The 144,179-nt window shown below is 45.3% G+C and overlaps 2 protein-coding genes and 1 long non-coding RNA gene across 3 annotated transcripts; all 3 read right to left on the bottom strand.

Annotated features, from left to right (window-relative positions):
• Positions 1 to 29,864: 29,864 nt before the first annotated feature.
• Positions 29,865 to 31,291, bottom strand: LOC143817837 (olfactory receptor 6N1-like). The gene is made up of 2 exons (XM_077299302.1): positions 31,169 to 31,291; positions 29,865 to 30,827 (listed from the first exon to the last, which is right to left on the bottom strand). The coding sequence occupies exons 1-2, from the start codon at positions 31,289 to 31,291 to the stop codon at positions 29,865 to 29,867; spliced, it is 1,086 nt and encodes a 361-aa protein (XP_077155417.1).
• Positions 31,292 to 54,045: 22,754 nt separating this feature from the next.
• On the bottom strand, positions 54,046 to 123,431 carry LOC143818630 (olfactory receptor 6N1-like). The gene is made up of 2 exons (XM_077299884.1): positions 123,274 to 123,431; positions 54,046 to 55,065 (listed from the first exon to the last, which is right to left on the bottom strand). The coding sequence occupies exons 1-2, from the start codon at positions 123,274 to 123,276 to the stop codon at positions 54,103 to 54,105; spliced, it is 966 nt and encodes a 321-aa protein (XP_077155999.1). The 5' UTR covers positions 123,277 to 123,431; the 3' UTR covers positions 54,046 to 54,102.
• A 16,942-nt stretch (positions 123,432 to 140,373) lies between these two features.
• On the bottom strand, positions 140,374 to 140,799 carry LOC143818629 (uncharacterized). Its single transcript, XR_013224646.1, has 3 exons — positions 140,686 to 140,799; positions 140,536 to 140,610; positions 140,374 to 140,439 (listed from the first exon to the last, which is right to left on the bottom strand). It is a non-coding gene; the product is annotated as an uncharacterized LOC143818629 (long non-coding RNA).
• Between the last annotated feature and the right edge of the window lie 3,380 nt (positions 140,800 to 144,179).

Below are 144,179 nucleotides of genomic sequence, written 5' to 3'. Positions count from 1 at the left end.
ACAGTAACGAAACAACAGCTGTGAACTGGAACAAAAATGCAAAAACAAACATGGACAAAAGTCCAACTTATCTAGTTGTTGTCTAGGAGCAGGAACAAGCACAGAGAGGCTTCTGATAACATTGTTGACCGGCAAGCAACTAACAGAGAAGCAAGGTTATATAGCGACTCCCACATCTTGATGGGAACAGGTGAACAGAGAAGATGAAGACACAAGTTCAATTCCACCAGTAGCCACCGGGGGAGCCCAGAATCCAAATTCACAACAGCTGATGCCCTTTCAAGGAGTTTTGTGCCTGATTCTCCGGGAGTTCCTGAGCCGGCTGGTATTCTCAAAGAGGGGGTAATTTTGTCTGCCATCTCCCCTGATTTGCGGCGGGTGCTGCAGGAGTTTCAGGCTGATAGACCTGACCGTTGCCCAGCGGAGAAACTGTTTGTCCCTGATAGATGGACTAGTAGAGTTATCTCTGAGGTTCATTGTTCGGTGTTGGCTGGTCATCCTGGAATCTTTGGTACCGGGGATTTGGTGGCTAGATCCTTTTGGTGGCCTTCCTTGTCACGGGATGTGCGTTCTTTTGTGCAGTCCTGTGGGACTTGTGCTCGGGCTAAGCCCTGCTGTTTTCGTGCCAGTGGGTTGCTTTTTCCCTTGCCGGTCCCGAAAAGGCCCTGGACGCATATTTCCATGGATTTTATTTCAGATCTCCCTGTCTCTCAAAGGATGTCGGTTATCTGGGTGGTTTGTGATCGCTTCTCTAAGATGGTCCATTTGGTACCTTTGCCTAAATTGCCTTCCTCCTCTGATTTGGTTCCATTGTTTTTCCAGCACGTGGTTTGTTTACATGGCATTCCGGAGAACATCGTGTCGGACAGAGGTTCCCAGTTTGTTTCGAGGTTTTGGCGGTCCTTTTGTGCAAAGATGTGAATTGATTTGTCTTTTTCTTCAGCTTTCCATCCTCAGACAATGGCCAAACTGAACGAACCAATCAGACTTTGGAGACATATCTGAGATGCTTTGTTTCTGCTGATCAGGAGGATTGGGTGTCCTTCTTGCCTTTGGCTGAGTTCGCCCTTAATAATCGGGCCAGCTCGGCCACTTTGGTTTCGCCTTTTTTCTGTAATTCTGGTTTCAACCCTCCTTTTTACTTCAGGACAGGTTGAGCCTTCGGACTGTCCTGGTGTGGATTCTGTGGTGGACAGGTTGCAGCAGATTTGGACTCACGTGGTGGACAATTTGACATTGTCCCAGGAGAAGGCTCAACGTTTCGCTAACCGCCGTCGCTGTGTTGGTCCCCGACTTCGTGTTGGGGATTTGGTTTGGTTATCATCTCGTTATGTTCTTATGAAGGTTTCGTCTCCTAAATTTAAGCATCGTTTCATTGGTCCTTATAAGATTTCTGAAATTCTTAATCCTGTGTCATTTCGTTTGGACCTTCCAGCTTCTTTCGCCATCCATAATGTGTTCCATAGGTCGTTACTGCGGAGATATGTGGCTCCTATGGTTCCCTCCGTCGACCCTCCTGCCCCGGTGTTGGTTGAGGGGGAGTTGGAGTATGTGGTGGAGAAGATTTTAGATTCTTGTATTTCAAGACGGAAACTTCAGTACCTAGTCAAGTGGAAAGGTTATGGTCAGGAGGATAATTCCTGGGTGGTTGCCTCTGATGTTCATGCTGCCAATCTTGTTCGTGCCTTTCATTTGGCTCATCCTGATCGGCCTGGGGGCTCTGGTGAGGGTTCGGTGACCCCTCCTCAAGGGGGGGTACTGTTGTGAATTCTGTTCTCGAACTCCCTCCGGTGGTTATGAATGGTACTTCGGCGAGTTCTGTCCATGGACTCCCTCTGGTGGCTGTGAGTGGAGCTGCTGGTTCTGAGGTTCTTTCCTCAGCTGACCTCGTTTAGTCCTAGGCTGGCTGCTCTATTTAACTCCACTTAGATCTTTACTTGATGCCAGCTGTCAATGTCCTAGTACTGGTTCAGTTTGCTCTTGGATCTTTCAGATGACCTGTCTACTCCAGCAAAAGCTAAGTCCCTGCTAGCTTATTTTGTTTACCACTGTTTTCTGTCCAGCTTGTTATCATGATTCTGCCTGGCTAGCTGGAAGCTCTGGGATGCAGAGTGGCACCTCCACGCCGTGAGTCAGTGTGGGGTCTCTTTAGCACACTCTGCGTGGTTTTTTGGTAGTTTTTTATGCTGACCGCAAAGATACCTTTTCTATCCTCAAGTCTGTTTAGTTAAGTCTGGCCTCCTTTGCTGAAACCTATTTCATTCCTGTGTTTGTGACTTCCATCTTAACTCACAGTCAATACGTGTGGGGGGCTGCCTATTTCTTTGGGAAATTTCTCTGAGGCAAGTTAGGCCTTATTTTCTATCTTTAGGGGTAGTTAGCTCTTAGGCTGTGAAGAGGCATCTAGGCAGAGTCAGGTACGCTCCACGGCTATTTCTAGTTGTTGTGATAGGTTTAGGGGTTGCGGTCAGCAAAGCTCCCACTTCCCAGAGCTTGTCCTGTATTACTAGTTTGCTCATCAGGTCATTCCTAGTGCTCCTAACCACCAGGTCATCATAACAGTAATGGGGTTGTCCCTCTTTTTGGACTTTTCTTCTACTTACATGCGTATGTTTGTGACTTAAAAATGTTGGATTTGGGTTTCGTTAAACATTTTGCAGTTTTAGGCTCCTTTTTCTGCACATTCAACTTTGATGTGGTTTGTGGTCATAAATCAGCTGAGCTCAGAAAAATACAGATAAAATAGTTACAAACTCCCCATCAGATCGTCACAGTGGTGCGACTGATGTATTCTCAATTGCGGTAGTTCATTCTGCATCCAGCAATAAACAATTCAACACAGAGATTATAGGAAGCAAACGTGGCACAGTTTTAATGTGTCTCAACTGTAAAAATAATATATTTGCCCCAATACATGCATGCAACTAATAAATCCCTCCCTCAATAAAGAAACCGCTACAAAGACAAACAAAGATCACATAGATTGTTCGTTCGGCCACAAGTTTTTCCTCAAATTTGGAAATTCTGTTTTTTTAGTTAATAAATGCTAATGTTTAACTAATAAATTACTCACCTACAATAGAGAAAGTGATAATGTACAGATGAAGCAAGTGCCAGGGACATCATTGCTGCATATCACAATGGGATTGTGTTCCTGCTACTCAAGCTGCATAGGAGAAACTATCTGCATTGTTCAAGCAACTAAATAACTGCAGTCTGGAAGAGTTTATCGTGTGATTAAGCAGGAATTTTCACAATGAAAAATTGGAGAATTTAAAGATTTTAATAAATTAGTCGAGTAAAGACAGAATTGAAAGGTGGAAACTTTTGGATTTACAGTGGAGCAGGAAGTATTTAGTCAGCCACCAATTGTTCAAGTTCTCCCACTTAAAAATTTGAGAGGCCTGTAATTGACATCATAGGTGGACCACAACTATGAGAGTCAAAATTAGAAAACAAATCCAGAAAATCACCTTGTCTGATTTGGCAAGATTTATTTTGCAAGTTTTGGTGGAAAATCAGTATTTGGTCGCCCAAAAACATTCAAGATTTCTGGCTCTCACAGACCTGTAACTTCTTCTTTGAGAGGCTCCTCTGTCCTCCACTCATTACCTGTAGTGATGGCTCCTGTTTGAACTTGTTATCAGTATAAAAGATACCTGACCACAACCTCAAACAGTCACACTCCAAACTCCACTATGGTGAAGACCAAAGAGCTGTCGAAGAACACCAGAAACAACATTGTAGCCCTGCACCAGGCTGGGAAGACTGAATCTGCAATAGGCAAGCAGCTTGGTGTGATGAAATCAACTGTGGGAGCAATAATAAGAAAATAGAAGACATACAAGACCACTGATAATCTCCCTAGATCTGGAGCTCCACGCAAGATCTCACCCCGTGGGGTCAAAATGATCACAAGAAAGGTGAGCAAAAATCTCAGAACCACACGGGGGTCCTTGTGAATGACCTGCATAGAGCTGGGACCACTGTAACAAAGGCTACCATCAGTAACACACTACATTGCCAGGGACTCAGATCCTGCAGTGCTAGTCGTGTCCCCCTGCTTCAGCCAATACATGTCCGGGCCCATCTGAAGTTTGCTAGAGAGCATTTGGATTATCCAGAAGAGTATTGGGAGAATCAAAGATTCGAAGTGAAGGACAGCATCCAATCCAGGTGAAGACAGAAAACACTTTATTGTGCCATAAGTGCGACGTTTCAACCTCAAAGGGTCTTTATCAAGCAAGACCCTTTGAGGTTGAAACGTCGCACTTATGGCACAATAAAGTGTTTTCTGTCTTCACCTGGATTGGATGCTGTCCTTCACTTCGAATCTTTGGTATGTACTTCTCCACTTGGGTCCTGTGGAGCTAGGATGAACACCACTTTATGCAGCAGTGCTGTCAGCCACCTTTGTATTACTTGGACTGAGTATTGGGAGAATGTCATATGGTCTGATGAAACCAAAGTAGAACTGTTTGGTAGAAACAAAACTGGTCATGTTTGGTGGAGACAGAATGCTGAGTTGCATCCAAAGAACACCATACCTACTGTGAAGCATGGGGGTGGCAACATCTTGCTTTTGGGGCTGTTTTTCTGCAAAGGGACCAGGACGACTGATCCGTGTACATGAAATAATGAATGGGGCCATGTATCGTGAGATTTTGAGTGCAAACCGACTTCCATCTGCAAGGGCTTTGAAGATGAAATGTGGATGAGTCTTTCAGCATGACAATGATCCCAAGGACACTGACAGGGCTATGAAGGAGTGGCTTCGTAAGAAGCATAAGAAGGTCCTGGAGTGGCCTATCCAGTCTCCAGATCTCAACCCCATAGAAAACCTTTGGAGGCAGTTGAAAGTCCGTGTTGCCTAGTGACAGGCCCCAAATATCACTGCTCTAGTGGAGATCTGCATGGAGGAATGGGCCAACATACCACCAACTTATTTTCCACCATAATTTGCTAAATAAATCTTCCCAGATCAGACAAGGTGATTTTCTGGATTTGTTTTCTCTTTTTGACTCTCATAGTTGTGGTCTACCTATGATGTCAATTACAGGCCTCTCTCATCTTTCTAAGTGGGAGAACTTGCACAATTGGTGGCTGACTAAATACTTTTTTCCCCACAGTATTAAAGAGAATTAGGTTGATGATCATTGTGGAGATGTTTTCCATCAAGGCACAACAGAAGTCAGACTGTTAGGCCGGAGTCACATTAGCGTAGAATATGGCCTTGTGCTATGTGAGAAAACATCGCACTCAGACCAGTGTTAATCTGTGGGGCAGCCCACATCACTGTATTTTTCCTCAGGCATATTCGACGTGTGTGTAAAATTGCAGCATGCTGCGATTGTAAGCATATATTGTTCGAGTCGCCAATGCAAGCCTATGGGTGCGAGAAAAACTCGGACACCACACGGACCATTGGTCTAGCTTGAGACAAATACGCACACATTTTCCTAATTTCATCCCATTGAGCCATTAAATTGAATGGGGAAAAGCAGTGAGAAATGTAAAGCCATACGCATGTCATGCGGATGTCAAACGGATGCATAAGTGCGAGAAAATTGCATCGTCGCATTGCAAACGCAGTACACACGGATGACCATTCGGAGAACACTTGTGCGACTCTCGGCAGGGAGACTCGTAATTATTTTCCATACATTTAGTGTGACACCGGTCTTAGTCTAAAACCAATGTATCTTTCAGGGACTCGACTGGAGCCACAATTACAAAAGTACTTCAGTCACCCAGTCTCAATATATATGCTCTTTGACCCTAAACAATCCAAATATTGTCTATCAGATGTAAAAGGAAAGCTGTGAGCAGATTTTTACTATGTAATCTGCATGGTGTAGGTGCAGAATCGCAGATTCTAGTGACGTGTCACTTTCAGAGATGTTTCAATAAAATCAGTGTTTTATCAGCAGGTGATTATTACTAGGACTCGGTGACTCATGCCTCCTGATCTAACACAGTCCACTACACTAATTAGCAGCTTTCTGTAAATATCCATTTGTCACAGAAAGTGACCAATCATTGGTGTGGACGGGGTTACACAGGGCTAAGCATTCAGAGCTCTGCTAGATCTGCATAGAGAAAATGATTATATCAGAACTGCTGCCACCAGTAAGCTAAGAGATAAAGAAATCCCTCTTGTGGTTCTTGTGTATACAGTGTTAGAAGTTTTCAGTTAATGAGATTATTGTGCTCTGGCGCGGGATTGTAGTCAGAGTCTTCCTGCTCTAATCCAGAAAAACCAAGGAGAGACTAAGGAAAAACCAAGGAGAGACCAAGGATAGACAACGGAGAAAACAAGGAAAGACCAAGGAGAGACCTGCCCACAAGCCTCCACAAAGCACAAACATGTTCCTCATCATAGAGATGGTGTTTCTGCTTCTGGGCGGCCTGTGGGCAGGTCTTTCCTTGGTCTCTCCCTGGTCTTTCCTTGGTTTCTTCTTGGTCTTTTCATGGTCTCTTCTTGGTCTCTCCTTGGTCTTTCCTTGGTTTCTCCTTGGTCTTCCCTTGATTTCTCTTGCTTAGAGCAGGAAGTTAAGACTCTGCTTACAGTCCTGCCCGGAAGCACGAGCATATCATTAACTGAAAATGTCTAACACTAATTACACAAGAACCACAAGATGGGTTTCTTTGTCTCTTAGCTTACTGGGTGCAGCACTTGATTGCACAAGAACCACAAGATGGATTTCTTCACTCCAGATATCATTTTCATCACTTCAACACTGCCAAGCTGACAATGCCTGTAGTTTACTTCGCAAAATCCTGCTGACAGGTTCTCTTTAAGAAATAGGAAGAGTAAAATGAAAAGTGACCTAAAAATAATGGGAATCATGAGTTGTGTGAAACACGGCTCAGATTTCCCTCTTCTGACTACAGAACTATTTTTATGCTATTCTCTCCTATGGATAATGGTGGATTGTTGGACTTTCTGTAAACTTTTCTAATAGAAATGCATTTATATTTGGCACCTACTAAAGCAATAAAGGGCTCCTTTACTGATTTGAGTTAGGACCCAGAATTTGCAGGTTATGCCTTTGGAAAGAACCATGGTTTGGAATAAAAAGCTGCGAGGTACTTAAAGCTTGCACACTTACACTTGTACTTACATTTTTCTGGTGAATTCCCATAGCACGAGGCGTTATATTACCGCAGAGTAATCAGGTAATAGCAATGTCCTTATAATGTAAAGGTATAATGAGCCAGCGGCAGGGCGTACCTCCACCTGAGCAGGATTTCCACATCCTCTTGGAGACTCCTTTATAAAGAAAGTCAGAAGTTTGCTTTTTTCCCATGGGGTTGATTATTGGGATACCTATTAATTAATAGCCATGTGGGACTCTTCTTAACTGTTGTGTTTGCAAAACATGAAAAATAATTACCCCACCAGAGACCAGGTCTGAAATTCCAGAGTTGATGAAATTCTGAAAACATGTGACACTTTCCTGATACAATTATACATTGAAATGGCAAAACTTTATCGCGAATTAAATTAAAACAATCTGTCAGGTGCAAGGATTCAAAGTCGATGCCAGAAGAACCATAATCGGGCGCATTCTGTGAGTCACACCAAGTTTTCCAGGGCTAAGGAACTCCATGAAATTAATGAAGACAGATTTAGACACAGAAAGTCCTTGCCCTGAGCTTGCCTCGAAATGAGCTTTGGTCAGTCTTTTTACTGTAAACCACAGACTGTTCTTGCTGTTGCCTTAATTCTTACCCTGACTGTCACTTTAAGCATTTCCTGTCTGATAGTATCATCCTCAGCACCTTCATTCTTGTCAAGGACATGTCTGACATGGCATAGAGGATTGTCTATTGACAGATTCGCAGCCTACAAGAACATCCTGTAGAGCTCTTGACCTCCTTGGACTCCATGTAGCTCCTACTTCCATTATTTGAGGCTACCACAGATGGGTCCCAATATAGTTATGCAGAGCTTTGGCTCAGGCCTGTCAGTCGGCATTGACTTAAGTCTACGAAAACAGAGGAATTGCTAGTGGAGTCTGCAGTTTGGATGGCCTACGCTTACAGGTTACACAACATTTGAGAAATGCTCTTTGAAGGTATATTCAGTTTTTAAGCATGGGTATTAAATCAGTCTCCATGATGCTCTGTGCAATGCTGTCAAGTTTGGCCATAGTTCCGCTACTGAGATGGCATTTGTGAGAAAAACAGAAGACCTCTGGTCTAGAAAGTGGGTGTTAGAGATCTTCCATGCCGTAGGGATCATGGTGGATTTTGCTAGCATTTCCAAATGCCCTTCTCATTTTTAATATTATACAAGAAGCAAACTGCTCAACGATAGCATCTGAGAAACATATTTATATCAACCATAGGATACATAAACACCACCAAAAGTATCTTTACTGCCCAACGGATGAAATCAAATTTAGTTTATCCAAAGGCTACTCATTCTGCTACGGACCAGACAAGGTGGAAGAGATGTTATCGAAACAAGCCATAACCACAAAAGATATGGTAAAGAAGCTGTGCCGCTCTTGGAATTTGATTAATTTGATTCTCTACTGTCTGTGTTAGAGAAAACTGGGAAGAATCAACTTTAATAAATATTAAAAGTTCCTCCACTAGCTATGATTTTCCTCTACCTCATTGTGGTTGGACTGACCCAAACCAAATTATTAGATGGCAAATCGATGGAGATAGGGATATCAGTAACATGAAGACTCAGATCTTTCCCTAGTAGTAGCAAGAGCTTTGATTGGACTATAACAGTTGAATCCCCACCCAGTAGTGAGGATTCAGGTTCCCCAAGGCACAAACAACACCCAATAGAAAGCTCATTGTAATACTCAGCAAGAATGCCTTTCAGGATCATGCAATCCCAAGAGCAGGAAAGTTTACTACTGAAGAGGGGTCATGCATGGTACTTTTCAATACTTAAGAGAGCATCAGGATGTTGAGGAACGCTTGGCACTCGATTGAGTATCCCGGATGCTCAAGCACATTCTCGAGTCCCCGCCACAAATGTTTTACAGCTGTTTTTCAGCCACCAAACATATGGCGATTGCCTGCCACTCACTGTAATGCCATAGCCCTGATAAGGACTGTTGGTTTAAGGTTTCTGCAGCAAGGCCTGTAATGCACACTTTCCGTTCTCAAGCTACTCTCCCGAGTCTGTTTCCGGTTTACAGGTGTGCCAAGTATCGTGTGCCTCCAAAATCCAAAACAGTCCTTATCAGGTCTATATCTTATCTTTTCTATACTGTTACCTATTAATACTGTTCTTAGATGCATCTACTGTAGTGTAGGGAGAGTTGCTGGAGAAGGGCTAGTTTTTAATTAGAGGCATGTAGGCAGGGGTTACTGGCTTACAGTCCTTCCTGCTGCAACCTAAAACCAAAACTCCTTTTCAGGCATAAATCTATTCTATTCTACCCCTTATTAATACTGCTTTTAACTGCATACCTAATTTAATATGTGCAAGGAGTATGGTAAGGGACAGGAAAGTGGACGTGCTACTGATGGTGCACGCAGAGGCTGAGGCTGTGGCCATAGACTAGGTGAAACTGTAACTGCTGCGGGAGCACAAGAAACACGCTCATCCATGATACCTAGCTTCCTGTCCCACTTTGCAAGGTGGTGCGGGACACAACTCTTTAAGCCAGAACAGTGCGCATAGGTGGTCGTTTGGATAGCTGATAATTAGTGTTGAGTAGTGTTGAGCGATACCGTCCGATACTTGAAAGTATCGGTATCGGAAAGTATCAGCCAATACCGGCAAAGTATCGGATCTAATCCGATACCGATACCCGATACCAATACAAGTCAATGGGACTCATGTATCGGACGGTATTCCTGATGGTTCCCAGGGTCTGAAGGAGAGGAAACTCTCCTTCAGGCCCTGGGAACCATATTAATGTGTAAAATAAAGAATTAAAATAAAAAATATTGCTATACTCACCTCTCCGACGCAGCCTGCACATTTTAAAATGCGCGCGTGTCCAGCCTCCCGTGACGTCACGGCTTGTGATTGGTCGCGTCGCCCATGTGACCGCGACGCGACCAATCACAAAGCCGGAACGTAATTTTAAAATCCTGAAGGACCTGAAATTACGTCACGGCTTGCTGTGATTGGTCGCGTCGCGGCCACATGGGCGGCACGCGACCAATCACAAGCCGGGACTTCACGTAAGGAAGTTAAAGCGCGAATTTTAAGCAAACAACGCTGCCGGTTCCCTCGGTGAGGTCCAGGCTGCGTCGGAGAGGTGAGTATAGCAATATTTTTTATTTTAATTCTTTATTTTACACATTAATGTTGTTTTGATACCGATACCCGATACCACAAAAGTATCGGATCTCGGTATCGGAATTCCGATACAGCAAATATCGGCCGATACCCGATACTTGCGGTATCGGAATGCTCAACACTACTGATAATGCTTCCAATATGTTTCCCAATACCACCTAGTCTTCCACATAGTCCAGTCTCACCAGCCAAGAGTATGGACCACATAATCCTCATCCTGATCCTCCTTCCTCCCACCATGGTGACTCCCAGAAGAAAAGTGATCCTACATTTGAACACTCCGGGAAGCTCTTTACATTTCTATTTTTTTCTGGCTTCTAGCCCTGCATGTTTCAAGAGGAACATGAGGAGATGTTGTGTAGTGATGCCTAAATATTTGCACAGCCATCCTCAGTACAAGACTATAGTGAGGAAAGGCAATTAATGTCTCAAGAGGTAGATGATGATGAGAAACAGTTGCCAACAAGTGATGTTATTAAGTCAACAAGTCAGAAGGATAACCAGAGTGCAGAAGACGAGGTGGTGGATGATGAAGTCACAGATCCAACCTGGAAAGGTGGCATGCAGAGCTTGGATAGCAAAGCAGAGGAGGAGGGATCCACAGCACCACAAAAGCCAGGAAGAGGCAGTGGGGTGGTCAGAGAGATAAAGTGGACAACTGTTCCCTAGACACTTGCATGCGGCAAGTTCCCAGGCAAAGGGTTAGGTGTTCCCCAATTTGGTGCTTTTTACAGAAAGTGCGGAATACAAAAAAATGGTCATTTACAACCTGTGGCTTACCAAGATCAGCAGAGGCCTTACCACTACCAGCCAGACCACCACCAGCATGCTCAGGCACATGTCATCCAAGCACCCGGCTAGGTACGCCAAATGCCTGGGTCCATAATCAGTGTCTGCTGGTGACACCACTTCCTCTTCACCTGTGCTACGTGCTTGCCAATCCCCTGTTCAGGATGCAGGCGCCAATGTCTCCTGCCCTGCACCTTTCATTGGACATTTGCAAGCAGCATCAGCAACCATGTCCACTTCCTTGTCCCATCGCAGTGTCCAGCTACAAGCTTTTGAATGCAATCAGAAGTATGCAGCCACCCACCCACAGGCTCAAGCACTAAATGGACAGAATTGAAGTCTGCTTGCCCTCTAAATGTTGCAGTTTAGGCTTGTTGACACCGAGGCTTTCCTCAAGCTCATGATGGTGGCCGTCCCTCAGTGCTAGGTTTCCGAGCCGCCACTATTTCTCCTGTTGTGCTTTCGCCTTACTCAAGAATGTGTCCCATAACATCACCCATGACCTGACCAACAGGGTAACTGGGAAGGCCCACTTAACCACTGACATGTGGATAAGTACTGTGCTTGTGGCCAGGGATGCTATATTTTCTTCAAGTCACACTGGGTGAACCTTGTGGAGGCTGGGACCAAGTGGAATCCTATGACATCACACATGCTACCGACGCCTAGAATTGTGGGATCTAGTTGCATCAGAGTTTTTTACACCTCCTACATCAGTTCCTGCAAGCAGGGCTGTCACTAGAAATTTCGGGGCCCCATACTGGCAAAATTTTCGGGGCCCCCTTGAGACTCCGCCCAGGCTCCACCCCAGCCCCGCCTCCACCCCTCGAAATGTCCACAGTCCCACCGCTTTCTCTTGGAAAAACTCCACTTCTTCTCCTATCACACATTAACAGTTCCCATCACCAGATCACACATATAGCCGGCAGCTTTTGATTTGGCCAAAAGATTTTTTAAGTCACCACCATAACACGGTAGACACTTTTGGCCAGGCCCTACTCTACTGTAACCTACAAAATATTTGTTAAAATATGCAATACAATTTAGGTATATTTTTATTTATTTTTCAATTTTTAAAATGACCAATAATATCACATACAATGAACAAATACCACCATTCCATGACCAGACCACATATTACAACCAGTGACCGAATAATATCACATACAAGGAACAAATACCACAACACCATGACCAGACCACATATTACCACCGATGACCGAATAATATCATATACAACGAACAAATACCACCACACCATGTCCAGACCACATATTACCACCAGTGATCGAATAATATCACATACAAAGAACAAATACCACTGCACCATGTCCAGACACCATATTACCACCACAGTGATCAAATAATATCAAATACAGGGAACAAATACCACAACACCATGACCAGACCACATATTACCACCACAAAGTGATCAAATAGCACATACAAGGGACAAATACTGCAACACCATGTCCAGACCACATAATACCACCACATAGTGACTGAGTACTACAATACTGATCAGTAATAAAAAAAAACAATACTATCACCATCACTGCCATTACACACAGGAGATCTGTACTTAGTATGCAGTGTCTGTGTACAGGTAATAGTGATCACTGGTGGTATTATACACAGGAGCTCTGTATATAATGTACAGGTAATACAGTGATCACTGGTGACATTATACAGAGGACCTCTGTATATAGTATACAGTGTATAGTGTCAGTGTATAGGTAACACACTGACTCACCAGTGACGTCTCTAGGTGAAGTCTTTCATCTTTGTTTTTCATCTTTCATCCAGCACAGACCGCCATCACTTCTTCCAGCCAGGGCTCATCTCTACAGGAAATAACACAGTTATCTCGAGCTCCGCTTGCAGGACACATTACTTAATTTTTCCCAACTTCTACATTACACTACATGAAGAAAAAAAGGTGACATAGTATCACTCTACACAGTAACAGGACCACCCCCCATTTAAAACAGTATCCTCAAAAAATAAAATGAATACATGACTGCAGTAATATCCCTTAATTAGCCCCTATGGTAATAATATTCCCATCCTGGGCCCTGTGTGTCTCATTCCTGGCTCCAGCCATATGTTCTCCTATCCTGCCCTCACGAGTATCCATTCTGCCCATATGATCCCCCCATCCTGCCCCATCTGTCTCCATCGTATCCATCCTGCCCCATGATCCAATCCTGCCCCCATGTCTTTCATTCTGCCCCATATCTCCATTTTTGCCCCTCCTGTCTCCAGTCCTGCCCCCAGTGCTCCAGCATTCTGCCCCAGTATGTCCAGCATTCTGCCCCCAGGGTGTCCAGCATTCTGCCCCCAGGGTGTCCAGCATTCTGCCCCCAGTGTCTCCAGCATTCTGCTCCAGTGTATCCAGCATTCTGCTCCAGTGTGTCCAGCATTCTGCCCCAGTGTGTCCAGCATTCTGCCCCTAGGGTGTCCAGCATTCTGCCCCAGTGTCTCCAGCATTCTGCTCCAGTGTGTCCAGCATTCTGCTCCAGTGTGTCCAGCATTCTGCCCCAGTGTGTCCAGCATTCTGCTCCAGTGTGTCCAGAATTCTGCCCCAGTGTCTCCAGCATTCTGCTCCAGTGTGTCCAGCATTCTGCCCCAGTGTCTCCAGCATTCTGCCCCAGTGTCTCCAGCATTCTGCCCCCAGTGTCTCCAGCATTCTGCCCCAGTGTGTCCAGCATTCTGCCCCCAGTGTGTACAGCATTCTGCCCCCAGGGTGTCCAGCATTCTGCCCCAGTGTCTCCAGCATTCTGCCCCAAGTATGACCAGTATTCTGCCCCCAGTGTGTCCAGCATTCTGCCCCCAGTGTGTCCAGCATTCTGCCCCCAGTGTGTCCAGCATTCTGCCCCAGTGTGTCCAGCATTCTGCCCCAGTGTGTCCAGCATCTCTGCCCCAGTGTCTCCAGCATTCTGCCCCAGTGTCTCCAGCATTCTGCCCCAGTGCTCCAGCATTCTACCCCTAGTGCTCCAGCATTCTGCCCCCAGTGTGTCCAGTATTCTGCCTCCAGTGTGTCCAGCATTCTGCCCCCAGTGTGTCCAGCATTCTGCCCCCAGTGTATCCAGCATTCTGCCCCCCGCCCCGTGTCTCCAGCATTCTGCCCTGGGGCCCCCCCCGGATCGCCACTCTCAATAATAATTAAAAAAAGTTCTTCTTACCTGGCCGCACTCCTGCAGCGAAGGCGAAGCTCCCTCCACTCAGCTGAAGCGCGCACTTGCCGGCAACTGACACTGATGACGTTGCCAGCGTCTGACGTCAGCTGCCAGCCTCCTATTGGCTGGCAGCTGTTAACTATTGACGTGTTGCCGCAGCACCGCTAAGGGCTCGGTTTAGCCAGCCGGTAGGGGCCCAGTGAGCAGATGAGATGGGGCCCGATGCGGGCCCCCTCTGCCCACTGGGCCTCATAAGCCAGTCAGGGTAGTAATGCCCTGATGGCGGCCCTGCCTGCAAACACTCCTCCTCATCATCCTCCATCTCCGAATTGTCATTCATATCAGTCACAAGCTGGAAGCACTGCAGCACAGCATAGGTGAAGTAGCAACAGGCTATTCTGAAACTTATTTCTTTACGTGACAAACAGCACACCGCAGCAGAGTTGTTGAAAGGTCTAGCAGACCAGAAACATGTGTGGCTCTCACTGCTGAATCTACATCCAGGCATGATTGTGTGCGACAATGGTCGTAACATGGTGGTGGCTCAGAGGCTTGGGACGCTTGCACAAGTACCATGCCTGGCCCATGAGCTCAACCTAGTGGTTCAGTGCTTTTGGAAAGCCTGTTCAGATTTGCCTGAGCTACATGAGAAGGTACGCCACTTGCGCGCCCATTTCTGCAAGTCACCTACAGCTGCCGCCGGTCTGGCAGTGCTACAGCAGCACTTGCAAATGCCACCTCACCAACTGGTTTGTCACTTGACAATGAGCTGGAATTCAAAATTACATATGTTAGTGCAGCGCCCCAGAGTCCTGGTCATTGCAGTAATGTAGTAATGTCGCTCTTCCACCAGGGGGAGTGATGTTACGTCTGATAGTACTAAAGGAGTTCACCTGACAAGGTATCAGTCACATACTACACTTCACACTCCAGTCCACCAGGGGGAGCAAAGGTACTATTTACTAGGCCACTCCTCACACACGGGTAAAACAGGTGGGTTGGATAGGAAGTCAGTCAGAAGCTACCTGGGTTTGACCCAGAGAGGACCTGTCAGGCAGAAAGGGGGAGAAGGAGGAACATCTGAGCTGCAGACAGAGGGTCCCTGTCAGGGGTGGGATCCTGACAGAGGCCAAGCACGAGATAGAACGTTACGGAGCTGCGCCTGCACTTCATTGCGGCAGCATCCTAAGAAAGGACACGAAGCAAAGTATATTGTGGACAGTGAGAAACGAAGTCACAGCACAAGGAGATAATACCGGGAGGAGTCCTGCCCCAAGATCGGCAGCCTCCTTCTGAGGTGCGTAGCCGGTGGCCGGAACACCGAGGGAGTAATAGGCTCTACGCATTACTTCAGAGACCGGCAGGACAGTCGATTCCAAGTTGGCTGCCCGACCTTAATACCTATGAAGACACGGAGGCAAATTGTGGTAGAGGGGCATCTCTAGGGTCCCTATAAAATAGCTCCAGGCCTACCCCGTCATACGGGTTGTCCTATCCATATCATCTGGGGGACAGAGAGAGAGAGAACATCAGAAACATCCAGGAAAGTTGTGAGGACTATCCCGTGGTGCTCAGCAGGGAGGTACTACAACACACAGGCGCTAGTAGGAAGGCTACTGATTTCCACCTGGATAAGGGAACTCTGGATGTGCCTTCGGACCGGCCAGACTCTGCCTGCCCTGTGAACGGTACTCTGGACTGTGGACTCTGAAGTCTTCAGTAAAAGGTAAAGAGACTGCAACCTTTGTGTTCTCGTTATTCATTACAACGTCCACCATCACCACCAACACATTTGGGAAGCCCTGGGGACATACTTCACCTGTGGGAAGGTATACTATCTAGCTGCCATTCCATCACCCCAGCAGACCCCTAGCAGCGTCGGTCACCCTGACCGAATACCACAGGTGGCGTCACGAACACCGTACAAACAACTACACCTTTAATTGGACGCCCCTCAGAAGGGCCACGGGCCGGATCGGGCCACCGTGACATTTCCAGAACCGAGAGAGATAGACCCGGTACCGAGTACCCCATTGCCCTACACGTGGGGGCGCTCCATTAGCAAGGATTTTTGAGCAGCAGAGGGCAGTAATTAGATACCAGCTACAACATTCCCGTCATTGTTCTGGCCAATCACTGCACATAAGAATCGGTGAGTGGGCGTGTATGTTTGACATCTGTGATGTTATAAAAAACTTTGAAGAACTAACCAAGATGGTGAGGAAAATGAACCATCCCACTTCTGTGTCTACTCAAACGCTCATTGCTCACAATTAAAGAGGAAGCTTTGTATGCGGACCAGGTGGAGATGAAGGAAAAAAGACCAGTTGATACTGCCCAGCCTCATCTCATCCTCTGTGCAGATTGGGTTATAATGAGGAGGAAGAGGCTGAGGAGGAGGAGGAACAGGAGATGGTTGCCTGTGCTACAGGGGTTACTAGCCACACCAGCTTCATCCCATTTCTTCAGTGTGAATGGGCTGAACAGGTGGAGGAAGACTAGGATGAGGAAGAACAAGAGATAGAGAGTCTTCCTCCTGGTGGGACAGGGAAGTCTTGCTTGTTCGGAGTTTGGCACATAAGGCTGACTTTACGTCATCCTCACTGGTTGTTCACCCTACTCAACTCTCGCCACAAGGAGAATTTTCCATCTCTCCTTCCTGAGGTGGAGAGACCTAGTACAATGGTGTTATACCAGAAGGCCCTAGTTCAACAATTAGTACAAAAATTCTCATCTGACATAACTGGCAGCAGAGGTCATAGTTTCTTGAACAACCGAAAGGCCTTTTCAATCCTATATATTTTATTGTACAAAATCATACCATAAAGTTTTCAGGCATTTATTATCTAACTAATTTCAAAGGCACAAGATGTGTAGTAAGGTAAGGGGAATAGCAGGTCCTGATGATGGTGGTGTAAACAGAGACCAGGGCTGTGGGCAAGGGCACACTGTGCCTGCTGTAGGAGCAGGTCTAAGAGTCCTATCTCTTTAAAATTGGTAAGAAATTTATTCTGAGTCCCTCCTCTACATGTCATCCATGTTGTTCTATGCTGTGATGTACCTTTAGGAAGATTGGTAATGACCATGGTAGCATTGTACGTCTTATGATATTATGCACGTAAGATATTATAATAATACAAATTTTATTTATATAGCGCCAACAAATTATAGAGGGGATTTGTACAGACAATAGACATTACAGCATAACAAAAACACAGTTCAAAATAGATACCAAGAGGAGTGAGGGCCCTGCTCGCAAGCTTACAAACTATAGGAAAAAGGGGAGACACGAGAGGTGGATGGTAACAATTGCTTTCGTTGTTCGGACCAGCCATAGTGTAAGGCTCGGGTGTTCATGTAAAACTGCATGCACCGGTTATCAGCCAGAATATGTAACAGTACAGACACAGAGGGCTATTAACTGCATAAAGTGTATGAGAACATGATGGAGGAACGTGATTATGTTTTTTTTTTTTGAATGGGCCAGAGAGTGATATTTAGGTTAATGCGTTGAGGCGGTAGGCCAGTCTGAACAAATGCGTTTTTAGGGCACGCTTAAAACTGTGGGGATTGGGGATTAATCGTATTAACCTAGGTAGTGCATTCCAAAGAATCGGCGCAGCACGTGAAAAGTCTTGGAGACGGGAGTGGGAGGTTCTGATTATTGAGGATGCTAACCTGAGGTCATTAGCGGAGTGGAGGGCACGGGTAGGGTGGTAGACTGAGACGAGGGAGGAGATGTAGGGTGCCGCTGAGCCATGGAGAGCTTTGTGGGTGAGGGTAATAGTTTTGTACTGGATTCTGAAGTGGATGGGTAACCAGTGTAATGACTGGCACAGAATGGAGCCATCGGTGTAACGGCTGGTGAGGAATATAATCCTGGCAGCAGCATTCAGGACAGATTGGAGCGGGGAGATTTTAGTAAGAGGGAGGCCGATTAGTAGAGGGTTACAATAGTCCAGATGAGAATGAATAAGTGAAACAGTAAGAGTTTTTGCAGAGTCGAAAGTAAGAAAAGGGCGAATTCTAGAAATGTTTTTGAGATGCAGTTAAGAAGAGCGAGCCAGTGATCGGATGTGGGGGGTGAAGGAAAACTCGGAATCAAGGATGACCCCAAGGCAGCAGGCATGTTGCTTGGGAGTAATGGTGGAACCGCACACGGAGATGGCAATGTCAGGCAAAGGTAGGTTAGTAGAGGGAGAGAACACGAGGAGTTCAGTTTTTTGAGAGGTTCAGTTTCAGATAGAGGGAGGACATGATGTTAGAGACAGCGGTAAGACAATCACAATCATATTATGGGCAATCATAAAATAAAGGAAATAAAGATCATTAAAATAAATGTGAGATAAAGAAAGAGAGAAAAACACTTCCTACATATACCCCTATCTGTTTAGATAATATATTATGTATAATATAGGCAACTTACAACAATTATCAACTACATCTGGGGAACATTTACCTATAGACTGGCAGTTAAGTACATGCAGCTTCATATCTGATATAGATATTTCATCTTATGACTAGAGAAGAGTGAACTTGTTGGAAAACGTTCGCCAATCTCAAATTCGGCACAAATGTTGCTCTTTCGGATTCGTATTCCGTTTCACGAGCATTTTTACTCAAAGTCGGCAAAATTTGCTGATAGTTCGGTAAATCATTGCGTTTCCACTAATGCTTTTATTATTACTTTTGCTAGGATAGTGGTGCTGTATGATGTTCAGGCAGCACAGTGGCTCACTGGTTATCATTGCAGCGCTGGAGTCCTGGGTTCAAATCCCACCAAGGACATCATCTGCAAGGAGATTGTATGTTCTCCCCGTGTTTGCGTGGGTTTCCTCCGGGTTCTCCGGTTTCCTCCCACATTTCAAAGACATACTGATAGGGAATCTAGATTTTGAGCCCCATCGGGGACAGTGATGATAATGTGTGCAAACTGTAAAGCGCTGCGGAATATGTTAGCGCTATATAAAAATAAAGATTATTTATTAATGAGCGGGGGAGATGGGGGTAGGTGTTTGATGACGGGAGGGTGTGTGTCTAGGTCAGAGGAGCTGGAGAGTTTATTTTTTTTAATAACTTATTGTGTGTACATTTCGGCAGCCAATCAGGACTCAGAAACCATCGACAACGTCATAACACAAGGTCTTCTGTGATTAGCTGCCGAAGTCACATGTCCCTGGCCATATAAAAAGTGGACATCTTGTTTTGCTCATTGTCACAGTGCAGAGATGTCGCTCCTGATAGTACTGCAGGTGAAGTTAGCTAGATAAGATCCTGTCCTGTGTGAAATCGATCTTCCAGCATCTAACAAGATTGTGCAAAAACTGTGTTGCAGTCTCAGGAGGCCCCATTTGCTAATCCAAATCGTTTGTGATAAAACTGTGTTTCAGTGAGAAATCCCGACAAGCCTACAGCTTGCAGTGATCCTCGACCTACTGAACCGCCGCACAACCTGCTCTACCCTCTCCTAGTGTATCCTCACCCATCCCCTGTAGACTGTGAGCCCTCGCGGGCATGGTACTCCCACCTATGTACCTGTGTGCCTTGTTTTTTGCTCATGTTTAATGTATTTGTCTTTATTTGCCCCCTTTTTCACATGTAAAGCGCCATGGAATAAATGGCGCTATAAAAATGTATAATAATAATAATAAAAATCAGAAGGCCAGATTTCTACTTAAAAATCATTAGGCATAATAGTGTTGTTCAGGCACACTAAGAAAATAAATAATGATTGTTCATTTATTGACTGATGACTAGTGTTGAGCATTCCGATACCGCAAGTATCGGGTATCGGCCGATACTTGCGGGTATCGGAATTCCGATACCGAGATCCGATACTTTTGTGATATCGGGAATCGGTATCAAGATTAATATCAATGTGTAAAATAAAGAATTAAAATAAAAAATATTGCTATACTCACCTCTCCGACGCAGCCTGCACCTTACCGAGGGAACCGGCAGCGTTCTTTGCTTAAAATGCGCGCGTTTACTGCCTTCCGTGACGTCACAGCTTCTGATTGGTCGCGTGCCGCCCATGTGACCGCGACGCGACCAATCACAACAAGCCATGACGTAATTTCAGGTCCTGAATGCCTAATTCTAGGCATTCAGGATTTGAAAATTACGTCACGGCTTGTGATTGGTCGCGTGCCGCCCATGTGACCGCGACGCGACCAATCACAACAAGCCGTGACGTAATTTTCAGGTCCTGAATGCCTAATTCTAGGCATTCAGGATTTGAAAATTACGTCACGGCTTGTGATTGGTCGTGTGCCGCCCATGTGACCGCGATGCGACCAATCACAAGCCGTGACGTAATTTTCAGGTCCTGAATGTCTAATTCTAGGCATTCAGGACCTGAAATTATGTCACGGCTTGTTGTGATTGGTCGCGTCGCGGTCACATGGGCGGCACGCGACCAATCAGAAGCCGTGACGTCACGGAAGGCAGTAAACGCGCGCATTTTAAGCAAAGAACGCTGCCGGTTCCCTCGGTAAGGTGCAGGCTGCGTCAGAGAGGTGAGTATAGCAATATTTTTTATTTTAATTCTTTATTTTACACATTAATATGGATCCCAGGGCCTGAAGGAGAGTTTCCTCTCCTTCAGATCCTGGGAGCCATCAGGGATACCGTCCGATACTTGAGTCCCATTGACTTGTATTGGTATCGGGTATCGGTATCGGATTAGATCCGATACTTTGCCGGTATCGGCCGATACTTTCCGATACCGATACTTTCGAGTATCGGACGGTATCGCTCAACACTACTGGTAACTGACAGCTGTGGGCCTAAGGTTGTGAAACAGCAGGTTACAAGACGGGAACGCTACACACAACATGAGTAGGATAAAGCAAGGTTGTGATAGAAGGGGGAATAGTCTTGGTGTCCAACGTATACATGGGTTAGGTGTTAATGTTAATGAAAGCTCAACTGAACAAACACCATCTTGTCCTATTCACTGACAACATCTGTTACTGGACAGGCCACTCCACTCCCTTTGTTTGGGAGCCGCAGTGTACACCTTGTAGATGAGGGCCAGAAAGAGCATGTGCTCCAGTGGATGGCAAGCGATGCATCAAGTGGCCTCTCCTCTTCTTCCTCCAATTAGTACAATCCTCAGAGATGGCACCCCAATCACCCTTGTTTAGCTCCGCGCCACAAATTTCCAAACGCCAAATGGACTGAGAGAATCCACAGATGGGCCATTCTGCAGAACTGTTCGCACATTCTATTCCATGGGCATCAGAGGTCTGCTCCAAAAATTTTCATAATCCAGAGGAGGAAAGCATCTGCACCAATGCCCAAAATTTTTTCATGTTGGATCCTTGGCTTGATGAAGTAGGGTCTGAGCAGAATCCAGGCCATCGTCACCAGACGTTAACTACCGGAGGCTTGCGGGACAAACCTCTTTATCTAACAGTTCACTGCTTCTGGCTCCTCCACCTGCTCTATGGCCTCCACCTATGCCCTCAATCTCTCCCTTAATGCAGCTAGCTTCCCCCCTGCCCCTGTACTGCGCAGCCAGGGTTCACTGCAATCAGGCAATATTCAAATTAATATGCCTTTGAAATCGCAGTCACACAGCTCAAGAATTGCGGACAGCTATCCAGGCCGAATTAGAGCAATGGCCGTCTCCACTGAACCTTGAGCCAGGGAAGGCTATGTGCGATAACAATGCAAAACTGGTGATGGCCCTATGCTTTGGCAACTTCACAGACATGCCTTGCATGACTCACGTCCTCAACCTGTTGGTGCAGCAATTTCTCTGCCACTATCTTGGCCTGGATGCCCTGCTGCAGAAAGCATGGTTGCTCTTTGCTCCCTTCCAACGATCGCACCCCTCAGGTCATCAACTTGCGTCGCTACAGAGGTGTTTCGGCCTACCAGTTAACAGTTTGATTTGCTATGTTCCAACATGTTGTAGTTTTACTCTGCACATGTTGCAGTGACTGTGGCAGCAGCAAAGAGCCCTGGTGCTGTATGTCCTTTTGCATAGCCTGGATCAATGCAGTATGGATGTGGTGCAAATCACGCTTTCGGAGTGGGCACAGATGAAGGACCTCTGCACCCTTCTGCACAGTTTTGAAATGGCTAATAAGTTGGTTAGTGCTGGCAATGCCGTCATCAGCATCATTAATCCGGTCATCTACATGCTGTACACTTGTAATAGTCTGCGTGAGGAGGTGGTGGTCCCAGAGGAAGAGGTGTAAGCAGAGGATGATGCGGAAGGAATTACAATATCTCAAATTTCCGGACAGTTGTCACATAGGCGGGTGCCATGGGAGGGTGGCTGGACCCAGACACACTGTGAGTTAAGGGGCAGAAAGTGAGGAACAAATGGAGGAGGATGAAGTGATGGACTTGCAACAGTCAGGAGTTGAAGAGTAAAATCATATCATCTCTATTGTCCATGGTTGGCGGGAGGGGACAGAGGGTGCAACCTTGAGTGTTACCACGCCACCAGCACACAAAGGACTTTGAACTCATGGAAGTGCCCAACACATGAGAGCCTTCTTACTGCACTATCTTCAACATGATGCCTGTATTCTTAGGGTTAGAAATAGTGCTGACTGCTGGGTTGCCACTCTGTTAGGTACACGGTACAAGAGTAAAGTTATCCAGATGTTTCCCCCTGGAAAGGGACGTGCGCATGCTGGAGTTTCGAAACACGCTTGTAGACAATCTTAAGAGTGGTTTTCCCCAAGACAGCAGTGAGGCACACAGTGTGCAATGCAATTCTAGACTTTCAACTTCGGGAATATCAAGGCGTCATTGCAAAAACATTAGCGGCAGCAGCAGTATAAGTGGCATAAGCAATTTCTATAACAACTCATGCACCAGCAGAACAGAGTACAAGTCTGACACATGAAGAAAGACTGGAGAGGATGGAAGAGCAGTATCTGGAGCTCAATATCCATGCCATCGGGGGGGGGGGGGGGGTTGGACTCTTTCATATTTTGGTCTTCAAAAATGGAAGAGTGGCCTGAGCTCACTTGTCATGCCATGGAGGTTTTATCATGCCCGGCAGCCAACGTCCTATCAGAGCATGTCTCCAGTGCTGCTGGTGGTGTCCTGACGGACAAGCGCAGCCGGCTGTCCCCTGAAAGTGTACACTGCATAACTTTCATCAAAATGAACAAGTCATGGATCTCAAAAGACTTTTGCTCCATGGTAGCAGACTGGGCAAACTAGGCTATGGTGTTGTTATTAGTGTCATGCCTTAATCTTGCGTTATTGCAGTCTGTGCCATCTTCGTGGTGGCTTCTGTCCCTGCTGTTGGTACTGCTTCTGATGTTACAAACAATTTTTTGAAATGTGGAGACTCCAAGTTGAGTCTCCATCTGGTGGGTTGCCTGTTGTGGAAGGTGTGTCAGAGGCTTATTATACTGTTTTTACTCTGTGGAAATTTATGCCACTCTAGTGGAGTGTGACAGTTATCTCTGGAAATGTGGAGATCCCAAGTTGGGTCTCGATCTGGTGGGTTGCCTGTGTAAGTAGGGCTCCAAGACAGGCAGGCTCTTACTTTCACTCAGCTACCTGTGCTACTTTTCTTACATTTTTATACTAATAGTACTGTATGAAACTGATGTTTGTGCCATCTGAGTGTGGCTGGAATAAAAAAAGAAATTGGAGGCGTTGCATGAGATATCAGGTCTCCTAGATAAGTAAGCTTACATCGCTCCCTTAACCACCAGCTTGTCATTGAACTTCATGGCTTTGCCATTTGCATATTTCTACTGTGACTCAATTGATGCTACTTTTCATGGCGTCTGCCCCAAATGTTAGCTGTTTGGGAAGCTCTTTGTTACCCCTTAAGGAGTTATGTGTACTGCGAACTTCTAAACATTCGGCGAATCGAACTGAACCTTGATACATTTGCTCATCTCTAACCCCCTGCTTGTGTTAGAACCATGGTGGCTGCTTCAGAACACATTAAGAAGATAGAGGACATACTGTTAGGCAATCTACTCCAAGATCCTTATGCTTTATCTGAAATAGTCCAACAAGCTCAGACCGCCATCTCTCAGCATTCAAGCTGACCAACTATGAAATCTGAAGATTACAGTCCAAAGGATACGGTGTATACATAATATATATATATATATATATATACAGTACAGACCAAAAGTTTGGACACACCTCATTTAGGAAACCACTGCTAAGGACAGGCAACAAGCAGAAGAGACTTGTTTGGGCTAAAGAACACAAGGAATGGACATTAGACCAGTGGAAATCTGTGCTTTGGTCTGATGAGTCCAAATTTAAGATCTTTGGTTCCAACCACCATGTCTTTGTGCGACGCAGAAAAGGTGAACGGATGGACTCTACATGCCTGGTTCCCACCGTGAAGCATGGAGGAGGAGGTGTGATGGTGTGGGGGGGCTTTACTGGTGACACTGTTGGGGATTTATTCAAAATTGAAGGCATACTGAACCAGCATGGCTACCACAGCATCTTGCAGCGGCATGCTATTGCATCCGGTTTGCGTTTAGTTGGACCATCATTTATTTTTCAACAGGACAAAGACCCCAAACACACCTCCAGGCTGTGTGCGGGCTATTTGACCAAGAAGGAGAGTGATGGGGTGCTACACCAGATGACCTGGCCTCCACAGTCACCAGACCTGAACCCAATCGAGATGGTTTGGGGTGAGCTGGACCGCAGAGTGAAGGCAAAAGGGCCAACAAGTGCTAAGCATCTCAGGGAACTCCTTCAAGATTGTTGGAAAACCATTCCTGGTGACTACCTCTTGAAGCTCATCAAGAGAATGCCAAGAGTGTGCAAAGCAGTCATCAAAGCAAAAGGTGGCTACTTTGAAGAACCTAGAATATAAGACATATTTTCAGTTGTTTCACACTTTTTTGTTAAGTATATAATTCCACATGTGTTAATTCATAGTTTTGATGCCTTCAGTGTGAATGTACAATTTTCATAGTCAGGAAAACACAGAAAAATCTTTAAATGAGAAGGTGTGTCCTTTCGGTTTGTAGTGTATATATTGTGATGCAGTGACCCTTGTTACAGCTAGGGGGCGCTGCATGTGCTCCTCAGGATATGCATGGAGGCATATCTGTGGTTGTAATGGTTGAACTAGCCACCTCCCACCTATGGGAGTGGTTACAAATATATAATGTGACCATGTGGGTCACATGGAAAAAAGATGGATGGACCTGAGTGGTCTGTGTGCCAGGTCCTGGAGGGCCTCTGTGTTGGGAGGTCCTGGGAGTAGGACTAGATCCCTGAAGAGCACATGGGGAGGCCTTGGACCTGGCTTGTGTGTTGGACGGTCCCAGATGGGGATGGACGTCCTGAATAGCACACAGAGAGGCCAGCGCATGACAGAGTCCGTGATGGCACTGCGTTTGGGGAAGCTACAGCCCATCTGAGGATCTGGCCTGGTGTGCAAGGCATTGCCTGGGACGATGATCCCAGTTCGGCAGCTTCCCTGAGAGAGTACTGACAAGAGTCAGCGTATGGAGCAGGAGCTCCTAGAAGGTAACCCAGCATATGGGGTGCTGTGCGGTCACCCACGGCAACTGGTAAGATAAGGATCAGCGTGTTTAGAGACCGCGATCCAATGTCATGTGCGCTAGATGACTAGGGACATTGATGAACTGTTCGGCATATGGACACCCATGGTAACTGGATGAAGTGAGGGGTCCAGCATGTTTAGTGTCCGTGAGATAAAGCCGAATATGAAGTGTCTAAAGATAAAGCTGCAACTTAATGTCACCGGTTGGTGCCTATTGTGTTCTATGAAGAGTATATGATGAACTGTGCATAATCAGGTTTATGATGCCATAATAAACCGTGTGGACTGTTTAAGTAGAAAAACCGTGCCTGAGTGCTTGAATCCCGTCCCAAGCGAGTGTCCCCCAATACATTCAGTAAGTGCAATCTTACAATATATATATACAGTTGAATCCAGAATATGATATATAAAAATACACATCTGTAAGTTTTTCTTAATATCTGGCATGAAATCAGAATAAACCTTTCCCATTTTAGGTCAATTAGGATTATCATAATTATTAATATTTGCCAAATTCCAGAATAATGAGCGAGAGCGAGAACGTTTTAAGGCATTTTTATTACTTACCGCAAAGTCAAAAGTTTTCATCCATTTCATTAGTATTTGGTACCATTGCCCACTGAATGACTTGGGCCAGATGTTTGGGATCTCGTTCCACAAGCTTCTCACAATAGTTATTACTTTAGTCCCTTGCTTCTGTTCATTTCTACATTTGTTTTTTTCTCATCTTCTTCCAAAAGTCTTAACTTTTGTTTTTCAATCGACATAGCTATTCACCATACAATGTACTGAAATGTGGGAAAACATTTTCAAGTGGGATAAAAAAAAAGTAATTTGCCAATGGTTATTTTTAATGGTATTTATTGTATGGTAAATACACACCAGTCTGCTGGACAAAGCATTTCAGTGAGAAACGTACGTTGGGTGTGGTGGGTTCCCGGGAATATCAGTTGAAGCAAATTCATGTGGTTTTAATGTTTTATATACCGTATATACCCGAGTATAAGCCGAGATTTTCAGACCATTTGTTTAGGCTGAAAGTGTCCCTCTCGGCTTATACTCGTCATTGTCCCAGGGGGTCAGCGGGGGAGAGGGAGCAGCAGCTGTCCATCATACTCACCTGCTCCCAGCGCGTCTCTGCATATCCCTGCTTCTCCGGCGCCGGCAGTTCTTCCTGTGTTCAGCAGTCAGGTGGTACTGCTCATTAAAGTAATGAATATGGACGCGACTTAACTCCCATAAGGGTGGAGCCGTATATTCATTAATGAGCGGTACCAGTGACCGCTGAACACCGGAGCAAGCTGCCGGCGTCAGAGGCCATCTCATCGAAGAAGCAGGAACCGCGCCGGGAGGGGTGAGTATAACGGGGGAGGTGAGCCATGCAATATTCACCTGTACCCGTTCTACCACTCCATCTTCCGCGTCCTCTGGCTGTGATGTTCAGGTCAGAAGGCGTGATGACGTGTTTAGAGTACGCACCGCCCTCTGCTTGAACAGTCACTGCCAGAGGACCAGGAAGAGCGGCGCGCATCGGTGGAACGAGGACAGGTGAATATCGCAAGTGGCGGTGTCCCCGCCTGCTCAGAACAAGAAGTGAGTATGTCATTTTATTTTTAATCGCAGCAGCAGCATATGGGGCAAGTGTTTCTATGGAGCATCTAATGGGGCCATAATCAACCTTTATGCAGCATCATATGGGGCACATTTTCTATGGAGCAGCTTATGGGGCCATAATCAACCTTTATGCAGCATTGTATGGGACATATTTTTGTATGAAGCACCTTATGGGGCCCATCATAAACTTTATGGAGCACTATATGGGGCATATTTTATTATGGAGAATCTTATGGGGCCCATCATAAACTGTATGGAGCATTATATGGGGCTCCTGATTCAATATGGATATTCAAAAACACTTAACCTACTGATGTCTCAATTAATTTTACTTTTATTGGTATCTATTTTCATTTTTGAAATTTACCAGTAGCTGCTGCATTTTCCACCCTAGGCTTATACTCGAGTCATTAAGTTTTCCCATTTCTTTGTGGCAAAATTAGGGGTCTTGGCTTATGCCTGGGTCGGCTTATACTCGAGTATATACGGTACTTACCTTGCTCTTTTTTTTGTTGTTCCTAATAAATTGACATATGTTTTCAGGGCATTGAATAGAGCCATGTCTACAACACTAGGTGTATTATATGCATTTCTTTTCACTATTTAGCCTCATTTGCCTTACGTTGCCTTAGGACAGAACCTAATTAATATTACTAATGCAAGATTTTCTTTGTGAACATTATGTGAGCAGATAAGTCTTCACAGTGACTAATGTTTGTACTATACTTTATCACTTAGCACATACCCACTGTGACGGAACCCCCCCGTACCCAGAATATGTTGTGCAGATATATATATGTATAATAGGTTCCATGTGAGATGCATGTCCCTAATTCATCAGCCCACAGGCTGCGCCCCTGGGCAGAAGGGACAAGATATCCCCCTTCTGACCTCCCCCCACCTTTGTAATTCCCACAGTAAATATCGGCAGGTTCCGGCCACCTGCGGCTATTGTAATGTATGTCTGGCCTGCCACTTTTCAATTGGCGTGTCCTCTGTATCTGTGTGATATATTCTGTGTCCTGTGAGTAAAGCGTGGTCACACTGGAAATACGTGGAGAAGCAGTGATCTTTTATATGCGCCCATGTAACCAAGCAATTCCAGCCAGCGTCCTTCATTCAGACTCAAGCCAAAGCAGAGTGGACCTCCTGAAACACGGGGTGGTACTGAAAGAGGTACTCCAGCACGGCAGACCCCGTTACACCCACTTTGTCCTATATCCAGGTATACCCTACTACCTTTACCCATGATTTTTTCACACTCTTTTATATATGTCTTTTTATTGTTTTTATATATTCATTAAATAAAAATCGAATTTTTTAAACTTTTGGCCTTGTGTAACGCTTCCTTTTCTTTGGAGATTGTTATGTGTTTTGCTTTATGGCCTTATATATAGAAGATACATTATTTGGTGTGAAAAAAAAAAATCAATGTCAAAGATTCTAGATTCAGAGGAATATCTTAAACTCTATCTTTGGTCTCCAGGTTCTACAGGCCATTAGAGCGCATTGAACCAAAGCCATGTCTTTTTCATGGGCAGAGCAGAATTGCATGCCAGATGAGTAAGATGAGTAAATCTGTACACCGGCCTCTGGGAGCTCCTCACACATATTTCTTAGGCATTGCAGCCTGGATTTCAGAGGTTCTGGAGAATCAGCCTTTGGCAAAACTGACCCAGTCTAAATGGCTAAATACCATTCGTGGTGGTGCTGCTGAAGGACAAGGAAAGTGTATGTTCTAAGTTGAAAGTAGCGGCACTAATATCCCTCCCGATAACTACATTGGGTCAGGTAGGCACTATCCATAGCCCCTCTAATGGAAGTGAACTCAATCAACCAGTAGACACATGGCACATAGCCCTTTTAATGGAAAGGGAGGTCCATTGGCTTCATCGGCAGATCTTGTGTGATGGTTTTCTGCTTAGCCTTTATAAGAACACAATGAGGCTGCTCGGTAGTCTACTATATAGGTTGACAATTCATTTGATTAATTAATATCACTTTTCCTAACATTGCAGGAAAGGACAATCTCCCATTTGTGGGTGGTTTTGGTGTAAAAGGAAAGAGAATGTATGGTAGCAAATCACACTATTTTTCAGTCAATGGAGTGGTATGAGCGATGGATCTATCAAAGATTGGGTAGAAGAAGAGACAGTGGGGAGGATCTAGAACTAGAAGAACCGAAATGTGAAGAAGAGAGGACAAAACAACCTAATAATGTCCTGATACAGAAGATTAGAGAAGCAGTTTCTTGAGTGTTGGGCTACCAAGTACCAAGTAGCTCCGGAAAAAGCCAAAAATGGCCTAAAAGTCAAAGTGCAGTAGTTTGGGAAATTTCTAAGGAATTTATGTTAATGTATTGATAGAATTGAACATTTTTATTGGAATTTTACATTTCCAAGTATTTTCCTTAAAAAGAGGAATTCCTCTTCAATGACCTAACGCAACTGTATTTTCTGAAGGATCAATTAGGATTATCCCTAATATTCAATATATGTTTTTTAAGTGAATCCTTAATATCTTTATTTCTCAGGCTGTACACGATATGGTTCAACATGGGGGTTAACACTGTGTAGAACATGGCCACCAGCGAATCAATATCTGAGGAGTAAGAAGGTTTTGGACGGATGTACATGAAGAATAGAGGCAAGAAATACATGTTCACCACGATGAAGTGGGAGGCGCAGGTGGAAAATGTCTTTCTACGTCCATCGGATGAAGCTATTTGCAGAACAGACTTGATAATTTTTATGTAGGATACCACTATTATGGAGAAACACAAGAGCAGGACAAGGCCACCCAGTGAAGAACCAACCTTGACATTGTATGAGGTGTCTGCACAAGCCAACTGAAGGATTGGTGGGTGGTCACAATAATAATGATGAATGACATTTGGGCCACAGAAAGGTAACTTATGTGCTAATATTACCATTGCCAGAGGACAAACAAACCCCAAAGTCCATGATACTAAAGCCAATATGATATAAAGGTGCCTGGTCATAATATTATGGTAGCGAAGAGGAGAACAGATGGCCACGTACCGATCATAAGCCATGACAGAGAGGAGGTAACACTCAACGGCATTAAAAGATACAAAAAAATACATCTGCAAGAAGCAGCCCAGAAAAGAGATTCTATCGAGATGCATAGAGAACTTGCTGAGCATTTTCGGGATGGTCACGGTGGTGGCCATCATGTCCACACAGGATAGGTTTCTGACAAAGAAGTACATGGGGGTGTGTAGTCTTTGTTCCAAGGTCACAAGTATAAATATCAGACCATTCCCCGAGATGGTAGAAAAATAAATGAAAAGGAAAATTAAAAATAATAAGGTGGGGAAGCCATCAAGGCTCGGAAATCCATAGATGATGAACTCGGTGACAATTCTGGAGGTGTCATTGATGGAGATGATGTTTGCAATTTTCACCTATGGACAAAAAATACAATAATGAAGACTTTGCTGCATAAATGTGAAGGATTCTAGAATAGTTAACAGATATAACACTCTATTTCAGACGTTCTGGGCTCCCGCTGCCATCGCCAAATAGGTAATGGCCGGGACCTTCAGCTATCTTGCATCATTTTTATTACTGGCCTCCTTGCATGGAGAAAAGGGATTTTTGGGATCCCCTCATTCTCTGACTTCAGATGAGCTCTGGTCTGGATAATGTGATGAACTTCTCAAAGAGAAGCACTTCTTATACTCGGAGAGGAATTGCAAAAAAGGGAAATAATTACGGGAAGGGGCCCAAGATGGAGACATTGTACCAGGAAAATGCCCAGGATGGAGATCATTATACCAGGAAGGGGTACAGGATGCAGGATATTGTTATTTGAAGGGGACACAGGATGGGCGACATTATTACAGGAAGCGTCCTGGATCGGGGACATTATTGCAGGATGAGGGGCATTGTTATATGAGAGAGCGCACACAAGGGCCCCATTTTTGGGGGTGCACAAAATAAGCAAAAATACAGTGATCCTGGCATTCCATTTTTTTCTGGGATAAATATAATATTTTATTAATTTGTACAGTAATGGACAAAGTGATACTAAATATCATAATTTTTAGATTAGTTTTATTTCAATTTTGGGAAAATGGGGTTGATTTTAACTTATTTTTAACACGTTTTTGTGCTTTTCACACTTTTGGCAAAATATTGGCAACAATCGATGGCAAGAGATGAACCTGTGGACATCAACAACACACATGCACAGAACATAGACTCAAGGGCAAAAATCACATATTCTGTACCACTAATTTGTGATTTCCAGCTGTGTGGTCAAGTCTTATGGGGAAATATTATTTGTATATGTGGTCATATAGCTGGAAAATGAGTAATTTTGGCATTGAGTATTAGAGATATTATTTAAAGACGGAACGCTTGATATATTTGCTTAAAGAGAGACATATTTAGTATAGGAACCTCCTGTGCAGGGGCGGACACAGACAGCTTGGGGCCCCTGTGCAAGAAATGTATCTGGGCCCCCCTCCTTTATGGTGATCAAGCTACAGATATACTGTATATAATATATATATTGCCGCCCCTTATTACACAGAACCCTCTCTTTATGTATAGCGCCGTCCCTTATCACATAGTTCCCTCTTGTTATGTACAGCACCGTCGCTTACATATCGGATTCTGGTTATTTTTGTTATTTGTACCTCCCTGTTCTTTATTCTTGTTAGATATATACTGAAATGATGGCTGATGGGAAAGCTGTGATGGATGCGGCTGATAGACTGGTCTTCTGGTCAGATGCTGCTCCATCAGCTGTCATTTTACATTTTACAGGAGAGGACACCATGCAATAAAGAGAGGGCACTGTGAATAACAGAAATAATGAGAATACTCAATGTAAGGGACGGTGCTGTAGATGACAAGAGATGATACTGTGCAATAATGGACGGCGCTCCCCATAACAGGACGCTATTTAATAAAGGACGGCACTATACATAAATAGAGAGGACGTTATGTAATAAGGGACGGGAGGGTACCGGTACCGCAGACATGAGTTCAGGATACGGACACCGCCGAAGCAGTCACAGGAGGCGAGCACTAATAACAATACACAGGGGATGGGATACTATATCAGACTAGTGGACCTGGCAACATACAGTTGCATATACACCAACTAACATACAGTGGGGGAAATAAGTATTTGATCCCTTGCTGAAGTTTGCCCACCGACAATGACATGAACAGTCTATGATTTTAAGGGTCGGTTAATTTTAACATTGAGAGATAGAATATCAAAAATAAAATCCAGAAAATCACATTGTATACAATATATATATTTATATTTACTTGCCTTTTGCAGTGTGAAATAAGTATTTGATCCCCTACCAACCATGAAGAGTTCTGGCTCCTACAGACCAGTTAGACTCCTAATCAACTCGTTACCTGCAGTAAAGATGGCTGTATATAAATTTATATTATTTATACAATGTGATTTTCTGGATTTTATTTTTGATATTCTATCTCTCAATGTTAACCCCTTAATCCCATATGACGTACTATACCGTCGAGGTGGGGTGAGCCTTAATTCCCGGTGACGGTATAGTACGTCATACGCGATCGGCCGCGCTCACGGGGGGAGCGCGGCCGATCGCGGCCGGGTGTCGGCTGCATATCGCAGCTGACATCCGGCACTATGTGCCAGGAGCGGTCACGGACCGCCCCCGGCACATTAACCCCCGGCACACCGCGATCAAACATGATCGCGGTGTGCCGGCGGTACAGGGAAGCATCGCGCAGGGAGGGGGCTCCCTGCGGGCTTCCCTGAGACGATCGGTACAAGGTGATGTACTCACCTCGTACCGAACGTCTTCTCCCTGAAGGCCCCGGATCCAAAATGGCCGAGGGGCTGTATCCGGGTCCTGCAGGGAGCACTTCCGGGTCGGAGCAGGCTGCAGATGAAAGCTGCAGCCTGCTCCGATGAAAGTATGATCGCAGATCTGATAGAGTGCTATGCACACTATCAGATCTGCGATCTGTGATGTCCCCCCCTGGGACAAAGTAAAAAAGTAAAAAAAAAAATTTCCACATGTGTAAAAAAAAAAAAAAAATTCCTAAATAAATAATAATAAAAAAAAAAATATTATTCCCATAAATACATTTCTTTATCTAAAAAAAACAAACAAAAACAATAAAAGTACACATATTTAGTATCGCCGCATCCGTAACGACCCAACCTATAAAACTGGCCCACTAGTTAACCCCTTCAGTAAACACCGTAAGAAAAAAAAAAAAAACGAGGCAAAAAACAACGCTTTATTACCATACCGCCGAACAAAAAGTGGAATAACACGCGATCAAAAAGACAGATATAAATAACCATGTTACCGCTGAAAACGTCATCTTGTCCCGCAAAAAACGAGCCGCCATACAGCATCATCAGCAAAAAAATAAAAAAGTTATAGTCCTCAGAATAAAGCGATGCCAACATAATTATTTTTTCTATAAAATAGTTTTTATCGTATAAAAGCGTCAAAACATAAAAAAATGATATAAATGAGGTATCGCTGTAATCGTACTGACCCGACGAATAAAACTGCTTTATCAATTTTACCAAGCGCAGAACGGTATAAACGCCTCTCCCAAAAGAAATTCATGAATAGCTGGTTTTTGGTTATTCTGCCTCACAAAAATTGGAATAAAAAGTGATAAAAAATGGTCACGTGTCCGAAAATGTTACCAATAAAAACGTCAACTCGTCCCGCAAAAAACAAGACCTCACATGACTCTGTGGACCAAAATGTGGAAAAATTATAGGTCTCAAAATGTGGAGACGCAAAAACTTTTTTGCTATAAAAAGCGTCTTTTAGTCTGGTTTCACACTTGCGTTTTTATCTGCATGCGTTTTTTAAAAAAACCGCATGTGTGAAAAAATGCATGTAAACGCGGTAAAACGCATGCGTTTTTATAGAAAAACACAAGAAAACAAGAAAAAAACAAAAAACCCTAACCCTACCCCTAACCTGAAATACGTGGCACTGAAATACGTGGCACTGAAATATACGTTTATATACGTATATACGTATATAAGTGCCACGATATTTCAGTGGCCACGTATATAAGTGCCACGTATTTAAGTGCCACGTATTTAAGTGCCACGTATATAAGTGCCACGTATATAAGTGCCACGTATATAAGTGCCACGTATATAAGTGCCACGTATTTAAGTGCCACGTATTTAAGTGCCACGTATTTAAGTGCCACGTATTTCAGTGCCACGATATTTCAGTGCCACAATATTTCAGTGCCACGTATTTCAGTGCCACGTATTTCAGTGCCACGTATTTCAGTGCCACGTATTTCAGTGCCACGTATTTCAGGCACTGAAAAATACGTGGCACGTAAATACTTCAGTGCCACGTATTTAAGTGCCACGTATTTAAGTGCCACGTATTTACGTGCCACGTATTTACGTGCCACGTATTTTTCAGTGCCTGAAATACGTGGCACTGAAATACGTGGCACTGAAATATCGTGGCACTGAAGTATTTACGTGCCACGTATTTTTCAGTGCCTGAAATACGTGGCACTGAAATACATGGCACTGAAATACGTGGCACTGAAATATTGTGGCACTGAAATATCGTGGCACTTAAATACGTGGCACTTAAATACGTGGCACTTAAATACGTGGCACTTATATACGTGGCACTTATATACGTGGCACTTATATACGTGGCACTTATATACGTGGCACTTATATACGTGGCACTTATATACGTGGCACTTATGACTGTCAGAAAATGTTCAGTAAACGGTTAGGGGTAGGGTTTCAGGTAGAATTGGGGAGTTTCCACTGTTTAGGCACATCAGGGGCTCTCCAAACGCGACATGGCGTCCAATCTCAATTCCAGCCAATTCTGCGTTGAAAAAGTAAAACAGTGCTCCTTCCCTTCCGAGCTCTCCCGTGCGTCCAAAAAGGGGTTTACCCCAACATATGGGGTATCAGCGTACTAGGGACAAATTGAACAACAACTTCTGGGGTCCAAGTTCTCTTGTTATCCTTGGGAAAATAAAAATTTGGGGGGCTAAAAATCATTTTTGTGGGAAAAAAAATATGTTTTATTTTCACGGCTCTGCGTTGTAAACTGTAGTGAAACACTTGGGGGTTCAAAGTTCTCACAACACATCTAGATAAGTTCCTTGGGAGGTCTAGTTTCCAATATGGGGTCACTTGTGGGGGGTTTGTACTATTTGGGTACATCAGGGGCTCTGCAAATGCAACGTGATGCCTGCAGACCAATCCATTTAAGTCTGCATTCCAAATGGCGCTCCTTCCCTTCCGAGCTCTGTCATGCGCCCAAACAGTGGTTCCCCCCCACATAGGGGGTATCAGCGTACTCAGGACAAATTGGACAACAACTTTTAGGGTCCAATTTATCCTGATACCCTTGTGAAAATACAAAACTGGGGGCTAAATTTCATTTTTGTGAAAAAAAAAAAAAATTATTTTCACGGCTCTGCGTTATAAACTGTAGTGAAACACTTGGGGGTTCAAAGTTCTCACAACACATCTAGATAAGTTCCTTGGGGGGTCTAGTTTCCAATATGGGGTCACTTGTGGGGGATTTGTACTGTTTGGGTACATCAGGGGCTCTGCAAATGCAACGTGACGCCTGCAGACCAATCCATTTAAGTCTGCATTCCAAATGGCGCTCCTTCCCTTCCGAGCTCTGTCATGCGCCCAAACAGTGGTCCCTCCCCACAAATGGGGTATCAGCGTACTCCAGACAAATTGGACAACAACTTTTGGGGTCCAATTTATCCTGATACCCTTGTGAAAATACAAAACTGGGGGCTAAAAGATCATTTTTGTGAAAAAATATGATTTTTTATTTTTACGGCTCTGCATTATAAACTTCTGTGAAGCACTTGTTGGGTCAAAGTGCTCAACACACATCTAGATAAGTTCCTTAAGGGGTCTACTTTCCAAAATGGTGTCACTCGTGGGGGGTTTCAATGTTTAGGCACATTAGGGGCTCTCCAAACGCAACATGGCGTCCCATCTCAATTCCAGTCAATTTTGCATTGAAAAGTCAAATGGCGCTCCTTCCCTTCTGAGCTCTGCCCTGCGCCCAAACAATGGTTTACACCCACATATGGGGTATCAGTGTACTCAGGACAAATTGCACAACAATTTTTGGGGTCCAATTTCTTCTCTTACCCTTGGGAAAATAAAAAATTGGGGGTGAAAAGATCATTTTTGTGAAAAAATATGATTTTTTATTTTTACGGCTCTGCATTATAAACTTCTGTAAAGCACTTGTTGGGTCAAAGTGCTCACCACACATTTAGATAAGTTCCTTAGGGGGTCTACTTTCCAAAATGGTGTCACTTGTTAGGGGTTTCAATGTTTAGGCACATCAAGGGCTCTCTAAATGCAACATGGCGTCCCATCTCAATTCCAGTCAATTTTGCATTGAAAAGTCAAATGGCGCTCCTTCCCTTCCGAGCTCTGCCCTGCGCCCAAACAATGGTTTACACCCACATATGGGGTATCAGCGTACTCAGGACAAATTGCACAACAATTTTTGGGGTCCAATTTCTTCTCTCACCCTTGGGAAAATAAAAAATTGGGGGTGAAAAGATAATTTTTGTGAAAAAATATGATTTTTTATTTTTACGGCTCTGCATTATAAACTTCTGTAAAGCACTTGTTGGGTCAAAGTGCTCACCACACATCTAGATAAGTTCCTTAGGGGGTCTACTTTCCAAAATGGTGTCACTTGTGGGGGGTTTCAATGTTTAGGCACATCAGGGGCTCTCCAAATGCAACATGGCGTCCCATCTCAATTCCAGTCAATTTTGCATTGAAAAGTCAAATGGCGCTCCTTCCCTTCCGAGCTCTGCCCTGCGCCCAAACTGTGGTTTACCCCCACATATGGGGTATCAGCGTACTCAGGACAAATTGTACAACAACTTTTGGGGTCTATTTTCTCCTGTTACCCTTGGTAAAATAAAACAAATTGGAGCTGAAATAAATTTTGTGTGAAAAAAAGTTAAATGTTCATTTTTATTTAAACATTCCAAAAATTCCTGTGAAACACCTGAAGGGTTAATAAACTTCTTGAAAGTGGTTTTGAGTACCTTGAGGGGTGCAGTTTTTAGAATGGTGTCACACTTGGGTATTTTCTATCATATAGACCCGTCAACATGACTTCAAATGAGATGTGGTCCCTAAAAAAAAATGGTGTTGTAAAAATGAGAAATTGCTGGTCAACTTTTAACCCTTATAACTCCGTCACAAAAAAAAAATTTTGGTTCCAAAATTGTGCTGATGTAAAGTAGACATGTGGGAAATGTTATTTATTAAGTATTTTGTGTGACATATGTCTGTGATTTAAGGGCATAAAAATTCAAAGTTGGAAAATTGCGAAATTTTCTAAATTTTCGCCAAATATTCGTTTTTTTCACAAATAAACGCAAGTTATATCGAAGAAATTTTACCACTAACATGAAGTACAATATGTCACGAGAAAACAATGTCAGAATCGCCAAGATCCGTTGAAGCGTTCCAGAGTTATAACCTCATAAAGGGACAGTGGTCAGAATTGTAAAAATTGGCCCGGTCATTAACGTGCAAACCACCCTCGGGGCTTAAGGGGTTAAAATTAACTTACCCTTAAAATTATAGACTGTTCATGTCTTTGTCAGTGGGCAAACTTACAAAGTCAGCAAGGGATCAAATACTTATTTCCCCCACTGTAACTATAGGGATTGCTCAGGCACCCTGTTGGGGACGGTGATTTTTATACAAGATGTCTCCAAGCTATTGGCTGGGAGTGAACACATATTGCTCTTGCTGGGAGCATTTACCATGTGCCCATGCTGCCCCTTTTAGAACAGGGGAGTGCACGCACATGCACCCTAGGCACACCATCGGGACACAGTGCAGCGCGCATAGTGGAGGGAGACGGCAGGAGCATGCTGGGAACAGCACCACGGGCCGGTGAGTAAGCTGTGTCCCTGCATGGAGAGAGGACGGGACACCATGTCAGGCACAGCACTACATGCCCCTTTCTCTGATCATTTGTCTTGTTATTCTGTAACACATGAAAAAAACCTCAATTCTACTCACTTTGCTCCGCTCCCACACCACACGGCGACCTCTTCTGCAACTGGTGCAAGAGCCTCCATCGCTCATGTTGTCACTGTCACATGCCCCCCAGTCATAGGCACACCGAGGTCAGATCCACTGCTGGGCCCGATGCAGCTGCACTGGCGATCTGTCTGGCCCCGGGAAATCTACCTTGTGATTTAGTGATACTTACCTTTACACATACTATCTACTGTGTCTCAGGTATATATACACTGCGTGCAGAATTATTAGGCAAGTTGTATTTTAGAGGATTATTTTTATTATTGATCAACAACTATGTTCTCAATCAACCCAAAAGACTCACAAATATCAAAGCTTAATATTTTTGGAAGTTGGAGTGGTTTTTTTTTTAGATTTGGCGATCTTAGGAGGATATCTGTTTGTGCAGGTAACTTTTACTGTGCAGAAATATTAGGCAACAAAAACCAAATATATTCCCATCTCACTTGTTTATTTTCACCAGGTAAACCAATATCATTGCACAAAATTTAGAAATGAACATTTCTGACATGCAAAAACAAAACCCCAAAAAATGAGTGACCAATATAGCCCCTTTCTGTATGATGACACTCAGCAGCCTCCATCCATAGATTCTGTCAGTTGCTTGATCTGTTTACGGCCAACATTGCGTGCAGCAGCCACCACAGCCTCCAGACACTGTTCCGAGGGGTGGACTGTTGTCCCTCCCTGTAGATCTCACATTTTATGAGGCACCACAGGTTCTCTATGGGGTTCAGATCAGGTGAACAAGGGGGCCATGTCATTATTTTTTCTTCTTTGAGACCTTTACTGGCCAGCCACGCTGTGGAGTAGTTGGAGGCATCTGATGGAGCATTGTCCTGCATGAAAATCATGTTTTTCTTGAACGATACCGACTTCTTCCTGTACCACTGCTTGAAGAAGTTGTCTTCCAGAAACTGGCAGTAGGTCTGGGAGTTGAGCTTCACTCCATCCTCAACCCGAAAAGGTCCCACAAGTTCATCTTTGATGAAACCAGCCCATACCAGTCCCCCACCTCCACCTTGCTGGCGTCTGAGTCGGAGTGGAGCTCTCTGCCCTTTAGTGATGCAGCCTCTGGCCCATCAAGAGTCACTCTCATTTCATCAGTCCATAAAACCTTTGAAAAGTCGGTCCTAAGATATTTCTTGGCCCAGTCTTGACGTTTTATCTTATGTTTCTTGTTCACAGGTGGTCGTTTTTCAGCCTTCCTTACCTTGGCCGTGTCCCTGAGTATCGCACACCTTGTGCTTTTTGTTACTCCAGTAACGTTGCAGCTCTGAAATATGGCAAAACTGGTGGCAAATGGCATCTTGGCAGCTTCACGCTTGATTTTCCTCAATTCATGGGCAGTTATTTTGCGCCTTTTTTGCCCAACACGCTTCTTGCGACTATATTGGCTATTTGCCATGAAACGCTTGATTGTTCAGTGATCACACTTCAAAAGTTTGGCAATTTCAAGACTGCTGCATCCCTCTGCAAGACATGTCACAATTTTGGACTTTTCAGAGCCCGTCAAATCTCTCTTCTGACCCATTTTGCCAAAGGAAAGGAAGTTGCCTAATAATTACGCACACCTTATATAGGGTTCTGATGTCATTAGACAACACCCCTCCTCATTACAGAGGTGCACATCACCTGATTTACTTAATTGGTAGTTGGCTCTCAAGCCTGAACAGCTTGGAGTAGGACAACGTGTATAAAAAGGATCATGTGATCAAAATACAACTTGCCGAATAATTCTGCACACAGTGTATATATATATATAAAACATGCCTGCACAGATAACCAAAGTACACATCGATAAATGACAGTGTGTGTATATACTGTATATTATACACACAGAGATAACTACTGTTACTCAGGTAAGTCTGCACACATATTACTTCCAAGTGTCGTCCCTCTGGCAGGTGCATTCTTCCATCTGCGGCTGCTCCATCCTGGGGGTCTTCAGTCCTCCATCAGCACTTACTGGCCAGATCTCCAGCTATCGCTGGTCCTCCTGCCTCTTCACTACCTCTGATAGCTGCAGAGTGTTCTCCCCGCAGTCAGTGGATCTGACACTTCTTCCTCCTGAGAAGTTCTGTCAGGTGTCTGACCCATGTGAACATCGGCCATCACCTCAACCTCCCCTACCCCTGTAGCCACTTACCACCCCTGTACTGAGGGGGCTTTACTGAAGAATGGCTGCACTGGCCACTCAGGCAGCATTCACACTGCAGCTCCTGCATCTCAATGGGCCAGTGCCGCAGTTTTCCAATAAAGCCCCCTCAGTGCAGGGGGTGCAGGTAGATAAAGGGGGGAGTGGTGTGATAGCTCATGTGACCATTAGGCAGTTCAGTTGTCAGAACTGCTCAGGAGGCAGCAGAGGTGTCAGATGTACTGACTGTTCCCAGCAGCAGTGAGGAGGCAGGACTGGCTGAGATCAGCCATACTTACCAGGCCTGTCCCTGCCTGCATGATGTAGAGAAGCCGGGGGCGTGTCCAGGGTTCCTGGGGGGCATGTCCAGGGATTGCGGGCTCCTTCATCATATCAAAGAGCCAGTGGCAACATCAACTCAGAGGAGAGGAAGGGGCCCCTCCTGACATATTCTACAGAATGCAGCCCCTCCCTGACAGCTCAGGTACGGGCCCCTTCCTCTCCTCTTAGTGTAGATGCAGCCGCTGGCTCTATGAGAGAGTAAGATATTTCAGCAGCTGATCGGGCCCCTTGTCCTGTTGGGCCCCTGTGCAGCTGCACCAGCTGCACATGTGGTATGTCCGCCCATGCTCCTGTGGATCCGATGCCTGGAATGTCTTGGACACTGTTATAGATACACAGATAAGTAACTAGAAACTGTGATAAAATGTTTTTCTTGTAATTATCAGTTGGAGGAATTGTCAGAACACAATGGACACACGCAGCATCTCACAACCTACTACTGAGGTACATAGGTTGAAAAAAGTCACAGGTCCATCAGGTTCTCCCTTTCTCCATCAGTTCTAAATTCTCTATCTCTAGATTATCTACAGTATAACTGTAACATTAATCCTGGCGCCCCTGCATGGCTTCCCTTCCCCTCCAGCACACTCACCACTCCGGCCACGCAGCGTGGTCCCCGGAGTGCTCCCGGCATCCTAATCTGAGTTTTTGGCGGTGGGCACCTGCTAAGATGTTCCCAGCCAATATCTGCAAGTTATCTGTGTATAAAAGTCACCCAACCCTATAGGAAGTGGCCGAAGCAACACATTAGTTCATTAGGCAATTTGGTGTTCTACCTGTAAGTTGTTAGGTCACCTGGTCCTGGTGTGGCCAGAGTTCTGAACCCGAACCCCTGGTCCGTTTGTGACCAGTATCCTGAACCTGAGCCCATGGTCCTTGTGTGGCCAGCTTTGAACCAACATCCCTGGTCCATGTGTGTCCAGTTCCTGAACCTCATCCCCTAGGCCCTGTGTGGCCAGTGCCCAAATTTCATTCCCCGATCCATGTGCGGCTGGTGCCTGAATCAGTATCTGAGACCTGTGTATCTGAACGTGTGCCTATCCAAGTATTCCGTGTATCTGGACTGCTAGTGTGAAGGAACAAATTAAGAAAGATTCTCCATTTTGTGCTTTTGACTCCATTTTCTTGTTGCTTAAAGATAAATTCTATTATTTAATTAGGTAAAAGGTTATAGCTGCCATGAACTTTATCTTGTTGTTCACAAGTCTGTTATTCAACTAGACTATTGTTTATGTTCTGCTACAAGGCCAGAGTGTTCTCTTGAACCAGATAAGGGACTCGCTATACAAGACTCTGAGGCACCTGTTGGTATTCTTTTTCCACGCCAAGAAGACACGACCATATATGTAGTTTCTGGTTTTTCTGTATCCTCATGGGTTAAGTTTTTCTTGCGTTCTTATAGGTTAAGAACTGTGAGCGTGTTCTTATGCTGATTGGTTGAAGTATAATTTCTATGACTATGAAAAGTGATACACAATAAACGGGGGCCCAGAGATCTGCTTGATCCCCCCCAAACAGAGACACACGTCTTCGTCTGGTAATTTTCAGTTGCCGGCAATGCCCTGTAGATTAATTTGGAAATCACTGAGTTAACCGGGAAGGATCCCTTTAGATCCTCCCTCAACACTAGAAACCGTCTCCGAATCAACCTCGTGTAAGACTGTGTCAGTAACTATTCTGTGAAGAATCCTGAACCTAGTAGTCTGAACATAGCTCTAGTCCGTCTCCATGTCAGTAACCGTTCTGCAGAGGATCCTGAATCTAGCAGTCTGAACGGAGCTCTAGTCTTTATCTGTGTGATACAAGCTGACCCCTGGGGTCAGAAGCTGCAGTACTAGGAATGGTACCTGGTGGCTACCTGCAGCTCCAGCCTGTCTCCACCATCAGGAGCTCCAGTGAACACCAGGTAGCTGCTTAGCTACGTCCCTCCTATGGAAGCCCGGCCATGTGACACAGTGGGTCCACGAACCATGTGCACCTCCTGCGGGCATGACAATAACTCAAAATGCTTTGTGTACTGAGAAAATTATACCCTTTTTTAAATTCTGATAAAGTATTTGTCATTACTACCTTTTGGGGTCGGCCACTCCACATTAATTCCAATGAATTTGCGCTGCATTTTAAGAGATTTGCTGAACTCAGCAAATTTAAAAAAAATTGCTATTCAATTTGCCAAAAAAAAGAAAATGGCCACTAATATTTCAAAGAAAAAAAAATATTGCACTAGCTATAGCAGGTTCACATGACATTGGATGCAGCCACCTGGGCTTCCCTATAATGCTTTCTAGCTAACACATCCCATGATGCAGCATAGTCAATCAGGAGGAACTGTCATAACCCATATAAGCGCTCATTCAGATGTCCATAATTATTACTCATATATGCAAAAAAACTAGTACCAGTATATGAATGATACAAGTGTCATCAATGTTTTCAATGTAAGTTTCCACAGTGTTTAGTCCATGTGCCAGTTTTTACCATATACTTGTATTGATACTACTTTTCTTTGATGCTGATAAAAGTCAGACATGTCTCCATTATTTTTACACAAACATATGGTCCATGTAAAAACACAGACATGCGAACATCTCTATTGATTATAATGGGTAAAGATTTTATCCGGGAAAATCATGAATACAGGACATACATGAAACACGGATGTCTGCATGAAGCCTAAAAGCCAAGGCAGGAAGTGCAAGAGCCATTTTAGAATTCTTCTGGATAATAAGATGATGTCAGAGCTTAGACATCTCAGTGTAGAGAGGTTTTTTTTATTCTTCATGCACAAAAAGCGGCAAGCCAATACAATATTTAATAATTAAAAAAGTGTTGGCATTGCTTGTTCAATCTTTTTTGGGAAGATGTGGGGAATAAAACAAACATAAGAAAATTACCAAATTTCAAACATTTCACTTTGACTGTCTCCTCACAAAGTATGTGTGTCACAAACTATTGGTTTCCACAGATTTTCATACCCATAGCCATTCATGTAGGGATGTTGACGTCACATGCACATTACTTAGGCTTTGTTTGTATTAAAGAGCTTGAGAGGGGGCTCCTTGCAAGAGCTCACCCCGTGGGGTCAAAATAATCACAAGAACGGTGAGCAAAAATCCGAGAACCACACGGGGAGACCTAGTGAATGACCTGCATAAAGCTGGGACCACCATAACAAAGGCTACCATCAGTAACACACTACATCGCCAGGGAGTCATATCCTGCAGTGCCAGACGTGTCCCCCTGCTTAAGCCAGTACATGTCCGGGCCCATCTGAAGTTTGCTAGAGAGCATTTAGATTATCCAGAAGAGTATTGGGAGAATGTCATGTGGTCTGATGAAACCAAAGTAGAACTGTTTGGTAGACGCAAAACTCATTGTGATTGGAGGAGACAGAATGCCGAGTTGCATCCAAAGCACACCATACCTACTGTGAAGCATGGGGGTGGCAACATCATGTTTTGGGGCTGTTTCTCTGCAAAGGGACCAGGACGACTGATCCATGTACATGAAAGAATGAATGAGGCATGTGTCGTGAGATTTTTAGTGCAAACCTCCTTCCATCAGCAAGGGCATTGAAGATGAAACGTGGATGGGTCTTTCAGTATGATAATGATCCCAAGCACACCGCCAGGGCAACGAAGGAGTGGCTTCGTAAGAAGCATATGAAGTTCCTGGAGTGGCCTAGCCAGTCTCCAGATCTCAACCCCATAGAAAACCTTTGGAGGGAGTTGAAAGTCCGTGTTGCCCAGCGACAGGCCCAAAACATCACTGCTCTAGAGGAGATCTGCATGGAGGAATGGGCCAACATACCCCCAACAGTGTGTGGCAACCTTTTGAAGACTTACAGAAAACATTTGACCTCTGTCATTGCCAATAAAGGATATATAACAAAATATTGACAGAAACTTTTGTTAATTACCAAATACTTATTTTCCACCATAATTTGACAAATACATTTTGCCAAATCAGACAAGGTGATTTTCTGGATTTGTTTTCTCATTTTGACTCTTGTAGTTGTGTTCCACCTATGATGTCAATTACAGGCCTCTCTCATCTTTGAAGTGGGAGAACTTGCATAATTTGTGGCTGACTAAATACTTTTTTCCCCACTGTTTCACTACTGAATATACGTTTGTGGTGATGCCAGGTATCGCTACTGAATATATGTTCTCATGCATCATCTGTATTACCTCCAGCAGTAATAAATAACACAATGCAGCAAAACAAACTTCCCCAGCAGCACTAAACATATGCTACATTGCAACATAAAAAATCTCATCAGAAGAGCTAGGTAAATATCACAGCTCAGCAAAAGATACCTTCCCAACAACATTACCTTGTAGTAAAAAATTAAACTCCCTAGCAGAGCTAAACAAATACCACAGTACAGCACGATACCTCCACAGCAGAGCTAAACAAATACCACAGTACAGCATGATACCTCCCCAGCAGAGCTGAACAAATACCACAGTACAGCATGATACCTCCCCAGCAGAGCTGAACAAATACCACAGTACAGCAGGATACTTCCCCAGCAGAGCTGAACAAATACCACAGTACAGCACGATAGCGCTCCAGAAGGACAAATAGCACAGTACAGCATGATACCTCCCCAGCAGAGCTAAACAAATACCACAGTACAGCATGATACCTCTCCAGAAGAACAAATACCACAGTACAACATGATACCTCCCCAGCAGAGCTGAACAAATACCACAGTACAGCAGGATACTTCCCCAGCAGAGCTGAACAAATACCACAGTACAGCACGATAGCGCTCCAGAAGGACAAATAGCACAGTACAGCATGATACCTCCCCAGCAGAGCTAAACAAATACCACAGTACAGCACGATGCCTCCACAGCAGAGCTAAACAAATACCACAGTACAGCATGATACCTCCCCAGCAGAGATGAACAAATACCATAGTACAGCATGATACCTCCCCAGCAGAGATGAACAAATACCACAGTACAGCATGATACCTCCCCAGCAGAGCTGAACAAATACCACAGTACAGCATGATACCTCCCCAGCAGAGATGAACAAATACCACAGTACAGCAGGATACCTCCCCAGCAGAGCTGACAAAATGCCACAGTACAGCATGATACCTCCCCAGCAGAGCTGAACAAATACCACAGTACAGCATGATACCTCCCCAGCAGAGCTGAACAAATACCACAGTACAGCATGATACCTCCCCAGCAGAGATGAACAAATACCATAGTACAGCATGATACCTCCCCAGCAGAGCTGACACAATGCCACAGTACAGCATGATACCTCCCCAGCAGAGCTGAACAAATACCATAGTACAGCATGATACCTCCCCAGCAGAGATGAACAAATACCATAGTACAGCATGATACCTCCCCAGCAGAGATGAACAAATATCACAGTACAGCATGATACCTCCCCAGCAGAGATGAACAAATACCATAGTACAGCATGATACCTCCCCAGCAGAGCTGACAAAATGCCACAGTACAGCATGATACCTCCCCAGCAGAGCTGAACAAATACCATAGTACAGCATGATACCTCCCCAGCAGAGCTGACAAAATGCCACAGTACAGCATGATACCTCCCCAGCAGAGCTGACAAAATGCCACAGTACAGCATGATACCTCCCCAGCAAAGCTGAACAAATACCATAGTACAGCATGATACCTCCCCAGCAGAGCTGAACAAATACCATAGTACAGCATGATACCTCCCCAGCAGAGCTGACAAAATACCACAGTACAGCATGATACCTCCCCAGCAGAGCTGACAAAATGCCACAGTACAGCATGATACCTCCCCAGCAAAGCTGAACAAATGCCACAGTACAGCATGATACCTCCCCAGCAGAGCTGAACAAATACCACAGTACAGCATGATACCTCCCCAGCAGAGCTGACAAAATGCCACAGTACAACATGATACCACTGCAGTTTCTGTTCTTGAGCGAGTTCCTCGGCTGCCAAGCACAAGCTGATGAGTTGCTCCTCTTCTTGCAGTTTACAATGAGCTTGTCTAGAAAGCTGGCATAATATATAGAGATTTTCTAGGCCTCATTGACTGTGAGGACCAAATAGAGAAGTTAACATTTGTACTGCTGGTGCCTGGTAGGCGAGCTTCCCACTATCTATCTAATGTTATATAGTTATGTTTATAAATTAGTATTAGGCTGGGTTTACACACGGCTATTTCAATGCAGTTTTGTGATTTTTTTTTATTCAATTTTTTTTGTTGCTAAATGCAAGGAAAAGGATTTTCGAAACAACATAAGTTTTTATACCAAAGTGGCATCATTTTGCAATGACTTTTTTTTTTGCTGAATTTTTTTAGGTTAGGGCCCGGGATGTTTAACGTTTTTCCCGCTGCGGTAAAAGAAAAGAGCTAATTAAGATCTTAACACTTACACCTGCACTTACATTTTTCTCTTGAATTCCCATAGCGCAAGGTGTTATATCATTGCGGAGTAAAGCAGGTAAGAGCAATGTCATAATAATGTAGAGAGTGGAATGGGTCAGCGGCAGGACACTCATCCCGCTGCTCAGGGTGGCAGCATCTCAAAGGAGACACCTTTATAGAAAAAGTCAAGAATTTGTTTTTCTCTCATGGGTTTGCTAATTAGGATCACTGTTAATTAACAGCCACATGGGACTCTTTTTACCTGTTGTGTTTGCAGTACATGAAAAATAATTAGACCTCCAGAGACCAGATCTTAAGTGCCAGAATTGATTAAGTTCTGATAACTTTTAAAACTTTTAATGATTTCATATTAAATCATTAAACATCCTATACAATAATATATTTACTTGCAAATTCTTACTAATTAGGTGTAGATTTTTTTTCAGCAGTTTTGCTATTTGTGGTCTTACTAATTGTATATATAAAATAAAGGGATACAACGAGCGCATTTCCAGCCCCTGACTACTTTGGTTTTACCATGTGGCAGGATTAGTATCTCCAGTATATCCTTGTACATGGTAGCATTCATATTTCCATCAATTCCATGTAGAGGGCCAATGGCAGACGCAGAAAAGCAGCCCCAAACCATGACACTGCCTCCACCATGCTTCACTGTAGGTATTTGATACCTTGCATCATTACGTTCTCCAATTGGGTGGTATATATAGTGCTTGCCATCACTACCAAACAGATCGAACCTGGATTCATCCGACCAAAACACCTTAGACCAATCTGTCTACTTCCATTTGCTGTGTTCTTTGGCAAACTCAAGTCAGACCTTCCGGTTCTTAGCAGAGATGAAAGACTTCTTGCCTGGAACTCGTACATTGAACCCTACTGCTCTTAGCCATCGCACCACACTTTGGCGGCTCACTTTGACCTCTACATATGGTGGCGATAAAAAGTTTTGCATTTTGTTTAAAGTGTGATTACTTCTGTCTGGTTGTTGTGATGCCATTTTACTGGTGATTTTTGTAAACCGGAAGCAAATGGTTGACAGCTGTAAGGAAGAAAATTGCGTGTGACATTGTTCTATCCCTTTATGTGTTAGTTTTCAACATGTGCTCGGCCAAATGTTTTGCATATTTTGTGATAGGAAGTCAAATTTTGCCTAAAATTTGTTGTTTTTTTTAATTTGTGTGTTTTTTGGTTAAAACATGACAAACACAAAGCCAAATTTATCACCAGATATCAGGAAGTTTATTATTGTGAGAGTGAAGTCAGGCAAAAGCCAAAAAAAGGCTACGTTGGAATGCAACTGCTCTTACAGTCAAGTGTCACGTGTAATAAAGAAAGAGAAAGAAGGTTATGGAACAGTTTGCAAACCTAGAAGTGGATGAACTTCCTCCAAAGGTGATCACATTATTAAAACTTAACATGGACAAAACAGAATTCATTGTCTTTCCCCCATCTCACATGACCCCCCCAACGAACCTATCCATTACAGTAAACGGCTGCCCACTCTCCCCAGTCCCACAAGCTCGCTGCCTCGGGGTAATCCTTGACACTGATCTCTCCATCAAACCACATATCCAAGCCCTTTCCACTTCCTGCCGCTTCAACTCAAAAATATTTCACGGATCCGTACATTCCTAAACCAAGAATCTGCAAAAACCCTAGTCCATGCCCTCATCATCGCCCGCCTCGACTACTGTAACCTCCTGCTCTGTGGCCTCCCCTCTAACACTCTCGCACCCCTCCAATCTATTCTAAACTCTGCTGCCCAACTAATCCACCTGTCCCCCCGCTATTCCCCGGCCTCTCCCCTCTGTCAATCCCTTCACTGGCTCCCCATTACCCAGAGACTCCAGTACAAAACCCTAACCATGACGTACAAAGCCATCCACAACCTGTCTCCTCCATACATCTGTGACCTCGTCTCCCAGGACTTTCCTGCACGCAACCTCCGATCCTCACAAGATCTCCTTCTCTACTCCCCTCTTATCTCCTCTTCCCACAATCGCAAGATTTCTCTCGCGTATCACCCCTACTCTGGAACCCTCTACCACAACACATCAGACTCTCGCCTACCATCGAAACCTTCAAAAAGAGCCTGAAGACCCACCTCTTCCGACAAGCCTACAACCTGCAGTAACCACCGATCAACCAAACCGCTGCATGGCCAGCTCTATCCTCACCTACTGTATCCTCACCCATCCCTTGTAGATTGAGCCCTCGCGGGCAGGGTCCTCTCTCCTCCTGTACCAGTTGTGACTTGTATTGTTCAAGATTATTGTACTTGTTTTTATTATGTATACCCCTCCTCACATGTAAAGCGCCATGGAATAAATGGCGCTATAATAATAAATAATAATAATAATAATAATAATAATAAAATGTCAGTATCTGATGTCCATAAAAGTGCTGTATAGATTTTGTACAAAATGACTGAAGAATATTATTATTATTCATTTTTATAGCGCCATTTATTACATGGCGCTTTACATGTGAAATAATAATAATAAGTCAAAAATCTACTTTGGCATGTAATGAAGTGATTCCATCTATGAGTATAACTGCCTAGTTGTATATAGTTAGCACAGGGTATAAATTTGCAAACATTGCAATGTCTGCACTGAAAATGACCTTCCGGTAGACTTCTATTGAGCCAGTCTATTTTTTTGGGTTGTGAACACCTACTTTTGACTAAAACATCCTTTAAATTTATGCTTTGTGACAATTAGAGTTGAGCGAATTTGTTTGGGTTCCCTCTTATTCCCCAAGCTATAGCGCTCACCGAATAAGCTGCAGAGGGAATCCGGCTTCTTGTCATTTGAACCAGTTACAGAAGAAGAAGTAAGCAGGCTCCTTGCATCTTCTCGCCCGACCACTTGCACCAGCGACCCCATTCCGTCGCATCTCCTCCAGTCCCTTTCCCCGGCTGTCACCTCTCACCTAACAAAAATATTCAACCTTTCCCTCACTTCCGGTATTTTTCCCTCCTCATTTAAGCATGCCATCATACATCCACTACTTAAAAAGCCCTCCCTCGATCAAAATTGTGCCGCTAATTATAGACCTGTCTCTAATCTTCCCTTCATCTCTAAACTCCTCGAACGCCTGGTCCACTCCCGTCTTACCCGCTATCTCTCAGATAATTCTCTTCTCGACCCTCTTCAATCTGGTTTCCGCTCTTTACACTCTACTGAAACTGCCCTCACTAAAGTCTCTAATGACCTACTAACAGCTAAATCTAATGGTCACTATTCCATGCTAATTCTCTTGGATCTCTCCGCAGCATTCGACACTGTGGATCATCAGCTCCTCCTCACTATGCTCCGCTCCATCGGCCTCAAGGACACCGTTCTCTCTTGGTTCTCCTCCTATCTCTCTGGCCGATCCTTCACTGTTTGTTTTGCTGGTTCCTCCTCCTCTCACCTTCCCCTTACTGTTGGGGTTCCTCAAGGATCAGTCCTAGGCCCCCTCCTCTTCTCTTTGTATACTGCCCCTATTGGACAAACAATCAGTAGATTTGGTTTCCAGTACCATCTCTATGCTGACGACACCCAATTATATACCTCTTCTCCTGTTATCACGCCGACCTTTTTAGAAAACACCAGTGATTGTCTTACCGCTGTCTCTAACATCATGTCCTCCCTCTATCTGAAACTGAACCTGTCAAAAACTGAACTCCTCGTGTTCTCTCCCTCTACAAACCTACCTTTGCCCGACATTGCCATCTCTGTGTGCGGTTCCACCATTACTCCAAAGCAACATGCCCGCTGCCTTGGAGTCATCCTTGATTCCGAGCTTTCTTTCACCCCCCACATCCGATCACTGGCTCGCTCTTCTTATCTGCATCTCAAAAACATTTCCAGAATTCGCCCTTTTCTTACTTTCGACTCTGCAAAAACTCTTACTGTCTCACTTATTCACTCTCGTCTGGACTATTGTAACTCTCTACTAATTGGCCTACCTTTTACCAGACTCTCCCCGCTCCAATCTGTCCTGAATGCTGCTGCCAGGATCATATTCCTCGCCAACCGTTACACCGATGCCTCTACCTTGTGCCAGTCATTACACTGGCTACCCATCCAATCCAGAATCCAGTACAAAACTACTACCCTCATCCACAAAGCACTCCATGGCTCAGCACCACCCTACATCTCCTCTCTGGTCTCAGTCTACCAACCTACCCGTGCCCTCCGCTCTGCTAATGACCTCAGGTTAGCATCCTCAATAATCAGAACCTCCCACTCCCGTCTCCAAGACTTTACACGTGCGGCGCCGATTCTTTGGAATGCATTACCTAGGTTAATACAATTAATCCCCAATCCCCACAGTTTTAAGCGTGCACTAAAAACTCATTTGTTCAGATTGGCCTACCGCCTCAACGCATTAACCTAATTATCCCTGTGTGGCCTATTAATAAAAAACAACAACATAATCACGTTCCTCCATCATGTTCTCATACACTTTACGCAGTTAATAGCCTCTGTGTCTGTACTGCTACATACTTAGGCAGTTAACTGGTTCATGCAGCTTTACATGAACACCCGAGCCTTACACTATGGCTGGTCCAAATAACTAAAGCAATTGTTACCATCCACCTCTTGTGTCTCCCCTTTTCCTCATAGATTGTAAGCTTGCGAGCAGCAGGGCCCTCATTCCTCCTGGTATCTGTTTTGAACTGTGATTTCTGTTATGCTGTAATGTCTGTTGTCTGTATAAGTCCCCTCTATAAGTTGTAAAGCGCTGCGGAATATGTTGGCGCTATATAAATAAAATTATTATTATTATTATTATTCTTGGATCTTGCCGGCTGATCGGCACCGCAGCAGCATGTGCCCCGGCTGTGGCACAGTCACAGCTCATACTTGCAGAGCCTGGTTGTTGGGGTCTCCATGCTTGTGCTGTGACAAAGCCGCGACACATGCAGGTGCAGCGCCGATCAACGGATCAGCAGGCGCGATTCAGGAAAAGGGTTCCCTCTGCAGCTTATTTGGTGAGCGCTATAGCTTGGGGAATAAGAGGGAACCTAAACAAATTCGCTCAACTCTAATTGTCACAAAGAATGATATTCAAGTGACAAGTTGGCAAACCTTCCTTGCAAATTACATGTTATAATGATAAAACCACCCAGAAAAGCCTCCATTAAATTTATATGCATGTGTTTGTGTGAGCTCTAGTGTTGAGCATTCCGATACTGCAAGTATCGGGTATCGGCCGATATTTGCTGTATCGGAATTTCCGATACCGAGATCCGATACTTTTGTGGTATCGGGTATCGCAACAACATTAATGTAATAATGTGTAAAAGAGAGAATTAAAATAAAAAATATTGCTATACTCTCCTCTCCGACGCAGCCTGGACCTCAGCGAGGGAACCGGCAGCGTTGTTTGTTTAAATTTCGCGCTTTTACTTGGTTACGTGAAGTCCCGGCTTGTGATTGGTCAGGGCGGCCATGTTGCCGGGACGCGGACCAATCACAGCAAGCCGTGACGAAATTACGTCACGGCTTGCTGTGATTGGTCCGCGTCCCGGCAACATGGCCGCCATTAACCAATCACAAGCCGTGACGTCACGGGAGGCTGGACATGCGCGTATTTTAAAAAGCGCGCGTGTCCAGCCTCCAGTGACGTCCCGGCTTATGATTGGTCATGGCGCCATGTTGCCGGGACGCGGACCAATCACAGCAAGCCGTGACGAAATTACGTCACGGCTTGCTGTGATTGGTCCGCGTCCCGGCAACATGGCCGCCATTAACCAATCACAAGCCGTGACGTCACAGGAGGCTGGACATGCGCGTATTTTAAAAAGTGCGCGTGTCCAGCCTCCCGTGACGTCACGGCTTGTGATTGGTTAATGGCGGCCATGTTGCCGGGACGCGGACCAATCACAGCAAGCCGTGACGTAATTTCGTCACGGCTTGCTGTGATTGGTCCGCGTCCCGGCAACATGGCCGCCCTGACCAATCACAAGCCGGGACTTCACGTAACCAAGTAAAAGCGCGAATTTTAAACAAACAACGCTGCCGGTTCCCTCGCTGAGGTCCAGGCTGCGTCGGACAGGTGAGTATAGCAATATTTTTTATTTTAATTCTTTATTTTACACATTTATATGGATCCCAGGGTCTGAAGGAGAGTTTCCTCTCCTTCAGACCCTGGGAACCATCAGGGATACCGTCCGATACTTGAGTCCCATTGACTTGTATTGGTATCGGGTATCGGTATCGGATTGGATCCGATACTTTGCCGGTATCGGCCGATACTTTCCGATACCGATACTTTCAAGTATCGGACGGTGTCGCTCAACACTAGTGAGCTCTTAAAATCTTTATTTCTCAAGTGGTCCAAGCCTTGAATGCAAGATATCAAGGCTGTGACCTGTTCTGTGATGATGGAATAATATGGGATGAACTTGCATCGGTCAAATTATTATAATCCACAGAAGAATGAAGAAGAGGACGCGACGTCGCGTAACTAATGAAATCCCTAAAGAAGTTTCCTGTGGGTCAGGCTAACAAGGACTACCCAGAGTCTGGGGAAAAAAAAACAAAGCCTGAACGTCAAAGTAGCTGAGAATCTTTAATGAATGTATATTACAGAAACGTACAGCTTTGTAAGATTTGTCATTTTCCCCTCAAAATTGGAACAGTCAATAGATGTTAAATAGCCCCATAAAATTGTATCTTATGAATGATCATTTAGGAGTATCCTTGATGTGCCATATATGTTTTTTGAGCGAATCCTTAATATCTTTATTTCTCAGGCTGTACACGATGGGGTTCAACATGGGAGTTAACACTGTGTAGAACATGGCCATCAATGAATCGATATCTGAAGAGTAGGAAGGCTTCGGACGAATGTACATGAAGATTAGAGGCAAGAAATACATGTTGACCACGATGAAGTGGGAGGCGCAGGTGGAAAATGTCCTTCTCCGTCCATCGGATGAAGCTATTAGTAGGACAGATCTGATTATTTTAACGTATGAGATCACTATTATGGTGAAACATATGAGAAGCACAAGGGCACTAAGTGAAGACCCAACCTTGACATTAAATGAGGTGTCGGCACAAGCCAACTGAATGAGAGGTGGGTGGTCACAATAATAATGATGAATTACATTAGGGCCACAAAAAGGCAACTTAAGAGCCAATAGTATCACTACAATTGGGGAAATAAAGCCCAAGGTCCATGACACCAAAGCCAGTGATAAATAAAACTGCTTGTTCATGATGGAGTGGTAACGAAGCGGAGAACAGATGGCCACATAACGGTCAATGGCCATCACAGAGAGGAGGTAGCACTCAATGGCGTTGCATGACACAAAGAAATACATCTGCCAGAAGCAGCCCTGAAAAGAGATTCTGTCTAGGTGCATAGAGAACTTGCCCAGCATCTTGGGGATGGTCACGGTGGTGGTCAACATGTCTGCAAATGATAGATTTCTAACAAAGAAGTACATGGGGGTGTGCAGTTTTTTTTCCAAGGTAACAAGGATAAATATAAGTCCATTCCCTGATACGGTGAAAAGATAGATAAAAAAGAAAATACAAAATAACAGGATGGGGAAGTTATCGAGGCTTGGGAATCCGAAGATGATGAACTCGGTGACACGGTTGGAAGAGTCATTGATGGAGTAGATATTCTGTGTCTTCACCTGAGGGACCAAGAAACGATAATCATATAGACTGTGGTATAGACAAAATATCACATTTAAAGGCATGTTTGTAGACTTAGAGGCATCTGACCAGCTCCAGAGGGGTCACTTAAAGAGAATCAGTGAGCAGTTTTTTGCTACGTAACCTAAGGACAGCATGAGGTAGGGTTTAAAACACTGAATTCAATGATATGTCACTTATTAGGTTTTATGCTGTCGTTTACTTACAATGAAGGTTATTTTACTATGACATTATCATTGCTGTGACTAGGTGGCATATGTTAAGTTGCTGACTTCAACCCCTCCTGTGATTAAAAGCTCACTGTCGATAAACACTGCAGAGCCTAGCAGGGGTGGGGTTAGCTTTCTCAGCTCTGCTTCCTGCTGCATCTAAACCTTCTGATTGTGTCAACATGATGATACATCGTTGGATTCAGGGTCTCTTTGCCTACATTAGGATGCTCTCAGATGAGGTTTCAAAGACTTGCTGACAGAGTCCCTTTCAAGGTTCTCGCCTCCAATCTAAAATCTGCATTTCGAGGTAGAGAAGGAAGGGACAACTCAACTAAAGTCCTTCAATCTATAATGTACGCCAAAAAGAGGAATTTACCACTGACCCTTCTATCTACTGACGCCGAGAAGGCGTTTGACAGGGTAAGCTGGAGATATATGGAGAGGGTTTTACATAGGTTTGGCTTCCCTCCCCAATGTGTCACAGCGATCTTGTCCCTTTACTCTCTCCCCACTGCCAGAGTCCGAGTGAATGGTGTTCTGTCAGACGCTTTTAATATCAGTAATGGCACCAGGCAGGGTTGCCCCTTATCCCCATCCTTATTTATATTAATTATAGAAACGCTAATACAGAGAATTAGACAAGATAATCAAGTTCAGGGACTACAGATAGGTAGTCTGGAACTAAAAACACTAGCATTTGCGGATGACCTGCTTTTTCTTATTTCCAACCCGCTAGAAGCGTTCCCCATCATCATCAATATACTAAATTATTTTGGCAAATTATCAAACTTCAAAATTAATAACACTAAATCAGAAGCACTCAACATCACCCTTCCGGACTTCCAGCTAACAAATTTACGTAAACTAACCCCCTTCTCCTGGTCCACATCATCAATTAATTTTTGGGCGTCCATATCACCAGAGACCCCATAGACCTTTTTGATTCCAATTTTTCACCCTTACTTAAGAAGATAGAAGCGCAGATGAAATCATACAACTTGCCTACATTATCGTGGATGGGACGTGTCAATGTATTTAAAGCCTATCTTATGCCTCTGATATTGTATCTTATGAACATGGTACCCATTCGTCTTCCCCTCACTTTCTTTAAAAATTTAAGGACCTTAATATCCAAATTTATATGGAGAAATAAACCAGCCAGGCTACCTTTTAAATTATTGTCATACCCTACCTCATGTGGTGGTTTGGGATTACCTGACCCTCACGTTTATTACAAGGCCATACATTTAAGCAGATGGCTGAGAATGGCAGTTAGCCTTGAGAAAGACATAATAGACACGGTAGACACGGCCTTATTGGACAAGAGGGGAATCTCATTCGTGTGGTCGCACTCAAAGCCAGCGTCTTTTTTAAGACTAGATGAAATAACTTTAGCAACCCTACATATTAGACGCTCGGTTGTGAATGATCTGCCTCCAGAATCATTCCCATCATCCTTAGCTCCTATTGCAACCATTCCATATTTAATTGATCCTAACTTTGTGGACTCTTATAATCTGTGGTCGAAGCTCCCTATGGAATCTCTCTCAAGCTTCTACGATGGTAAAGTCCTCAAAAATAACATTTGGCCTAGCAATGCTCTGACATCTCCGAGAAATTTTTTGCAAGAACATCACATCAAACGTATACTTATTCAATTCAGAGAACGGTTCCCACACAAGTCCAACTGGACGTGGCTGGACCTTATGTTTAAGACAGGTTCAACCAGATATAAAGTCGTATTGCACATGTACTCCCGACTCATTGCTCCTTCTCTACCATTTAAACCCTCTTTCATATACTCTTGGGAGTCTGAGTTGAATTTCACTTTCTCGGATGAACAGGTTTCCAAGATGTTGAGGTTTGCCCGAGGTTTCTCTCGTTGTATCCTGCTTCAAGAGAACTCCTATAAGATATTGACGAGATGGCACATGACACCGGTCAGGCTTCTTCATCTTGGTTTGTCTGACTCTGATTGTGCTGGAGGTGTCGGGTTGGCCAGGGGAGCCACTCACACATATTCTGGGAGTGTCCTATCATCAGAAAGTTCTGGGGGGGAGTTGATTCAACACTTAAAAAATTAAAACTTACTAAAACTAATCTTGTTGCTGTTGAGGCTATTCTCTCGTGCCCGACAAATAACTTTAGACCATCCAGACATGACCTCCTCTCCATAATGCTTAGTGCGGCAAAGCTTTTAATAACCACTCGGTGGAAGAGTGAATATCCTCCTACACTAGGAGAATGGTTCAACAAAATTGATCATATTTATAGGCTAGAGGAACTCTCAAGCTGGGAAGCGCATGCCCATGAACGCTTTGCCTCGAATTGGCTCCCCTGGAAAATGTTTAGATCCAAGGTGCCCTAAAGTTGGTACTTAATTGCACTGTTTTTTTCTTTTTTGGCTGTTTTTGCTTTCTTGAGAGGCTATACTACTGTATTGTATATTATTGGATGTCAGTTTCACGTGTGTATGATCTGTTATGTTAATTGTTCTCCCCCTTCCCCCTTTTTCCTAATTTTCCCTCCCCTAGTCATTTCCACCCAGGCCCTTTTCCCTTTCCTTCGTCCTTCCTTTCCCTCCCCCTTTTTACCTTTTCTTCTCCTTCCTTCTCCCAATGTTGTCAGTCTGGGCTTACATATTGTCATTATTGAATCGGTAACGCTTTTACTTACTCTTTCATAAACCGTATGTAATGTTCCCAGTCTTTACTTTAAATAAAGAATTTAAAAAAAATGTGGTTATGAAAAAAGATAGACTGCAACTAATCAGCAAGGACCCAAACATAAAATGCAAAAAAATCCGCAATAGGGTTCCCTTTGTCTCTACATACACAGAAGAGAGTGGACAAATAGCTAGTATTATCAAAAAACATTGGACAATGTTAGGGAGATGTCTCCCTAATATCCAAGAATTTAGGATGCCACCATTGTATTCGTATATAAAAAAGTAGGAACATCAAAGATATGCTAATAAGATCTGACATTGGCCCTATGAGAAGAAGCACTCAGATGTCTCTGACAGGAACTAAAAGAAATGGGTGTTTCCCTTGTTTAAATTGTATAAATTGTACATACATGGTCAAAGGGTCTGCATTTAAACATCCAATGACGAATAAGATATACGAAATTAAACATTTCTTGACCTGTAGCTCAGATTATGTTATTTATGTGCTCATGTGTCCGTGTAACCTGTGGTATGTTGGGGAAACGACATGTGAATTCAAAACAAGAATGAACCAACATAGATATACCATAAGAAAAAACAGAACTGATCTCCCTGTCCCAAAACACTTCTCCGAATGTAGGCATACTGAGAAAGACTTAAAGTTTAGGATAATTGATACTGTCACAGTACAGAGAAGAGGGGGAGATAGGGAATTAATCCTTAAAAAAAGAGAATTAATGTGGCTATACAAACTTAATACCCTAGGGGCCTTAATGCTGATTTTAAGATACATACAATTATCTAGGAATACTCATCAGTCCAGAAGTATAATGTTATAGAGTCCTGAGATATAGTGATGTGATTACTATTTTTAATTTACGAAGCACTTCTTACAATTGTAAAAATGTACTTTCCTAATTTTATTTATATTTTGTTTAGATGATACACGATATCCGGATTGTGCTGGAATACTGCCTTTGTGGAACTTGTGAACATGGAGGATACATAGATAAACATACCAAAATCTTTGATTTGAGAAATTTACTATGTAATATATGTTTTTTCTGATTATGAACTATGTTGGACTGAGGCCTTATTAATAAAGCAGTGTAAAGACTAAAAAAAATAATAAAAAAAAAAAAATAATCTGCATTTCGGCGTGCTCGAATACTATGCTCCATTCACATAACACCTTATCGAGCATGCTCGCTCATCCGTAACTACTACCAAATGCAGGTGACAACTATATTAGAGTGGAAAAACAGGGAATGTAATAGAGTATATGGAACATGACTCACACTAGTCACAGCAGGATGATGTTACCTCTGACAGTAACACCATCAGCTTGAGTAAGTGTTCCGCATAGAATTGTCTGCCTTATCACAAATGACTCAAAGACATAATTTTTGGAATGCTTTTGTATAAAAAAAATGTAAAAATCAGTTGACTATGTTATTAAAAGGGCTGTTAGTTACTATTGAGTTACCTTCGTTTTCTATGGTGAAGTCACTTTGACATTACTAAGGCCGTGTTTGAGTTAAAAGCTTCGAAGGAGTTGGAGACAGTCCTGGGAGACCTCAGAAGGCTAAAGGCTTATTTTCACGGCAATTTGAGGCTTTTCAGTATTGCGATCTTGGGTAATCAATTCAATGCAAATCAAATTTATTGTAAAAATTGGTCAAACAGGAAAAATTTGATTTTCAAAACCTTAAATCATCTCTTTGTATAAGTCAGTCACCTAGACAGATACATCACTGAAGTTATGAGGAAATTGTAAGGAAGTTCTAGAGATAGAGTGATTAATAAAACAAAAATGTGATTTTATTCCTGCTGCCTAATAATAAACACTAAATGTTATTAACCATAGAAAACATCAAGTGGCCGCCAAACTGGAGATTCTTAGGTGCACGCAATGACCCTCAGCAACGGGACAAGAACATTAACATGTATTCTGTGCACCGTCATACCATAATAGGCTACGACTGGCAGATTATTTACCTTTAGACACTTGGATTAATTCAGTTTGCAAGGCAATAAGTAATATTACATTATTTATTGGAATAACAATAGTAATAATGTTCATACAATCCAATTTTCCAGTGTTTAATAATTATCATGACCACAAACCTGTCCGAGGTTGATGAGCTGTTCCTGGGTCACACATTTATATATTTTTATGTTGAAATATTTTTAGTTATAATTAAATACTTGAATATACAGGTTTTTTTTTCATTTTTATCTGTTTAAACTTATATAAAATAATTGTTATTGAATAGTAATAGTTTGTAATATTACTAATAGTTTCTTATTTTATTTTACAGTTTTTCTAAATATAATTGTAATATATTATGTATTATAAACTATGTGTGAAACAAATTGAACTGTAGGATGTTGACATGAATGAAATGAATGGACAGCACTTGTGATCAGGAGCACAACGCCAACATCCACGTATGCGTGAAAATAGCTATATCGAGAAAATCTTCCCAAATCCTCATATACCCTGATGAAGAAAGCTGAGCCCTTCCGAAACGCGTCACAGCAGTTCTGGACTTCAGCCACCACTCAACAGGCTGTGACATCACGTGCCAGAATTTCTCAACGTGTCAAAACGCAGTGTATTTTAATACGCAATGAACAAGATCATGCTGAATTTATTTTCCCTTGATTTTGGCTTCGACTTTATTGACAGTTACTAGGATCGACCATGGGCACAATGTTCACTCCCAACATGGCAATTTATTTATCGCATAAAGGAAGCAGCACACAGTTTCTACTGAGCTGGAGAACGCCCAGTGGACTGATGGACTTACGTAGATGTTATTTTAGGTTGAATTAGGTCTGAGGATGAGGATGAAGAATTTATTGTTTTTACAAAAATTTTAAAAATCATTGCTTTACTCAAGATATTATTGCATGTTCAATTGAATACCTGATTATAAAAATAATGGTACCAGACGTCAAGGTTATATGTACACAAAACCAACTGCTAACCAGAGATAAGCAGATCATTTCAGATTTGGATTTGCTGACTTTGCACAATTTTTTCAGAAAATTTGATTTGCGGCAAATATATTTGCATGAATCTCAACTGCTTGGAAAGTACATGTTAGGGAGAAAAGAGGGATAAAGATAGTGAGGACCCAGCTGTCCATAAGAGCTTACACTCTACAGGAGAGGGAGAGGATTCCGCTGACCATAAGAGCTTACACTCTACAGGAGAGAGAGGAACTCACTGATCATAAGAGCTTACACTATACAGGAGAGAGAGGACCCCACTGACCATAAGAGCTTACAGTCTACAGAAGAGAGAGAACCCCACTGACCATAAGAGCTTACACTCTACAGGAGAGAGAGGACCCCACTGATCATAAGAGCTTATGTAGCGCCCCCACCACCGCAGGGCCGAGGGGTACCCGGTACCGGGCCTCTGGGTCTCTGCTCTGGGATTGTCACGGTGGCTAGGCCCGGTCCGTGACCCTGCTGAGGGGCGTACAATGAAGGGTGTGGATGGAACGATGATGATGTTGTGGTGGTGCGGTGCAGTGCAGGTCGCAGTAAATAACGAGGACACCAGGTTGCAGTCTCTTTACCTCTTTACTGAAGGCTTCAGGATCCTCAGTCTGGAATACGGTTAACCGGGCTGCGCAAGTCCGGCCGGTCCGATGGCACCTCCAGAGTTCCCTTTGCAGGTGGAAATCTGTGCCTACTTTCTAGCGCTTGTGTGTTGCGGTCCTCCCCTGCTGTGCTTACGGGATAGTCCCCACAACTGTTGTGTCTGTTTCTCGTGTTCCCTCACAACTGGATTATGATGTTCTTCTTCGTCCCCCAGATGATATGGCTAGGACGCACCCGTATGACGGGTAGGCTCGGAGCTCTTCCTGGACCCTAGTGTCGCCCTTCTCCTAGTGTGCCCCCTATGTCTTCGTAGGTGATTGGTGTGAGACAGCCCGCCTATAGCTGACTGTCCTGCCGCAGGTTTGAAGTATTGCTTGGAGCCTAATACTTCCTCGGCGTTCCGGCCACCGGCTACGCGCCACAGTGGGATGTTGCCTCGATCTTTCAGCACGACTCCTACTGGCATTTCTCCTTGTTGCGTTGATCTCGTTTCTCACTCAGCACAATATACCTCGCTTCTTGTCCTTTCTTGAGATACCGCCGCGATCAAGTGCAGGCGCGGTCCCGTAACGTTCTCTCTGTTCGCTAGGCCTCTGTCAGGATCCCACCCCTGACAGGGACCTCCCTGAGTCTCTCCCCGCAACACCCTCTGCCACAGGGTGTTGCCTGTTCAATTCCCAGTCAGCTTCTCTCTAACTTTCTGCCTAACCCCCAGTTTTACCATATTGTGAGGAGTGGCCTAATACATAGCACTCTTAGCTCCCCCTGGAGGCCAGACTGTGAAGTGTATTGGTGACTGTGATACCTGGTCAGAAGAACTCCTTCAGTGCCATCAGACGTACCATAGCCCCCTTAGCGGCGGAGCATCAGTAATGCAATGACCAGGACTCTGGGGCGCTGCACTTACACTCCACAGGACAGAGAGAGGACCCCACTGACCATAAGAGCTTACACTCTACAGGAGAGAGAGGACCTCACTGATCATAAGCGCTTACACTCTACAGGAGAGAGAGGACCCCACTGACCATAAGAGCTTACACTCTACAGGAGAGAGAGGACCCCACTGACCATAAGAGCTTACAGTCTACAGGAGAGAGAGGACAACACTAACCAAAAGAGCTTACACTCTACAGGAGAGAGAGGACCCCACTGACCATAAGAGCTTACACTCTACAGGAGAGAGAAGACCCCACTGACCATAAGAGCTTACAGTCTACAGGAGAGAGAGGACCACACTAACCAAAAGAGCTTACATTCTACAGGAGAGAGAGGACCCCACTGACCATAAGAGCTTACACACTACAGGAGAGAGAGAACCCCACTGACCATAAGAGCTTACACTCTACAGGAGAGAGAGGACCCCACTGATCATAAGAGCTTACACTCTACAGGAAAGAGAGGACCTCACTGACCATAAGAGCTTACACTCTACAGGAAAGAGAGGACCTCACTGACCATAAGAGCTTACACTCTACAGTAGAGAGAGGACCCCACTGACCATAAGAACTTACACTCTACAGGAGAGAGAGGACCCCACTGACCATAAGAGCTTACACTCTACAGGAGAGAGAGGACTGCACTGACATAAGAGCTTACACTCTACAGGAGAGAGAGGACCCCACTGATCATAAGAGCTTACACTCTACAGGAGAGAGAGGACTCCGCTGACCATAAGAGCTTACACTCTACAGGAGAGAGAGAACCCCACTGACTATAAGAGCTTACACTTTACAGGAAAGAGAGGACTCCACTGACCACAAGAGCTTACACTCCACAGGAGAGAGAAGACTCCACTGACCATAAGAGCTTACACTCTACAGGAGAGGACTCCGCTGACCATAAGAGCTTACACTCTACAGGAGAGAGAGAGTACCCTACTGACCATAAGAGCTTACACTCTACAGGAGAGAGAAAACTCCGCTGACCATAAGAGCTTTCACTCTACAGTAGAGAGGACTCCGCAGACCATAAGAGCTTACACTCTACAAGAGAGAGAGGACCCCGCTGACCATAAGAGCTTACACTGTACAGAAAAGAGAGAGGACCCCACTTAACATAAGAGCTTACACTCTACAGGAGAGAGAGGACCCCACTGACCATAAGAGCTTACTTTCTACAGGAGAGAGGGGACCCTGCTGACCAAAAGAGCTTACACTCTACAGAAGAGAGAGTGGACCCCACTGACTATAAGAGCTTACACTCTACAGGAGAGAGAGAGAAAGAGAACCCCACTGACCATAAGAGCTTACACTCTACAAACGAGAGAGAGAGAGGACCCTGCTGACCATAAGAGCTTACACTTCACAAGAGAGAGAGAACCGCACTGACTATAAGAGCTTACACTCTACAGGTGAGAGAGAGGACCCCACTGACAATAAGATCATACACTCTACAGGAGAGAGAGGACCCTACTGACTATAATAGCATACACTCTACAGGAGAGAGAGGACCCCACTGACCATAAGAGATTACACTCTACAGGAGAGAGAGGACCCCACTGACGATAAGAGCTTACACTCTGCAGGAGAGAGAGGACCCCACTGACCATAAGAGCTTACACTCTACAGGTGAGAGAGAGGACCCCACTGACAAATGAGCATACACTCTACAGGAGAGAGAGGACCCTACTGACCATAAGAGCTTACATCCTACAGGAGAGAGAGGACCTCACTGACCATAAGAGCTTACATTCTACAGGAGAGAGAGGACCTCACTGACCACAAGAGCTTACACTCTACGGGAGAGAGAGAACCTTCTGATCATAAGATCTTTCACTCTACAGGAGAGAGAGGACCCCACTGACCATAAGAGCTTATATTCTACAGGAGAGAGGACCCCACTGACCATAAGAGCTTACACTCTACAGGAGAGAGAGGACCCCACTGACCATAAGAGCAAAAACTCTACAGGAGAGAGAGGACTCCGCTGACCATAAGAGCTTACACTCTGCAGGAGAGAGAGAACCCCACTGACTATAAGAGCTTACACTCTACAGGAGAGAGAGGACTCAGCTGACCACAAGAGCTTACTCTCTACAGGAGAGAGAGGACCCCACTGACCATAACAGCTTACACTCTACAGGAGAGAGAGAGAGAAGACCCCACTGACCATAAGAGCATACACTCTACAGGAGAAAAAGGACCCTACTGACCATAAGAGCTTACATTCTACAGGAGAGAGAGGACCTCACTGACCACAAGAGCTTACACTCTATGGGAGAGAGAGGACCTTCTGATCATAAGAGCTTACACTCTACAGGAGAAAGAGGACCTCACTGACCATAAGAGCTTACAACTTAGAGGAGAGAGAAGACCCCGCTGACCATAAAAGCTTACACTGTACAGGAGAGAGAGAGGACCAAACTGATCATAGGAGCTTACACTCTACAGGAGAGAGAGAGGACTCCGCTGACCATAAGAGCTTACACTCTACAGGAGAGAGAGAACCCCACTGACCATAAGAACTTATATTCTACAGGAGAGAGAAGACCCCGCTGACCATAAGAGTTTACACTGTACAGGAGAGAGAGGACCCCACTGACCATAAGAGCGTACCCTCTACAGGAGAGAGAGAGGCCCTCACCGATCATAAGAGCTTACAATTTACAGGAGAGAGAGGTCCGCACTGACAATAAGAGCTTACTCTCTACTGGAGAGAGAGGACACCAGTGATCATAAGAGTTTACACTCTACAGGAGAGAGAGGACCGTACTGACCATAAGAGCTTACTCTCTACAGGAGAGAGAGGACCCCACTGACCATAAGAGCTAAAACTCTACAGGAGAGAGAGGTTTCCGCTGACCATAAGAGCTTACACTCTACAGGATAGAGAGGACTCAGCTGACCACAAGAGCTTACACTCCACAGGAGAGAGAGGACCCCACTTACCATAAGAGCTTACACTCTACAGGAGAGAGCGAGAGGACTCCGCTGACCATGAGATCTTACACTCTCCAGGAGAGAGAGCACTACGCTGACCATGAGAGCTTACACTCCACAGGAGAGAGAGGACTCCGCTGACCATAAGAGCTTTCACTCCACAGGAGAGAGAGGACTCCGCTGACCATAAGAGCATACACTCTACAGGAGAGGACCCTACTGACCATAAGAGCTGACATTCTACAGGAGAGACAGGACCTCACTGACCACAAGAGCTTACACTCTACGGGAGAGAGGGGACCTTCTGATCATAAGAGATTACACTCTACAGGAGAGAGAGGACCCCACTGACCATAAGAGCTTACACTCTACAGGAGAGAAAGAGGACCCCGCTGACCATAAGAGCTAAAACTCTACAGGAGGGAGAGGACTCCGCTGACCATAAGAGCTTACACTCTACAGGAGAGAGAGAACTCCACTGACCATAAGAGCTTACACTCTACAGGAGAGAGAGGACTCAGCTGACCACAAGAGCTTACTCTCTATAGGAGAGAGAGGACCCCACTGACGATAAGAGCTTACACACTACAGGAGAGAGAGAGAAGACCCCATTGACCATAAGAGCTTACATTCTACAGGAGAGAGAGGACCTCACTGACCGCAAGAGCTTACACTCTATGGGAGAGAGAGGACTTTCTGATCATAAGAGCTTACACTCTACAGGAGAGAGAGGACCCCACTGACCATAAGAGCTTACAATCTAGAGGAGAGAGAGAAGACCCCGCTGACCATAAAAGCTTACACTCTACAGGAGAGAGAGAGGACCCCACTGATCATAGGAGCTTACACTCTACAGGAGAGAGAGGACCCCACTGACCATAAGAGCTTACAATCTACAGGAGAGAGAGGTTCGCACTGACCATAAGAGCTTACTCTCTACAGGAGAGAGAGGACCCCACTGATAATAAGAGCTTACTCTCTACAGGAGAGAGAGGACCCCACTGACCATAAGAGCTTACACTCTACAGGAGAGAGAGGACTCAGTTGACCACAAGAGCTTACAACCCACAGGAGAGAGAAGACCCCACTGACCATAAGAGCTTACACTCTACAGGATTGAGAGAGGACTCCGCTAACCATGAGAACTTACACTCTACAGGAGCGAGAGAGGACTCCGCTGACCATGAGAGCTTACACTCCACGGGAGAGAGAGGATTCCGCTGACCATAAGAGCTTTCACTCTACAGGAGAGAGAGAGGACTCCGCTGACCATAAGAGCTTACACTCTACGGGAGAGTTAGAGGACCCCGCTGATCATAAGAGCTTACACTCTACAGAAGAGGGAGAGGACCCCACTGACCATTAGAGCTTACACTTCACAGGAGAGAGAAGACCACACTGACCATAAGAGCTTACACTCGATGGGAGAGAGAGGACCCCACTGACCATAAGAGCTTACACTCTACAGGTGAGAGAGAAGACCCCACTGACCATAAGATCATACACTCTACAGGAGAGAGACGACTCTACTGACCATAAGAGCTTAAACTCTACAGGTGAGAGAGAGGACCCCACTGACCATAAAAGCTTACATTCTACAGGAGAGAGAGGACCTCACTGACCACAAGAGCTTACACTCTATGGGAGAGAGAGGACCTTCTGATCATAAGAGCTTTCACTTAACAGGAGAGGTGTTGTGAATTCTGCTCTTGGGCTCCCTCCGGTGGTTGTTAGTGGTAGTGCAGTGGTCTCTGGATTATAGCCAGGGCAGGTGTTTCTGCTTATTGCAGCTCTTTTAGGTATTTAGGTTTGTAGGATCCATCAATCCCTGCCAGTTGTCCATTGTATCTTGGAGGGATTGCATCTCTGTCTGGCTCCACTTGCCCTGCTGTCATTTCAGCTAAGATAAGTGTCTGGTTTTGGTTCTCTGTAGCACGCATGCAGTGTGCTTTTATGTGCAGTGCAATCTATTGTGTTTTTGTCCAGCTTAGACTTGTTTGGATTTTTCTGTCATGCTGGTTTCTCTGGAGATGCAGATATACATCCTATGTCTTTAGTTAGATGTAGTATATAGTGTATTCTGCTGTGGATTTTTCTAGTGTTTTAATACTGACCGCTTAGAACTCTGTCCTATCTTTTTCTATTTTAGCTAGAAGTGCCTCTTTTGCTAAACTCTGTTTGTTCTACCTGTGTACGTATTTCCTCTTAAACTCACAGTCAATATTTGTGGGGGGCTGCCTATCCTTTGGGGCTCTGCTCTGAGGCAAGATAGGATTTCCCATTTCCATCTTTAGGGGTATTTAGTCCTCCGGCTGTGTCGAGGTGTCTAGGCCTGGTTAGGTACATCCCACGGCTACTTCTAGTTGCGGTGTCAGTATTAGGATTGCGGTCTGTACAGGTACCACCTACTCCAGAGATAGTCTCATGCGGCTCCAGGGTCTCCGGATCATAACAGTACAACTGGCCAACAATGAGTTAAATGCATCTCAGAAGAAGGGAAGAAAAGTGCTGAGCCATTTTTTTTTCTGCAGTCTGTTTTGTCTTTCCTTCCCTCTTTTCCTCTGGGTGACTGAAGAGCTGTGTGCTAGCATGGATGTTCAGGGATTAGCTTCTCGTGTAGACCAACTAGCTGCTAGGGTACAGGGTATTTCCGATTATATTGTTCAGACTCCGGTTTTAGAGCCTAAGATTCCCACTCCTGATTTATTTTTTGGGGACAGGTCTAAAATTTTGAGTTTTAAAAATAACTGTAAACTGTTTTTTGCTCTGAAACCTCGTTCTTCTGGTGATCCCATTCAGCAGGTTAAAATTTTCATCTCCCTGCTGCGTGGCGATCCTCAGGATTGGGCATTTTCCCTGGAATCTGGGAATCCTGCCTTGCTTAATGTAGAAGCCTTTTTTCAGGCTCTAGGGTTATTAAATGATGAACCAAATTCTGTGGATCATGCTGAGAAGACCTTGTTGACCCTGTTGCAGGGTCAAGAAGCGGCAGAATTATATTGTCAGAAATTTAGAAAATGGTCTGTGCTGACTAAATGGAATGAGGATGCTTTGGCGGCAATTTTCAGAAAGGGTCTTTCTGAATCTGTTAAAGATGTTATGGTGGGGTTTCCCGCGCCTATTGGTCTGAGCGATTCTATGTCTCTGGCCATTCAGATTGATCGGCGCCTGCGTGAGCGCAGAGTTGTGCGCTCTGTGGCGTTGTCCTCAGAGCAGATACCTGAGCCTATGCAGTGCGATAAGATTCTGTCTGGAGCTGAACGACGGGGATTCAGACGTCAGAATGGGTTGTGTTTTTACTGTGGCGATGCTTCTCATGTCATTTCGGTCTGCCCTAAGCGTAATAAGAGAATCGCTAGTTCAGTTACCATTGGTACCGTACAACCTAAATTTCTGTTATCTGTGACATTGATCTGTTCATTGTCATCATTTTCTGTCATGGCTTTTGTAGATTCTGGCGCCGCTTTGATTTTAATTGTTGTGAATTCCGTTCTTGGGCTCCCTCCGGTGGTTGTAAATGGCACTTTTGTGAATTCTGCCCTTGGGCTCCCTCCGGTGGTTTTAAGTGGAACTGCTACTCCTTGGATTCAGCTTAGCAGCTGCTTCCACTGATCGTCTCTCCTGCTCTGCTATTTAGCCTGGCTCTGATCTTCAGCCAGTGCCAGCTGTCAATGTTTCTTGGTTGGATTCAGATCTCTCCTTGGATTTCCTTGATAGTCGGTCCTGTTCAGCAAAGATAAGTCCTTGCTTGTTCATTTGTTTTCCTCTTGCTGTGGACTTAATCATTCAGCTCTTTTTATGTTTGCTCTAGTCCAGCTTGTCAGTATTCAATATTCAGTTAAGCTGGAAGCTCTGGGGAAGCAGATTTGCCCTCCACACTGTTAGTCAGGTGTGGAGCTTTTTTGTAAACTCTGTGATGGCTTTTTCTAGCTTTTAATACTGACCGCACAGTATCCTTTCCTATTCTGTCTTTCTAGTTAGAAGGGGCCTTCTTTGCTAAATCCTGGTTTCATTCTGTGTATGTCATTTCCCTCTCCACTCACAGTCCATATTTGTGGGGGGCTGTCTGTCCTTTGGGAATTTTCTCTGAGGCAAGATAGCTTTCCTGTTTCCATCTTTAGGGGTAGTCAGTTCTCCGGCTGTGACGAGATGTCTAGGGAGTGACAGGAACATTCCACAGCTACTTCTAGTGTGGTGTTAGGTTCAGGAACTGCGGTCAGTAAAGATACCATCTCCTCAGAGCTTGTCCCATGTTGCTCCTTAACCACCAGGTCATAACAGTACAGCTGGCCCGCAATGTATTGAATGCATCTCAAAAGAGGGGAAAAAAAAGTTCTGAACCATTTTTTTTTCTCTGCAGCCTGTTTTGTCTTTTTTTCCCCCTTAATCTCTGGGTGGTTCAGGATTTTGGCGCTGACATGGATGTTCAGGGTTTGTTCTCTCGTGTGGATCAACTTGCTGCAAGGGTACAGAGTATCCAAAATTATGTTGGTCAGACTCCGGTTTTGGAGCCTAGAATTCCTACTCCTGATTTGTTTTTTGGGGATAGATCTAAGTTCTTGAACTTTAAAAATAACTGCAGATTGTTTTTTGCTTTGAGACCCCGTTCCTCTGGTGACCCCACTCAGCAGGTGAAAATTGTCATCTCTCTGCTGCGTGGAGACCCTCAGGATTGGGCATTCTCCCTTGAGTGAGGGGATCCGGCATTACTTAATGTAGACGCATTTTTTCAAGCGCTCGGATTACTGTATGATGAACCTAATTCTGTGGATCAGGCAGAAAAAACCTTGTTGGCCCTGTGTCAGTTCAGGAAGTGGCAGAATTATACTGCCAGAAATTTAGAAAGTGGTCTGTGCTCACTAAATGGAATGAAGATGCTCTGGCTGCAATTTTCAGAAAGGGTCTTTCTGAAGCCCTTAAGGATGTTATGGTGGGGTTCCCCACGCCTGTTGGTTTGAACGAATCTATGTCTCTCGCCATTCAGATTGATCGGCGCCTGCGCGAGCGCAAGGTTGTGTACCATATGGCAGTGTCCTCTGAGCAGAGTCCTGAGCCTATGCAATGTGATAGGATTTGGACTAGAGCAGAACGGCAGGAATTCAGATGTCAGAATAGGCTGTGTTTTTACTGTGGTGATTCTGCTCATGCTATTTCTGATTGTCCTAAGCGTACTAAGAGGGTCGCTAGGTCTGTTACCATTAGTACTGTGCAGCCTAAATTTCTCTTGTCTGTTACCCTGATTTGCTCATTGTCATCCTTTTCTGTCATGGCATTTGTGGATTCAGGTGCTGCCCTGAACTTAATGGACTTAGAGTTCGCCAGATGCTGTGGTTTTTCTTTACAGCCTTTGCAGAGCCCTATTCCCTTGAGAGGCATTGATGCTACACCATTGGCTAAGAATAAATCTCAGTACTGGACTCAGCTGACCATGTGCATGGCTCCAGCACATCAGGAAGATTGTCGTTTTCTGGTGTTGCATAATTTGCATGATGTGGTTGTACTGGGTTTTCCATGGTTACAGGTACATAATCCAGTGCTGGATTGGAAATCCATGTCTGTGACTAGTTGGGGTTGTCAAGCGGTACATAGTGACATTCCTTTGATGTCAATTTCCTCTCCCCCCTCTTCTGAAGTTCCTGAGTTTTTGTCGGATTTCCAGGATGTATTTGATGAGCCCAAGTCCAGTTCCCTTCCTCCTCATAGGGACTGTGATTGTGCTATTAACTTGATTCCTGGCTGTAAGTTCCCTAAGGGCCGACTTTTCAATCTGTCTGTGCCAGAGCATGCCGCCATGCGGAGTTATGTTAAGGAGTCTTTGGAGAAGGGGCATATTCGGCCCTCTTCGTCACCGTTGGGAGCGGGATTCTTCTTTGTTGCCAAGAAGCACGGCTCCTTGAGACCCTGTATTGATTATCGCCTTCTTAATAAGATCACGGTCAAATTCCAATACCCTTTACCTTTGCTTTCTGATTTGTTTGCTCGGATTAAGGGGGCTAGTTGGTTTACTAAAATTGACCTTCGAGGGCGTATAATCTTGTTCGTATTAAACAGGGTGACGAATGGAAAACTGCATTTAATACGCCCGAAGGCCATTTTGAATACCTTGTGATGCCATTTGGGCTCTCTAATGCCCCATCTGTGTTTCATTCCTTCATGCATGATATCTTCCGGAATTATCTTGATAAATTCATGATTGTATATTTGGATGATATTTTGATTTTTTCCGACGATTGGGAGTCTCATGTGAAACAGGTCAGGATGGTATTTCAGATCCTTCGTGCTAACACTTTATTTGTGAAGGGGTCTAAATGCCTATTTGGAGTTCAGAAGGTTTCTTTTTTGGGTTTTATTTTTTCTCCCTCAGCTATAGAAATGGATCCTGTCAAGGTCCAAGCCATTCATGATTGGATTCAACCCACTTCTGTGAAGAGCCTTCAGAAATTTTTGGGCTTTGCTAATTTTTATCGCCGTTTCATTGCCAACTTTTCCAGTGTGGTTAAACCCCTGACCGATTTGACGAAGAGAGGCGCTGATGTGACGAATTGGTCCTCTGCGGCTGTTGAGGCCTTTCAGGAGCTTAAACGTCGATTTACTTCTGCCCCTGTGTTGCGTCAGCCGGATGTTTCTCTTCCTTTTCAGGTTGAGGTTGACGCTTCTGAGATTGGGGCAGGGGCCGTTTTGTCTCAGAGAAGTTCTGATGGTTCTTTGATGAAACCGTGTGCCTTCTTCTCCAGAAAGTTTTCACCTGCGGAGCGTAATTATGATGTCGGCAATCGGGAGTTGTTGGCTATGAAGTGAGCATTTGAGGAGTGGCGACATTGGCTTGAGGGAGCCAAGCACCGCATTGTGGTCTTGACCGACCATAAGAATCTGATTTACCTCGAGTCTGCCAAGTGGTTAAATCCTAGACAGGCTCGATGGTCCCTGTTTTTCTCCCGTTTTGATTTTGTGGTATCGTATCTTCCGGGATCTAAGAATGTTAAGGCTGATGCCCTCTCTAGGAGTTTTTTGCCTGATTCTCCGGAAGTCCTTGAGCCGGTTGGTATTCTCAAGGAGGGGGTGATTCTTTCTGCCATCTCCCCTGATTTACGGCGGGTGCTTCAGGAATTTCAGGCTGATAAGCCTGACCGCTGTCCAGTGGGGAAACTGTTTGTTCCTGATAGATGGACTAGTAAGGTAATTTCTGAGGTTCATTGTTCGGTGTTGGCTGGTCATCCTGGGATTTTTGGTACCAAAGATTTGGTTGCTAGGTCCTTTTGGTGGCCTTCCTTGTCGTGGGATGTGCGTTCTTTTGTGCAGTCCTGTGGGACTTGTGCCCGGGCCAAGCCTTGCTGTTCCTGCGCTAGTGGGTTGCTTTTGCCTTTACCGGTCCCTGAGAAGCCCTGGACGCATATTTCCATGGATTTTATTTCGGATCTTCCTGTTTCCCAGAAGATGTCTGTTATCTGGGTGGTTTGTGACCAGTTTTCTAAGATGGTCCATTTGGTACCTTTGCCTAAATTGCCGTCCTCCTCTGATTTGGTTCCATTGTTTTTTCAGCATGTGGTTCGTTTGCATGGCATTCCGGAGAATATTGTGTCTGACAGAGGTTCTCAGTTTGTTTCTAGGTTTTGGCGGTCCTTTTGTGCTAGGATGGGCATTGATTTGTCTTTTTCTTCGGCGTTTCATCCTCAGACAAATGGCCAAACTGAGCGAACCAATCAGACCTTGGAAACCTATTTGAGATGCTTTGTGTCTGGTGATCAGGATGATTGGGTGGCCTTCTTGCCGTTGGCTGAGTTTGCCCTTAATAATCGGGCTAGTTCGGCTACTTTGGTTTCGCCTTTTTTTTGTAATTTTGGTTTTCATCCTCGTTTTTCTTCAGGGCAGGTTGAGCCTTCTGATTGTCCTGGTGTGGATTCTGTGGTGGACAGGTTACAGCAGATTTGGACTCATGTGGTGGACAATTTGACGTTGTCTCAGGAAAAGGCTCAACGTTTTGCTAACCGCCGTCGGTGTGTTGGTCCCCGGCTTCGTGTTGGGGATTTAGTTTGGTTATCTTCTCGTCATGTTCCTATGAAGGTTTCTTCCCCTAAGTTCAAGCCTCGCTTTATTGGTCCCTATAAGATTTCTGAGATTATCAATCCGGTATCTTTTCGTTTGGCCCTTCCTGCCTCTTTTGCCATCCATAATGTTTTCCATAGATCTTTGTTGCGGAGATATGTGGTGCCCGTTGTTCCCTCTGTGGATCCTCCTGCCCCGGTGTTGGTTGAAGGGGAGTTGGAATATGTGGCGGAGAAGATTTTGGATTCTCGTTTTTTGAGGCGGAGGCTTCAGTATCTTGTCAAGTGGAAGGGTTATGGCCGATTTGGTTCCTGCCTTTCACTTGGCTCATCCTGATCGGCCTGGGGGCTCTGGTGAGGGTTCGGTGACCCCTCCTCAAGGGGGGGGGGTACTGTTGTGAATTCCGTTCTTGGGCTCCCTGCGGTGGTTGTAAATGGCACTTTTGTGAATTCTGCCCTTGGGCTCCTTCCGGTGGTTTTAAGTGGAACTGCTACTCCTTGGATTCAGCTTAGCAGCTGCTTCCACTGATCTTCTCTCCTGCTCTGCTATTTAGCCTGGCTCTGATCTTCAGCCAGTGCCAGCTGTCAATGTTTCTTGGTTGGATTCAGATCTCTCCTTGGATTTCCTTGATAGTCGGTCCTGTTCAGCAAAGATAAGTCCTTGCTTGTTCATTTGTTTTCCTCTTGCTGTGGACTTAATCATTCAGCTCTTTTTATGTTTGCTCTAGTCCAGCTTGTCAGTATTCAATATTCAGTTAAGCTGGAAGCTCTGGGGAAGCAGATTTGCCCTCCACACCGTTAGTCAGGTGTGGAGCTTTTTTGTAAACTCTGTGATGGCTTTTTCTAGCTTTTAATACTGACCGCACAGTATCCTTTCCTATTCTGTCTTTCTAGTTAGAAGGGGCCTCCTTTGCTAAATCCTGGTTTCATTCTGTGTATGTCATTTCCCTCTCCACTCACAGTCCATATTTGTGGGGGGCTGTCTATCCTTTGGGAATTTTCTCTGAGGCAAGATAGCTTTCCTGTTTCCATCTTTAGGGGTAGTCAGTTCTCCGGCTGTGACGAGATGTCTAGGGAGTGACAGGAACATTCCACGGCTACTTCTAGTGTGGTGTTAGGTTCAGGAACTGCGGTCAGTAAAGATACCATCTCCTCAGAGCTCGTCCCATGTTGCTACTTAACCACCAGGTCTGTTATGACCCCAATGGCGAGGGTCTCAGAGATATCAGCAAGTCTGCAAAGTACAAAAATCCAGCTCATAGGGCAGTGGTAACTGGGTTGACCATATATCTACTCCTAACGCCAACCCTAGAAGTAGCCGGGGAACATGCCTACGTTGGTCGCTAGATGTCTCGCGCCAGCCGGAGAGCTAACTACCCCTAGAAGAGGAAAACAAAGACCTCTCTTGCCTCCAGAGAAAGGACCCCAAAAGTAGGATACAAGCCCCCCACAAATAATAACGGTGAGGTAAGAGGAAATGACAAACACAGAGATGAACTAGGTTTAGCACAGAGAGGCCCACTTACTAATAGCAGAATATAGTAAGATAACTTATATGGTCAACAAAAACCCTATCAAAAATCCACGCTGGAGATTCAAGAACCCCCGAACCGTCTAACGGCCCGGGGGGAGAACACCAGCCGCCCTAGAGCTTCCAGCAAGGTCAGGATACAGATAATATACAAGCTGGACAAAAAATGCAAACAATAACGAATTGCAAAAAGCAAAAAAGCAGACTTAGCTTAATCAAGCAGGAACCAGGATCAGTAGACAAGAGCACTACAGATAAGCTCTGATATCAACGTTGCCAGGCATTGAACTGAAGGTCCAGGGAGCTTATATAGCAACACCCCTGACCTAACGACCCAGGTGAGCATAAAAGGAATGACTGACAAACCCAGAGTCAAATCACTAGTAGCCACTAGAGGGAGCCAAAAAGTAAATTCACAACAGTACCCCCCCCTTAGTGAGGGGTCACCGAACCCTCACCAAGACCACCAGGGCGATCAGGATGAGCGGCGTGAAAGGCACGAACTAAATCGGCCGCATGCACATCAGAGGCGACCACCCAGGAATTATCCTCCTGACCATAGCCCTTCCACTTGACCAGGTACTGAAGCCTCCGCCTGGAGAGACGAGAATCTAAGATCTTCTCCACCACGTACTCCAACTCGCCCACAACCAACACCGGAGCAGGAGGCTTAGCAGAAGGAACCACAGGCACAACGTACCGCCGCAACAAGAACCTATGAAATACGTTGTGAATGGCAAACGACACCGGAAGATCCAGGCGAAAGGATACAGGATTAAGGATCTCCAATATTTTGTAAGGACCAATGAATCGAGGCTTAAATTTGGGAGAGGAGACCTTCATAGGAACAAATCGAGAAGACAGCCATACCAAATCCCCAACACGAAGTCGGGGACCCACACCGCGGCGGCGGTTGGCAAAACGCTGAGCCTTCTCCTGTGACAACTTCAAGTTGTCCACCACATGATTCCAGATCCGCTGCAACCTATCCACCACAGAATCCACCCCAGGACAGTCAGAAGGCTCCACATGTCCCGAGGAAAAACGAGGGTGGAAACCAGAGTTGCAGAAAAATGGCGAAACCAAGGTGGCAGAACTAGCCCGATTATTAAGGGCAAATTCAGCCAACGGCAAGAAGGTCACCCAATCATCCTGATCAGAAGAGACAAAACACCTCAAATACGCCTCCAGAGTCTGATTAGTTCGTTCCGTTTGTCCGTTAGTCTGTGGATGAAAAGCGGACGAAAACGACAAATCTATGCCCATCCTACCACAAAAGGATCGCCAGAACCTGGAAACAAACTGGGATCCTCTGTCCGACACAATATTCTCAGGAATGCCGTGCAAACGAACCACGTTCTGGAAGAACACAGGAACCAGATCAGAAGAGGAAGGCAGTTTGGGCAAAGGAACCAGATGGACCATCTTGGAGAAACGATCACATATCACCCAGATGACAGACATGCCCTGAGACACCGGAAGATCCGAAATGAAATCCATAGAGATGTGTGTCCAAGGTCTCTTCGGGACAGGCAAGGGCAAGAGCAACCCGCTGGCACGAGAACAGCAAGGCTTAGCTCGAGCACAAGTACCACAGGACTGCACAAATGACCGCACATCTCTTGACAAGGAAGGCCACCAAAAGGACCTGGCCACCAGATCTCTGGTGCCAAAAATTCCCGGGTGCCCTGCCAACACTGAGGAATGAACCTCGGAAATGACTCTGCTGGTCCATTTAGCAGGCACAAACAATCTGTCAGGTGGACAAGAGTCAGGCCTACCAGCCTGAAATCTCTGCAACACACGTCGCAGATCTGGAGAAATAGCTGACAGGATAACTCCTTCCTTAAGAATACCCACAGGTTCAGCGACTCCAGGAGCATCAGGCACAAAGCTCCTAGACAGAGCATCGGCCTTCACATTCTTAGAACCTGGTAAATACGAAACCACAAAGTCAAAATGGGAGAAAAACAATGACCAGCGGGCCTGTCTAGGATTCAGGCGTTTAGCAGACTCGAGGTACATCAGATTTTTGTGATCAGTCAAGACCACCACACGATGCTTAGCACCCTCGAGCCAATGACGCCACTCCTCAACTGCCCACTTCATGGCCAACAACTCCCGATTGCCCACATCATAATTTCGCTCTGCCGGCGAAAACTTCCTAGAGAAAAAGGCACAAGGTCTCATAGTAGAGCAACCAGGGCCTCTCTGCGACAAAACGGCCCCTGCCCCAATCTCCGAAGCATCCACTTCAACCTGAAAGGGAAGTGAGACATCAGGCTGGCACAAAACAGGCGCTGAAGTAAACAGGCGCTTCAACTCCTGGAAAGCCTCCACGGCAGCAGGAGCCCAGTTAGCCACATCAGAGCCTTTCTTGGTCATATCCGTCAACGGTTTAACAACGCTAGAAAAATTAGCAATAAAACGACGGTAGAAGTTAGCAAAACCCAAGAACTTCTGAAGACTCTTAACTGACGAGGGTTGAGTCCAATCATGAATAGCTCGAACCTTGACTGGGTCCATCTCCACAGCAGAAGGGGAAAAAATGAACCCTAAAAAGGGAACCTTCTGTACACCAAAGAGACACTTTGAGCCTTTAACAAACAAAGAATTTTCACGCAAAATCTTGAAAACCATCCTGACCTGTTCCACATGCGAGTCCCAATCATCAGAAAAAAACAGAATATCATCCAGATAAACGATCAAAAATTTATCCAGATACTTCCGGAAAATGTCATGCATAAAGGACTGAAAAACTGAAGGTGCATTAGAGAGCCCAAATGGCATCACCAAGTACTCAAAATGACCTTCGGGCGTATTGAATGCGGTTTTCCATTCATCTCCTTGCTTAATGCGCACAAGGTTGTACGCACCACGAAGGTCTATCTTGGTGAACCACTTGGCACCTTTAATCCGGGCAAACAAGTCTGACAACAACGGCAAAGGATACTGAAATTTGACAGTGATCTTATTCAAAAGCCGATAGTCAATACAAGGCCTCAAAGATCCGTCCTTTTTAGCCACAAAAAAGAATCCCGCACCAAGAGGGGAAGAAGAAGGACGGATATGCCCCTTCTCCAGAGACTCCTTGATATATGAACGCATCGCGGTATGTTCAGGTACCGACAGATTAAACAGTCTTCCCTTAGGAAACTTACTGCCTGGAATCAAATCTATTGCACAGTCACATTCCCTATGAAGAGGCAATGCACTTGACCTAGACTCGCTGAAGACATCCTGATAATCAGACAAATACGCCGGAACTTCCGAAGGCGTAGAAGTAGCAATAGACACGGGCAGGGAATCTCCATGAATTCCATGACAGCCCCAACTTGACACTGACATTGCCTTCCAGTCCAAGACTGGATTATGGGTCTGTAACCATGGCAACCCCAAAACAATCAAATCATGCATCTTATGCAGAACAAGAAAACGTATCACCTCCTGATGTTCAGGAGTCATGCACATGGTAACCTGTGTCCAAAACTGCGGCTTATTTTCTGCCAATGGCGTAGCGTCAATACCCCTAAGAGGGATAGGATTTTCTAATGGCTCAAGAACAAAACCGCAACGCTTGGCAAATGACAGATCCATAAGACTCAGGGCAGCACCCGAATCCACAAACGCCACGACAGGATACGATGACAGTGAGCAAATCAAAGTTACAGATAGAATGAACTTAGGTTGCAAATTACCAATGGCGACAGGACTAACAACCTTAGTAAGACGCTTAGAGCATGCTGAGATAACATGTGCAGAATCACCACAGTAGTAACACAAGCCATTCTGGCGTCTATGAATTTTCCGCTCATTTCTAGTCAGGATTCTATCACATTGCATTAAATCAGGTGCCTGTTCAGATAACACCATGAGGGAATTTGCGGTTTTGCGCTCCCGCAACCGCCGGTCAATTTGAATCGCCAGGGCCATGGAATCATTCAGACCTGTGGGAATGGGAAAACCCACCATCACATTCTTAATGGCTTCAGAAAGGCCATTTCTAAAATTTGCAGCCAATGCACACTCGTTCCACTGGGTCAGCACGGACCATTTCCGAAATTTTTGGCAATACGCCTCAGCCTCGTCCTGGCCCTGAGACATAGCCAGCAAGGCTTTTTCTGCCTGAATCTCAAGATTGGGTTCCTCATAAAGCAAACCGAGCGCCAGAAAAAACGCATCAATATCAGCCAATGCCAGATCTCCTGGCGCCAGCGAGAAAGCCCAATCCTGAGGGTCGCCCCGTAAAAAAGAAATAACAATTTTCACTTGCTGAGCGGAGTCTCCAGAGGAACAGGGTGTCAGGGACAAAAACAATTTACAATTATTCCTGAAATTTCTAAACTTAAATCGGTCTCCGGAAAACAGTTCAGGAATCGGTATCTTAGGTTCTGACATAGGATTTCTGGTAACATAATCTTGTATGCCCTGCACACGAGCAGCAAGCTGGTCCACACTTGTAATCAAGGTCTGGACATTCATGTCTGCAGCAATCACAAGCCACTCAAAGGTAAAGGGGAAAAGAAAAAAAAAAAAATGAGAGAGAGAAAAAAAAACTCAGAACTTTCTTTCTTATAATCCCACTTCTGCAATGCATTTAACATTTAGTACTGGCCTGGCAAACTGTTATGACCCCAATGGCGAGGGTCTCAGAGATATCAGCAAGTCTGCAAAGTACAAAAATCCAGCTCATAGGGCAGTGGTAACTGGGTTGACCATATATCTACTCCTAACGCCAACCCTAGAAGTAGCCGGGGAACATGCCTACGTTGGTCGCTAGATGTCTCGCGCCAGCCGGAGAGCTAACTACCCCTAGAAGAGGAAAACAAAGACCTCTCTTGCCTCCAGAGAAAGGACCACAAAAGTAGGATACAAGCCCCCCACAAATAATAACGGTGAGGTAAGAGGAAATGACAAACACAGAGATGAACTAGGTTTAGCACAGAGAGGCCCACTTACTAATAGCAGAATATAGTAAGATAACTTATATGGTCAACAAAAACCCTATCAAAAATCCACGCTGGAGATTCAAGAACCCCCGAACCGTCTAACGGCCCGGGGGGAGAACACCAGCCGCCCTAGAGCTTCCAGCAAGGTCAGGATACAGATAATATACAAGCTGGACAAAAAATGCAAACAATAACGAATTGCAAAAAGCAAAAAAGCAGACTTAGCTTAATCAAGCAGGAACCAGGATCAGTAGACAAGAGCACTACAGATAAGCTCTGATATCAACGTTGCCAGGCATTGAACTGAAGGTCCAGGGAGCTTATATAGCAACACCCCTGACCTAACGACCCAGGTGAGCATAAAAGGAATGACTGACAAACCCAGAGTCAAATCACTAGTAGCCACTAGAGGGAGCCAAAAAGTAAATTCACAACACAGGTCATAACATTAATGGACTTTGAATTTGCTAGACATTGTGGTTTCCCCTTGCAGTCTTTGGAGAACCCTATTACTTTAAGGGGCATTGATGCTACACCTTTGGCTAAAAATAAACCCCAATTTTGGACACAGGTGACAATGTGTGTTGTGAATTTGCTTTTTGCTCCCTCTAGTGGTTACTAGTTTTTTGACTCTGGTTTTTCTGTCATTCCTTTTATCCGCACCTGGGTCGTTAGTTAGGGGTGTTGCTATATAAGCTCCCTGGACCTTCAGTTCTATGCCTGGCAACGTAGTTATCAGAGCTAGTCTGCTGTGCTCTTGTCTACTGATCCTGGTTCCAGTTATATCAGCTAAGTCTGCCTTTTGCTTTTTGCTATTTGTTTTGGTTTTGTATTTTTGTCCAGCTTGTTCCATATCTACATCCTGACCTTTGCTGGAAGCTCTAGGGGGCTGGTGTTCTCCCCCCGGACCGTTAGACGGTTCGGGGGTTCTTGAATTTCCAGTGTGGATTTTGATAGGGTTTTTGTTGACCATATAAGTTACCTTTCTTTATTCTGCTATCAGTAAGCGGGCCTCTCTGTGCTAAACCTGGTTCATTTCTGTGTTTGTCATTTCCTCTTACCTCACCGTCATTATTTGTGGGGGGCTTCTATCCAGCTTTGGGGTCCCCTTCTCTGGAGGCAAGAAAGGTCTTTGTTTTCCTCTACTAGGGGTAGCTAGATTCTCCGGCTGGCGCGTGTCATCTAGAATCAACGTAGGAATGATCCCCGGCTACTTCTAGTGTTGGCGTTAGGAGTAGATATATGGTCAACCCAGTTACCACTGCCCTATGAGCTGGATTTTTGTATTCTGCAGACTTCCACGTTCCTCTGAGACCCTCGCCATTGGGGTCATAACAGTTTGCCAGGCCAGTATTAAATGTTTAATGCATTGCAGAAGAGGGATTATAAGAAAGAAGATTCTGAGTTTTTTTTTTTTTTTTTCTTCTTCCCCTTTACCTCAGAGTGGCTATGCTTGCTGCAGACATGAATGTCCAGACCTTGATTACAAGTGTGGACCAGCTGGCTACTCGTGTGCAGGGCATACAAGACTATGTTATCAGAAATCCTATGTCAGAACCTAAAATACCGATTCCTGAACTGTTTTCCGGAGACAGGTTTAAGTTTAGGAATTTCGTGAATAATTGTAAATTGTTTTTGTCCCTGAGACCCTGTTCATCTGGAGATTCTGCTGAGCAAGTAAAAATTGTTATTTCGTTCTTACGGGGCGACCCTCAGGATTGGGCTTTTTCGCTGGCACCAGGAGATCCGGCATTGGCTGATCTTGATGCGTTTTTTCTGGCGCTCGGTTTACTTTATGAGGAACCCAATCTTGAGATTCAGGCAGAAAAGGCCTTGCTGGCTATGTCTCAGGGGCAGGACGAGGCTGAAGTGTATTGCCAAAAATTTCGGAAATGGTCCGTGCTGACACATTGGAACGAGTGTGCACTGGCCGCTAATTTTAGAAATGGCCTTTCTGAAGCCATTAAGAATGTTATGGTGGGTTTTCCCATTCCCACAGGTCTGAATGATACTATGGCACTGGCTATTCAAATTGACCGGCGGTTGCGGGAGCGCAAAACCGCAAATTCCCTCATGGTGTTGTCTGAACAGACACCTGATTTAATGCAATGTGATAGAATCCTGACTAGAAATGAGCGGAAAATTCATAGACGCCGGAATGGCTTGTGCTACTACTGTGGTGATTCTACACATGTTATCTCAGCATGCTCTAAACGTATAGCTAAGGTTGTTAGTCCTGTCACCGTTGGTAATTTGCAACCTAAATTTATTCTGTCTGTAACTTTGATTTGCTCACTGTCATCTTATCCTGTCATGGCGTTTGTAGATTCAGGTGCTGCCCTGAGTCTCATGGATCTCTCATTTGCTAAGCGCTGTGGTTTTACTCTTGAACCATTAGAAAATCCTATTCCTCTTAGGGGTATTGATGCTACACCATTGGCAGCAAATAAACCGCAGTATTGGACACAGGTTACCATGTGCATGACTCCTGAACACCGCGAGGTGATACGTTTCCTGGTTTTACATAAAATGCATGATTTGGTTGTTTTAGGGCTGCCATGGTTACAGACCCATAATCCAGTCCTGGACTGGAAGGCTATGTCAGTCTCAAGTTGGGGCTGTCGTGGTATTCATGGGGATTCCCTGCCTGTGTCTATTGCTTCTTCTACGCCTTCGGAAGTTCCGGAGTATTTGTCTGATTATCAGGATGTCTTCAGTGAGTCTGAGTCCAGTGCACTGCCTCCTCATAGGGACTGTGACTGTGCTATAGATTTGATCCCAGGCAGTAAATTTCCTAAGGGAAGACTGTTTAATCTGTCGGTACCTGAACATACCGCTATGCGTTCATATATCAAGGAGTCTCTGGAGAAAGGACATATTCGTCCGTCTTCTTCCCCTCTTGGTGCGGGATTCTTTTTTGTGGCAAAAAAGGACGGATCTTTGAGACCTTGTATTGATTATCGGCTTTTAAATAAGATCACTGTCAAATTTCAGTATCCTTTACCGCTGTTGTCTGACTTGTTTGCCCGGATTAAGGGTGCCAAGTGGTTCACCAAGATAGACCTTCGTGGTGCGTACAACCTTGTGCGCATTAAGCAAGGTGATGAATGGAAAACCGCATTCAATACGCCCGAAGGTCATTTTGAGTACTTGGTGATGCCTTTTGGGCTCTCCAATGCGCCTTCAGTTTTTCAGTCCTTTATGCATGACATTTTCCGGAAGTATCTGGATAAATTTTTGATTGTTTATCTGGATGATATTTTGGTTTTTTCTGATAATTGGGATTCGCATGTGGAGCAGGTCAGGTTGGTCTTTAAAATTTTGCGTGAAAATTCTTTGTTTGTCAAGGGCTCAAAGTGTCTCTTTGGTGTACAGAAGGTTCCCTTTTTGGGGTTCATTTTTTCCCCTTCTGCTGTGGAGATGGACCCAGTCAAGGTCCGAGCTATTCTTGATTGGACTCAGCCCTCGTCAGTTAAGAGTCTTCAGAAGTTCTTGGGCTTCGCTAACTTCTACCGTCGTTTTATCGCTAATTTTTCTAGCATTGTGAAACCTTTGACGGATATGACCAAGAAGGGCTCCGATGTAGCTAACTGGGCTCCTGCTGCCGTGGAGGCTTTCCAGGAGTTGAAACGCCGGTTTACTTCGGCGCCTGTTTTGTGCCAGCCTGACGTCTCACTTCCCTTTCAGGTTGAGGTGGATGCTTCGGAGATTGGGGCAGGGGCCGTTTTGTCGCAGAGAGGCCCTGGTTGCTCTGTTATGAAACCTTGTGCCTTTTTCTCTAGGAAGTTTTCGCCTGCCGAGCGAAATTATGATGTGGGCAATCGGGAGTTGTTGGCCATGAAATGGGCATTTGAGGAGTGGCGTCATTGGCTTGAGGGTGCTAAGCATCGTGTGGTGGTCTTGACTGATCACAAAAATCTGATGTATCTCGAGTCTGCTAAATGCCTTAATCCGAGACAGGCCCGCTGGTCATTGTTTTTCTCCCGCTTTGATTTTGTTGTCTCGTATTTACCAGGTTCAAAGAATGTGAAGGCCGATGCTCTTTCTAGGAGCTTTGTGCCTGATGCTCCTGGAGTCGCTGATCCTGTTGGTATTCTTAAAGATGGAGTTATCTTGTCAGCTATTTCTCCGGATCTGCGACGTGTGTTGCAGAGATTTCAGGCTGATAGGCCTGAGTCTTGTCCACCTGACAGACTGTTTGTCCCGGATAAGTGGACCAGCAGAGTCATTTCCGAGGTTCATTCCTCGGTGTTGGCAGGTCACCCGGGAATTTTTGGCACCAGAGATCTGGTGGCCAGGTCCTTTTGGTGGCCTTCCTTGTCAAGGGATGTGCGGTCATTTGTGCAGTCCTGTGGGACTTGTGCTCGAGCTAAGCCTTGCTGTTCTCGTGCCAGCGGTTTGCTCTTGCCCTTGCCTGTCCCGAAGAGACCTTGGACACATATCTCCATGGATTTCATTTCTGATCTTCCGATATCTCAGGGCATGTCCGTTATCTGGGTGATATGTGATCGCTTCTCCAAGATGGTCCATTTGGTTCCTTTGCCTAAGCTGCCTTCCTCTTCCGATCTGGTTCCTGTGTTTTTCCAGAACGTGGTTCGTTTGCACGGCATCCCTGAGAATATTGTGTCAGACAGAGGATCCCAGTTCGTTTCCAGGTTCTGGCGATCCTTTTGTAGTAGGATGGGCATTGATTTGTCGTTTTCGTCTGCTTTCCATCCTCAGACTAATGGACAGACGGAGCGAACCAATCAGACTTTGGAGGCTTATTTGAGGTGTTTTGTCTCTGCTGAACAGGACGATTGGGTGACATTCTTGCCGTTGGCTGAGTTTGCCCTTAATAATCGGGCTAGTTCCGCCACCTTGGTTTCGCCTTTTTTCTGCAACTCTGGTTTCCATCCTCGCTTTTCTTCGGGTCATGTGGAGCCTTCTGACTGTCCTGGGGTGGATTCTGTGGTGGATAGGTTGCAGCAGATCTGGAATCATGTGGTGGACAACTTGAAGTTGTCACAGGAGAAGGCTCAGCGCTTTGCCAACCGCCGCCGCGGTGTGGGTCCCCGACTACGCGTTGGGGATTTGGTATGGCTTTCTTCCCGCTTTGTTCCTATGAAGGTCTCCTCTCCCAAATTTAAACCTCGTTTTATTGGGCCTTACAAGATATTGGAAATCCTTAATCCTGTATCTTTTCGTCTGGATCTTCCTGTGTCGTTTGCTATTCACAATGTATTTCATAGGTCCTTGTTGCGGCGGTACATTGTGCCTGTAGTTCCTTCTGCTGAGCCTCCTGCTCCGGTGTTGGTTGAGGGCGAGTTGGAGTACGTGGTGGAGAAGATCTTGGATTCTCGCCTCTCCAGGCGGAGGCTTCAGTACCTGGTCAAGTGGAAGGGCTATGGTCAGGAGGATAATTCCTGGGTGGTCGCCTCTGATGTTCATGCGGCCGATTTAGTTCGTGCCTTTCATGCCGCTCATCCTGATCGCCCTGGTGGTCGTGGTGAGGGTTCGGTGACCCCTCACTAAGGGGGGGGTACTGTTGTGAATTTGCTTTTTGCTCCCTCTAGTGGTTACTAGTTTTTTGACTCTGGTTTTTCTGTCATTCCTTTTATCCGCACCTGGGTCGTTAGTTAGGGGTGTTGCTATATAAGCTCCCTGGACCTTCAGTTCTATGCCTGGCAACATAGTTATCAGAGCTAGTCTGCTGTGCTCTTGTCTACTGATCCTGGTTCCAGTTATATCAGCTAAGTCTGCCTTTTGCTTTTTGCTATTTGTTTTGGTTTTGTATTTTTGTCCAGCTTGTTCCATATCTACATCCTGACCTTTGCTGGAAGCTCTAGGGGGCTGGTGTTCTCCCCCCGGACCGTTAGACGGTTCGGGGGTTCTTGAATTTCCAGTGTGGATTTTGATAGGGTTTTTGTTGACCATATAAGTTACCTTTCTTTATTCTGCTATCAGTAAGCGGGCCTCTCTGTGCTAAACCTGGTTCATTTCTGTGTTTGTCATTTCCTCTTACCTCACCGTCATTATTTGTGGGGGGCTTCTATCCAGCTTTGGGGTCCCCTTCTCTGGAGGCAAGAAAGGTCTTTGTTTTCCTCTACTAGGGGTAGCTAGATTCTCCGGCTGGCGCGTGTCATCTAGAATCAACGTAGGAATGATCCCCGGCTACTTCTATTGTTGGCGTTAGGAGTAGATATATGGTCAACCCAGTTACCACTGCCCTATGAGCTGGATTTTTGTATTCTGCAGACTTCCACGTTCCTCTGAGACCCTCGCCATTGGGGTCATAACAAATGTGCATGGCGCCAGCCCATCGGGAGGATTGTCGCTTTTTGGTGTTGCATAATTTGCATGATGCTATTGTGCTGGGTTTTCCATGGTTGCAGGTACATAATCCGGTGTTGGATTGGAAATCTATGTCTGTGACTAGTTGGGGTTGTCAGGGAGTTCATTGTGATGTTCCTTTGATGTCAATCTCCTCTTCCCCCCCTTCTGAAATTCCAGAGTTCTTGTCTGATTTTCAGGATGTGTTCAATAGGACTGTGATTGTGCTATTGACTTGATTCCAGGTTGTAAGTTTCCTAAGGGCCAACTTTTCAACCTGTCTGTGCCTGAACATACCGCCATGCGGAGTTATATTAAGGAGTCTTTGGAGAAAGGGCATATTCGGCCATTTTCTTCGCCATTGGGAGCGGGATTTTTTTTTGTTGCCAAGAAGGATGGCTCCTTGAGACCTTGTATTGATTATCGCCTCTTGAATAAGATAACGGTCAAATTTCAATACCCTTTGCCTTTGCTTTCCGATTTGTTTGCTAGGATTAAGGGGGCTAGTTGGTTTACTAAGATTGACCTTCGAGGGGCATATAATCTTATTCGTATTAAGCAGGGGGACGAATGGAAAACTGCATTCAATACGCCCGAGGTCCATTTTGAATACCTTGTGATGCCCTTCGGGCTCTCTAATGCTCCATCTGTTTTTCAGTCCTTCATGCATGATATCTTCCGGAATTATCTTGATAAATTCATGATTGTATATTTGGATGACATTTTGATTTTTTCCGATGATTGGGAGTCTCATGTGAAACAGGTCAGGATGGTTTTTCAGATCCTTCATGACAATGCTTTATTTGTGAAGGGGTCTAAGTGTCTTTTTGGAGTGCAGAAGGTTTCTTTTTTGGGCTTTATTTTTTCTTCCTCATTTATAGAGATGGATCCGGTTAAGGTTCAGGCCATTCATGATTGGATTCAGCCCACGTCCGTGAAGAGTCTTCAGAGATTTTTGGGCTTTGCTAATTTTTATCACCGGTTCATTGCTAACTTCTCCAGTGTGGTTAAACCCCTGACCGATTTGACGAAAAAGGGCGCTGATGTGACGAATTGGTCCTCTGCGGCTGTCTCTGCATTTCAGGAGCTTAAACGCTGATTTACTTCTGCCCCGGTGTTAGGCTACGTTCACATTTGCGTTGTGCGCCGCAGCGTCGGCGCCGCAACGCACAACGCAAATAAAACCGCAGCAAAACGCATGCACAACGCTGCGTTTTGCGCCGCATGCGTCGTTTTTTTCATTGAATTTGGACGCAGCAAAAATGCAACTTGCTGCGTCCTCTGCGCCCGGACGCGGGCGCCGCAGCGAAGCATGCGGCGCAAAACGCAAGTGCGCCGCATGTCCATGCGCCCCCATGTTAAATATAGGGGCGCATGACGCATGCGGCGCCGCTGCGGCGCCCGACGCTGCGGCGAGGACCGCAAATGTGAACGTAGCCTTACGTCAGCCAGATGTTTCTCTTCCATTTCAGGTTGAGGTTGACGCTTCTGAGATTGGGGCAGGGGCCGTTTTATCTCAGAGGAATTCTGATGGTTCCTTGATGAAACCATGTGCCTTCTTTTCCCGAAAGTTTTTGCCTGCTGAACGTAATTATGATGTCGGCAATCGGGAATTGTTGGCTATGAAGTGGGCGTTCGAGGAATGGCGACATTCGTGGCTTGAGGGAGCCAAGCATCTTATTGTGGTCTTGACCGATCATAAAAATCTGATTTACCTCGAGTCTGCCAAGTGGCTGAATCCTAGACAGGCTCGATGGTCTTTGTTTTTCTCCTGCTTTGATTTCGTGGTCTCGTATCTTCTGGGTTCTAAGAATATTAAGGCTGATGCCCTCTCTAGGAGCTTTTTGCCTGATTCTCCAGAGGTCCTTGAACCGGTCGGCATTCTAAAGGAAGGGGTGGTCCTTTCTGCCATCTCCCCTGATCTGCGACGGGTTCTTTAGGAATTTCAGGCTGACAAACCTGACCGCTGTCCAGTGGGGAAACTGTTCGTTTCTGATAAATGCACTAGTAGGGTGATTTCGGAGGTTCATTGTTCTGTGTTGGCTGGTCATCCTAGTATTTTTGGTACCAGAGATTTGGATGGTAGGTCTTTTTGGTGGCCTTCTTTGTCGCGGGATGTGCGTTCTTTTGTGCAGTCCTGTGGGACTTGTGCGCGGGCTAAGCCTTGTTGTTCCCGTGCTAGTGGGTTGCTTTTGCCTTTGCCGGTCCCTGAGAGGCCTTGGACGCATATTTCTATGGATTTTATTTCAGACCTTCCGGTTTCCCAGAGGATGTCGGTTATCTGGGTGGTTTGTGACCGTTTTTCTAAGATGGTTCATTTGGTGCCTTTGCCTAAGTTGCCTTCCTCTTCTTATTTGGTTCCATTGTTTTTTCACCATGTGGTTCGTTTGCATGGTATTCCGGAGAATATTGTGTCCGACAGAGGTTCCCAGTTTGTTTCTAGGTTTTGGCGGGCCTTTTGTGCTAGGCTGGGCATTAATTTGTCTTTTTCTTCCGCATTTCATCCTCAGACAAATGGCCAAACTGAGCGAACTAATCAGACTTTGGAAACTTATTTGAGATGCTTCGTCTCTGCTGATCAGGATGATTGGGTGGCTTTCTTGCCATTGGCTGAGTTTGCCCTTAATAATCGGGCTAGTTCGGCTACCTTGGTTTCGCCCTTCTTTTGTGATTTTGGTTTTCATCCTCGTTTTTCTTCAGGGCAGGTTGAGCCTTCTGATTGTCCTGGTGTGGATTCTGTGGTTGACAGGTTGCAGCAAATTTGGGCTCATGTGGTGGACAATTTGGTGTTGTCTCAGGAGGAGGCTCAACGTTTTGCTAATCGTCGTCGGTGTGTTGGTTCCCGGCTTCGGGTTGGGGATTTGGTCTGGTTGTCTTCCCGTCATGTTCCTATGAAGGTTTCTTCCCCTAAGTTTAAGCCTCGGTTTATTGGTCTTTATAGGATTTCTGAGATTATCAATCCTGTGTCTTTTCGTTTGGCCCTTCCAGCATCTTTTGCTATCCATAATGTTTTCCATAGATCTTTATTGCGGAAATATGTGGTGCCCGTTCTTCCCTCTGTTGATCCTTCGGCTCCTGTGTTGGTGATGGGGAGTTGGAGTATGTGGTTGAGAAGATTTTGGATTCTCGTTTTTCGAGACGGAAGCTTCAGTACCTTGTCAAATGGAAGGGTTACGGCCAGGAGAATAATTCTTTGGTTTTTGCCTCTGATGTCCATGCTGCTGATTTGGTTCGGGCCTTTCATCTGGCTCGTCCTGATCGGCCTGGGGGCTCTGGTGAGAGTTCGATGACCCCTCTTCAAGGGGGGGGGGGGGTACTGTTGTGAATTCTGCTCTTGGGCTCCCTCCGGTGGTTGTTAGTGGTAGTGCAGTGGTCTCTGGATTATAGCCAGGGCAGGTGTTTCTGCTTATTGCAGCTCTTTTAGGTATTTAGGTTTGTAGGATCCATCAATCCCTGCCAGTTGTCCATTGTATCTTGGAGGGATTTCATCTCTGTCTGGCTCCACTTGCCCTGCTGTCATTTCAGCTAAGATAAGTGTCTGGTTTTGGTTCTCTGTAGCACGCATGCAGTGTGCTTTTATGTGCAGTGCAATCTATTGTGTTTTTGTCCAGCTTAAACTTGTTTGGATTTTTCTGTCATGCTGGTTTCTCTGGAGATGCAGATATACATCCTATGTCTTTAGTTAGATGTAGTATATAGTATATTCTGCTGTGGATTTTTCTAGTATTTTAATACTGACCACTTAGAACTATGTCCTATCTTTTTCTATTTTAGCTAGAAGTGCCTCTTTTGCTAAACTTTGTTTTTTCTACCTGTGTACGTATTTCCTCTTAAACTCACAGTCAATATTTGTGGGGGGCTGCCTATCCTTTGGGGCTCTGCTCTGAGGCAAGATAGGATTTCCCATTTCCATCTTTAGGGGTATTTAGTCCTCCGGCTGTGTCGAGGTGTCTAGGCCTGGTTAGGTACATCCCACGGCTACTTCTAGTTGCGGTGTCAGTATTAGGATTGCGGTCTGTACAGGTACCACCTACTCCAGAGATAGTCTCATGCGGCTCCAGGGTCACCGGATCATAACAGAGAGGACCCCACTGTCCATAAGAGCTTACACTCTACAGGAGAGAGAGAGGACCCCACTGACCATAGGAGCTTACACTCTACAGGAGAGAGAGAGTACCCCGCTGACCATTAGAGCTTACACTCTACAGGAGAGAGAGGACCCCACTGACCATAAGAGCTTACACTCTACAAAAGAGAGACAGAGGAACACGCTGACCATAAGAGCTTACACTTCACAGGAGAGAGAGGACCACACTGACCATAAGAGCTTACACTCTACGGGAGAGAGAGGACCCCACTGACCATAAGAGCTTACACTCTACAGGTGAGAGAGAAGACCCCACTGACCATAAGATCATACACTCTACAGGAGCGAGACGACCCAACTGACTATAATAGCTTACACTCTACAGGTGAGAGAGAGGACCCCACTGACCATAAGAGCTTACTCTCTGCAGGAGAGAGAGAGGACCCCACTGACCATAAGAGCTTACTCTCTGCAGGAGAGAGAGAGGACCCCACTGACCATAAGAGCTTACACTCTACAGAAGAGAGAGGACCCCACTGACCATAAGAGCTTACACTCTACAGGAGAGAGAGGACCCCACTGTCCATAAGAGCTTACACTCTACAGAAGAGAGAGGACCCCACTGACCATAAGAGCTTACACTCTACAGGAGAGAGAGAGGACCCCACTGACCATAGGAGCTTACACTCTACAGGAGAGAGAGAGTACCCCGCTGACCATTAGAGCTTACACTCTACAGGAGAGAGAGGACCCCACTGACCATAAGAGCTTACACTCTACAGGAGAGAGAGGACCCTACTGACCATAAGAGCTTACACTCTACAAAAGAGAGACAGAGGAACACGCTGACCATAAGAGCTTACACTTCACAGGAGAGAGAGGACCACACTGACCATAAGAGCTTACACTCTACGGGAGAGAGAGGACCCCACTGACCATAAGAGCTTACACTCTACAGGTGAGAGAGAAGACCCCACTGACCATAAGATCATACACTCTACAGGAGCGAGACGACCCAACTGACTATAATAGCTTACACTCTACAGGTGAGAGAGAGGACCCCACTGACCATAAGAGCTTACTCTCTGCAGGAGAGAGAGAGGACCCCACTGACCATAAGAGCTTACTCTCTGCAGGAGAGAGAGAGGACCCCACTGACCATAAGAGCTTACACTCTACAGAAGAGAGAGGACCCCACTGACCATAAGAGCTTACACTCTACAGGAGAGAGAGGACCCCACTGTCCATAAGAGCTTACACTCTACAGAAGAGAGAGGACCCCACTGACCATAAGAGCTTACACTCTACAGGAGAGAGAGGACCCCACTGACCATAAGAGTTTACACTCTACAGGAGAGAGACGACCCTACTGACCATAAGAGCTTACACTCTACGGGAGAGAGAGGACCTCACTGACCATAAGAGCTTACACTCTACAGGAGAGAGAGAACCCCACTGACCATAAGAGCTTACACTCTACAGGAGAGAGAGGACCCCACTGACCATAAGAGCTTACACTCTACAGGTGAGAGCGAGGACCCCGCTGACCATAAGAGCTAACACTCTACAGGAGAGAGAGGACCCCACTGAGCATAAGAGCTTACACTCTACAGGAGAGAGAGGACCCCACTGACCATAAGAGCTTACACTCTACAGGAGAGAGAGGACCCCACTGACCATAAGAGCTTACACTGTACAAAAGAGAGACAGAGGACCCCGCTGACCATAAGTGCTTACACTTCACAGGAGAGAGAGGACCACACTGACCATAAGAGCTTACACTCTATGGGAGAGAGAGGTCCCCACTGACCATAAGAGCTTACACTCTACAGGTGAGAGAGAAGACCCCACTGACCATAAGATCATACACTCTACAGGAGAGAGAGGACCCTACTGACCATAAGAGTTTACACTCTACAGGAGAGAGAGGACCCCACTGATCATAAGAGCTTGGACTCTACAGGAGAGAGAGGACCTCACTGACCATAAGAGCTTACACTCTACAGGAGAGAGAGGACCTCACTGACTATAAGAGCTTACACTCTACAGGAGAGAGAGGACCCCACTGACCATAAAAGCTTACACTCTACAGGAGAGAGAGGACCCCACTGATCATAAGAGCTTACACTCTACAGGAGAGAGAGGACTCCACTGACCATAAGAGCTTACACTCTACAGAAGAGAGAGGACCCCACTGACGATAAGAGCTTACACTCTACAGGAGAGAGAGGACTCCACTGACCATAACAGCTTACACTCAACAGGAGAGAGGACCCCACTGACCATAAGAGTTTACGCTCTACAGGAGAGAGAGGACCCCACTAACCCTAAGAGCTTACACTCTACAGGAGAGAGAGGACCCCACTGACCATAAGAACTTACACTCTACAAGAGAGAGAGGACCCCACTGACCATAAGAGCTTACACTCTACAGGAGAGAGAGGACCCCACTGACCATAAGAGCTTACACTCTACAAGAGAGAGAGGACCCCACTGACCATAAGAGCTTACACTCTACAGGAGAGAGAGGACCCCACTGACCATAAGAACTTACACTCTACAAGAGAGAGAGGACCCCACTGACCATAAGAGCTTACACTCTACAGGTGAGAGAGAAGACCCCACTGACCATAAGATCATACACTCTACAGGAGAGAGAGGACCCTACTGACCATAAGAGTTTACACTCTACAGGAGAGAGAGGACCCCACTGATCATAAGAGCTTGGACTCTACAGGAGAGAGAGGACCTCACTGACCATAAGAGCTTACACTCTACAGGAGAGAGAGGACCTCACTGACTTTAAGAGCTTACACTCTACAGGAGAGAGAGGACCCCACTGACCATAAAAGCTTACACTCTACAGGAGAGAGAGGACCCCACTGATCATAAGAGCTTACACTCTACAGGAGAGAGAGGACTCCACTGACCATAAGAGCTTACACTCTACAGAAGAGAGAGGACCCCACTGACGATAAGAGCTTACACTCTACAGGAGAGAGAGGACTCCACTGACCATAACAGCTTACACTCAACAGGAGAGAGGACCCCACTGACCATAAGAGTTTACGCTCTACAGGAGAGAGAGGACCCCACTAACCCTAAGAGCTTACACTCTACAGGAGAGAGAGGACCCCACTGACCATAAGAACTTACACTCTACAAGAGAGAGAGGACCCCACTGACCATAAGAGCTTACACTCTACAGGAGAGAGAGGACCCCACTGACCATAAGAGCTTACACTCTACAAGAGAGAGAGGACCCCACTGACCATAAGAGCTTACACTCTACAGGAGAGAGAGGACCCCACTGACCATAAGAACTTACACTCTACAAGAGAGAGAGGACCTCACTGACCATAAGAGCTTACAGTCTACAGGAGAGAGAGAGGACCCCAGTGATCATAAGAGCTTACACTCTACAGGAGAGAGAGGACTCCGCTGACCATAAGAGCTTACACTCTACAGGAGAGAGAGGACCCCACTGACCATAAGAGCTTACACTCTACAGGAGAGAGAGAGGACCTCACTGATCATAAGAGCTTACACTCTACAGGAGAGGGAGGACCCCACTGACCATAAGAACTTACACTCTACAGGAGAGAGAGGACCCCACTGACCATAAGAGATTACACTCTACAGGAGAGAGAGGACCCCACTGACCATAAGAACTTACACTCTACAGGAGAGAGAGGACCCCAGTGATCATAAGAGCTTACACTCTACAGGAGAGAGAGGACCCCGCTGACCATAAGAGCTTACACTCTACAGGAGAGAGAGGACCCCACTGACCATAAGAGCTTACTCTCTACAGGAGAGAGAGAGGACCCCACTGATCATAAGAGCTTACACTCTACAGGGGAGAGAGAGGACCCCACTGACCATAAGAGCTTACACTCTAGAGGAGAGAGAGGACCCCACTGACCATAAGAACTTACACTCTACAGGAGAGAGAGAGGACCTCACTGACCATAAGAGCTTACATTCTACAGGAGAGAGAGGACCCCACTGACCATAAGAGCTTACACTCTACACTAGAGAGAGGACCCCGCTGACCATAAGAGCTTACACTCTACAGGAGAAAGGACCCCACTGATCATAAGAGCTTACACTCTACTGGAGAGAGGACCCCACTGACCATAAGAGCTTACACTCTACAGGAGAGAGAGGACCTCACTGACCATAAGAGCTTACACTCTACAGGAGAGAGAGGACCCCACTGACCATAAGAGCTTACACTCTACAGGAGAGAGAGAGGACCCCACTGACCATAAGAGCTTACACTCTCCAGGAGAGAGAGGACCTCACTGACCATAAGAGCTTACACTCTACAGGAGAGAGAGGACTCCACTGATCATAAGAGCTTACACTCTACAGGAGAGAGAGGACCCCACTGACCATAAGAGCTTACACTCTACAGGAGAGAGAGGACCCCACTGACCATAAGAGCTTACACTCTACAGGAGAAAGAGGACCCCACTGATCATAAGAGCTTACACTCTACAGGAGAGAGGACCCCACTGACCATAAGAGCTTACACTCTACAGGAGAGAGGACCCCACTGACCATAAGAGCTTTCACTCTACAGGAAACAGAGATGACCCCGCTGACCATAAGAGCTTACACTCTACAGGAGAGAGAGGACCCCACTGACCATAAGAGCTTACACTCTACAGGAGAGAGGACCCCACTGACCATAAGAGCTTTCACTCTACAGGAGAGAGAGGACCTCACTGACCATAAGAGCTTATATTCTACTGGAGAGAGGACCTCACTGACCATAAGAGCTTACACTCTATGGGAGAGAGAGGACCTCACAGACCATAAGAGCTTATATTCTACTGGAGAGAGGACCTCACTGACCATAAGAGCTTACACTCTATGGGAGAGAGAGGACCTCACAGACCATAAGAGCTTACACTCTACAGGAGAGAGAGGACCCCACTGACCATAAGAGCTTACACTCTACAGGAGAGAGAGGACCCCACTGACCATAAGAGCTTACACTCTACAGGAGAGAGGACTCTGCTGACCATAAGAACTTACACTCTACAGGAGAGAGATGACCCTACTGATCATAAGAGCTTACACTCTACAGGAGAGAGAGGACCCCACTGACCATAAGAGCTTACACTCTACAGGAGAGAGAGGACCCCACTGACCATAAGAGCTTACACTCTACAGGAGAGAGAGGACCCCACTGACCATAAGAGCTTACACTCTACAGGAGGGAGGACCTCACTGACCATAAAGGTACCGTCACACTAGGCGATATCGCCAGTGATCCGTGACGTTGCAGCGACCTGGATAGCGATATCGCTGTATTTGACACGCAGCAGCGATCTGGATCCCGCTGTGAAATTGCTGGTCGCTGCTAGAAGGTCTGCACTTTATTTGGTCACTAGGTCGCCGTGTATCGCCGTGTTTGACAGCAAAAGCAAGGATACCAGCGATATTTTACACTGGTAACCAGGGTAAACATCGGGTTACTAAGAGCAGGGCCGCGCTTAGTAACCCGATGTTTACCCTGGTTACCAGCGTAAAAGTTAAAAAAACAAACAGCACATACTCACCAGCGCGTCCCCCAGCCTCTGCTTCCTGACACTGACTGAGCGCCGGCCCTAAACTGAAAGTGAAAGCACAGCGGTGACGTCACCGCTGTGCTGTTAGGGCCGGCGCTCAGTCAGTGTCAGGAAGCAGACGCTGGGGGACGCGCAGGTGAGTATGTGCTGTTTGTTTTTTTAACTTTTACGCTGGTAACCAGGGTAAACATCGGGTTACTAAGCGCGGCCCTGCGCTTAGCAACCCGATGCTTACCCTGGTTACCCGGGGACCTCGGCATAGTTGGTCGCTGGAGAGCGGTCTGTGTGACAGCTCTCCAGCGACCAAACAGCGACGCTGCAGCGATCGACATCGCTGTCGCTATCGCTGCAGCGTCGCTTAATGTGACGGTACCTTAAGAGCTTACACTCTACAGGAGAGAGAGGACCCCACTGACCATAAGAGCTTACACTCTACATTAGAGAGAGGACCCCACTGACCATAAGAGCTTACACTCTACAGGAGAGAGAGGACCACACTAACCAAAAGAGCTTACACTCTACAGGAGACAGAGGACCCCACTGACCATAAGAGCTAACACTCTACAGGAGAGAGAGGACCCCACTGAGCATAAGAGCTTACACTCTACAGGAGAGAGAGGACCCCACTGACCATAAGAGCTTACACTCTACAGGAGAGAGAGGACCCCACTGACCATAAGAGCTTACACTCTACAGGAGAGAGAGAGGACCCCACTGACCATAAGATCTTACTCTCTACAGGAGAGAGAGGACCCCACTGACCATAAGAGCTTACGCTCTACAGGAGAGAGAGAGGACCCCACTGACCATAAGAGCTTACACTCTACAGGAGAGAGAGGACCCCACTGACCATAAGAGCTTACACTCTACAGGAGAGGACCCCACTGTCCATAAGAGCTTACACTCTACAGGAGAGAGAGAGGACCCCACTGACCATAAGAGCTTACACTGTACAGGAGAGAGAGGACCCCACTGACCATAAGAGCTTACACTCTACAGGAGAGAGAGGACCCCACTGACCATAAGAGCTTACACTCTACAGGAGAGAGAGGACCCCACTGACCATAAGAGCTTACACTCTACAGGAGAGAGAGGACCCCACTGACCATACGAGTTTACACTCTACAGGAGAGAGAGGACCCCACTGACCATAAGAGCTTACACTCTACAGGGGAGAGAGGACCCCGCTGACCATAAGAGCTTACACTCTACAGGAGAGAGAGGACCCCACTGACCATAAGAGCTTACACTCTACAGGAGAGAGAGGACCCCACTGACCATAAGAGCTTACACTCTACAGGAGAGAGAGGACCCCACTGATCATAAGAGCTTACACTCTACAGGAGGGAGGACCTCACTGACCATAAGAGGTTACACTCTACAGGAGAGAGAGGACCCCACTGACCATAAGAGCTTACACTCTACATTAGAGAGAGGACCTCACTGACCATAAGAGCTTACACTCTACAGGAGAGAGAGGACCACACTAACCAAAAGAGGTTACACTCTACAGGAGACAGAGGACCCCACTGACCATAAGAGCTTACACTCTACAGGAGAGAGAGGACCCCACTGACCATAAGAGCTTACACTCTACAGGAGAGAGAGGACCCCACTGACCATAAGAGCTTACACTCTACAGGAGAGAGAGGACCACACTGACCATAAGAGCTTACACTCTACAGGAGAGAGAGGATCCCACTGACCATAAGATCTTACTCTCTACAGGAGAGAGAGGACCCCACTGACCATACGAGTTTACACTCTACAGGAGAGAGAGGACCCCACTGACCATAAGAGCTTACACTCTACAGGAGAGAGAGGACCACACTGACCATAAGAGCTTACACTCTACAGGAGAGAGAGGATCCCACTGACCATAAGATCTTACTCTCTACAGGAGAGAGAGGACCCCACTGACCATACGAGTTTACACTCTACAGGAGAGAGAGGACCCCACTGACCATAAGAGCTTACACTCTACAGGAGAGAGAGGACCACACTGACCATAAGAGCTTACACTCTACAGGAGAGAGAGGATCCCACTGACCATAAGAGCTTACACTCTACAGGAGAGAGAGGACCCCACTGTCCATAAGAGCTTACACTCTACAGGAGAGGACCCCACTGTCCATAAGAGCTTACACTCTACAGGAGAGAGAGAGGACCCCACTGACCATAAGAGCTTACACTGTACAGGAGAGAGAGGACCCCACTGACCATAAGAGCTTACACTCTACAGGAGAGAGAGGACCACACTGACCATAAGAGCTTACACTCTACAGGAGAGAGAGAGGACCCCACTGACCATAAGAGCTTACACTCTACAGGAGAGAGAGGACACCACTGACCATAAGAGCTTACACTCTACAGGAGAGAGAGGACCCCACTGACCATAAGAGCTTACACTCTACAGGAGGGAGAGGACCCCACTGACCATAAGAGCTTACACTCTACAGGAGGGAGAGGACCCCACTGACCATAAGAGCTTACACTCTACAGGAGAGAGAGGACCTCACTGACCATAAGAGCTTACACTCTACAGGAGAGAGAGGACCCCGCTGACCATAAGAGCTTACACTCTACAGGAGAGAGAGGACCCCACTGATCATAAGAGCTTACACTCTACAGGAGAGAGAGGATGCCACTGACCATAAGAGATTACACTGTATGGGAGAGAAAGAATCACCCAATGACTCTGGACATGGAAAACAATTCTGCCATGGAAATTATGATCTACTTGTATCTGCTTATCTGTGTTGTCCCCGGTACTGACCACCACTGTACTAGGTGTGATCTTCCATAAGATATCATAACTACAAGTCTTGATGAGGAGATCCGCCTGCAGTGTGGGAAATGTTACAGGTAAAGCTTGAATTTGTGTAAAACCGTAAATTTGATAAATTTCAATCCACTCATCTCTTCTGCTAAAACACTGTGAGTGGAAAGTTGAGCTGCTGAAATAGCCTTCGCGTGCTAGATTCACAGTTTATTGATTGGATCAGCTATATGCCTCATGCCTGTAGCCAGAAATAGTTGTGAAAGGGAACGATCCCACATTCCGGATTTGCTGTGGTTTTGACACTGTGTATGCATGCAGCGCAAAAAGCTAAGCTGCCAAATGTGACAGCGTAATTAATGGCATTTCTAGAAATCCCATGTCCACTGTGCATCTATGTGCATCTGAAGATCACCCACGGAAACTGACATGCGGCGCCTCTTTCAGATTCTCAGCATGTCAATTTTTCTTGTGGGTACGCATGCGGATTTTCCTAATAGACTTGCATTAATAATTACAATCCACATGTGTAGAAAACGTAATTGTGTGTGTCCACTAGTTTGCATAATAGGTGCAGAAATGGTGCGGACATTCTGGTTAATTTGATCAATATGCAATTTGCTTTGCAAAAATCGCATGAAATAGTCATCACCAAAAAAATTATTCAGTCAGAAAAGGATCATATGTCTTGGATGCAGGCTAGCAGGTTTATCCACAATTTTTTTCAGCTATCACATCAAATGTTATAGGGCAGCCAAATAAGAGGGACTATACTGTAATAGACTGTATAAAAGCAGAGGGAGGGAATGCAGCAGCCATTTTATGGTAAATCAGGATAGTGAGTAAACGTCACAGTTCATAACTTAGCCATAAATATAGGGAATGAAAGCGCTAAAACACTAAAAAACTGTACATATAAGGTGTGACAGCTCAAAAGTGAAGAAAATTGATGACAGAATATTTTAGGTGTAATTGACCAGGAGATTGAGAAACTGTGGGAGAGTAACTATGCCTGAGTCAGGGCCTATCATCGGCAATTGCTGCATGCACGATCAGTGTTGTTTTAATGCTCCTGCTGTAACACAATCAAATGTGTTTTTTTTTTTCATTTTTGCAGACTGCCTCACAAAGTCTGGGTGTCACACTGTACTGATTTTTCACACACCTGTTTTATCAGTATGCACAGAACACAAAAATATTGCAGCCTGCAGCCTGTTTTTACTGTTATTTTTTTTCTAACATTTTTTGATCGCTCCTTTTTGTAAATAATTGAATTGCATTTAAAAATACAAAACAAAAGTAAAAAAAAATGTGCAAGAAATTTCAACTATTTTCCTGGACTTGCAGACAGCAACATAATACTCTGATCTCCCAAAAAGAAAAAAATGTAGACTGTTTTTTGCTACTGGCAGTTACTCATCCCCGTGTATATTGTGGTGATTCACTCTGATATTAGTAAAGGCACATACTGTATATTAACAGGACGATGTGATGTGAGAAGTGATAATTTTTAATTGTGCTTAAAAATTATCCCACCTTGCACACACACTTTGCTCTTTTGCTGCCTGTTTAGATGTGCCGATAATCGAAAATGAGCTTTCCCATGAACACTCATTCCACAATAATTAGGGCATTTTAAATGCAAATTAGACAGTCTTACATTCGTTTTTTAACCCATTCACAGTGTTTTATAATCCAGCTGGATTTGCCAGAAGCTAATCTCTAAAACATTTATTCGAGTCAAATCAAATTTATTTGTAAAACTGAAATCAAATTAAATTTGCGTGAAACAAGTTGCCCGTCTCTAATTCCAACTCTTCCAAAGTCAACTCTTAACTCTGTTAACTCTGTTATTCACTGATTGTATCGGTTACTCACCATAGGCAGTGATTGGCTGCAGCTGGTCTCATGTCTGTTGTATTAAAAAATCTTCACTGACGCAAGAAATAGGGACCGGTTGGGGAAACGGAAGCGTGGAAGCACAAACAGAGGGGAATCGTTGAGATAGGCATTACTTATACATTTTTACACCATTCCACTAAAAATAAAATCCAAGTGGACGATTCCTGTAATTGCACTCCCTCTAGGAGTAAATACGAATGCTATTTTAATATTTTTCACATTTTTTTGGATTTTTAGGTTGCCACTATGCATTAGATTTGGAGCGTTGAGTGGTCAGTAAAAGAAGTTCCTGACACCTATATGAATCAGTACAGAATAATAGAACAATCATTTACCGCAGAACTTTCATTGTTGCCTGAAATAAAGGCCTTCATAAGAAAATAATATCACATTGTTGGCGGGAGCCCCTTTACAGGTTTGCGTTAGCCCCAAGATCTTCAAGTTTCACCTTTGAAAGGAAAGAGATGTGAAGTACATGAAGCCTCAACAGATACCCTTGGACTTACATTTTTCTGGTGAATTCCCATAGCCCGAGGAGTTGTATCACTGCAGAGGTAAGAGCAATGTCCTAACGGTGTAAGGGCACAATGAGCCAGCGGCGGGACATGCCTCCACCTGCGCAGGATCTCATCGCCCTAAAGGAGACTTCTTTATAGAGAAAGTTAAGCGCTTTCTTTCCTCTCATGGGGTTGGTTATTATTAGGATCACTTTTAATTAATATCCACATGGGACTCTCCTTATTCTTGTTCTGTTTGTGAAGCGTGAAAAATAATTACACCGCCAGAGACCAGGTCTGATATTTCAGAGTTATTAGGATCTAATACATTGATATGAAAAGAAAAACTAAAGGAATACATTGAACACATATCATGGCTTGAGATGAGCAAACAGATTCTTAAAGAATGAAATACGCTATGAATGTCGCCGACAATTCAGAAGAATCTAATTGAGATTTGATCTGCGCAAATCCAGTAAAATGTCAGTCAGCTGACAATTTGCTATATTCTTAGGGTCAGGAGGGGATTATAATATAGTTCTTAATCTTTTTTACTCATCTTCCTTTTCTCTGCCCTTTCCATGCCTATCCTGCCACCATTTCTCCCCAACCGGTCCTTCGTTCGATCTCTCTCCAGTCTTCCACTTCTTCTAGTCACATGACGCGCACCTCATTCCACTCGACTGCGCAGAGTCCAAACAATGCCATTATCTTCAATGATGTGTATCACACACGATACATTCATGAGGGACATTTGCTGGAAAAAACCAAGGAGCACCAGTGGAGAAACTAAAGTGACTGTACAGGTTTTGGGAGGGTTGAATAAAGTATAGGAGTTTATATTTGTTATCTCCTTCCTGGCAGATGGGATTCACACCAAAGTTATCAGTTTCAAATTGAGCAAATTTTCCTGAATCGAATTTCAGAAGATTCGCTCAACTTTAATCATGACTGTTGTGAACTGTTTTCTGGCTCCCTCTTGTGGTCACTGGTGGTATGGTGTGACTTTTGCTTTGGGCTCCCCCTGGTGGCTTTGTTTGTTATCCTGCTGGTCTCTGGCTATCAGCTGGTTCGTTATCCTCTGGGAGGTTCCTATATAGCTCTGTTTTACTTCCACTTGTGGCCGGCTGTCGATGTAATCAGTGCTACTCAGATTCCTTCTGACTACCTTGCTCCCAGTCCATCCAGTATAAGCTAAGTTTTGTTTGCTCATTTTTTGATCAGCAGTGTTTATCATGTTTTCTGTTCCAGCTTGCTAAAATGTTAACCTAAATGCTAAATGCTACCTCTAGTTGTTTTGGATAGGTTCAGATTTGCGATCAGTCCAGTTACCATCTCCCTAGAGCTCGTCCTTAGTTTAATCACTTGCTGATCTATTTGTGATCCTCCGCCACTTAGGATCATAACAGTACAGCCGGCCAGTAAAGTGTTAATTGCATGGCAGAAGCAGGAGAAAAGAAGCCTTGAGAATTTTTTTTTTTGGCGCCAGGGGATCCTGCATTGCTTAGTGTAGATGCGTTTTTTCTAGCCCTTGGATTGCTCTATGAGGAACCTAATCTTGAGAACCAGGCTGAAAAAACGTTATTGGCCCTCTCGCAGGGGCAAGATGAAGCAGAGGTGTACTGCCAGAAATTTCAGAAATGGTCGGTGCTTACTCAGTGGAATGAAAGGTTGATAAATCTGTCACCATTGGTACTTTACAGCCTAAGTTCATTTTGTCTGTTACCCTGATTTGTTCCCTGTCATCTTACCCGGTTAATGCTTTTGTAGATTCAGGTGCCGCCCTGAGTCTGATGGATTGGTCATTTGCCAGGCGCTGTGGTTTTGATTTGGAGCCTTTAAAATTCCCTATTCCACTAAGGGGAATTGATTCTACACCATTGGCTACGAATAGACCTCAGTACTGGACACAAGTGACCATGTGCATGACTCCTGTTCATCGGGAGGTGATTCGCTTTCTTGTACTGCATAATTTGCATGATGTTGTCGTGTTGGGTCTACCATGGTTGCAGACTCATAATCCAGTTCTGGATTGGAAAGCTATGTCGGTGTCAAGTTGGGGTTGTCAGGGAATTGATGGTGACGCTCCTGTGGTGTCAATTGCTTCGTCCACTCCTTCTGAAGTCCCTACGTTTTTGTCAGACTACCAGGATGTATTTGAGGAGCCCAAACTCAATTCTCTACCTCCTCATAGGGACTGTGATTGTGCTATAAAATTGATTCCTGGTAGTAAGTTTCCTAAGGGACGACTTTTCAATTTATCTGTGCCGGAGCATGCTGCCATGCGGAGTTATATAAAGGAGTCTTTAGAGAGGGGACATATTCGCCCGTCCTCATCCCCTCTTGGTGCAGGATTCTTTTTTGTGGCTAAAAAGGATGGTTCCCTGAGACCCTGTACTGATTATCGCCTTTTGAATAAAATCACGGTCAAATTTCAGTATCCTTTGCCATTGTTAACTGATTTGTTTGCTCGCATTAGGGAGTCTAGTTGGTTCACCAAGATAGATCTTCGTGGTGCGTATAACCTTGTGCGTATAAGACAGGGTGATGAATGGAAAACTGCATTTAATATGCCTGAAGGCCATTTTGAGAACTTGGTGATGCCTTTTGGACTTTCTAATGCTCCTTCAGTCTTTCAGTCCTTTATGCATGACATCTTCCGTGAATATCTGGATAAGTTTATGATTGTGTATCTGGATGATATTCTGTTTTTTTCGGATGATTGGGAGTCTCATGTTAAGCAGGTCAGGATGGTCTTTCAGGTCCTACGTGACAATGCTTTATTTGTGAAGGGCTCAAAATGTCTTTTTGGAGTCCAGAAGATTTCTTTTTTGGGTTTCATTTTTTCTCCTTCTACTATTGAGATGGACCCAGTCAAGGTTCAGGCTATTCATGACTGGACGCAGCCTACATCTGTTAAGAGTCTTCAGAAGTTCTTGGGTTTTGCTAATTTTTACCGTCGCTTCATAGCTAATTTTTCTGGCGTTGTTAAGCCTTTGACGGATTTGACCAAGAAGGGTTCTGATGTGACTAATTGGTCTTCTGCGGCTGTGGAGGCCTTTCGGGAGCTGAAGCGTCGGTTTTCTTCGGCTCCGGTCTTATGTCAGCCAGATGTCTCACTTCCCTTCCAGGTGGAGGTTGATGCTTCCGAGATTGGAGCGGGGGCTGTTTTGTCGCAGAGAAGCCCCGATGGCTCTGTGATGAAGCCATGTGCTTTCTTTTCAAGAAAGTTTTCGCCTGCCGAGCGGAATTATGATGTCGGTAATCGGAAGCTGTTGGCTATGAAGTGGGCATTTGAGGAGTGGCGACATTGGCTTGAGGGAGCTAAACATCGTGTGGTGGTCTTGACTGACCACAAGAATTTGATTTATCTCGAGTCGGCCAAGCGGCTGAATCCCAGACAGGCTCGTTGGTCGTTGTTTTTCTCTCGCTTTGATTTCATGGTCTCGTACCTGCCGGGTTCGAAGAATGTGAAAGCTGATGCTCTTTCTAGGAGTTTTGTGCCTGACTCTCCTGGAGATTCAGAGCTGGCTGGTATCCTTAGAGAAGGGGTGATTTTGTCTGCCATCTCCCCAGATTTGCGACGTGTGCTGCAAGAGTTTCAGGCGGATAGACCTGACCGCTGTCCACCGGAGAGGCTGTTTGTCCCGGATAGATGGACCAACAGAGTCATCTCCGAGGTTCATTCTTCGGTGTTGGCGGGCCATCCTGGAATATTTGGTACCAGAGACTTGGTGGCCAGGTCTTTTTGGTGGCCTTCCTTGTCACGGGATGTGCGTTCCTTTGTGCAGTCTTGTGGAATTTGTGCTCGGGCGAAGCCTTGCTGTTCTCGTGCCAGTGGTTTGCTGTTACCTTTGCCTGTCCCAAAGAGGCCTTGGACGCACATTTCCATGGATTTTATTTCAGATCTCCCTGTCTCTCAGAGAATGTCTGTCATCTGGGTGGTGTGTGATCGTTTTTCTAAGATGGTCCATTTGGTGCCCTTGCCTAAGTTGCCTTCCTCCTCCGAGTTGGTTCCACTGTTTTTTCAAAATGTGGTTCGTTTGCACGGGATTCCTGAGAACATTGTTTCTGACAGAGGATCCCAGTTTGTGTCTAGATTTTGGCGGACCTTTTGTGCTAAGTTGGGCATTGAATTGTCTTTTTCGTCGGCCTTCCATCCTCAGACGAATGGCCAAACCGAGCGAACTAATCAGACCTTGGAGACTTATTTAAGATGTTTTGTTTCTGCTGACCAGGACGACTGGGTTACTTTTTTACCGTTGGCCGAGTTTGCCCTTAATAATCGGGCTAGTTCTGCTACTTTGGTTTCTCCTTTTTTTTGTAATTCGGGGTTTCATCCTCGTTTTTCCTCGGGTCAGGTGGAGCCTTCTGACTGTCCTGGAGTGGATGTTGTGGTGGATAGGTTGCATCAGATTTGGAATCATGTGGTGGACAATTTGAAGTTGTCACAAGAGAAGGCTCAGCTCTTTGCCAACCGCCGTCGCTGTGTGGGTCCCCGACTTCGCGTTGGGGACTTGGTGTGGTTGTCTTCTCGCTTTGTTCCTATGAAGGTCTCCTCTCCTAAGTTCAAGCCTCGGTTTATCGGTCCTTATAAGATTCTGGAAGTCCTTGGCCCCGTGTCATTCCGTCTGGACCTCCCGGCATCATTTGCTATTCATAATGTTTTCTGTTGTGATTTTGCTTTTTGCTCCCTCTAGTGGTCATTAGTGATTTGACTCTGGAGCTTCTGTCTTTTCCTATATCCTCACCTGGGCCGTTAGTTCAGGGGCGTTGCTATATAAGCTCCCTGGACCTTCAGTTCAATGCCTGGCATCGTTGAAATCAGAGCTAATCTGTTGTGCTCTTGTCCTATGATCCTGGTTCCTGTATTTCAAGCTAAGTGCTTCCTTGCTTTTTGCTTTTGTTTTGTTTTGGTATTTTTGTCCAGCTTGTTCCAATCTGTATCCTGACCTTTGCTGGAAGCTCTAGGGGGCTGGTGTTCTCCCCCCGGACCGTTAGACGGTTCGGGGGTTCTTGAATCTCCAGCGTGGATTTTTATAGGGTTTTTGTTGACCAGATAAGTTATCTTGCTATATTCTGCTATTAGTAAGTTGGCCTCTCTTTGCTGAACCTGGTTCATTTCTGTGTTTGTCATTTCCTCTTACCTCACCGTTATTATTTGTGGGGGGCTTGTATCTTGCTTTGGGGTCCCTTTCTCTGGAGGCAAGAGAGGTCTTTGTTTTCTTCTCCTAGGGGTAGTTAGATTCTCCGGCTGGCGCGAGTCATCTAGCGATCCATAGGCATGATCCCCGGCTACTTCTAGTGTTGGCGTTAGGAGTAGCTATTTGGTCAACCCAGTTACCACAGCCCTATGAGCTGGATTTTTGAATCTCGCAGACTTACACGTTCCTCTGAGACCCTGTCCACTGGGGTCATAACAGTATGCCAGGCCAGTATTAAATGTTTAATGCATTGCAGAAGTGGGATTATAAGAAAGAAAATTTTGAGGTTTTTTTTTCCCTCTCTCATTTTTTTTTTTTTTTTTTTCTTTTCCCCTTTACCTCAGAGTGGCTTAAGCTTGCTGCAGACATGAATGTCCAGACCTTGATTACAAGTGTGGACCAGCTTGCCGCTCGTGTGCAGGGTATACAAGATTATGTTACCAGAAATCCTAGGTCTGAACCCAAGATTCCGATTCCTGAACTGTTTTCAGGAGACCGATTTAAGTTTAGGAATTTCAGGAATAATTGTAAATTGTTTTTGTCCCTGAAACCTTGTTCGTCTGGAGACTCTGCTCAACAAGTAAAAATTGTTATTTCATTCTTACGGGGTGACCCTCAAGATTGGGCTTTTTCGTTGGCGCCAGGAGATCCGGCATTGGCTGATATTGATGCGTTTTTTCTGGCGCTCGGTTTACTTTATGAGGAACCCAATCTTGAGATTCAGGCAGAGAAAGCCTTGCTGGCTATGTCTCAGGGCCAGGACGAGGCTGAGGTGTATTGCCAAAAATTTCGGAAATGGTCCGTGCTTACACATTGGAACGAGTGTGCACTGGCCGCTAATTTTAGAAATGGCCTTTCTGAGGCCATTAAGAATGTTATGGTGGGTTTTTCCATTCCCACAGGTCTGAATGATACCATGTCCCTGGCTATTCAAATTGACCGGCGGTTGCGGGAGCGCAAAACCGCAAATTCCCTCATGTTGTTGTCTGAACAGACACCTGATGTGATGCAATGTGATAGAAAAACCGCAAATTCCCTCATGGTGTTGTCTGAACGGACACCTGATTTGATGCAATGTGATAGAATCCTGACTAGAAATGAGAGGAAAATTCATAGACGCCGGAATGGCTTGTGCTACTACTGTGGTGATTCTACACATGTTATCTCAGCATGCTCTAAACGTATATCTAAGGTTGTTAGTCCTGTCACCGTTGGTAATTTGCATCCTAAGTTTATTCTGTCTGTAACTTTGATTTGCTCACTGTCATCTTATCCTGTCATGGCGTTTGTAGATTCAGGTGCTGCCCTGAGTCTTATGGATCTCTCATTTGCTAAGCGCTGTGGTTTTATTCTTGAACCATTAGAAAATCCTATCCCTCTTAGGGGTATTGATGCTACGCCATTAGCAGAAAATAAACCGCAGTATTGGACACAGGTTACCATGTGCATGACTCCTGAACACCGCGAGGTGATACGTTTTCTCGTTCTACATAAAATGCATGATTTGGTTGTTTTGGGGCTGCCATGGTTACAGACCCATAATCCAGTCCTTGACTGGAAGGCTATGTCAGTGTCTAGTTGGGGCTGTCGTGGTATTCATGAGGATTCCCTGCCTGTGTCTATTGCTTCTTCTACGCCTTCGGAAGTTCCGGAGTATTTGTCTGATTATCAGGATGTCTTTAGCGAGTCCAGGTCCAGTGCATTGCCTCCTCATAGGGAATGTGACTGTGCAATAGATTTGATTCCAGGCAGTAAATTTCCTAAGGGAAGACTGTTTAATCTGTCGATACCTGAACATACCGCTATGCGTTCATATATCAAGGAGTCTCTGGAGAAAGGACACATCCGTCCGTCTTCTTCCCCTCTTGGTGCGGGATTCTTTTTTGTGGCTAAAAAGGACGGATCTTTGAGGCCTTGTATTGACTATCGGCTTTTAAATAAGATCACTGTCAAATTTCAGTATCCTTTGCCGCTGTTGTCTGACTTGTTTGCCCGGATTAAAGGTGCCAAGTGGTTTACCAAGATAGACCTTCGTGGTGCGTACAACCTTGTGCGCATTAAGCAAGGGGATGAATGGAAAACCGCATTCAATACGCCCGAAGGTCATTTTGAGTACTTGGTGATGCCTTTTGGGCTCTCTAATGCCCCTTCAGTTTTTCAGTCCTTTATGCATGACATTTTCCGGAACTATCTGGATAAATTTTTGATCGTTTATCTGGATGATATTCTGGTTTTTTCTGATAATTGGGACTCGCATGTGGAGCAGGTCAGGATGGTCTTTAAAATTTTGCGTGAAAATTCTTTGTTTGTCAAGGGCTCAAAGTGTCTTTTTGGTGTACAGAAGGTTCCCTTTTTGGGGTTCATTTTTTCCCCTTCTGCTGTGGAGATGGACCCAGTCAAGGTCCGAGCTATTCTTGATTGGACTCAGCCCTCGTCAGTTAAGAGTCTTCAGAAGTTCTTGGGTTTCGCTAACTTCTACCGTCGTTTTATCGCTAACTTTTCTAGCATTGTGAAACCTTTGACGGATATGACCAAGAAGGGCTCCGATGTGGTTAATTGGGCTCCTGCTGCCGTGGAGGCTTTCCAGGAGTTGAAACGTCGGTTTACTTCGGCGCCTGTTTTGTGCCAGCCTGATGTCTCGCTTCCCTTTCAGGTTGAGGTGGATGCTTCAGAGATTGGAGCAGGGGCCGTTTTGTCACAGAGAGGCCCTGGTTGCTCTGTTATGAGACCTTGCGCCTTTTTCTCTAGGAAGTTTTCGCCTGCGGAGCGAAATTATGATGTGGGCAATCGGGAGTTGTTGGCCATGAAATGGGCATTTGAGGAGTGGCGTCATTGGCTCGAGGGTGCTAAGCATCGTGTGGTGGTCTTGACTGATCACAAAAATCTGATGTATCTCGAGTCTGCTAAACGCCTGAATCCTAGACAGGCCCGCTGGTCATTGTTTTTCTCCCGTTTTGACTTTGTTGTCTCGTATTTACCAGGTTCAAAAAATGTGAAGGCCGATGCTCTTTCCAGGAGCTTTGTGCCTGATGCTCCTGGAGTCGCTGAACCTGTTGGTATTCTTAAGGATGGTATTATCTTGTCAGCTATTTCTCCAGATCTGCGACGTGTGTTGCAGAGATTTCAGGCTGATAGGCCTGATTCTTGTCCACCTGACAGACTGTTTGTGCCTGATAAGTGGACCAGCAGAGTCATTTCCGAGGTTCATTCCTCGGTGTTGGCAGGTCACCCAGGAATTTTTGGCACCAGAGATCTGGTGGCCAGATCCTTTTGGTGGCCTTCCTTGTCTAGGGATGTGCGGTCATTTGTACAGTCCTGTGGGACTTGTGCTCGAGCTAAGCCTTGCTGTTCTCGTGCCAGCGGGTTGCTCTTGCCCTTGCCTGTCCCTAAGAGACCTTGGACACATATCTCCATGGATTTCATTTCTGATCTTCCGGTGTCTCAAGGCATGTCTGTTATCTGGGTGATATGTGATCGCTTCTCCAAGATGGTCCATTTGGTTCCTTTGCCTAAGCTGCCTTCCTCTTCCGATCTGGTTCCTGTGTTTTTCCAGAACGTGGTTCGTTTGCACGGCATCCCTGAGAATATTGTGTCAGACAGAGGATCCCAGTTCGTTTCCAGATTCTGGCGATCCTTTTGTAGTAGGATGGGCATTGACTTGTCGTTTTCGTCTGCTTTCCATCCTCAGACTAATGGACAGACGGAGCGAACTAATCAGACTTTGGAGGCTTATTTGAGGTGTTTTGTCTCTGCTGATCAGGACGATTGGGTGACCTTCTTGCCGTTGGCTGAGTTTGCCCTTAATAATCGGGCTAGTTCCGCCACCTTGGTTTCGCCGTTTTTCTGCAACTCTGGTTTCCACCCTCGTTTTTCTTCGGGTCATGTGGAACCTTCTGACTGCCCTGGGGTGGATTCTGTGGTGGATAGGTTGCAGCGGATCTGGAATCTTGTGGTGGACAACTTGAAGTTGTCACAGGAGAGGGCTCAGCGCTTTGCCAACCGCCGCCGCGGTGTGGGTCCCCGACTACGTGTTGGGGATTTGGTGTGGCTTTCTTCCCGCTTTGTTCCTATGAAGGTTTCCTCTCCCAAATTTAAACCTCGTTTTATTGGTCCTTACAAGATATTGGAAATTCTTAATCCTGTATCCTTTCGCCTGGATCTTCCTGTGTCGTTTGCTATCCACAACGTGTTTCATAGGTCCTTGTTGCGGCGGTACGTTGTGCCTGTGGTTCCTTCTGCTGAGCCTCCTGCTCCGGTGTTGGTTGAGGGCGAGTTGGAGTACGTGGTGGAGAAGATCTTGGATTCTCGTCTCTCCAGGCGGAGGCTTCAGTACCTGGTCAAGTGGAAGGGCTATGGTCAGGAGGATAATTTCTGGGTGGTCGCCTCTGATGTTCATGCGGCCGATTTAGTTCGTGCCTTTCACGCCGCTCGTCCTGATCGCCCTGGTGGTGGTGGTGAGGGTTCGGTGACCCCTCACTAAGGGGGGGGGTACTGTTGTGATTTTGCTTTTTGCTCCCTCTAGTGGTCATTAGTGATTTGACTCTGGAGCTTCTGTCTTTTCCTATATCCTCACCTGGGCCGTTAGTTCAGGGGCGTTGCTATATAAGCTCCCTGGACCTTCAGTTCAATGCCTGGCATCGTTGAAATCAGAGCTAATCTGTTGTGCTCTTGTCCTATGATCCTGGTTCCTGTATTTCAAGCTAAGTGCTTCCTTGCTTTTTGCTTTTGTTTTGTTTTGGTATTTTTGTCCAGCTTGTTCCAATCTGTATCCTGACCTTTGCTGGAAGCTCTAGGGGGCTGGTGTTCTCCCCCCGGACCGTTAGACGGTTCGGGGGTTCTTGAATCTCCAGCGTGGATTTTTATAGGGTTTTTGTTGACCAGATAAGTTATCTTGCTATATTCTGCTATTAGTAAGTTGGCCTCTCTTTGCTGAACCTGGTTCATTTCTGTGTTTGTCATTTCCTCTTACCTCACCGTTATTATTTGTGGGGGGCTTGTATCTTGCTTTGGGGTCCCTTTCTCTGGAGGCAAGAGAGGTCTTTGTTTTCTTCTCCTAGGGGTAGTTAGATTCTCCGGCTGGCGCGAGTCATCTAGCGATCCATAGGCATGATCCCCGGCTACTTCTAGTGTTGGCGTTAGGAGTAGCTATTTGGTCAACCCAGTTACCACAGCCCTATGAGCTGGATTTTTGAATCTCGCAGACTTACACGTTCCTCTGAGACCCTGTCCACTGGGGTCATAACAGTGTTCCATCGCTCGTTGTTGCGGAGGTATGTGGTACCTGTGGTTCCTCCGGTTGAGCCTCCTGCCCCGGTGCTGGTTGAGGGAGAATTGGAATACGTGGTGGAGAAGATCTTGGATTCTCGTGTTTCTAGACGGAGGCTCCAGTATTTGGTCAAGTGGAAGGGCTATGGTCAGGAGGATAATTCTTGTGTTGTCGCCTCTGATGTTCATGCGGCCGATTTGGTTCATGCCTTCCATGTGGCTCATCCTGACCGCCCTGGGGGTTTTCATGAAGGTTCGGTGACCCCTCCTTAAGGGGGGGGGGGTACTGTTGTGAACTCTGTTTTCGGGCTCCCTCTTGTGGTCACTGGTGGTATGGTGTGACTTTTGCTTTGGGCTCCCCCTGGTGGCTTTGTTTGTTATCCTGCTGGTCTCTGGCTATCAGCTGGTTTGTTATCCTCTGGGAGGTTCCTATATAGCTCTGTTTTACTTCCACTTGTGGCCGGCTGTCGATGTAATCAGTGCTACTCAGATTCCTTCTGACTACCTTGCTCCCAGTCCATCCAGTATAAGCTACGTTTTGTTTGCTCATTTTTTGATCAGCAGTGTTTATCATGTTTTCTGTTCCAGCTTGCTAAAATGTAATTCCCTCACTTGCTGGTTGCTCTAGTGGGCTGAGTTTCTCCCCACACACCGTTAGTTGGTGTGTGGGTTCTTGAAATCTCAGGATGGATATTTTGTAAGGGTTTTTTATTGATCGCATAGACCCCTGCTCTATTTTCTGCTTTCTAGTACTAGTGGGCCTCTTTTGCTGAATCTGATTTCATCCCTATGTATGTGCCTTCTTCTTACTTCACCGTTAATATTTGTTGGGGGCTTCTATATCTTTGGGGATTATTTCTCTGGAGGCAAGCGAGGTCTTTCTTTCTCTTTAGGGGTAGCTAGTTCCTCAGGCTGGCTCGAGACGTCTAAGAATTTTTTAGGCACGTTCACCGGCTACCTCTAGTTGTTTTGGATAGGTTCAGATTTGCGATCAGTCCAGTTACCATCTCCCTAGAGCTCGTCCTTAGTTTAATCACTTGCTGATCTATTTGTGATCCTCCGCCACTTGGGATCATAATACATGACATCAATGCATTTAGGTGAAATACCAGCAAACACCCTGGCTGAGGGTTGTGTCCACATTCCTGGAAACTACAACCAAATGGGGACCATGGCAGAGTGTGTGCTCTGTTACACCACTGCAGACCTCATGCTGCTGCTTCACATGGAAGGCCAGGACCGGATGAAGTAGAGATGAACACAGGAGACCAGGGTGCAAAATTAAACTTCTCTTTATTGAACTAGCTTGTGAAACGTATGTGCATCAGATAACAGGCATAAAACTTAGAGGACACATCTTCTGCCCAATCCAGAGGCAGAAACTTCACGGATACACATGGTGATACATTACTTCGGTTACAAGTTGCATTAAGCCAGAAAATCACTATGTGTTGTGATTTTGCTTTTTGCTCCCTCTAGTGGTCATTAGTGATTTGACTCTGGAGCTTCTGTCTTTTCCTATATCCTCACCTGGGCCGTTAGTTCAGGGGCGTTGCTATATAAGCTCCCTGGACCTTCAGTTCAATGCCTGGCATCGTTGAAATCAGAGCTAATCTGTAGTGCTCTTGTCCTATGATCCTGGTTCCTGTATTTCTAGCTAAGTCTGCTTCATTGCTTTTTGCTTTTGTTTTGTTTGGTATTTTTGTCCAGCTTGTTCCAATCTGTATCCTGACCTTTGCTGGAAGCTCTAGGGGGCTGGTGTTCTCCCCCCGGACCGTTAGACGGTTCGGGGGTTCTTGAATCTCCAGCGTGGATTTTTAATAGGGTTTTTGTTGACCAGATAAGTTATCTTGCTATATTCTGCTATTAGTAAGCTGGCCTCTCTTTGCTGAACCTGGTTCATTTCTGTGTTTGTCATTTCCTCTTACCTCACCGTTATTATTTGTGGGGGGCTTGTATCTTGCTTTGGGGTCCCTTTCTCTGGAGGCAAGAGAGGTCTTTGTTTTCTTCTCCTAGGGGTAGTTAGATTCTCCGGCTGGTGCGAGTCATCTAGCGATCACCGTAGGCATGATCCCCGGCTACTTCTAGTGTTGGCGTTAGGAGTAGCTATTTGGTCAACCCAGTTACCACAGCCCTATGAGCTGGATTTTTGAATCTCGCAGACTTACACGTTCCTCTGAGACCCTGTCCACTGGGGTCATAACAGTATGCCAGGCCAGTATTAAATGTTTAATGCATTGCAGAAGTGGGATTATAAGAAAGAAAATTTTGAGGTTTTTTTTTCCCTTTCTCATTTTTTTTTTTTTTTTTTCTTTTCCCCTTTACCTCAGAGTGGCTTAAGCTTGCTGCAGACATGAATGTCCAGACCTTGATTACAAGTGTGGACCAGCTTGCCGCTCGTGTGCAGGGTATACAAGATTATGTTACCAGAAATCCTAGGTCTGAACCCAAGATTCCGATTCCTGAACTGTTTTCAGGAGACCGATTTAAGTTTAGGAATTTCAGGAATAATTGTAAATTGTTTTTGTCCCTGAAACCTTGTTCGTCTGGAGACTCTGCTCAACAAGTAAAAATTGTTATTTCATTCTTACGGGGTGACCCTCAAGATTGGGCTTTTTCGTTGGCGCCAGGAGATCCGGCATTGGCTGATATTGATGCGTTTTTTCTGGCGCTCGGTTTACTTTATGAGGAACCCAATCTTGAGATTCAGGCAGAAAAAGCCTTGCTGGCTATGTCTCAGGGCCAGGACGAGGCTGAGGTGTATTGCCAAAAATTTCGGAAATGGTCCGTGCTTACACATTGGAACGAGTGTGCACTGGCCGCTAATTTTAGAAATGGCCTTTCTGAGGCCATTAAGAATGTTATGGTGGGTTTTACCATTCCCACAGGTCTGAATGATACCATGTCCCTGGCTATTCAAATTGACCGGCGGTTGCGGGAGCGCGAAACCGCAAATTCCCTCATGTTGTTGTCTGAACAGACACCTGATGTGATGCAATGTGATAGAAAAACCGCAAATTCCCTCATGGTGTTGTCTGAACGGACACCTGATTTGATGCAATGTGATAGAATCTTGACTAGAAATGAGAGGAAAATTCATAGACGCCGGAATGGCTTGTGCTACTACTGTGGTGATTCTACACATGTTATCTCAGCATGCTCTAAACGTATAGCTAAGGTTGTTAGTCCTGTCACCGTTGGTAATTTGCATCCTAAGTTTATTCTGTCTGTAACTTTGATTTGCTCACTGTCATCTTATCCTGTCATGGCGTTTGTAGATTCAGGTGCTGCCCTGAGTCTTATGGATCTCTCATTTGCTAAGCGCTGTGGTTTTATTCTTGAACCATTAGAAAATCCTATCCCTCTTAGGGGTATTGATGCTACGCCATTGGCAGAAAATAAACCGCAGTATTGGACACAGGTTACCATGTGCATGACTCCTGAACACCGCGAGGTGATACGTTTTCTCGTTCTACATAAAATGCATGATTTGGTTGTTTTGGGGCTGCCATGGTTACAGACCCATAATCCAGTCCTTGACTGGAAGGCTATGTCAGTGTCTAGTTGGGGCTGTCGTGGTATTCATGAGGATTCCCTGCCTGTGTCTATTGCTTCTTCTACGCCTTCGGAAGTTCCGGAGTATTTGTCTGATTATCAGGATGTCTTTAGCGAGTCCAGGTCCAGTGCATTGCCTCCTCATAGGGAATGTGACTGTGCAATAGATTTGATTCCAGGCAGTAAATTTCCTAAGGGAAGACTTTTTAATCTGTCGATACCTGAACATACCGCTATGCGTTCATATATCAAGGAGTCTCTGGAGAAAGGACACATCCGTCCGTCTTCTTCCCCTCTTGGTGCGGGATTCTTTTTTGTGGCTAAAAAGGATGGATCTTTGAGGCCTTGTATTGACTATCGGCTTTTAAATAAGATCACTGTCAAATTTCAGTATCCTTTGCCGCTGTTGTCTGACTTGTTTGCCCGGATTAAAGGTGCCAAGTGGTTTACCAAGATAGACCTTCGTGGTGCGTACAACCTTGTGCGCATTAAGCAAGGAGATGAATGGAAAACCGCATTCAATACGCCCGAAGGTCATTTTGAGTACTTGGTGATGCCTTTTGGGCTCTCTAATGCCCCTTCAGTTTTTCAGTCCTTTATGCATGACATTTTCCGGAACTATCTGGATAAATTTTTGATCGTTTATCTGGATGATATTCTGTTTTTTTCTGATAATTGGGACTCGCATGTGGAGCAGGTCAGGATGGTCTTTAAAATTTTGCGTGAAAATTCTTTGTTTGTCAAGGGCTCAAAGTGTCTTTTTGGTGTACAGAAGGTTCCCTTTTTGGGGTTCATTTTTTCCCCTTCTGCTGTGGAGATGGACCCAGTCAAGGTCCGAGCTATTCTTGATTGGACTCAGCCCTCGTCAGTTAAGAGTCTTCAGAAGTTCTTGGGTTTCGCTAACTTCTACCGTCGTTTTATCGCTAACTTTTCTAGCATTGTGAAACCTTTGACGGATATGACCAAGAAGGGCTCCGATGTGGTTAATTGGGCTCCTGCTGCCGTGGAGGCTTTCCAGGAGTTGAAACGTCGGTTTACTTCGGCGCCTGTTTTGTGCCAGCCTGATGTCTCGCTTCCCTTTCAGGTTGAGGTGGATGCTTCAGAGATTGGAGCAGGGGCCGTTTTGTCGCAGAGAGGCCCTGGTTGCTCTGTTATGAGACCTTGCGCCTTTTTCTCTAGGAAGTTTTCGCCTGCGGAGCGAAATTATGATGTGGGCAATCGGGAGTTGTTGGCCATGAAATGGGCATTTGAGGAGTGGCGTCATTGGCTCGAGGGTGCTAAGCATCGTGTGGTGGTCTTGACTGATCACAAAAATCTGATGTATCTCGAGTCTGCTAAACGCCTGAATCCTAGACAGGCCCGCTGGTCATTGTTTTTCTCCCGTTTTGACTTTGTTGTCTCGTATTTACCAGGTTCAAAAAATGTGAAGGCCGATGCTCTTTCCAGGAGCTTTGTGCCTGATGCTCCTGGAGTCGCTGAACCTGTTGGTATTCTTAAGGATGGTATTATCTTGTCAGCTATTTCTCCAGATCTGCGACGTGTGTTGCAGAGATTTCAGGCTGATAGGCCTGATTCTTGTCCACCTGACAGACTGTTTGTGCCTGATAAGTGGACCAGCAGAGTCATTTCCGAGGTTCATTCCTCGGTGTTGGCAGGTCACCCAGGAATTTTTGGCACCAGAGATCTGGTGGCCAGATCCTTTTGGTGGCCTTCCTTGTCTAGGGATGTGCGGTCATTTGTACAGTCCTGTGGGACTTGTGCTCGAGCTAAGCCTTGCTGTTCTCGTGCCAGCGGGTTGCTCTTGCCCTTGCCTGTCCCTAAGAGACCTTGGACACATATCTCCATGGATTTCATTTCTGATCTTCCGGTGTCTCAAGGCATGTCTGTTATCTGGGTGATATGTGATCGCTTCTCCAAGATGGTCCATTTGGTTCCTTTGCCTAAGCTGCCTTCCTCTTCCGATCTGGTTCCTGTGTTTTTCCAGAACGTGGTTCGTTTGCACGGCATCCCTGAGAATATTGTGTCAGACAGAGGATCCCAGTTCGTTTCCAGATTCTGGCGATCCTTTTGTAGTAGGATGGGCATTGACTTGTCGTTTTCGTCTGCTTTCCATCCTCAGACTAATGGACAGACGGAGCGAACTAATCAGACTTTGGAGGCTTATTTGAGGTGTTTTGTCTCTGCTGATCAGGACGATTGGGTGACCTTCTTGCCGTTGGCTGAGTTTGCCCTTAATAATCGGGCTAGTTCCGCCACCTTGGTTTCGCCGTTTTTCTGCAACTCTGGTTTCCACCCTCGTTTTTCTTCGGGTCATGTGGAACCTTCTGACTGCCCTGGGGTGGATTCTGTGGTGGATAGGTTGCAGCGGATCTGGAATCTTGTGGTGGACAACTTGAAGTTGTCACAGGAGAGGGCTCAGCGCTTTGCCAACCGCCGCCGCGGTGTGGGTCCCCGACTACGTGTTGGGGATTTGGTGTGGCTTTCTTCCCGCTTCTTCCTATGAAGGTTTCCTCTCCCAAATTTAAACCTCGTTTTATTGGTCCTTACAAGATATTGGAAATCCTTAATCCTGTATCCTTTCGCCTGGATCTTCCTGTGTCGTTTGCTATCCACAACGTGTTTCATAGGTCCTTGTTGCGGCGGTACGTTGTGCCTGTGGTTCCTTCTGCTGAGCCTCCTGCTCCGGTGTTGGTTGAGGGCGAGTTGGAGTACGTGGTGGAGAAGATCTTGGATTCTCGTCTCTCCAGGCGGAGGCTTCAGTACCTGGTCAAGTGGAAGGGCTATGGTCAGGAAGATAATTCCTGGGTGGTCGCCTCTGATGTTCATGCGGCCGATTTAGTTCGTGCCTTTCACGCCGCTCGTCCTGATCGCCCTGGTGGTCGTGGTGAGGGTTCGGTGACCCCTCACTAAGGGGGGGGTACTGTTGTGATTTTGCTTTTTGCTCCCTCTAGTGGTCATTAGTGATTTGACTCTGGAGCTTCTGTCTTTTCCTATATCCTCACCTGGGCCGTTAGTTCAGGGGCGTTGCTATATAAGCTCCCTGGACCTTCAGTTCAATGCCTGGCATCATTGAAATCAGAGCTAATCTGTTGTGCTCTTGTCCTATGATCCTGGTTCCTGTATTTCTAGCTAAGTCTGCTTCATTGCTTTTTGCTTTTGTTTTGTTTGGTATTTTTGTCCAGCTTGTTCCAATCTGTATCCTGACCTTTGCTGGAAGCTCTAGGGGGCTGGTGTTCTCCCCCCGGACCGTTAGACGGTTCGGGGGTTCTTGAATCTCCAGCGTGGATTTTTAATAGGGTTTTTGTTGACCAGATAAGTTATCTTGCTATATTCTGCTATTAGTAAGCTGGCCTCTCTTTGCTGAACCTGGTTCATTTCTGTGTTTGTCATTTCCTCTTACCTCACCGTTATTATTTGTGGGGGGCTTGTATCTTGCTTTGGGGTCCCTTTCTCTGGAGGCAAGAGAGGTCTTTGTTTTCTTCTCCTAGGGGTAGTTAGATTCTCCGGCTGGCGCGAGTCATCTAGCGATCACCGTAGGCATGATCCCCGGCTACTTCTAGTGTTGGCGTTAGGAGTAGCTATTTGGTCAACCCAGTTACCACAGCCCTATGAGCTGGATTTTTGAATCTCGCAGACTTACATGTTCCTCTGAGACCCTGTCCACTGGGGTCATAACACTATGGGAGCCTCCATCTTCCTCTATGAGGACCGCAAAGGTCGAGGTGCGTCTCATCTTGCAATTGATGTGCTACTGCATCTTTAATTCTACAAAGAAGAACATGTGTCCCAGCCTGGCCAGTTTTCTCTATGACCCTCAGGTCTTTCTACACTTCCACTTCTAGTATAGATAATACTGTAGACGACCCTTTTGCCTGATCTAAAGGACCCTTCGGCCACTTGATACTTATTAACTGCAGAACATGCTGAGTTTGGTTTCCCTTCTTCACACATACCACCCTTTTTAATGTAGATCTACAGACCATAGGTCCTTTTCCTTTCTGCACTTTTTGCTAACTATTAACACAGTCTGTCCCAGACGAGAGCAAAATACCACTCCTGGTCAGTGTCCTTTTTCTCCTCATGTTGATGAGTTGGTAGCTATCGTGGTCACTTCTTTCCAGCAGCTCTCTTGCTCTTCGTCCTGGAATATATTTGGATTCAGTGATTCAGTGATGCGCTGGTCTGGTCCGAAACGCGTGTCGGAGTCCAGTGCCACATTCCTAAACACAGCCCATCACTCTCCTTGTATGTTCCCTTAATGATAAGCATTCATGTTATTCAGCATATATGTTCTTAATAGATATGATCTCAATAACTCTTCATGACTGTGTGTCTCATATGGACAGAATGGATATTTAGTTGCAATCCTTTAACTAATGGGTATATACCTTTGATGCTGCTATCATGCATTGGCAATTTGCAAACTATGCAACACTCTATGACCATAGTTGTTGCCAATTAATTTACTCTTGCTTCTACATATACACATATATCTCTTCATATATTGAGATATTTTTTTTAAATATATATTGGAAAGGTTGCAGAAGTATTTTTGGCCACGTATTCAACTTATGTGTCTAATATGGTTTTATGGCCCATCTGATCATCCCCAGATGAGTCGTGCACATGGACGCCAGCAGTCTTTTATATAAACACACGCATCTTCTTGCTGCTAGCGTTTTGCATCTTTTACATTGACATCTGGACTCATATATACTGTCATATGAAAAAGTTTGGGCACCCCTATTAATCTTAAGCTTAATGTTTTATAAAAATGTTTTTTTTTTGCAACAGCTATTTCAGTTTCATATATCTAATAACTGTTGGACACAGTAATGTTTCTGCCTTGAAATGAGGTTTATTGTACTAACAGAAAATGTGCAATCTGCATTCAAACTAAATTTGACAGGTGCATAAGTATGGGCACCCTTATCATTTTCTTGTTTTAAATACTCCTACCTACTTTTTACTGACTTACTAAAGCACTTTTTTTGTTTTGTAACCTCATTGAGCTTTGAACTTCATAGTCAGGTGTATGCAATCATGAGAAAAGCTACTTAAAGTGGCCACTTGCAAGTTGTTCTCCTGTTTGAATCTCCTCTGAAGAGTGGCATCATGGGCTCCTCAAAACAACTGTCAAATGATCTGAAAACAAAGATTATTCAACATAGTTGTTCAGGGGAAGGATACAAAATGTATTAACCTGTTAATTTCCACTGTGAGGAACATAGAAAGGAAATGGAAGAACACAGGTACAGTTCTTGTTAAGGCCAGAAGTGGCAGGCCAAGAAAAACATCAGAAAGGCAGAGAAGAAGAATGGTGAGATCAGTCAAGGACAATCCTCAGACCACCTCCAGAGAGCTGCAGCATCAACTTGCTGCAGATGGTGTCACTGTGCATCGGTCAACTATACAACGCACTTTGCACAAGGAGAAGCTGTATGGGAGAGTGATGCGAAAGAAGCCGTTTCTGCAAGCACGCCACAAACAGAGTCGGCTGAGGTATGCAAAAGCACATTTGGAGAAGCCAATTTCTTTTTGGAAGAAGGTCCTGTGGACTCATGAAACCAAGATTGAGTTGTTTGGTCATACAAAAAGGCGTTATGCATGGCGGCAAAAAAACACAGTGCGTTGTATAGTTGACCGATGCACAGTGACACCATCTGCAGCAAGTTGATGCTGCAGCTCTCTGGAGATGGTCTCCGGAGAGGTGAGTATATCAATATTTTTTATTTTAATTCTTTATTTTACACATTAATATGGATCCCAGGGCCTGAAGGAGAGTTTCCTCTCCTTCAGACCCTGGGAACCATAGTATCCCATTGCACTGCATTGGGTTTCGTGTTTCGGCCGACCCCGACCCCGACTTTTTTATAGGATCGGCCGATTTCACTCGACCCGACTTTTGAGAAAGTCGGGTTTCGTGAAACCCTACCCGATCCTATAAAAATGAAAGTCACTCAACCCTAGTCTTGGCAATGGTCGTGGGCGTTTTGCCACGACCAATCAGCGACTTGGATTCCATGACAGACAGAGGCCGCAACCAATGAATATCCGTGACAGAAAGAAAGACAGAAAGAAAGACGGAAGTGACCCTTAGACTATTATATAGTAGATGTCTCTTTTTTGTTGCTGCTAGCACCTTGCACTTTATATGGTTATAGAGATAATTTCCTTTCATGAATTTTCTTCACTATCATTTGCTGTGTTTTTAGCATCTTTGTTCGGTACTCTCTCTACTTATTGTGAGCGCCTCTGTGCCACCACGTACCCATGTGCTGTTTAAATAAAGACATTATTTACTCATTTATTTTTTGTCCCGGTATTTTGAACATACAGTTAAACCACGTCTTGGCTGGTTGTTTTTGTTGGTTTTCTTTCTGGTTTTTCACTTTTCTCCATAATTGACACCGGTAAGCATCTGTAGCTTGCATGGTCATTATGTACAATATTTAGAATATTTCAGGCGTCTTTTTGATCCTTGTACATACACTCACTGGCCACTTTATTAGGTACACCTGTCCAACTTCTTGTTAACACTTAATTTCTAATCAGCCAATCACATGGCGGTAACTCAGTGCATTTAGGCATGTAGACATGGTCAAGACAATCTCCTGCAGTTCAAACCGAGCATCAGTATGGGGAAGAAAGGTGATTTGAGTGCCTTTGAACGTGGCATGGTTGTTGGTGCCAGAAGGGCTGGTCTGAGTATTTCAGAAACTGCTGATCTACTGGGATTTTCACGCACAACCATCTCTAGGGTTTACAGAGAATGGTCCGAAAAAGAAAAAAAATCCAGTGAGCGGCAGTTCTGTGGGTGGAAATGCCTTGTTGATGCCAGAGGTCAGAGGAGAATGGGCAGACTGGTTCGAGCTGATAGAAAGGCAACAGTGACTCAAATCGCCACCCGTTACAACCAAGGTAGGCCTAAGAGCATCTCTGAACGCACAGTGCGTCGAACTTTGAGGCAGATGGGCTACAGCAGCAGAAGACCACACCGGGTACCACTCCTTTCAGCTAAGAACAGGAAACTGAGGCTACAATTTGTACAAGCTCATCGAAATTGGACAGTAGAAGATTGGAAAAACGTTGCTTGGTCTGATGAGTCTCGATTTCTGCTGCGACATTCGGATGGTAGGGTCAGAATTTGGCGTAAACAACATGAAAGCATGGATCCATCCTGCCTTGTATGGAGCATCTTTGGGATGTGCAGCCGACAAATCTGCGGCAACTGTGTGATGCCATCATGTCAATATGGACCAAAATCTCTGAGGAATGCTTCCAGCACCTTGTTGAATCTATGCCACGAAGAATTGAGGCAGTTCTGAAGGCAAAAGGGGTCCAACCCGTTACTAGCATGGTGTACCTAATAAAGTGGCCGGTGAGTGTATATGTCTAATGTCCACCTTGGTCCAGATAACGTATTGTTCATTTTGTTTTCCTTTTTTGCCTAGATACTCTGTCTAGTGTAATGCGCTACTTATATTCTTCTTTTTTCAATTATTATTATACTTTTAATTACTTGTCTTAGTAAAAATTCAATATTTTAACCAAATCATGCAACTAAACCTCCTTTTCCCTCAGTTATTTACCTGTGGTTGTGATTATAATTTTCCACTAACTGCCTGGCATACAGAACTCACTTTCCTATGCCAATTACCCCTCCTACCATGGGCTGGCCCCAATAGTTAATTATGTCCACTGGCTAAAATAACTGCTGCAGGCTATAAACATAGATAAAACACCATATCAAAAATTACACAGGACCGGAGCTTCTCCACTCCGTTACATTGGAACCATTTTCATGGCTGATCACAGAGACCACTGTATTAAAAATTAAAAAAAAAAAAATATATGGGAAAACACTTCTTCTCAGAGCTTATTAAAATAGTAACATTATTAAATGCATCCAAAAAAGAGATAATGTATAAATGCGTGGGGCTGTGCATTACGGCACTGAGTCAGGAGATAAGAATTCGGCAGTTTGTAGTGAAATTCAATTTCCATCGTAGTTATGGTAATCAAATATTTTATATTATGTTTCCAGACACCAGAACATGAAAAAATAAGTTGCAAGAAATAAAAATAAATACTTTGCCGCTTACCATCTCAGAATCCGGTGCTCCATGTGTCCATTAGTGCATTCTTCCGCAATCTTCTCCCAAAGAAGGGCTTTGACGCTGATTCAGATGTCATGATAGCATGGCGCCATGATGAACGCTGCCTGAAGCGTTGACTATGCCTGAGGCGACACGATTCTGAGGTCTGCTCGGTGCCCGAAGCCCTGACTCAAATGAAGATGGTAAAAGAAGAAATGCAAGGACTGTTATTGTGTGGCGGGTCAGAGGAGGCACTATTATCGTGTGAAGGAATCTTTCATTGAGATTCTGGTTTGGCTATTATCCTATGTCATGTGACAAGGCTCGTTAAAGGGCCAACATTGACTTGTAGGATTGCTATCTTCCAGTAGGTGGCATTAGAGTTCTAGCTCTCTTCCGCTGAAGAGTCAGTTTGCATAATTAGCATATTACCCAGAGGTGCATTGCGGCTTTGAGTCTCCTCATCTCGGCATGCTTAGCATGTCGACCTCCGCGAGGAGAAACGATACTTTTTGGATAACGGTCTGACGCCTCTCACACAGCCAAACCAGATCTCCGCATTGCACTGACGAGGGGCCGTACCCCGAAACACAGTGTCTGCAAATTGAGATTCTGGTTTGGCTATTATCCTAAGTCATGTGACAAGGCTCGTTCAAGGGTCAACATTGACTTGTAGGATTGCTACCTTCCAATAGGTGTCACTAGAGTTCTAGCTCGCTTCCTCTCTGAAGGGACAATTTGCATAATTAGCATGTGTGAAGGAATAAAACTATGTGCACTGTGGGGTGGGGGTGGGGGTGGGGCACTATTACTGTGCACTTTTGGGGGCACTGTTACTCTGTATGGCACCAGGAAGGGGGATTATTACTAATACCTAATATTTCTGCTCCTCAAATTTAAGGCAAATGTGCAATTTTGAAAGAATGTTAGTACAACGCCTGCTAGGGCCGTGGGGCACTCGGAACGGGCTGGACGGTCCTTAAAGGGGTGGTCACAGCAGCAGTGACCTGGTCCTTGGTGCGCAACAAAAGTGATGAAGGAATGTTTGTAGGGGATTTCACATGACGCCACCTGTGGTGTTCGGCAGTGGGCGGCCGACGCTGCTTAAGGGGACCGCTGGGGCCGATGGTGTTGCAGCTGAGATGGTTCTGCTCCCCACAGGTGGAGTGGGGCCTCAGGGCTACTAGAACAGTTTATGAGGGATTGTGGACGTGGGATGCAAGGAATGAGGGTGCAGGAAATGATTGGAGGACACAAGGACTGTAGTTTCTTTACCTTTAATGGCAGGTGCAGTCCGGGGCACTGGTGACAGGTGATCATGGAGGTCTGGGCAGACTGGAAGCATTTCAGGATCCACCTAGCCAGGTAGATTTGGAGGCCTTCCCTCTGTGCTGCCCCCTAGGTCCTTGATGCCTAAAGCTCTCCACAAGTCCCTAGTACTGTCTGTCCATGAAATAGAACATTCCTGGCATGGCAGGCAGCTTGAGCCTGTTCCAGGTGTCACTCCCTCGTGGTGACTCCGGGCTCCCGTATGCTGCTGTGCCTCAGGGTGTCAGCTGGGGCCAGGAGACCTGCAATCTCCTGGCCTTCAGGTTTAGTTGCTGGGCCTGCAGTTCCCACACAACCACAGACTCCAGTGTCCGGTCTCTGGCACTCAGTCCTGGGGTGAGCTCAATCACAGCTCCAATCCCTCAGGTTCTCCTCACTCGCCTCCTCTCCCTTCTTCTCAAACTCACACACTAGGACTCACTCTCTAACCCCACCTCCAGGCTAGAACTTATAGGGAAGCTCCCCTAAAACCCGGTTTAGCACTCCCCCTTCTGGTCTGGAGTCAGGAAAGTGTTGCATGTCAGTGTTACCTGCTAAGGGGATCCCTCCTTCCTTCCAGGCATGACATCACCCCCTGTGAGGGAGGCAATGCCACTGTGGCAACCGGACTCCTGGGGCGCCACATTAGTATAATAATTTATGCATCAAATTTATACAAAAATGCAATGACAAAAGAAGCAATTCGTATCCTGCCTTGTGACTATGATAAGTAATGATGTATTTTTTGTTAACACTGGGGTAACTTTATCATTGGTGTACTGAAATGACATCTTGTTTGTAGTGCAGTATTTCCAAAGCAGGAAATACTTGCTGTCTTTACGATTATTTGCTGATTAATACATATGGAGCAGATTTTGTAAAGGAATTCACTGTGTTTTTTATTTATGCTTTGAATTCTTCAAGGAAGTCTTTTGTTTTTTGTATTGTGGTATGAAAATAAATTTGATACATATGTTAATAAAAAGTTACATTCTATCATTATTGTACATTTGGCATAATTTTTGGTGGCAAAAATACTTAGGTATTAGTTTCGATCTTGATTTGTGGGTTTTTCTAGCAGATATATATTGAGTGATAGTACTTATGTCATGCTTTTTAAAGATCTGTAGGTTGTATATTGCTGCCTGGGATACTTTGTGCAGTTATAGCATTATGCAGTTTGTTTAGAGGTGGGAGAAAACTTTGAGCAAAAGATGTCTGTGCATTCCATTATGCAGAGATGAGATGTGGTTGGAAGATGTTGTCATGGTGGTTTTGGCCAGGTGAAGGAAAAAGAGAAAAGTGACTTGGATTTTCAAATTATCTCTCCAAGGGTGTCTGGGTAGATAATTTGAACATCCAATGTGATTCCCTATTGACAAGTTTCTGGCATCTCTTGGGTGTATTAGGTCTATTCTACTCAAGAAGGGTGAGTTTTAGACAATTGGGATTTTTTTTATTCTCAGTTAGGAAGTGTTTGGGCAAACTATGTGTGATAATGTCATTTTGAATATTATATCTATGACTGTTCGTTTTGTTGTGAACTTCCTGTGTCATGCCACCGACATGGAGAATGCAGTCACATTACATTAGATAAATGACATAATTGGTGGGATAACACAGCATTTATTGTTAATTATGCCAGACATACTTTCCAGTAGGTCAACAGAGATAAGTCATTATTCGTATGGGCCTGAATGTTGACTCTTAAATTGATATTTGTTGCAACTTATTGTGCTGCTATCCTTGGAAGACGAGGAAGCAGAGTAATTGAACAACTAATGTTTGCGAATACGTTGATTACTAGTCCATGTGGCTTGTTGACCTGCAAACAGTGAAGAACAAACTATCCAGATTGATTGAATACTCGAACAATGAAAGCTGACTAGAGATGGGCGGACTGGGGTGCCGAGGGTTCACCAGTAACATTGTCTTTTGGGGCCCACTTTTCACCTGCATGCAAATATTACACTGCCCTCTTTCACAAATCTGCCTATATCTCTATATAATAATACACTGGGTAGTTTGGTTAATGAATGATGAGATGCTGCTTTTTTCTATACAGAGTGAATTAAGTGAATTATGCCAAGTACTGCCCATACAATGGGGTTGGGGACCCATATCTTCACAGGAACCCACTGGGGGATTCCCCTGTTCCCTTATGGGCCAGTCCGAGCCTGGGCGGACCCCTTGATGTTCGGTCCTTCAGGTTCAACCGAACAGTTAAAAAAAATTAGGATTCGGGTACCAGAACAGTACCCGGACCCCATTCACTTGAGTGGGGGGCCCAAATATGAAGTGTTTGCTATTCTGTCATGTGCATGACAGTGCGGCAAACACCGCTTCTGATTAGTGATAAAATCCTTACGCCGGTCAGACAGCTGCATTTCACACGCTGTTAACCATGGAGCCGCACTTCTCCATGGTATTCACAATAAAAAATGGTGAAATGCCGAGAGACAAAGAAAACACAATATTAAGGGTCACCAATCTAACCCAAGAAGAGGTGCGAAAGCGGCTAAATAAGATTACTAGTACTAGATTACGAGTACTAAGAGAATTAAGTAATGTAATAGACAATCCATTATTTCTTATATTTAGGGACTCTATAGTGACGGGGTCTGTTCCGCAGGACTGGCGCATAGCAAATGTGGTGCCAATATTCAAAAAGGGCTCTAAAAGTGAACTTGGAAATTAGAGGTCAGTAAGTCTAACCTCTACTGTTGGTAGAATATGTGAAGGGTTTCTGAAGGATGTTATTCTGGATTATCTCAATGAGAATAAAGCCCCCGTCTCACATAGCGAGATCGCTAGCGATATCGCTGCTGAGTCACATGTTTTGTGACGCAACAGCGACCTCAGTAGCGATCTCGCTATGTGTGACACGTACCAGCGATCAGGCCCCTGCTGCGAGATCGCTGGTCGTGTCGGAATGGCCTGGACCTTTTTTTGGTCGCTGAGGTCCCGCTGACATCGCTGAATCGGTGTGTGTGACACCGATCCAGCGATGTCTTCACTGGTAACCAGGGTAAACATCGGGTTACTAAGCGCAGGGCCGCGCTTAGTAACCCGATGTTTACCCTGGTTACCAGCGTAAATGTAAAAAAAAACAAACACTACATACTTGCCATCTGATGTCCCTTGCCGTCTGCTTCCTGCTCTGACTGAGATCCGGCCGTACAGCGAGAGCACAGCACAGCAGTGACGTCACCGCTGCGCTCTCGCTGTACGGCTGCTCAGTCAGAGCAGGAAGCAGACGGCAAGGGACCCGACGGACATCAGATGGCAAGTATGTACTGTTTGTTTTTTTTTACATTTACGCTGGTAACCAGGGTAAACATCGGGTTACTAAGCGCGGCCCTGCGCTTAGTAACCCGATGTTTACCCTGGTTACCCGGGTGCTGCAGGGGGACTTCGGCATCGTTGAAGACAGTTTCAACGATGCCGAAGTCGTTCCCCTGATCGTTGGTCGCTGGAGAGCGGTCTGTGTGACAGCTCCCCAGCGACCACACAGCGACTTACCAACGATCACGGCCAGGTCGTATCGCTGGTCGTGATCGTTGGTAAATCGTTATGTGAGACGGGGCCTTAACTGTGTAACTCCATATCAGCATGGGATTATAAGGAATCGCTCCTGTCAAACCAATCTAATCAGTTTGTATAAAGAGGTAAGCTATAGGCTGGACCACGGTGAGTCATTGGACGTGGTATATCTTGATTTTTCCAAAGCGTTTGATACCGTGCCACACAAGAGGTTGGTACACAAAATGAGAATGCTTGGTCTTGGGGAAAATGTGTGTAAATGGGTAAGTAACTGGCTCAGTGATAGAAAGCAGAGGGTGGTTATAAATGGTAGATTCTCTAACCGCATATTTATTAACGATCTGGTAGAAGGTTTACACAGTAAAATATTCATATTTGCAGATGATACAAAACAAAGTAAAGCAGTTAATACAAGAGAAGATAGTATTCTGCTACAGATGGATCTGGATAAGTTGGAAACTTGGGCTGAAAGGTGGCAGATGAGGTTTAACAATGATAAATGTAAGGTTATACACATGGGAAGAAGGAATCAATATCAACATTGCACACTGAACGGGAAACCACTGGGTAAATCTGACATGGAGAAGGACTTGGTTAATGATAGTTAATGATAAACTTACCTGGAGCATCCAGTGCCAGGCAACAGCAGCCAAGGCAAATAGGATCGTGGGGTGGATTAACATGATGAGAGCATTATACTGCCTCTGTACAAATCCCTAGTTAGACCGCACATGGAGTACTGTGTACAGTTTTGGGCACCGGTGCTCAGGAAGGATATAATGGAACTAGAGTGAGTACAAATGAGAGCAACAAAATTAATAAAGGGGATGGGGGAACTATAATACCCAGAGAGATTAGCAAAATTAGGATTATTTAGTCTAGAAAAAAGATGACGATCTAATAACCATGTATAAGTATATAAGGGAACAATTCAAATATCTCTCCGAGGATCTGTTTATACCAAGGTAGGTGACAGTCACAAGGGGGCATTCTGTGCGTCTGGAGGAGAGAAGGTTTTTCCACCAACATAGAAGATTCTTTACTGTTAGGGCAGTGAGAATCTGGAATTCTTTGTCTGAGGAGGTGGTGATGGCGAACTCAGTCGAAGGGTTCAAGATACGCCTGGATGTCTTTCTGGAGCGTAACAATATTGTGTCTTACAGATATTAGGTTCTTTAGAAGGACATAGATCTGGGGATTTATTCTGATGGAATATAGGCTGAACTGGATGAACAAATGTCTTTTTCAGCCTTACTATGTTACTATGTTACTATGTAAATGACAGCGTGGGAACCGCGGCTGCCTGACCGACAGTAATGATTTTACCACCAATGCGAAGCAGTGTTTGCCATGCTGTCATGTACATGACAGCGTGACAAACACCCGGTGTTCAGGGGGCTGAAACTGAACAGTAACATGAACCTTCTGGGGAAGTCCGTGCCAGAACAGTAGGTGTTTGGTGTATGGACGCTGAACTTTACTGTTTGGGTTCGCCTATCTCTAGAGATGACCTCATCCCACCCTCCCCCTGACCTGTGGATGATGGCCTGAAGGACAGTTGTGAACTATAAAACGGGATCTCCCTCTGTTCCTGGAGAGACTCTTTATGACAGTAGCCAATGCACCATGGCTCCAAATGGAGGAATACGGATTTGAGACACTCTACAGGCCTCCAGCTTAAGGGACCACGGCCCCAGCTGTAGGAATACAGATATGCTCCCTTGACCATCATTAAACCCATATAGATGTTCAGAGAAGCCAGGTTGGGACAATCAGCTCAACTGGCCCCATGCAGACATTTGGAGAAGACAGGCTGGGATAATCAGGTCACCTGGCCACATACCTCAATGGACTGTCACCTTTCTAAGCTTGTTGTTATCTCCTCTCTGTGGGTACCTGCCAAAAGCAGGGTTCCATTGGCTGGGGTAGCTGGCCCTGGAAGTTGCAGTTTCTCTAATCCCAGTGAGCCAACGGAAGGGTGAGACTTTGCAATTTGCACCATCATGTGTATTTGCTGGGACTGTTCTATATGTTATTGTCTGTTGGTTCAATAAAGTATTGTCATACTGTTTTACCCTCTAACTGTGTAATCTGAGTAGTATTCTGCTCACGAGGAAGGAGTGCGAGCGTTCAGTGGGATGAGCCCTAGTCCATGCGGTCTTCCTAAAGACAGCCAGGCCAGCAGACGAGAGCACCCATTGACCCTCGTGTCTTCACACTTGGTGTTACAATTTAGAAATTGGTTGATAGGGAAATCTTCCCCTGTGATGAAAATGGGCATCCACGATTTATCATATTGCAACTAAGACTTTTCATACCCTCACAGTGATAGGAACCTCTGATGTAAGTCTGTACTGAAGATCCTTGTGTGGAGTGAGTCAGGGGAAATACTAATCTGATATTACTGGGTTCATGTGTCTTGTAATTTTATTGGGTATTAATTTTCCCTGAATATTTTTATTTTTAAATCTGGGCTTCCTTGAAGAGCTTTCCATCTATTTTGCCGAACTTTACATTACAGAGTATGTGTACAGACAATAAAAGACATTACAGAATAACACATAATTCAACAGATACCAAAAGGAATGGGGGTCACGATGCTCGAAGGCTACAATCTTTGAGGAAATAAGGGAGACACGAAAGGTGAATGGTAAAAAGCTCTTTTATTGTATGGTCCAGCCATCAATGTAATAGATAGGGTGTTCACATAACGCTGCATGAATCGGTCACTAGCCAGTGTGTGTATAATTATAGATACAGAGGGTTATTAGCTGCATGGAGGGTGTGTGAACAGATACTACGAGGGTCATGATTCTGGGGAAGATTTGGGTAGTGCAAAAAAGGAATAGTTTACATAAGTGAGGTAATGTGATAGGTCAGTACAAAGAAATGTGTTTTTACACCAAGCTTAAAATTGTGGGTACTGGCAATTATTTTCATTATTTTGGGCAGTGTAGTCTAGAAAATTGAAAAAACAGGCAAGAACTCTTGAAGTAGGGAGTGGGAGATTCTGATTATTTATGACATAAGTGTGACGTCAGCATAATGGTGGGAAATGGAGATGAGGGAGGAAAGGTAGGGTCATGCAGAACCGTGGAGCACTTTTTGGGTGCTTGTAATATGTTTGCATTGGATTCTGCAGTGGATGGACAACCAGTGCAATGACTGGCACTGGGTAGAGTCATAAGTGTAGCTGCTGTATTCAAGATGGATTGTAGATGGAAGAGTTTTAGAAATAAGGAGACTGATCAGTAAGAAAAACATTAAGAGTTTTTGCAGAGTCAAACGTAAGAAAAGGTCAAATTCTGGATACATTTTTGAGGTGTAGTTGACACGAGCAAGTGAAAGATCAGATGTTGGGAGTAAAGGATAGATCTGAATCAAATATGACCCCAAAACAGCGGGTGTGCTTCTTTAGAGTTATGGTAGAACCATACATTGAAATGGCAATATTGGATTTAGAAAGGTTAGTAGAGGAGAAAACACAAGAGTTACGTTTTTGACAGATCTAATGCTACATAGAGGGAGGATATGATGTTAGAGCCAGCAGAAAGACACTCACTAGTATTTTGTAGTAATACAGGGCTGATGTCAGGAGACAGTATGTGTAATTGGGTGTCATCAGCGTAGAGATGGAACCGAAAACCAAATCTACTGATGGTTTGTCCTATAGGGGGTAATATACAAGGAGAGGAGAGGGCCTAGGACTGAACCCTCCGGAACCCCAACAGTAAGGGGAAGAAGAGAGAAAAAAAGAAGCCAGCAAAAGATACTGCGATCAAATTAGGTAGGAGAAAAAGCAGGAGAAAACAGTGTCCTTGAGGCCAATAGAATTGAGCAAAGTGATGAGGAGTTGGTGATCCGTGGTGTCGAATGCTGCAGAGAGATCCAGGAGAATCAGCATAGAGTATTGACTATTAGATTTAGCTGCCAGTAGATCAATAGACACTTAATTACAGTTTCAGAAGAGTGTTAAGAGCAGAAACTGGATTGTAAAAGGTCAAGAAGAGCGTTATCTGAGAGATGTTGGATTAGACGGGAGTGGACCAAGCGTTACAGGAGTTTACATATGAGAAAGATTAGAGACAGGTCGGTATTTAGCAGTGCAGTTCTGATCCATGGATTTTTTTTAACTAATGGGTGTGTGCCGGCATGTTTGAAGGAGGAGGGAAAAATAAGATATTAAATGAGAGAGAGGTGAGTGGTGAAAGCTGGGGAAAGGGACTGAAGGAGATGTGAGGGAATAGGGCCACTGGTGGAGATAGCAAGGCAACAAGATGAAAAGAGCCAGGTAACTTCTTCCATGACAGGTTCAAAGACAGAAAGTGAGCTAGATGCAGTGCAGGAGGTAAGAGAATGTATGATATTTAGGGACTGGGAGAAAATTTCCCGTAGGATTTTATCAATTTTTTATTTGCCGTAATTGGCCAGAACGTCAGGTTGGTTGTTGGGGCCTGAACTCTTGAACTGAGGAGGGAATGTAAAGAGTCAAAAAATCATTTAGGATTGTTGGATAGGGAGATGATGGGTGCGGTGAAGTCGCTTATTTGGAGAGTAGTGTTGAGCATTCCGATACCGCAAGTATCGGGTATCGGCCGATACTTGCGGTATCGGAATTCCTATACCGAGTTCCGATACTTTTGTGGTATCGGGAATCGGTATCGGAACCATATTCATGTGTAAAATAAAGAATAAAAATAAAAAATATTGATATACTCACCTCTCCGACGCAGCCTGGACCTTACCGATGTAACCGGCAGCCTCTGTTCCTAAGAATGAGCGCTTGAAAGACCTTAGATGACGTCGCGGCTTGTGATTGGTCGCGTGAGCGGTCACGTGATCAAACAGTGATCAAAACATTATACAGTATATGTCATCCTAACTCACAAAAAAGCAAGCTATCAGATAACCACATATATGAAAGAATAAAAAAAAGATACAGGTTTCAAAAACTGGTAATTAAAACCATTTTTTTAATTTTAAATATTCCAAATCTTGTTCATCACTAAAAGTAAACAAAAATACAAATATACACACACATATATATACACTGTAGATATATATATATATATATATATATATATATATATATATATATATATATTTAGTGGGGGAAAAAGTATTTAGTCAGCCACCAATTGTGCAAGTTCTCCCATTTATAAAGCGGCCTGTAATTGACATCATAGGTAGAACACAACTATGAGAGTCAAAATTAGAAAACAAATCCAGAAAATCCCCTTGTCTGATTTGGGAAGATTTATTTTGCAAATTATGGTGGAAAATAAGTATTTGGTCATTAACAAAATTTCATCTCAATATTTTGTTATATTTCCTTTATTGGCAATGACAGACGTCACACGTTTTCTGTAAGTCTTCACAAGGTTGGCACACACTGTTGGTGGTTTGTTGGCCCATTACTCCATGCAGATCTCCTCTAGAGCAGTGATGTTTTGGGCCTGTCGCTGGGTAACACGGACTTTCAACTCCCTCCAAAGGTTTCCTATGGGGTTGAGATCTGGAGTCTGGCTAGGCCACTCCAGGACCTTCATATGCTTCTTACGAAGCCACTCCTTCATTGCCCTGGCGGTATGCTTTAGATCATTATCATGCTGAAAGACACATCCACGTTTCATCTTCAATGCCCGTGCTGATGGTAGTAGCTTTGCACTCAAAATCTCACTATACATGGTCCCAATCATTCTTTCATGTACATGGATCAGTTGTTCTAGTCTCTTTGCAGAAAAGAGCCCCAAAGCATGATGTTGCCACCCCCATGCTTCACAGTAAGTATGGTGTTCTTTGGATGCAACTCAGCATTCTGTCTCCTCCAAACACGACGAGTTTTGTTTCTACCAAACAGTTCTACTTTGTTTTCATCAGACCACATGACATTCTTCCAATACGCTTCAGGATAATCCAAATGCTCTCTAGCAAACTTCAGACGGGCCCGGACATGTACTGGCTTAAGCAGGGGGACACGTCTGGCACTGCAGGATCTAAGTCCCTGGCGGCGTAGTGTGTTACTGATGGTAGTCTTTGTTATGGAGGTCCCAGCTCTATGCAGGTCATTCACTAGGTCCCCAGTGTGGTTCTGGGATTTTTGCTCACCGTTCTTGTGATCATTTTGACCCCACGGGGTGAGATCTTACGTGGAGCTCCAGATCGAGAAGATTATCAGTGGTCTTGTTTGTCTTCCATTTTCTTATTATTCCTCCCACAGTTGATTTCATCACACCAAGCTGCTCGCCTATTGCAGATTCAGTCTTCCCAGCCTGGTGCAGGGCTACAATGTTGTTTCTGGTGTCCTTCGACAGCTCTTTGGTCTTCACCATAGTGGAATTTGGAGTGTGACTGTTTAAGGTTGTGGACAAATATGTTTTATACTAATAACAAGTTCACACTGTGCCATTACTACAGGTAATGAGTGGAGGACAGAGAAGAATAAGCTACAGGTCTGTGAGAGACAGAAATCTTGCATTTTTTTAGGTGACCCAATACTTATTTTCTACCATAATTTGCAAAATAAAGCTTACCTAATCAGACAAGGTGATTTTCTGGATTTATTTTCTCATTGTGACTCTCATAGTTGTGGTCTGCCTATGATGTTAATTACAGGCCGCTCTCAGAAGAACTTGCACATTAGGTGGCTGACTAAATAATATATATATATATATATATATATATATATTTGTCTAAGGGGTACTTCCATCTTTCTGTCTGTCTGTCGGCAACTTCCGTCACGGAAATCCCACGTTGCTGATTGGTCACGCCAGCTGCCTGTCATGGCTGCCGCGACCAATCAGCGATGGGCACAGTCCGATTATTCCCTCCCTACTCCCCCCGTCAGTGCCCCCTGCGTGCTTCACTGCTGACACATGACCCGCACATGGTGCACGTCGCTGCACGAGGTTATAATGGGGAGGAAGCAGCGAGCGCTCACAATGCGGGACATGGAAATACAACGGGGAGATCACAGCGGCCGCCATCATCTGACCTGTGCCCGGGGCTCCGCACACTCCCGGGAGCAGCCACGATGTCCTCCGCCATCGACGGCGTCCGTGCCGGACTACAGGAAGGGCGGACTATCACCCCACACGTGAACAGCTCTTCGGAGCCAGCCAATGTGCTGGCACTGTGGAGTCCTGCAGGGCGCCCCGTGTGAGCCACACTCCCAGCCGGGCCCTTGGCCTCTCCGTCATCTACACACGTGTCCTGTTATTGTTAGGCGCGGGCCGTAGGGTTGAGCGAAACGGGTCGGCCATTTTCAGAAGTCGCCGACTTTTGGCAAAGTCGGGTTTCATGAAACCCGACCCCTGTGTGGGGTCGGCCATGAGGTCGGCGATCTTCTGAATCTGGTATCGGAATTCCGATACCGAGTTCCGATATGTTTGCGATATCGGAAATCGGTATCGGAATCTACATTTAAGTGTAAAATAAAGAATTAAAATAAAAAATATTGATATACTCACCTCTCCGACGCAGCCTGGACCTTACCGCTGGTAACCGGCAGCCTTCTTTGCTTAAAATGAGCGCGTTCAGTACCTTCCATGACGTCACGGCTTCTGATTGGTCGCGTGCCGCTCATGTGACCGCCACGCGACCAATCACAAGCCGCGACGTCATCCCTCAGGTCCTAAATTCCCTTCTAGGAATTTAGGACCTGAGAATTACGTCACGGCTTCTGATTGGTCGCGTGGCGGTCACATGAGCGGCACGCGACCAATCAGAAGCCGTGACATCATGGAAGGTACTGAACGCGCTCATTTTAAACAAAGCAGGCTGCCGGTTACCAGCGGTGATGTCCAGGCTGCGTCGGAGAGGTGAGTATATCAATATTTTTTATTTTAATTCTTTATTTTACACATTAATATGGTTCCCAGGGCCTGAAGGAGAGTTTCCTCTCCTTCAGACCCTGGGAACCATCAGGATACCGTCCAATACTTGAGTCCCATTGACTTGTATTGGTATCGGGTATCGGATTAAATCCGATACTTTGCCGGTATCGGCCGATACTTTCCGATACCGATACTTTCAAGTATCGGACGGTATCGCTCAACACTAGTCGCGGCCGCCCATGTGACCGCTACGCGACCAATCACAAGCCGTGACGTAATTCTCAGGTCCTAAATTCCTAATTCTAGGAATTTAGGACCTGAGAATTACGTCACGGCTTCTGATTGGTCGCGTGGCGGTCACATGGGCGGCCGCGACCAATCACAAGCCGTGACGTCATCTAAGGCCCTGAACGCGCTCATTCTTAAGAAGGAAGGCTGCCGGAAAGAAGCAGGGCACGTCCGAGAGTGAGTATATACCTAATAGGAATATACTCACCCTCGGCTTCTTTCCGGCAGCATTCCTTCCTAAGAATGAGCGCGTTCAGGGCCTTAGATGACGTCACGGCTTGTGATTGGTCGCGGCCGCCCATGTGACCGCCACGCGACCAATCACAAGCCGTGACGTAATTCTCAGGTCCTAAATTCCTAGAATTAGGAATTTAGGACCTGAGAATTACGTCACGGCTTGTGATTGGTCGCGTGGCGGTCACATGGGCGGCCGCGACCAATCACAAGCCGTGACATCATCTAAGGCCCTGAACGCGCTCATTTTAAGCAAAGAAGGCTGCCGGTTACCAGCGGTAAGGTCCAGGCTGCGTCGGAGAGGTGAGTATATCAATATTTTTTATTTTAATTCTTTATTTTACACATTAATATGGATCCCAGGGCCTGAAGGAGAGTTTCCTCTCCTTCACACCCTGGGAACCATAGTATCCCATTGCACTGCATTGGGTTTCGTGTTTCGGCCGACCCCGACTTTTTTATAGGATCGGCCGATTTCACTCGACCTGACTTTTGAGAAAGTCGGGTTTCGTGAAACCCGACCCGATCCTATAAAAACAAAAGTCGCTCAACCCTAGCGGGCCGTGTGCTGCGCTTGCACTGCTGGAGATGGCGCCTCCGCTGCTCTCACCAGCGGCCGTACATCTGCTCCTCTCCTGGACAGACAGGCCAGGGACGGTCTCCAGGAAGCTGCCATACTACTTGGGCTGTGTTACATACGTCTTTGTGTTATATACTACATGGGCTCTGCTATATACTACGTGGGTTCTGCTATATACTACATGGGCTCTGCTATATACTACGTGGGCTCTGTTATATACTACGTGGGCTCTGCTATATACTACGTGGGCTCTGCTATATTCTACGTGGGCTCTGCTATAGTCTACGTGGGCTCTGCTATATACTGCGTGGGCTCTGCTATATACTACATGGGCTCTGTTATATACTACGTGGGCTCTGCTATATACTATGTGGCCTCTGCTATATACTACGTGGCCTCTGCTATATACTGCGTGCCCTGTATTATGTACTGCGTGGGCTCTGCTATATACTACGTGGCCTCTGCTATATACTATGTGCCCTGTGTTATATACTGTGTGGGCTGTGCTATATACTATGTGGGCTGTGCTATATACTACTATACATATTCTAGAATACCCAATGCGTTAGAATCGGGCCACCATCTAGTATATAGTATGGTATATATGGTATGTATGATATACACTCACTGGCCACTTTATTAGGTACACCTGTCCAACTTCTTGTTAACACTTAATTTCTAATCAGCCAATCACATGGCGGCAACTCAGTGCATTTAGGCATGTAGACATGGTCAAGACAATCTCCTGCAGTTCAAACCGAGCATCAGTATGGGGAAGAAAGGTGATTTGAGTGCCTTTGAACGTGGCATGGTTGTTTGTCATGATCTCAATGGCAAGAGATCATAGCATAAGCATATATAGGAACTAGCTCTTGGAAGATGGGAACTGAGCTGACCATGAACTAAACCTAACACACAACTAGCAGTGGCCGGGTAGCATGCCTACGTTGATTCTAGATGCCCAGCACCAGCCGGAGGACTAAATAATGCTAGCAGAGGAAAATATTAGTCCTAGCTCACCTCTAGAGAAATACCCCAAAAGGAGACAGAGGCCCCCCACATGTATTGGCGGTGAATTAAGATGAAATAACAAACGTAGTATGAAAATAGGTTTAGCAAATTTGAGGTCCACTTACTACATAGCAGAAGACAGAAAGGACACTTTCATGGTCAGCTGAAAACCCTAATCAAAACACCATCCAGAAATTACTTTAAAACTCTGGCATTAACTCATAACACCAGAGTGGCAATTCCTGTTCACAAGAGCTTTCCAGACACAGTAACGAAACTACAGCTGTGAACTGGAACCAAAATGCAAAAACAAACATGGACAAGAGTCCAACTTATCTAGTAGTTGTCTAGGAGCAGGAACAAGCACAGAGAGGCTTCTGATAACATTGTTGACCGGCAAGCAACTAACAGAGCAGCAAGGTTATATAGCGACTCCCACATCTTGATGGGAACAGGTGAACAGAGAAGATGAAGACACCAGTTCAATTCCACCAGTAGCCACCGGGGGAGCCCAGAATCCAAATTCACAACAGTTGTTGGTGCCAGAAGGGCTGGTCTGAGTATTTCAGAAACTGCTGATCTACTGGGATTTTCACGCACAACCATCTCTAGGGTTTACAGAGAATGGTCCGAAAAAGAAAAAAAATCCAGTGAGCGGCAGTTCTGTGGGCGGAAATGCCTTGTTGATGCCAGAGGTCAGAGGAGAATGGGCAGACTGGTTCGAGCTGATAGAAAGGCAACAGTGACTCAAATCGCCACCCGTTACAACCAAGGTAGGCCTAAGAGCATCTCTGAACGCACAGTGCGTCGAACTTTGAGGCAGATGGGCTACAGCAGCAGAAGACCACACCGGGTACCACTCCTTTCAGCTAAGAACAGGAAACTGAGGCTACAATTTGTACAAGCTCATCGAAATTGGACAGTAAAAGATTGGAAAAACGTTGCTTGGTCTGATGAGTCTCGATTTCTGCTGCGACATTCGGATGGTAGGGTCAGAATTTGGCGTAAACAACATGAAAGCATGGATCCATCCTGCCTTGTATGGAGCATCTTTGGGATGTGCAGCCAACAAATCTGCGGCAACTGTGTGATGCCATCATGTCAATATGGACCAAAATCTCTGAGGAATGCTTCCAGCACCTTGTTGAATCTATGCCACGAAGAATTGAGGCAGTTCTGAAGGCAAAAGGGGTCCAACCCGTTACTAGCATGGTGTACCTAATAAAGTGGCCGGTGAGTGTATATAGTATATATAGTCAGGGGTGGGATTCAAATTTTTAACAACAGGTCCTCTAAGTCGCGGCGGCCGGAATTTTGGCCACGCCCATTTTCAATAACCCCGCCCATACTAATAAGCCACGCCCAGTGGCACGATTCATATTTTTGGAAGCAGTTTGTCTCCCTTAATGACAAGAATACGTTGTGACATACGGTATTAAAGTCATTCAAAGAAACAAACGACTAAAGCAAATGTAACTCAGCCATGTAGTATATAACAGCCCACGTAGCATATAAGACAGCCACGTAGTATATAACATTGCCCACGTAGTATATAGAACAGCCATGTAGTATAATACAGCACAGCCCATGTAGCATATAACAGCCCATATAGTATATAGCACAGCCACATATTATATAACACAGCCGACGTAGTATATAGAACAGCCATGTAGTATAATACAGCACAGCCCATGTAGCATATAACAGCCCATATAGTATATAGCACAGCCACATATTATATAACACAGCCGACGTAGTATATAGAACAGCCATGTAGTATAATACAGCACAGCCCATGTAGCATATAACAGCCCATATAGTATATAGCACAGCCACATATTATATAACACAGCCGACGTAGTATATAGAACAGCCATGTAGTAAATAACACAGCCCACGAAGCATATAACAGCCCACGCAGTATATAACACAACCCACGCCGTATATAACAGCCCACGCAGTATATAACACAACCCACGCCGTATAAAACAGCCCACACCGTATATAACACACACAGCCCATGCAGTAGCACAGCCCACGCAGTATGTAGCACAGACCGCCAGCCATTTAGACAGACAGACAGACAGTCTAGGCCTAGTCAACCAGGCCTGGCTCACAGCAGGCTGCAATATATACATAATATACAAAATATACAAAAGAGCGTAGAACAAAGCCCAAAAGAGTACGCAGTAAATGAAGTTAATAATGCAATGTCCAGGTAAGCGAAAACGGCCGCGGCTGACCTCATAGAAAACAGATGAGATGAAATACACAATTAACATATGGGAGGTGTAGAGCAAAACTGACCTTGATAAGTAGAAAATGGTAGCGAAGGGAGAAGGACGCTTGTCCAGTGAATGGAGACAGAGGCTCCTAGAAGAGGTTAAGAAGGGGGAGGGGTGTGAGACCAAGAAGCGATGCTGCAATTGAAGCCAGCGGGGAGAGGAAAAAACAAACAAACACGCATACCACAAGTTTTCCAAGGTAGCTGGAAGGTACGGGAGGTCCGGGACGGCACGGACAGGGGACAGAGTCCTGAAGGCACTATGAACGAAAGGCATAACGTAAGAGTGCTAGTAATCTAAGAAGGTGCAGGAGGCTGGTCAGAAAACCAAATACCTGTGGGTCCAGCAGGAGAAAAGGCGGTAGTGTGAGGCATCGTTGGTGGCCAGCAGGTAAAATAGCAAACTGGCCGGAAGTGCAGCAGTGTGGGTGAGTGCGCGCGCACATGATGTGAGAATGAGCTTCAAGGAGGCTAGGAATGCAGCAGGCAGTGGAGCTAAGCACTATACGATTGTGTGGACACAGCCTGGGACCGGGTGCACCGTCCGTGCACCTGACTGCTGCTCCTGCCTCCTGCCCGCTCCTCATTCTGCTTGCCGCTGTGCCTGTGCTGCCGCTGGACGCTGGCTGGACCTGTCCTGGATGGTGGACGCTTGGATGACAGCAGCCGGATCTCTTCTCATCGCCGGCCCGGAAGTGACTCGCATCCATGTTGATGGCGGCGCCGGCGGTGACTGGTGAGTATTGCAGGTGCACCTGTGTGAAAGTCAGTCCCAGCAGCAGGCCCGGCCCGGAAGTGACTCTGGCTGCGTCGTATCCATGGTGACGGACGGTCCCGACTCCCGGCGGAGGGTGAGTATTTTGGCTGCAGCTGCGCACCGTAAATGGGCCCCCCGTCTCGCCAGGGCCCCAGCACGCCCGGGTACGCCGGGTGCTGACGCAGGCCCTGAGCACAGCAACCCGTCCGGGGGCGGTCCGGGGGCGTGGTATCCATTTTCAATTACCGGAACGCTGGCAGAGGGAAATTTTAGTAAACGGCTGCCCCGTACCGGGTCGTACCGGCTGAATCCCACCCCTGTATATAGTATATAGTCTACAATCCCCACCCCACAAACTTTCACACCCTTGCAGAAGTCTTAAACATCTTGACCTACATTCATTCTCTGAATCCCTCCTCCCTCTCACAGATATAAGTTCCTTACACAATGTGGATGACGCTGCCGCTCTATATAACACCACAGTAGCTGTAGCTTTGGAATCTGCTGCCCCACTTACACATACCAAAGCTCGAAAAATCAACAGACAGCCCTGGCACACCAGCCTGACCAAAGAACTGAGGCGAGCGTCCAGGGCTGCTGAGCGCAGATGGAAAAGATCCCACTCCAATGAGCACTTCATTGCATTCAAACAGTCCCTCACTACTTTCATGACCACACTCGCCACAGCTAAAAAACCTACTTCTCATCTCTAATATCCTCCCTGTCTCATAATCCTAAACAGTTATTCAACACCTTCAAATCTCTCCTCCGTCCCCCAGCACCTCCTCACTCCCCACTTATCTCAGCTGAAGACTTTGCCTCATTTTTCAAGCAGAAGATTGATAACATCAGAGACAGTTTTGGTCAACAACTCCCAGAGCCCTTCCTCCCGACTTCCCAGCCCTCCACCTCCAAAACCAACTTCTCCACCATTACAGAGGATCAACGCTCCACTCTACTCTCAAGATCGCATCTCACCACCTGTGCACTTGACCCGCTCCCATCCCACTTCATCCCAAACCTCACCACAGTCTTCATCCCAACCCTAACCCATCTCTTCAGCCTATCACTAACAACTGGTGTTTTCCCCTCAAGATTTAAACATGCCACCATCATCACACCTATTCTCAAAAAGCCCTCTCTTGACCCATCCTGTGTATCTAGCTATCTGTCATGAATCCCCAATGGCTAGGGATAGCACAGGACAAACAAAGTACAAATAAATAACGGACGAGCTCTAGGGTGATGGAACCTGGGCTGACCGCTGCCCTACGCCTGACAAACGCAACTAGAGATAGCCAGGGAGCGTGCCTACGTTGGTTCTAGACGCCACGCACCAGCCTAAGAGCTAACTAGTACTGCAGAGAAAATAAGACCTCACTTGCCTCCAGAGGAATGAACCCCAAAAGATATAGTTGCCCCCTCACATGTATTGACGGTGAAATGAGAGGAAGGCACACACATAGAGATGATATATATAGCTTTAGCAAATTGAGGCCCGCTGTAAACTAGAAAGCAGAAAGATACAAAAGGGGACTGAGCGGTCAGCAAAAAACCCTAATCAAAAATACCATCCTGAGATTACAAGAACCCATGTGCCAACTCATGGCACATGGGGAGAACCTCAGTCCACTAGAGCTACCAGCTAGCATAGAGACATAATAAGCAAGCTGGACAAAAAAACCAAACAACTGAAAATCAGCACTTAGCTTATCCTGAAAGATCTGGGAGCAGGTAGGCAGGAACCAAACAGAGCACATCTGAATACATTGATAGCCGGCAAGGGAATGACAGAAAGGCCAGGTAAAATAGGAAACACCCAGCCTCTGATGGACAGGTGGAAACCAAAGGCCGCAACCCACCAAAGTCACCCAGTACCAGCAGCAACCACCAGAGGGAGCCCACAAACAGAATCCACAACAGTACCCCCCCCTTGAGGAGGGGTCACCGAACCCTCACGAGAACCCCCAGGGCGATCAGGGTGAGCTCTATGGAAGGCGCGGACCAAATCAGTCGCATGAACATCGGAGGCGACCACCCAGGAATTATCCTCCTGACCATAACCCTTCCACTTAACCAAATACTGGAGTTTGCGTCTGGAAACACGAGAATCCAAGATCTTCTCAACAACATACTCCAATTCTCCCTCCACCAGCACCGGAGCAGGAGGCTCAACCGAAGGAACAACGGGTACCTCATACCTCCGCAACAACGACCGATGGAACACATTATGAATAGCAAACGATGCTGGGAGATCCAAACGAAAAGATACAGGGTTAAGAATCTCCGAGATCCTATAAGGACCGATGAACCGAGGCTTGAACTTAGGAGAAGAGACCTTCATAGGGACAAAACGAGAAGACAACCACACCAAATCCCCAACAAGAAGTCGGGGACCCACGCGGCGACGGCGATTAGCAAACTGCTGAGTCTTCTCCTGAGATAACTTCAAATTGTCCACCACCTGATTCCAAATCTGATGTAGCCTGTCCACCACCACATCCACTCCAGGACAATCCGAAGACTCCACCTGACCAGAGGAAAAACGAGGATGAAACCCCGAATTACAAAAAAAAGGAGAGACCAACGTGGCAGAACTAGCCCGATTATTAAGAGCAAATTCGGCCAGTGGCAAAAAAGCAACCCAGTCATCTTGATCAGCAGAAACAAAACACCTCAAATAAGTTTCCAAGGTCTGATTAGTTCGCTCCGTCTGGCCATTCGTCTGAGGATGGAATGCAGATGAAAAAGACAAATCAATGCCCATCTTGGCACAAAACGTCCGCCAAAATCTAGACACAAACTGGGATCCCCTGTCAGAAACGATATTCTCCGGAATCCCATGCAAACGAACCACGTTCTGAAAAAATAACGGGACCAACTCAGAGGAGGAGGGCAACTTAGGCAAGGGCACCAAATGAACCATCTTAGAAAAGCGGTCACACACAACCCAGATAACGGACATTTTCTGTGAAACCGGGAGATCAGAAATAAAATCCATGGAAATGTGCGTCCAAGGCCTCTTCGGGATGGGCAAGGATAACAACAACCCACTGGCCCGAGAACAGCAAG

Source organism: Ranitomeya variabilis, chromosome 3, assembly GCF_051348905.1.
Source record: "Ranitomeya variabilis isolate aRanVar5 chromosome 3, aRanVar5.hap1, whole genome shotgun sequence".
NCBI lineage: Eukaryota > Metazoa > Chordata > Amphibia > Anura > Dendrobatidae > Ranitomeya > Ranitomeya variabilis.
Note: the sequence above shows the minus strand (reverse complement) of the source record. Positions and strands in the feature narration are given on the sequence as shown.

What these genes read in the sequence shown, in the direction of transcription:
- LOC143817837 (XM_077299302.1), bottom strand. Translation starts at nt 31,291, where the DNA reads ATGTCCCCGATCCAGGACGCTTCCTGTAATAATGTCGCCCATCCTGTG. An exon ending in CCATCCTGGGCATTTTCCTG is followed by an intron (nt 30,828 to 31,168) that starts GTACAATGTCTC and finishes TTTTGTCCATAG; the next exon opens with GTGAAAATTGCAAACATCAT.